The following is a 144,179-nucleotide window of genomic DNA, read 5'->3' as shown; positions in this document are numbered from 1 at the left end:
CACCTTCTTGGTATGGAACACATCTCTCAATGCAGTCTAAGGACACATTAACTTTTTTTGGCCGCTATATCATACTTACTATATTTGTTCCTCCCCATAGTTGGTACTCCATTTCCTTCCTCCACTCTCTTTGACAGGCCATGCCCCATGCCTGTATGTACATATATATATATATATATATATATATATATATATATATGTGTGTGTGTGTGTATGTATATATGTATATATGTGTGTGTATATGTATATATGTATATGTATGTATCTATCCACACATACATATATGTACACACACACACATACATATACACATATATATTTCCCTTTGATCACTGCCTCTTGGAATCCTTAGCTTCTTTCAAGACCCAGCTCAGGAGTTACCTCCTCATATTGAGGTCATGTTAAGCTTATAGTCCATTAAAACCCCACAATTTTATCAAGTAAATTATTATATCTCTATACATCCACATCTTCCTTTAATATTTAATTTTTGAAGTTGAATTTTGGATCTCAAGTGTAAGACTACATTTATCTCTATGAAAAATATTGGCCCAATATCCTTAGCCTGCTAAAGTCTATTGGACATTGACCATGCCATTTGTAATGTCTTCTAGGAATGTAAGAGCCACAGAATTTGAGAAAGGGAGCCTGACCCCACTCTTTACAGTAAAGGCTATCCAAGGCATGAGCTACATGTAGATCCAAAGCCTGGGACCCTTTTAGAAGCAAAGTGTGGGTACATTACTCTTTATGGGACCAGTGTAAGTTCTGTCTGGTTATATAAATTTCTATTATCAGTACTATTTTTTTTCAGGCACTCCTGTTTGTTACCCAAGAATCATCTTTTCTCTCTTTCTCTATATTCAGTCAGTTGTCAAATCTTATTGATTTAGTCTACTAAATATCCTTCACATTCCTGTCTCCTTTATATCTCCTCTACCCTCATTACCTCATGCCTGTTTAACTGACCAGGGGGCACTGCTGCCCAGTTATCTAAATGTTCCTTTCAGGATGAGGACCCAGACACTGGCTGTCCCTAGTGTTTATCTGCTGTGCCCAACACTAGAGGCTATTTGAGAGAACCACCAAACTCTCTATGATCCTCAGAAAGTGAGTAAGCCTTTTTTTCTTGGCTCTGCTCCATGTATAGTAATGTTATTCTGTGGCTCAGTCTGACACTCAATGAATCAACAATAACAATAACTAGCATTTATATAGTGTTTTAAAGTTTTCAAAGTGCTTCAGGATGAAGGGAAGGACATGAGCATTTATATTGTACCTACTACGTGCCCGGCCCGGGTTAAGCACTTTGCATGTGTCATCTCATTTGATCCTCACAACAACTCTGCAAAGTGGATGTTGTTATTATTCCCATTTTACAGTTGAAGAAACTGAGGCAAAGAGAGGTTAAGTGACTTGCCCAGAGTTACATGGCTAGTAAGTGCCTGAGGCCAAGTTTGAATTCAAATCTTCTTGACTCCAAACCCGTCATTCTATCCACTGTGCCACTTATTTAATTTTTACAAGTAAGTATTATTCCTATTTTGCAGGTGTGGGAACTGAGACAGACAGAGTTTAAGTGACCTGCCCAAGGTTACATAGCAAATAAGTGACTGAGGAAGAATTTGAACTTGGATCAATCTGACTTCAAATCTAGCCCTCTATGCAATGTACCACCTAGATACCAACAAGGGTTTAGGTGGTGCAGTGGATAGAGTGCCCCACCTGGAGTCAGAGAGACTTGAATTAAAATCTGGTCTTAGACTTACTAGCTGTGTGACCCTGGGTAACTCACTTGACTGTTGCCTCAGTTTCTTCATCTGTAAAATGAACTGGAGAAGGAAATGGCAAGCCACTTCAGTATGTTTTTAAAAAAACCAAACAAACAAGAAACAAAACCCAAATGAGGAGGCAGTGTGAACACCTACAAGTATATGCAGAATGTATACAAAGTAAATACAAGTTAGTTTTGAGGAGGGAATGTGCTAGCTTCTGGAGTGGTGAGTACGGAACTAGGAAAGGCTTCATGCAAAAGACAATACTTGAATTAAGTTTTTAAGAAAGCCAGGGGTCCTAAGGGGTAGAGGTGAGGAGGAATCCATTTTAGAACACCATTTAGGTGCATTGGGTAAATGTGGATTTATTTGATTAGTTTTTTGGCTCAACCTCCACCCAGATACCCCTTAGGAAAATTCTTCTTCCTTCTCTTCATTGTGTTGCATTTCAATTGAGTCCAATCATTTGGTTATGGTCTAATGGAGTTGACCACACATGCATGGTTTGAGTACATGGCTTGCTTGATATATTATCACAGAAGTAAAATTAATAGAATAAAATCTATTAAAACACTTGCTTTGAAGGATGCATACCCATGGCTTCTCCTAGCCTCAGGCCACCTTTAACCAATCTATTGTTGTTATTCATCATTTGGTAGTGTCCAAATCTTTGTGATCCCATGGACCATGCTGTCCATGAGGTTTTCATGGCAATGATACTGTAGTGGTTTGCCATTTCCTTCTGCAGTGGGCAAATAGAAGTTAAATGACTTACCTAAGGTCACATAACTAGCAAGTGTCCGTGGCTGGATTTAAACTTAGGTCTTCTTGACTCTAGGCCCAACACTCTATCCACTGAGCCATCTAACTGCTTAATCTATGTTTTCAGTTTTCAGTTGTGTCCAACTCTTCATGACCCTATTTGGGATTTTCTTGGCAAAGATACTGGAATGTTTTCCATTTCCTTCTCCAGCTCATTTACAGATGAGGAAACTGAGACACATAGAGTTAGGTGACTTGCTCAGGGTCATATAGCTAAGTGTCTAAGGCCACATTTGAAGTCAAGAAGGTGAGTCCTTCTGACTCCAGGCTAGGGACTCTATCCACTGCACCACCTAGCTGCCTCTAACCAATCTATAAGCACTCTCTAAAACTAGGACCTTCTGGTCATATATTCAGATTCACCTGTTCCTATTGGGATATACAAGTGACCTCCATCTAATTCTCTATTCATCACCACCTAAAGGGTTAAGGTCTAGTTAATGAGAGTCGGGACCCAGGGCAAAAATTCCTTCTCTACACTGACCAGGCTTCTAATGTCTCCTGCCTCACTGTTTGCTTCATGAGCCTGCTTCTGACTAGAGGTGCATCCCTACTTTTATCACATTCTTAACATGCAAAAGGAATACCAGAAGCAGGTGCTCTTCATGCTGATGTTAACTTGTATTCTCTTAGCTTTTTTCTTCTCTCAAAGTTTGTGCACTCTACACACTTTATGTCATTTCTGTTTCAGTCTTTCTGTGACTTTTTTCACATCAGCTGAGAGTGGAACATAGAAATGAGGCCTATTATACCTGCAGTATTGCAATAGTCTCCTAACAAGTCTTCCTGCTTCCAGTCTCTCTCCTCCTTCCAATACATCTTATATACAGCTGCCATATTAATTTTTCTAATGCACACTTCTAATCATGGAAGCATAGATTTATTGCTAGAACCTACCTTAGAGGTCATCTAGTCCAACATTTCATTTTACAAGTGAGTAAACTGAGGCCAGGAGAGAGGTTAATTGATTGACTTGCCCATGGATGCACAGATTGTAACTGGTAGAGTTGACATTCTAATCCAGGTGCCCTGAATCTTCACTTCGTTATGGCTACTACTCATTCATACCATTCCCTTCCTAAAAAACACAAAAAACAAACAAAACAAAAACAAAAAACAAAAAACAACAACAAAAACCCCAAACAACTTTCAGTGACCTTTTTGCCTACCAAATAAAGTCCAAACTTCTCAGTCTGGCATTAAGACCTCCACAATTTGGCTGCCAATTAACTTTGCAGACCTACCTCCTACTGATTTACCTACTTCTGTTACTCGCGTCTGAATCTCCTAACATCATTGATTCTGAACTCTCACCAAATGTGTTTATCTTTAATAGTAAGACAGAAGACGCAATTAGCTAAAAGCAGAGGTATTTAGTGAAATGGCACAGGAAAAAAAAACACCATAGTAAAAAAAATAATAAAACATTTTTCCTTTAAATCTGGGCTGCACTATCTCACAGATACACATAAGGATATCAGAAGAGGGAGGATACACATAGGAAACGTGGAAAAGCATAAATGTATTTCTGCATGTGTGGAAGTCTGCATGAGTGTAGGGTGGGAGTGGGGAGTTCTATTGCTCTTTCACCCTCCCCAACCCCTAGATGTTGGTTTATAGCTTTAGCATATGGCAGCGAGATAATATGCATGTTTAGGTGAACCTGAGTCCCTAAATGCGTGCTTCTGCTTTTATGTTTCTTCCCTGAATACCAACAACTAGGAATTTTGACAGTGGACTTATGGTGGCTACTTCATGAGCTCAAGATTTGCTAGGTCTCTGAGTTGGTGCAGGCTACCCAGTTGGAGGTGATTCTTGCAACTATAGCACTTCTCAAAGGAGATGATAATCTTTGGCAGGATCATCCCAAACCCAGAAGGATGAATATATCATATTTGACTAGTCAGTAGATGCAGACTTGTGAATTGCTTGGACTCTACTTAGCATTCCCACAAAATGTTCTTACCTCTTTGGGAGATTATAATGATAATGACTTAAAAAATGTTTTATGTGCTTACTAATCTATGCTTATCAGTCTTTTGGGTTTTAAGCATTTCTTTTATAATGGAGAAATAAATAGCTGTCCTATATCTGATACCTATTTTGTACCTTGCATACCCTACCTAGAAGGGAGGGAGATCCTAGCCATTAGTGATACTTCAGCTTTGTTTAAGAGATTTTCCCTGGAGTTCTACTTTTGGGTTAGACCACAAGGCAAAGAGGGCAGGAGAAGCCTGAATATCCTCTGTAGGATTAGACTTCTTTGGTGTGATTTTAGCTGTGCTTCATCACAAAGCCAGAGCCTCTTTTGTGAAGGGTTCCCTGGTCTACAAGTCACATTGTATAATTGCTGGAGTAGCTTTTTACTCAATAATTATGAGACAGCTCTGGACTCTGTGGCTTCCCAGTTGTTCAAATTGTAAATCTCTCCTTTTTACTCATGAAAATGACTGGGTGGAGAAAAGGTACCAAGGCAAGCAAAGCCCAGGGGGCAAGTTTGTTCTCAATTCTTCTAGTCTAAATAATGTACATGTCTGGTCCTTTTAAATGCTGGTGTGACCAAAGACTGGGTCTTGGGTTCTGCATCACATTTGTATTTCCTCTGTCCTAGATCTGCTCATCGTGTATAGAAGGTGCTTTTATAAATATTTGTTGAGTAAAGGTCATTGTGAGACCATAATTCTTTCAGTAAGTGATCCACAGGGAGTCATTTCTCAGTGCCCAGCCACAGTTATCAACCATATCCAGGCTACTCTGGAAACTTTGGAATTCAAATTTTCTGAGTATCTAGAAGAGCCATGCAAGTTTCCTGGGGCCATTCATGCACTGGAATCCCAGAGGAAAGAGAGATTTACAAAGATCATAGAAAGCTGCAGGGAGAAATAATGTAGAACCATAGAAGGCAAGGAAATAGAGCTAGAGCTATGGGGGGGGATCAAAGAGGGAAATGCTGTAAAAGGTTGTGGGGTAGGGGACAAGCAAGCCAATCAATTCCATCTGAGCCAGCGGTCATAAGCTATTTATCATGGCAGCTAGCTGGAGTAGTGGATAGAGTACTAAACCTGAAGTCAGGAAGACCTGAGTTCAATTTGGGTCTCAGCCACTTACTAGTTGTGTGACCTTGGGCAAATCACTTGACATTTCTCTAAGATTTCCTCATAGGTAGATAAAAATATAGCGCCTTCCTTCTATTATTATTGCGAGGATAAAATGAGATAACATTTGTAAAGCATTTTGCAAATTTTGTTGTTCAGTTGTGTCTGACTCTTCCTAACCTTAGCTTATTCATTTATTTATTTATTTATTTATTTTGGCAAAGATACTGCAGCAGTTTGCCATTTCCTTCTCCAGTTCATTTTATAGATGAGGAAATGGAGGCAAACAGGGGTCAGTAACTTGCCCAGGGTCACACAACTATTAAGTGTCTAAGGCTGGATTTGAATTCAGGAAGATGAGTCTTCCTGACTCCAGGCCTATTACTCTATAGCTGTCCAAATGCACTATAGCAAAAGCACTATTTAGTGTTAGCTATGATTATTATTATTTATAAACTCAAATTCTAAAAAAGCTCTATACCTAGTCTGCTTCAGTGAACTCTCTGCCTCATGATATTGGACAGTATATAATAGAATTCATACTTTAGTCACTTCCTTATGTTTTTCCCATTTAGGTATGGCCTCATTTGCAATGTGTATCTAGGACTAGGCCTCCATAATGCCTGGCACAGGGCTATGCATAGTTGGTTTTCTCCATAGATGTCTGTTGACAAGATAAACCTCATGAGATGGAACCATCTGCTTTTAGGATATCTCCAAACTGAAAGGGAACCATCTTATTCTAGGACTGAATCCCCAGGCTCTGTCTGACCCAGACGTCAGCTGAATTTCCTAGATTTCCCCTACCATGTCAACATTCCCATCTGGTGTTGGGAATTGCTCTGCCCAGTGGCTCAGCATCTGCTGGATGGCCTTTCTTAGTGGTGTGTTGTCCCCTGTGGGTAATACGATTATTGTTTCATCACCACTTCTAACAGGGGGCTGTTTCTATATAGATTTTAAAGGAAAAAAAAGGCAAACAACTATCATTTAAGCTTGATTTATCACAGAGCAGCATGGATATAGCACTGCTTGAGATAGATTTAAACTCATCTCCATATAGAAACATACATTGTTAGAAGGGTGTGTTGACTCTCACATCAGTAAGACACTTAGCAAGTCTGAGGGGCCCCTTCTCCTAATTGGCTAGGAAAATTTTATGCTTTAATTGACCAAGAAATTGCGTCATTGGCATAAGCCCTTGTCTTCTAGACTAATTAAGTCTTGGGGCCGATTTCCCTGCCTTCTAGTGATAAACTAGCCCAGTCTACATGGCCAGGACTGTAGTGAATATTGCTCATTCCACATTAACTAATATTTTCTTTATAACTCCCTAGTGTACTTCTTACATAATATTGGGTGCTATAGTTAGTAATCTTTTTTAGTGTTTCTTTTTGTTTGTTTATTTGGCTACATGATTTCATCATTGTGGGGAATTGCTGGGGTGGAAATTTTCTCTGAAAATGCAGAATAGTAGCTCTTCTCTTATTTATATTTTTTGAAAATTGACTAGGGCACTAAGAATTTAAGTGATATGCTCAGTTAGTATGTGTCAGAGGCCCGACTTGAACCCATGTCTCTATGACTCTAAGATTTTCACACAGCTAATATTTAAAATAAATTTTTCTTGAATGAATTAATGAACTAACCAAATTTTTGAGCAAATTGAATCTCAGAGAAAAACCACTCATTTTCACCATTCAAGGCCTTTTATAATGTCTTGTTTCTTAGAATTCTCATTAGGATGTACTGGTAGCAATGAGCCATCTGGGGCTTTCTCCTAGAAATTTCAGTGCTGGAGTGGACTTCTCTAACTGGGATCACGTGGTATTGAATTGTAAATTAGTTACAGATTTCCAAGGCCCCAGCCCAACAGCTGGAAAGCCTGTTTTTCAGAGGATTGTGGATGTATAATCACGTGATCGTTACCTATCCTGATGTGTATTATACTTGTCATCAATAACCTGTCAGGTTTCATTTCTGGATCCACAGTCTTAGATAGGTCTCTGCACACTGATAAATAAGCAATTCCACACAGGTTTTGAGGCCTAGGGAGTTTGTGCAAACTCCTTGGCATACCAACAGGCAATTTTTAGATGGCTGTCAATACTTATTTTATTACATCACATTGCTGATAGTTATTTCTCTATATTATCCTATCCTTTCCCCTGCTCATTAATTGGTGATGGAGAAGTCCCTAATCACAGTTATCAATTTATTTAGCCCAGCTGCTGACATGACCCTATTTAACCTTCACTCACCTAAGTGATAGTTTTTTATCCCACCCTCAGAAGCACTGATGCATGGAACTTTAATCATGGATATGCATTTCTTTTCCCTACTCATGACTCATACCCATTTCATTCACATGTCACCAAACAATATTTATTTCATGGTCACAAAAATATAAATGCATAAAAATATAACCAGATTTCCACTTTCTTTTTCTTGTTCTGAAGGTGCTCAGTAGCTCCCCTGCTACACCATGCAAACCCTGAGACTTCATCCAAGTCCAGGAGTGTTGAGGACTTGATATTTAAATCTTGGAGGGGTGATGAAACAAAGGTGGGGATGGTGGTTGTGGAGGAGGGCTAGGAATTTCTAAGGTGCCAAATGTGATGATGGTATGAAGGGAAAGGAACAGTACTATGCTTATAGAAGATAGCAGTGGGATATGGACCTTTTGTCTAAGGGAGATGATGATGATGGTCATTCAATTGATCAATCAGTGCTGCTGAGCACAAAGACAAAAATGAAACAGTTACTGCCTTCAGGGAGCTTACAGTCTGTAGAAGGAGCCACATGCAATTATAAGTATCAAGGAATCAATCATAATCGTTAATTAAGCACTTACTATGTGCCAGGCACTTCAGCAGGCACTGGAGTTACAAAGATGAAAAACAACATAGTTTCCGATCTCGAAAAGCTTATGCTAGCTCTTAGGAGAGTGTAGTACAATGGTAAAACCACTGGCTCTGGAGACAGAGGACATAGCTTTAAATCCCATCTCTGACATGACCTATGTGACCTTGGGTAAGTCAATTAAAACTCTCCAGGAAATTAAAATTAAATGAAAACTACCTCCATTTCCTCATCTGTAAAAACAGAGAGGTTGGACTAAATGTACTTTGAATATATCATTCTATACATATACATTCATGTATATGTACACATACACATATATGTATATGTATATGTATGCATATATGTGTAAAATGTATATTTGTGGGAAAAAAACTCTCTTTACCAATACAGGTAAAGACCTTAGAGAGTTTCCCAGAGCACTGAGAGGTCATGACTTGTTGGGTCATACAATTAATATTTTTCAGAGGCAAGACTAGGTATAGAGCTTTTTTAGAATTTGAGTTTATAAATAATAAGTGGCTGAGACCCAATTTGAACTCAGGTCTTCCTGACTTCAGGTTTAGTATTCTATCCACTACTGCAGCTAGCTGCCATGATAAATAGCTTCCTGGTTTCAAGGCCAGCTTTCTAGCCACTATCCCATACTGCTCCCATGATCCTTTTGTTTGTATTTGTACATGTATATGCACATACATATATAAATACAGCACACATTATACACACATTTCCACAAACATGCATGTACGCACACATACTTATATGCACATGCATTCATAATATAATACAATGCGTATATTATATTTAAACATATATATATATACATATATATATACACATACCCACAAACATATAGAGACCACTCAGTATACATCTATGCATAAGCATATATATACATATATACCCACAGATGTGACCACACATATATGTATATACTCTATATACTCACACATACACGTACACTTATAAAAGAATCATGGGAGTTAACACGGTGTAATGCAGAGAGAGTGGCTTTGAAGCTAGAAATGCTTAGGCTCAAACTTTACCTCTGAAACATACTAATTATGTGACTTTGGACAAGTCACAGCCTCTCAGTGCTCTGGGAAACTCTCTAAGCTCATAATTTGAAGAGAAAGTGGCCGCTGTTGCTCACTAGGAAATTCCTTGTACCAGAGAAATCTCAAGTCCGGTTCCTATCCTTCTATAGAGAATAAATACAAGATAGTTTAGGGAGCAGTTAAACGGAATCGGCAAGGTTTCAGGCAGAAGACAGAGGTTGAGCTATTTATTTCTTAAAATAAGTGGAGGATTCTATGAGATGGAGGTGAGGAGAGATAGCATTCTGGGCATAGGGGACAGCCAGTGCAAAAATTATCATGATAGATAGCATGGCATAGCAGATAGAAAGCTGGCCTCTAAGTCAGAAAGTTGTTGTTCAGTTGTTTTCAATCTTCTCTGACACTTTGTGACCCTATTTGGGGTTTTCTTGGCAAAGACACCAAAATGATTTGCCTTCTCTAGCCCATTTTACAGATGAAGAAACTGAGGCAAAAAGGGTTAAGTGACTTTTCTGGGTCACACAGACAGTAAGTGTCTGAGGCCAGGTTTGAACTCAGGAAGATGAATCTTCATGACTTCAGGCCCAGCACTCTGTCCACTGTGTTGCCTAGTTGCTCTCACCCCCTAGCTATCCACTTGATTCTTACAAGAACCCTATGATATAGTTGCTATTATTTTCCCTATTTTAAAGAAGTGGAAACTGAGACAGACAGTGGTTGTGACTTGCTTGGGGGTCACACAGCTAGTATGTGTTTCAAATAGGATTTGAACTCAGGTCTTTCTGAGTTCAAGTCTAGTGCTTTAGTCCTAACTACTTCTTAATAGCTGACATTTATATAGCACTTTAAATTTATCTCCACTGGGTTCCACAACAATCCAGGTAATAAGGTACCTGTTTTACATCACAAAGGTAGCAAGTATTTTGTTTATTTAAAGGTCTAGGGGCAGCATCTGAACTTTGTGCCTCTCTTATGCAGAATACTTCTACCAAAGGGCAAAAGATGTTGATCAGATTTAATCCTATCTCTTTAAAACAGCTTTATAACATTTTTTTTTTCAATTGGAGTAATGAAAACTAAACAAAACTCTCTGTGTATGTGAGACTAAGGAAACCTTATTCACTTTTTTAAAAAAAAATTTAAGTCAGGGACAATGGGGAACTCTTAAAATTGGAACTTTTGGAAACATCAGACAGTCTCCCTTATTTGGTTAACCCCTGGATAGCTTTGATTGAGAGTCTATCATAGAGTCCCCAGTAAATTTTAGTCAAATAAAATTGATGACACTGATGATCACACGCTTACATGAAAGCTCTAGCTGGGAAAACAAAGGAACAAAAAGGCATATGTTTAAAAACGCCATCACAAAACCATCCAACAGGAGTTTTTGTATTTTTATAAAAACCCTGATAGGCCAGTGAAGAATTAGTTGCCAATCATTAGCAAGGGGTCTTTGACAATGAACCCATTCTCAATTGCAGGTCTCAAAGTTTCTGCTTTAATGGGGGAAATGAGTGAACACAGGGAACTGATTATCTGAGTCATGAAAGATGGCTGGCTCTAGCTTCTTTTGAAAATGGGAAGGAGTATTAAATTGCTTATTTTTTGTTTTTAGGAAGGGAAGTAGATTAGAAATGGGGGTAAAAAATGAACACAGTTATAATAAAGGCAGCAACTCGATTTATAGTGGAAGTTAGCTTGAAATGTTGACTGGGGATGCAAGTAGGGCCAGCGTATTTTCTGTTTTTATATACTCACGGGACCCCCCAATGTTGATTTCTTTCATGCCATTACATATCTTCTGCATCCAAATAACTCCCTTTGGAGTTCCTGAAAGACCTGTGGAACTATACCATAAGTCATGTATGTTTTCCTAAATAAACCCTGCTGAATGGATAGCTTAGCTTTATAATATGAAAAGCCCTGGAAATGAATGCGTGATCTCCAAGGTCCCTTCCAACTCTAAATCATATGGTCCTGTGAATTGCAATTGTAAATATTGTTTGGGTATGATCAAAACTCTTGTAAAAATAACCATTCATTTTAGATAATTATGGCTTTAAAATGACATAATTACATGTTTTCCCCAAGGGTCACTTTGCCTTCATATGATGGATTTAATTGATCTAACAATTCTGCTGGAGAAGGATACATGGCAGAATTAAGAACTGTAGCTTTAGACATTCAAACCAGTGATATGCAGAGGTTATGGAGATAACCCAGTCATTTATAGTCATATTTTTGTGGTTAAAGGAATTCAAAAGAGAAGAAAAGTGTTGAGTTTCTCAGTGCTGGGGTTTATTGAATATGTTCTTTCACTTCTAGATTAACAGAAATCCAGTGTTTCTGAAGGGACTGGGGAAGAAATAGGAGTGGGGACTGGTTAGAAAGTGGATACAATAGTAAAATTTGTGGGCTGAAGAAAATAATGGCCTATTTAAAAAATGAATTAGAAGGCTACATTTTTTCCCTATTTTTTCTCTACTGACTTGAAAAATGCTTTAGTTGGCCATCCACTATGTTGTTCCTTGTTAATTTAGGCAACAGTATGTTGTTTCTCCTTTGTTCTCAGAGAGGATCAATGACTTCAGGAGGGTGATGTCTTGACTTGCAAGTGAATTGGATTTAAGTGAGGCAGAGCTGTGCAAAGTCGCCAGCTTCACTTTCTCCTCCAGTATCATCAGAGTCCAGTGGCAAGACATAGGTCAAGACAACTGGTGATGGCCCTGGATGCAGTGAGAGACCGTGGCCTTTTTAAGCTAAGGTCTTTCCTAGGTCTCAGTTTGTCTGAAGCAACACCCATTCAGTAATTAAAGGCTAGGTAAGAATTGAGGCAAAAGATGGCCTACTTTGCCTTCATAAAAGAATCAATCTGGGAACCTTTAGATTAGGGTTCCTGAGAAAAACCTTGATGAACCATGACAGAAGGATTAGGGGACCCTTATAACAGCTACAACTAGGAATTTTTGTACCTTGGACAAGTACCACAAATGGGATCGGGGTAAGATGCACAAGCATGCCCAAAGACCATGAAGCAGTTGTGCAAGGTTACTTTGCTAGGAAAGCAGAGCAGGATGGAAGAGCAGTTTACCCCAGCCTGCACACAACAGCCTCCACTTAGAACTGATTTTTCTTGCCTAACAAGTTGCTAAGTTTTGTTATTTCTATACTGTCAGACAATTGACAATACTGGCAGTGTCTTGGGGCAGAACTGTTTGGTGAATAGACATTGAAAGTAGAAAAGCTTTAGCAGAATATAAGGGAGACTTTTTTTTTTTTAATAAATCGGGCTGAACAAGACATGAGACTAAAGGAGAGTAGGACAGAGAGCTGGCCTTAAATCTAGGAGGGGTGGTTTCAAGCCCTGCCTCATACATATGCTATAACCTTGGGCAAATTCCTTAACTTCTCAGTGTACTAGACAACTCCCCATGACTCTAAGTTGCTGAGAAGATGCCAAGTTACTTTGGTAGAGAGTGGCTTCACTGAGATTTCTCTGCATCAATTAAATCACAGTCCAGTCTGGTTCATTGAGCTGTCTAAAAATGAAATAGGTTTCTTTGAAAAGTAGCAATCTGCTTGATCTTCCATCGAGAGTGTTATGGAAGGTATTCTTGAATTGAGAGAAATGCCAACGAAAAGACTTCTAAGTATCTTTTCTACTATACAATTCTACTATCTTAAGCCATAGATTCAAAGATATGAGTAACAAACATTTGTTCATCACCTACTATGTGCAATGCATGAATACAGTGATAACAATGAAATGGTCCCTGCCCTCAAGGAGTTTACATTTTACTAGGAAGGGAGTATGTTGGCCAGCTTCTGTAGTGTTGAGAGAGACTATAGTTAAATTTTCAGTGTGAATATTTATGCCTTGGAAATTAAAAAGCACTACAAATAAGGGCTTGATTTATTGTTGATTATCCAGACTTGAGAAAGTGATAGATGAAATGTTAATAATGCAGATTAAACTTAAACATGTGACTGTGCATACATTTTTCTCCCAGAGAGCTAGTTAAATATTTATCAGCACACCACGAACTAGGAGGGAAAAAATTTGCACACAGAAAAGTAAATACAAATAAAATGGAGGAAGGAAGTGCAGAGTGCATTCAGGTGGCACAGTGGCTAGAGTGCTAGGATTCAAGAACACTCATCTTCCTGAATTCAAATTTGGCCTTCTATACTTACTACTGTGTGACCCTGATCAAGTCATTTAACCCTGTTTGCCTCAGGTTCCTCATCTGTAAAATGAGCTGGAAAAGAAATGGGCAAATGACTCCAGTATCTTGGCCAAGAAGACCCCAAATGGGGTCACGAAGAGATAGACATGTCTGAAAAAATGGCTGAACAGCAACAACAAACAGCAAATGGAGGAAGGAGAGAAAAGTGCTTGAAACTGAAAGAGATCAGGTTTCTGCAGAGGTGGCACCTGACCTGAGCCTTGAATGCAGTGAGAATAAAGAGATGAGGAAGGAGTCCATTCCAGGCAAAAGAACAATTTGTGTAAATGCAAGGTAGGAGATTGGATAACAACTAGTGGTCCAGTTTGACTGGAATGTAGCGTTCTTGAAGGAAAATAGGAACACGAAATGTCTGGAAAGGTAGGTTGGAGCTGGATTTTAGAAGGCTTCAAATGGCAGTTTGAGGCATGTAAAAATTTGCATTTTATTTTGGAAACAATATAGAGAGCCTTTGAACATTTTTGAGCAGAGGATTAAGTGCTGATGAGATCATTGGAAATCTTTTCTGCTGTGAGCAATAAACATACAGTCCCCACATGAGCCTCACATGAACACAGGAAAATGAGCTGGCCCATGGATATACAGCTCAAACAGGATGTTTGCCCATAAAACCATAGAGGGTACTTTCCCCAAATGGCGCCTGTGCATAGACAACCCTTACTCACCTTTTAGTGACCCTAGTATTGAGATCAGGTTTGGGTGTGGAAGAATTCACTTAGACCTTCTCTGTAGCCAGTGGTGATGAGTTCAGGATGGACCCCAATAATGTTGGGATGCTACCTGAAATGATCAGGAATAGACATGTGGGTCCTAGTTTTTTGAAAGAACTCCCTCAGACATTCTACAAGTTAAAGAAAAGCATTTATTGGAGTGCTGCACCTAGGCAGACCTGCTCCCTGTGAGGTAGAGTCCCAGTGGGCTCTACTCCATGTGGGAGGCAGAGCATAGGTGCAGGCCCTGCTCCCCTAAGGGAGCAGAGTGGTCCCTGCTTCCCATAGGAGGCAAAAGCAGTTAGCCAGGTTAAAGGTATTGTTTAAATACAATTAAATACAATTTTATGGAATGAGGGAAGGGGACAAGAGAATGGGAGGAGCAAGCACGGCTCCAAAATGCCTGGGATATCAGGCAGTCTGGAGGTGATAAGCAGAGTAATGGGAAAGGGGAGGTGAAGAGTTGTTCTGGAATTGAGGATGCTTTGTGAAAGCACACAGATAGGTCCCCAGTGGGGGCTTCAATGTATAGTCTCCTTTGATCACTTTTCTAGCTGGTCACATCCTGCATCTTATCTCCTATTTCACATCCTGCTTGCTCTATCTGCCTCAAGCACTTTTTTCTACCTCATCACTAGGCTCATTAACATGTAATTAAGATTGTGGTCCCCTGCTCCCCTTAAAGGGAGTGTGATGGCCCTGGAAAATCACATGTGTACTGAGTCCTTTTTGTCTCTCCTTTTTTTCATCAGCCAATCCTAGGCATTCTTACTCTATAAAAGAACCACTTCTGCCCCGCTGGGCTGCTGCCTCCCTTAAGGAGAAGAGGCCACTGGATGTGTTACCCCATGTAAATGCCTTTGCTTGGTTTCGAGACCGTCTGAGTCTAAATTCTTTCAGGATGTCACTATGACACATGTCCGTTGCCTCAACAGTACCTTATTCCATTTATTCTGGCTGCATCTTTAATTCAATTCTGAAATAATTGCTGAGTACCTATCATGGGCCCACTACTCTGTTAACTGTTGTTAGGGATTAAAAAAAGATATGGAAGATATGGTCACTGACTTAAGGAATTTATACTCTCAAGTGGAGACAGGGTTGACACATAAGAAACTAGAAAATTTGATCAACTCTCAAAAAAGTGTGGCATGCCATAAACTACCTTTCTAGAGCCACAGCCTTCGTGAGGGCTATATCATTGCATATCTGCTTTATTGTAATAAGCTCCTTTGCTGGTTTTTTCTGCCTCCATCCTTCCCATTCTTAGTTTATGCTATTAAGTCAATCTTTCTCATAGTTCATTTCATTATTTTATTCTTCTGCTCAAGAATTTACAGTAGTTCTCTGCTGTTTATTGGATCATTTCTAAACTCCTAAAAACTGTATTGAAATCTTTCTACTGAGTGTCCTGTAACTACCCAATCTTATTTCTTGATAAATGTAACTTTTACACTCTTTTCATGCCAAACAGGTCCAAATTCTTACTATGCTCCATATATATCCTACATATCCTGATTGTTCCTGTCTCATGCTGTTCATCTTGCCTGAAATGTCCTCTTGTATCTTCTCTGCCAATCCATGTTCAATCCTATTTCATCCTTCTTGAGTTTCAAATTTCTCTAAGATGTCTTTCTTTCCTAACTGAAAACATTCCACACTGATTCTCTTGATTTACTTTCCCAAGCATATTATGTCATAGTAGTATGTACTATGCATAATATTGCTGAAGTGTAAGGATCACTTGCTATGTATGTAGTAAGCACAGTCTATACAATAATCACTAAATAAATATTGCATGACACTGAATGATGAGAAGGAATTGGTTTCAATATTTTATCATTTTGATGCTGGCCATGGAAAAGGAGGAAGTCTATTGATTTTATTTTCATTGTTATAAAACTAGGTTGCTTTCCAGGTCTCAGTCACAAGCTTTAGTAAATTCTGTTGCCAATCATAGGCCAAATGTTTAGCTGCTCCCTCTGTGGGCCTTGGATAGGAAAGATTCCCTACAGACTTAAAATCTTGTGCTTTACCATTTTCATAAATCCCCAGTCTTTGCATGGTATGCGACTGATTATAGATATTTCCAGTGATATATCAAAATTAAGCTGCCCCAAACCATATATTCCCCATGGGTAACTCATGAAAAGATAAAGCAAAACAGGGCTCAGAGCTGACCCTGTGAGACTACTTGTTTTTACTCCTATAGGCTAATACCAATTCACTGATATAACCACTCTCCAGATACAACTCAATTGTGCAAATAGCCTAATAGTTGTGTGGTCTCAGTGAGACTATCCTCTCTGACTTTATTGATGAGTATAATCCTTCATAGCTATAAGTTACTGGACAGCCAGTTAATCTTTAAAGATATAGTTTCTTTGATTGCATGGTATAACATTACTCTGGTAAGTACCATTTTCTAAAGGACTTCTGGAGTAATTTAAAAAGCCATAAATTGCCTTCCATTGCTAGGAAAGGACATGTGTCTATTTAAGTGTCTAAGCATCTTCAGAAGTCTATTTGTGATTGCGGCATTTTCAGACTCAATCTAGCCACATAATAAGGAAAACCCTCTCTAGGCATTTGAGTATCTTATCACTATAGTTTTGGGGCACATAGAGAAAGATAAAAGATACACTGAAGAGTGAAATGTATTTTTCCCTGAGAGGCAGAATAGGGAGTATGAGTGTTGATAGGACTAAGAAAGGAAATAATGACCAGGATTTCAGAGGTTCTTGAAGTAAGTATTGGCTGAGCACAAACTGAAAGAATTGTTATTTTTTGAGAATGCAAAAAATGAAAACATAATTGTCTACCTCAATATAAATATTGCTGTTTTGGATTTTTATCAATGTACTGTGAAGAATTGGCACCTAATACATGTTTGGTTAATTAGATTAAATTAAACAATGCAAATTATCTTGTCATGAAATTAGAGATGAAAGTGACTGGTCACATCACTGAGTTCATGTTGCAGGGGACTTGATCCAGGTTTTATACATATATATATATATATATATATATATATATATATATATATATATATATATATTATATATATATATATATATATACATACATATATATATATGTATATATATGTATGCATATATATACATATATATTTACATATATATGTGTGTTTACACATATATGCATGTTATATATTTATTCATATGTTGCTTATATGTATATTGTAATATACAAACATGTGTGTGTGTGCCAAAGCATGTCCAATAGTCTTGGAGTCAGGAAAACCTAGGATTAAAATGTGCCTCTGACATACTAGCTGCATAATCTTGGGTGAGTCATTTAACCAGTCAATGTGCCAGGTAAGTTTTGAAGACAAATTAATTTCATAGAAGTTGTTCATTTATATTGTTAGAAGGATTGTGCCTTCTTGGGATTTGCCTACGTCAGTGAATTCACAAATTCATTCCATACCAAAAACATGTGTACTTGTAGAATCCCTAACAATGAAAATCTGCAGTTTTACAGGAACATACAGGATTAGGGTTGTCTGATGGCACTGAGAGATGAAATGTCTTGCCCCATAGTCATGGAGATAATATGTGCCAGATGTAGGAAGTGAAACCAGGTCTTTTTAACTTCAAGACTGACTCTCTATCAATTAATACCATCCTGTCATTTATATACACACATGTATGCATACACACATACATACAAACATGGTACTTGAAGTTACAAAATTCTAAGAAGCAAAATTATCTGCATATATACCTACATATATATTCAGATAATTGTGTGTGTATATATCTATATATCATAAGAGGGTTCACAGAAAGGAAATACCAAACTCTATGAAATGAATCATTGAAGTCATAGTTGAATTTGCTCTGGAATACCTGGATAAGACACTAAGACACAACTTCTATATACTTCAGGCTATTCCTTGGGACTTATAATATGACTTTGGGTGGATCATATAACCTCTTTTTGCCTCAATTTCCAGATCTCTAAAATGATTGTTGGAATAAACTTCTTCTAAAGTCACTTCTAGCTACACACATACACTGACACACACACAGACACACACACACAGACACACACACCACAAGGAATATAAAGGATTGTAGCATATCTCAGAGTCAGGAAAATGTATTCAGATTCAGCCTCTGTCACTTAATAGTTGTGTGATACTGGTGAATTATGCCCTTTCCTTGCAATGATTTGAATTTTTTTGGTGAGATTTGAAAAGTGGGAACTTTTAGGTTCTCTTACCCATATCAGCTGCTATATTTGGTAGCAAAGGCCTATCTAAATGAGGGATGATGTTGAATAAACAGCCTGCGCTAGGGAGGAGAAAAGAACTCCTCTGCTCCCTTCCCCCCAAATTATTAATGAATATTCTGTTCCTGAGGCCTCAGAAGGGCTGGAGATAGGAGGGGGTGCTATAGTCCTCTAAGTTTACATCCAGAGTGGGGTGGTGGGGTGGTAGCTGTAAAGATGACTTTTGAGTTTTCCTTTTCTGTAGAGGAAATATCCTGTCTCTAGTGGATACTCCCTTACTTTTGGGGAGATTCCAGAGTGGTTTTTGGTAGGGAAGTAAAGTGTTAATTTTTACTTCCACTTCCAGATGTACTTTGGGATTTTTGAGCATTAAAATTGGTTGAGAGACATGAGAAGTACTTGATTTTTGTCTTCTCTAACTCTCTGTCTCTTTACTTGAGGTCTGCTAAAAGGGGCAAGTGAAAGATTATCCATGAAGTTATACATGGAGAGACATTCTGAGTTGGTTTTAAGGGTAAGAACAAAAGAGACAGCGGAGAAGCAATTACAACTACATAAATATATTAAATAATAGTGAATTCATGTAAGTGTGAGTTTTCCCATTGAGTTCTGTCTCTAAATTGCTTGGTCATTGCCAAGGCGAAGGCTTGGGTTTTTCTCTTGAGTCATGATCAAATATCCTATGATAGAAGAGTTTATAGCTTTTTTCCTATATATGAATGCTAAGTCAGGTTCTATGAGGGAGTCACCAACAAACTTTCAATATACGAAAGTCCTGATATAGGGGTGGGGTAGGGCAGAGAAGTTGTCTCTTATAAATATAGCTACTCATTAATATATTCTCTAGCAAGAAATATCAGTTCCCCAGAAAAAGCATGACACATGTAATTATAAAATTCAAAGAAAATATATGTTTACATAATATATACTTTCATATGAAAATTCATAGAAAAGAAAAAACCCCTAGAAATTATAAAATAAATCAATGTAGCTATAGTTTAGTCAACTCTACAATAGTTATTATGCAAGTTATTTAACCTTAATATTTTCTGGGCCTTACTATCTATGTGGCCTTGGGCAGGTCACTCATAACCTGTCTGTGCCTCAGTTTCCACATTTTTAAAATGAAAAGTTTACAGTAGATTTCCTCTAAGGTCACTTTCAATTCTAAATCTATGCCCTTATCATACTTGGACTTATTTATTAAGTCATACCATTGATGACATGAATTGATAGAGGAAGTTATCACGCTGGGAATACCCTGACACTGATAAAATCACAGATTAGTTCTTGAATACATACATACAAGTACAATACACATATACAAAAATATCCGTATTTATATATGAGTGCAGATTGTATATGTATATGTGTGTCTACCTTCCCAAGGGCAATTCAAACCACTCTTGTTCCTGTTTAATTCTGGCCACACCTAATATCCATTTGTGAGATACCCAACTGCACATATGTGTGCGTGTGTGTGTGTGTGTATGTACCTTTACATACACAAACATATATATATATAAACTTATAGACAAGCTCTATGGAGTACTCATCTAGTTTCATATAGTGGATAGTGGTCTGGACAATAGATATCCTTTATCCCTTTATTTTTTCAAGTGTGGATAGTTGGTTAGGCAAAACTCCTTTATCCTGGAAGCTCTACAGTGTTCCAGGGCTTGGTGCAACCAACATGTCATCCATAAAAGAGAACATCTGGAAGACCTTACCATCCATAGAGAATTCCTCTTCTACTTGGATTCTGAGCTGAAACTTTTCCAGGACAGTGGTAAATTCCTTTGGCAAGCATATGTCTGTCTCCCTGGTTTATGCTTTGCCTGATATTAATGATCATGAACTTCACCCTGAAAGAAAACCCCACCTTCTTTTAATACCAGTATTCTCCTTGTTCCAAGGCTGTGAGTTTACGGAAAATTACAATATCAAAAAATTCAAAGTTTATTACTATGTACAATGCATGTAATAGAGATGCCTTGTGAATGTGAACAGGTCACAACGTATTACAAACCAGGAATCATAAAGGAGAATTGTAGTGAAGAGTATCCTCAAAGGAATATACAAGCAAAAAAAAAGTAAGCTATTCTTGTAATGATGTGAGGGACAGAGAATTAGTGAATAGCCCATGTGCTCCATGGCAGTCATCTTTAACCTCAAGAACTTACTGAGATGAACTTATGGGAGGACATGGACAAAAGTCACATAGGATAAGCCAGCATGGGTGGGTTGAAATCCACATAGCTTAAAGGGATATACACACCAGGAAGATTATAGATCTATTTGAATATTTGAATGTTGACAAACACTAAGAATAACTCATTTTCATATGATGCTTTAGGGTTTGCTAAGTCTTTTGTATATATTATTCTATTAATACTCATAATCTCCATTTTATAGAGCAGAAAATGGAGGTTCAAGAGGTCAAGTGACTTGCCCAAGGCCACAAAGAGGTAGTGGCAAAGCTGGGATTCAAGGCCAGATCTTTCAAGCCAAATTCAATTCTCATTCTCCTATATCTGCTTGTATATTTATATACTTGTAAAAATCACATGCAAATACATATGTATATATAATGTTATAGCTGCATATAAAATATTTTTTGTCCTATTGTATAGACTGTCAGGGGAAAATGTACTATTATTCTATATGAAATTTAAAGATTTTGTTGTTAAATCATTTCAATCATGTCTGACTCTGCATGACTCCATTTGGGGTTTTCTTGGCAAAGATACTGTAGTGGTCTGCTATTTTCTTCTCCAACTCATTTTTCATATAAGGAAACTGAGGCAAACAGGAGTAAGTGACTTGCCCAGGATGATACAGCTAGCAAGTGTCTGAGGCCAGATTTGAACTCAGGAAGATGAGTCTTTCTGACTCTTTCTGACTCTGAGTCTTTTCTCACTCTATTCACTGTGTCACCTAGCCTCCCCATTACTGAATAATAGATTATAAACCTATATAGTTCAGGGTCATGGGCTCACTAAACCAACCTAAATTTAACTAGATTTAAATAAGGAATGTGCCAAAGGCAGCATCAACTCGATTTTCTGATATATGGAGAGAATGGTATGTTAACATAAGTGACTTTCTTAGACATAAGGTGGGAAGATTTGATTTCCATTCATATAGGAGAGTTCTTTTTCCCTATTAGTAAGGAAAAAAAGAAGTTATCCCCAAGAAACTTAGTGTCATCCATCTTCTTATGACAGTTGGTCCATTGATAACCAATCTCTGGTTACAGATTTCCAAACAATTGTGTCTACTTCTTGGGTTCCATTATTAGGCCATTTAAGGAATGGCCTCATGTATAATCTTCCCAAAATAGTGAGAAAATTCATATATAACAAGCTTGGCATATAAAGAGATCAGAGAGGCCATGATTCTTTAACCTAAACAAATAATTTATTGGATTATGAAGAAACTAGACCCTTGAATACATTCATATCAGGAAAAGACGTTGTTGAATTACATAAGAGAAATAGAGAGCCATAAATTTCTTGTATCTCATCACTCAATAAGTTTCAAAGATTATTGAAAGCAGAGTAATGGGAGAATCTGATATTTGTCTTTGAGATTCATGAGAATCCTTTGGACAGTTCATCTAAATCACTTTGAAGCACCTAAGAGCCTGGTCTCGTAATGCAAACAGAACCATTTTTATAAATCAGACCATGTAGCCCATTCTTTAAAAGATACATGACATGACTAGAGGCCAAAGGCTCTTCCATTTCATTATCTAACAATGACAGTAACTCAATTTAAGTGTATGATAACCCAAACCAGCCGTCCATAGCAGCAAAAATTTTATAGTAACCTTAGCTGGAATGCTGACATGCATTTCCCAAGAAGCCATTGCATGGATTCAGTTTGCCAAACAATTGACCTTAATTTTTAATGTTGTTAAGCAGTAGGGGGCAGATGGGCATATTAGCATAGCTTGACTTCTTATAAATAGTATTTAATACACCACACTCAGTTCGAGTTAGACTAAATGTCTTATGTGAAACAGTTGCTGAATTTGGGGAATAAGATAACACTTTTTTTTTTCCTTCTTGAAAGGCAAGACACGGTGTTTGCATTCCCGTGATGGGAGTTAATAGGGTTTGTATATCAATGAAGTATGAAGGCAAAACCTTGAACATGTTTCCTTTGGGAATGGTATGGTTTTCTTGACATAAATTCAAACTACAATAAGGAGAAACCTATAAAGAGAAAATTTCTCCATTACACATAGAAGCATGGGCTTCATTAACTTCATTTAGTATGTTACCTCAGTATCATGGGTCTCCATTTATTCTCTGAATATGCAGCCTCAAAAGCTCTCATTATTAGTAGATGAGGAGGATGAACAACTGGATCACAGACCTTGCTCTCTCCTTTATTGTTGAAATATTGCGTTGGCTAGCGTAGAAAGATCAGAAGGTTTGGTTTCCTTCTCTCTAGCAAAATAGTTTCCATCACATTTATATACCATAACTTGTTTATCTGTTGTCCAATTTCTGGGTGCCTGCTAAGATTCCCATTCTTTGCCCTCCCTCCATAGCAGTTATAAATATTTTTGTACATCTTTAGAGTTTGCTTAAGACTAAACCATTCTTTAATCTCCTTTTCCTCTAATTATCCTTTCCCTCCTATTTCCCTGTAGAATGAAATACATTTCTATGCCCAACTCTCTCTCTATATGTAGGTATTCTTTTTTCTTTTGACCAGTTTAGATAAGTGAGGTTCAAGTGTCTTGTTTGTGTAGATGTCTACTTGTGCTCCTTTATTGCATAAGGTTATTTTCATAATGTTTTTTCTTTCCCCTCCCCCCCACCAGTGTATTCTACTTCATCTCTTTTTCCATTCTTTTCTTAGTATTATTACATCATAACAGAACCACTCCTAGGCCTTGTCTAATTGGACCCTTTATGAACTCTCATGATGATGGGGTTCAGAGATGATTGTTGTATTATTTCCCCATATTTGAATGTAAGCAGGTTAGAGTTGTTTCGTCCTTTATCATTGTTCATTCATGTTTACCTCTTTATCTTTCTCTTCATTCTTGCGTTTGAACTTCAAAGTTTCTTCACAGCTCTGGCCTTTTAATCAGGATTGCTTGGAAGTACATTATTTAATTTCAGGTCCATTTTTCTTCTCTGTAGCATTATACTCAATTTTCTCTATTCTTGGCAGAAGCTCATATCCTTTGCCTTCTGGAATATCACATTGAAAGTTCTCCACTCCTTTACAGTTGTGGTTGCTATATAACATGTGTGATCCTGACTATGGCTCCTTGATACTTGAATTCTTTGCTTCTGGTTGCTTTCAGTACTTATCTTGGACCTAGGAGCTCTGGATTTTGGCTCTCCTTTTCTAGAGCTTTTCATTTTGGGATTTCTTTCAGGAGCGACCAGTGAATTCTTTCTATTTTCTCTTTGTTTTCTAGTTCTAAGAAATCTGGACAATTTTCTTTTAAGATTTCTTGAAATAATATCTAGGCTCATTTTTTTTTTTGGTTGTGGCATTCAGAAAGTCCAATTATTCTTAATTTTTTTTTTCTCCTTGATCTATTTTCCGGGTCAGCTGTTTTTGCTGTGAGATATCTCACATCTTCCTCAATATTTTGCCAGCCTTTTGACTTTGCTTTAGTATTTCTTGTTACCTCATGAAGTCATGGACTTCTATTTTGTTCATTCTAATTTTCAGAGGGGGCAGCTAAGTGGTACCATGGATAATTAGTTAAAATCTGACTTCAGACTCTAATTAGCTGTATGACCCTGGGAAAGTCACTTAATCCTGTTTGCCTCAGTTCCTCATCTATAAAATAAGCTAGAGAAGGAAGTGGCAAACCACTACAGTATCTCTGCCAAAAAAACCCTAAAAGGGTTTTCATGTAAGACAAGAGTCTGACATGACTGAAATGACTGAACAGCAACATTTTCAGAGAATTTGATACTTAGATAAGGTTTTGCACCTCTTGTGCCAAGCTTTTAATTCCCTTTCCAATTCTTTCTTCCATATCATTTCTTTTCCAATTTTTTCCTTGTGTATTTTCATTCATTTATTATTTTTTTTAAACTCTTGCTTCATTTCTTCTAAGAATTCTAGTTTAGTTTATACCCACGGCATATTTTTCTTCCTTATTGTTGCTTTGGAGTCATTCTCTTCTTCTGCATGTGCTTTAAGTGTCCTTGCCACCATAACAGCATGTTATCATGGGAATTCTTTTTTGGTTTGCCCCTTATTCTATCCTACTTCTTGACTTTGAACTTGATGTTAGGGCTGGGCTCTGGAAAGAAGGTCTCAGCCAGTCCTATGTCTGATTTCTTGGGGGTGTTGAGTGTTGTGTTATTCCTGGATCTCACAGACAGGCTGAGTACCTGCAGATTTTCAGTGCTCCCCAAGAGGTCTGGTCCATGGCAAAGTCTGAATGCTGTGTTCCCTCTCCTCGCTCTGCCTCTCCCCCCAGGTAGGTCTGAACTCTGCAAATTTTTTATTTGGTTTTGGGTCTGTGCAAAAATAGACTGCTGCTAGACTCCATCCCTATAAGCCTACTGGAAAGCTCTTTTGGTTCAAAAATGGTGGAATTGTAGGCTACCTTTTGGTTTGAGATTCCTGCTTTGGTTTTTCCTCTGCAAACTGGGCTGGAAGCTGGATGTGAGGACCCTGTTCTGAGCTTGGGGTCTGAGCCATACTGCTTCTGCTTGCCTCTGAACTTCTTCCTTTCTAAATACACTACCCAGAACTCTACAATGAGCAAGTCTACTTCTCACCCTCTCTCAGAGCTGGACAGCAGGAGAAAAAAATTGCCAGCTCGCACCAGTCCTGTTGCAGTGACCCAGTATGGACCTGGGGGTGCCGTAGGACATGGTCCTGGGACCTCTTCTTGCTCAAGTGCACAGCCTATTCCTGGTCACTGGCATTGCATGCTCCTGTCCCAACTTGCTCCTCAGTATCTGAAAACCTTGATGTTTATCACCTTATGCCCACCTGACAAATGATTGACTGTGACTTCTTATGGATTTCTCCCTCAGAATTTTGTCTGCTGCATTTTCTAGTTCCTTCAGGAGGAGTTAGTGGATAGGAGCTCATTGTACTGCTTTCCATAACCCCATCATTTTGATTCTTCCTCCTACATTCTGTAAATCTTAAAGTACTCTATCAATGCATGCTGTTATTATTATTATAATCATGATGATGATGATTAGAGTCAAAATGATCAATTGGGGGGTCTGGAATAAGCAGTGGGGGTGTTTGTGTGTGAGGTTTCTATGCTGCTAAAGGAAGCAGCTAGGTGGCGCGGATAGAGCCCTGGGCTTAGAGTCAAGAAAATTCATCTTCCTGAATTCAAATCTGGCCTCAGGCACTTACTAGCTGTGTGGTCCTGGGTAAATCACCTAGCCCTGTTTGATTCAGTTTCCTCATCAGTAAAATGAGCTGGAGAAGGAAATGGCAAACCACTTTGGTATCCTTGCCAAGAAAACCTCAAATGGGGTCACAAAGAATCCCGCGTGACCGAAGTGACTGAATAACAACAACAAAAAGAAGGAATAAGCATGTCCCAAGAGGAGGGTATATCTGGATAGGGGAGGAAAAAATTTCAGAAGGAGGTCACTGCTAGTCAGGTAGGTAGGGGTAGAAGTGTGTTCTGGGAAAGTTCTCCCTGCATTCCTTTAATTTTCCACTTTAGGGCAAAACCCTGATGTCACCTCCCTGATTAAAACTTTCATTATTATTGTCAAATTATTTTGTTGCTCCTTGTTACTTTCTTGCCCTTAACAATAGCCTGATATCCAGCCTCATCTGCAAATTCTTTCTCATTAAGCCTTATCATATCAATATGTATAACTAGTTTGGCCAATTTGATTGAATTAATAATGAATCTATCTATGCCGGAGAATATAGCTTGCCTAAATGGAAACCAGGTACAAATATTGCTTTTCTTCCTGTCAACCACAGACATGACCATGTATATGCTTCACAACCTAATCATATCAAATAGATCTTGCAATCAAGCAGCTATCTATTCATTTTTAACTTAACTCTATGAATCAACTCCATTGACAAATATTTATTGACCCTGTAACACATGCTCAGAGGCAGAGGAGGATGCAAAGGAAGTATGAAACTTTTTTTTTTTGTGAGGCAATTGGGGTTAAGTGACTTGCCCAGGGTCACACAGCTAGTAAGTGTTATGTGTCTGAGGACAGATTTGAACTCAGGTCCTCCTGCCTCCAGGGCCGGTGCTCTATCCATTGTGCCACCAGTATGAAACTTTCACTCAAGAAACTTACACTTTACTTGTAGCAATAATAATAATCCTCACTGAAGATAGCAAGTAAGAACTTGACTTCTGATCCTAATCATTGAACCTCTTTGTGCCTCACCTTCCTCATCTATAAAATGGAGGAATTGGACCAGATGACCTCTGGGGTTTCTTCCAGTTCTAGCTCTATGTTCCTGTGTTCCTATAAAAATGTTAGCTCTTATTACTATCCTATGGTCCTGAAACAGTACTATATCTAATCGTGTGCTAAGTATTGTGACTATATTTGCAATGAGAATTAAGAGAAGGGAAGATATACGAGTTTGGAATAGGCACAGAAGACTTGATGAAAGAGATAGGACTGACCACATTTACTATGTAGTTTATTTGTTTGAGTATTCATCAAGGACCATTCCTGATTATTTTCTATACTCTCCTTAGCATAATACCAGACCTATAGAGAATACAGACTGTTCCAAAAGTTTTAATAGCTTAAATTGACTCTAAGACTTCTAGGATATTCTATAAGGCAAACAAGAGGTATATGACATCATGGTGTAATAATAACAACAACAATAGCAGTTACTGTGTGGCTGGCAATGTACTAATTACTTTATAATTGTTATTATTTTTTTTTGGCTAGGTAGGCAATGGGGTTAAGTGACTTGCCCAGGGTCACACGGCTAGTAAGTGTTATGTGTCTGAGGCCAGATTTGAACTCAGGTCTCCTGAATCCAGGGCCAATGCTCTATCCACTGTGCCACCTAGCTGCTATAATTACTTTTATTCAATCGTCACAATAACCTTGGGAGGTAGGTGTCATTATTATTCTTGTTTACTGATGGGGAAACTGAGGCAAAGAGAAGTTAAGTGACTTGCCCAGATTCACACAGCTAGTAAGTAACTGAGGCTGTATTTGAACTAAGGTCTTCCTGATTGCAAACAGTACTCTATTCACTATGCCACCTAGCTGCTCCTATAATAGAAATAATACTGGTTCTGGAGTTGAGATCTAGAGTTGTCTCAATTCTGCCACTTATTAGTTATGCAGCCTTGGGTAAGGCACTTAAGCTCTATCAGCCTCAGTTTCCTCAAATGTAAAATGGGGATAATAATACTTCTGCTTATCTCTCAGTTATTACATCAATCCAATGAGCCAAAGTATGCAAAAATATTTTGTAGACAATAAAATACTATGCAAATGCAAGCTCGCATTTGATAGTTTTGACCTATAGGAATCAGGGTGAGTAAAGGTGTGGACTTTGGTCCTCTTCTTTTAAGAGCACGAGTTGGAAGTCTATTGCATCAAGCTCTCAGAGATGAAGATATATGTATATGTATATGTATGTGTATCTGCACACAAAAATATATACACATATACATATATACATATGTATGTGCATATACACACATATGTATATATATTTCTAGTTTATAGTTTCTTTTATTTATTTGCCCTGCTATAACAATGGACACTAAAAGTCTGGATTAAGTCTGGATTCTCTTTTCCTTTCAACTCCCATTCTTTCCTTGGTTAAAAACACCTGGAAACAAAGTCAAAGGTCTTTTCAGCTTTATTTTCCTGACTCCAACTTTCTACTGGTCCTGAACTGTTAACTACCATGCTGAGACAGTATGAAATAAAACAGCCTCACTATGAAAAACTTTGAGAGATTCAACACCTCTTTATTTTCCTCTCTGTAGTGATCATTGTGGCCTACAATGATTTTTGAGGTTACAGGATAGGGAAAAAAAAGTTCCATTAAAGTCAACCTTATTGATCTTCTTGCAGGAGGGCTGATCACTGTGGACATGAGTTGCAGATACAGACTTGCCTTTTACCAGCCAATGGGAGAGCTAGGGCATGGAGTGGGGAAAAAAGGACTTATGATAAATCCATACATCAGGGACATTAGAAATTCAAACTTCGTGAAAATATAGATTCTTTCAAAGCTCTCACATTGTGATTACTCATTGAATACCTTCATTGAATGTCAGCAACTTTAATGGCTAACTCCTTTTCATGACAAACTGTCCTGGGTACTTGCTCCTTTGCATGTGACATTCACTCTCTGACCTCCCTGACTTTTGTACAGGTAGTCCCGGGGATTTGGAACTCCCTTTCTTCTAGCCTCTGTTTTTCAGAATCCTTATTTTCCTTCAGAGCACAGGTCAGGTGACCTTCCTCCAAGAGGCCTTTCCTGTTCTCCCTTGTTGTTAATTCTCTTTTTCTCTTGAAGTTACTTTGTATTTACTTTTACATTTTGTATAGGGATTCCTCCAGTAGAATGTAAACTCCTTGAGGGCAAGGGCTATTTAATTTTGTCTTGATATGCCCATAGCCTTATTTTTTACTCGGGGGGGCGGGGAATGGACCCAAGATTTTATGGAGTAGAGAACTTCTGGTGAGGAAACTCCCTTTACCAGTGTAGATAACCTTAAAGGGTTGTCTTATGGCACTAAGACGTTTAGTGACTTAGCCAGGGTCACACAGACAATATATATTAGAAGGAAGATTCTAACTCAGTCTTCCTTGACTTGTTTGCTCTCTATCCACCACACCAGAGATGTCAAAAACGGCCCATATTGCTCCCTAGTGCCTAACTTGATTAGAATGTAATTGAGAATTATTTAACAAAATAAATATAATACATCAAAACATAGATAATGTGTGATTTTCTAATTCAATATATGGCCTTCAAGGATCCTTATGTATGTTTTAGTGACCCTGTTCCTATTTGAATTTGACACTACTGCACTAAGCCATATTGCTTTGTTGTGTTTTTCCACAATCTCTTTCATACAGTAGATAGTTGATAAATGTTTTTTGAATTAAATTAGAAAGAAATAAAAAGAATGGAAAATTAATTATAGATTATGCTGCTTGCCTAGTAAGGTCATGGTTAGCAGGGGCCTTGGTATTTAGGGAGTTCGCTGAGATTGCTTTGCTTTATCATAACCATGGCCTTGGTGGGCCTGGTGCTTGAAGAACTTTGATTAGTTTTCTACTTTAAAAAACACATATTCCTTTTTTCTCTTCAAACTCCAGATTTGTTTTAGGTTGCTTCAATTTTTGAATCATCAACTTTTTTGGGAAAAATAAAAGAACAGGATGATGTAAATTTGTAGTATTTCTAACAGTAAGGCTTTGAGAAAATTAAATGATCACATAATGATGATTAAACACCAGGTCTGCCTCCAATAAAGAAATGAGGTATGGCCTAATTACTATAGTTTGCAGTAAAAATCTATTCATTTATCATTTCGCTGAACATTACGATCAAGTTTTACAAAAAGAACATTTTTCAATCTATAATTTCTGTCCCTCATAAACCAAGGTTTCTGTTCAGCAGACATGAAAGATTTCACTGATATTAACAGGGGTGATCCCTTTGGCTTCCACAACATATCACCTGGGGAGTCTAATACTGATTTATATGCCCTAAGCCTCCGGAGCAATTGACCTGAAGATCTAAGCCAAAGCATTTATCAGTCATTTTCCCATTGTATCCCTCATCTGGGATGAATCTTCTTTCATGTATAAATAGACTTTCCTATTGGCTGGGACACTAGTGAGAGCAGCCAGTCTGAACCAGGAATATTTGGATAGCCAATCGAGGTGGGATTTTCTGAATCAAATTGGAAATGAAATAGGTCTATCTGAAGAAGGAGAATGTGCTTTGAAGGCACAGGTGGAAGTAGGGCATCTATTTTGTTCAGTCGCTGCCTGCCACTGTAGGATTATTCTCAATTCTGTGTCCTCAAGGGCCTTAGCTAGTCTAGTTTGAAATGATTCAGTGATGTTCCCTTTTGTCCCTCCTGACAGGCTAGTAACCAGCCTAATAAATCCTGACAACAAGAAAAAGTTTCCCAATACAGTGAACTGCCAGTTATCGTAGGACTAATTATAAATTGTGGCTTATCCAGACTCTTTTCTTCTATTTCTTCCTCTTGCTGAGTGAATTTGGCTCATTTCACACCATGAATTTCACCATTACCCAAAGTGTTCCATTTACCCCAAAACTCTAACATTCCTCTACGTGGCCTAACCTATAATTTTGTCTCCTTACACTTCACCTCCTGGGAACCTTATGTCAATCTCTAGTCACTCCACTCCACTGTCTCGGACCACTGCCTCTGCTCTGTTCACAGAATCACAGAATTTGAGAGTTAGAAGGGATCTCAGCCACCATCTAGTCTAACCATATAGGAAGGAATTGCTGATATAGTATAACTTACAAAAGTTAGTTCACCCTCTGCCTAAAACCTCCCAAGGTTGGGAAACCCATAGTATTTTGAATGCAGTCATTCTATGTTTGGCTAGCTCTAATTATTAGGAAGATTTTCTTGACATTGAGCCTAAATTTACCTACTCTGCAACTTCTCCCTCCGCTCCCCACCCACCATTGCTCTGGATGATCTTAGGCGAGAAGCAGAACAAGTTTTATCTCTGATGCACATTCAAATACTTGAACATATTCTCCCCTGTCTCCCCCACCCCAGTTTTCTTTTCTCCCAGTTAAACATGTCTACTTCCTTCAAATGATTCTCATATATCATGAACTTAAGAATCTTTAGCATCTTAGTCTTTCTCTAGCTTATCAATATGGTGCTTAAACTGCAGTGCGTAGAAATGAATTTGATACTTCCTTTCCCAATATTGATACTATAGTTAATAATAATAGATGACATTTAATAGCACTTTGAGGTTTGCTAAAAATCTTTATAAAAATATATATTATTTCATTTTATCCTCACAACAACCCTGTAAGTTAGGTCTCCTCCTCCTCCTCCTTCTTTTTCCCATTTTACAGATGAGGAAACTGAGGCACACAGAGGTTAAGTGACTTGCCTAGTGTTACAACTTACAGCTTCTTGACTCCAAGTCCATGGCACCACCTAGATGTTAATCAATTCGGCTCTACACTAACCTCTACTCTTGAATCCCTCATCCCTATGTCTTATTACTTTTTATCCCTTGCCAAATGCTGGTCTTGGATTATCTTCATCTTCCCCATTTGCCTCATCTACTCCTATTCACCCACTGCTGAACTGAGCTAAAGGCTGTCCGGATTGGCTATACCATAAATTCATGTTATCTAACTTCAGCTGGGCTCTCACTTAAGCAAAGGAACCCTTTTATTCCTCCATAATTAATTTCCTAACTCACTTCCTACAGAAGCTATTCCATACCTTTCCTCTCTGCAAGCCTCCCATACCTTCCCATTCCCTCTCTCTTTCAGCTAAAGACTTCATCTTTTCCTTTACTGAGAAAATTAATGAGCCTTTCAATATGAGCTTCCTCTTCTCCTCGTCTCTTTATTTCAGAACCCCTTGACAAAACCACTTCCACACTCACTTGCTTTCTGCCGGTGTCTGATGAGTTGGCCTTTCTCTTTGCCCAGACCAACTCCTTTACATAGACACTTGATCTCACTCCCTCCTATCTTTTCCAGCACATTGTTCCTCATTCATCCCTCCTCCCTACTCTTCAACCTTTTCCTATCTACTGGTTCCTTTCCTACTGCCTTCAAGTATGCTTAAGTCTCCCTACAGCTAAAAAAACAAAACCAAAAACACCTCACTAGACTCTACAGTCTCTTCAGGTTGACATTCTATCTGTATTCCCTTTCTCAGTCAAAATCTTAAAAAAAAACCAAAACCCAACAGGTTTACACTCAATGTCTCTCATTCCTCTCCTCTCACTCATCAGTCTTTTGTGACCTGATTTCCAGATCAACTGAAACTATTTTCTCCAAAGTTATCAATGATCTCTTAATTGCCAAATGTGGTGGTTTTCCCCCTCACTCCCTAACCTATCTCTGCTGCAGTTGAAACTGTTAGCCACCCTGTTCTCCATGAGACAATCTCCTGGTTTTTTTGGCTCATAATCCATCATCTCCCAACTATGGCTCTTCCAACTCTATACTTTCTCTCTTGGTGATTCCATCCATTCTCATGAGGTTATCATTTGCTTGCAGATGACTCACAGATTTATACATCTAACCCAAGTCATTCTGCTGAGCTTCAATCCCATATCACTAATTGTCTATTGAATATTTCAAACTGAATGTCCTGTAGACATCTCAAACTCAACATGTCTAGAATAAAACTCATTTTCTTCTCCCTCCCTCCACTTCTCCCCGACTCATCCCACTTCCAGACTTCCTATTTCTGTCGAAGGAGCCACTATTCTTCTAGTTTCCCAAGTTTATAACCTTAAGGTTATCCACATGTCCTCACTCTTCTTCACTCCACACATCTACTCAGTTGCTAAATCTTGTCATTTCTATCTCCTTTTCTCTCCACTCAAAAAAGCTACCACCTTAACTCAAGCTCCCATTGCACCACAACCATATTATTACAACAGCCTCTCAATTGGTCTCACTGACTCATGTCTCTTCCCACTCCATTCCATCCTACACTCTATTGTCAAAGTAATTCTCCTTTAAACCATGTAATTCTCCTACTCAACCAACTTCAAGGTTTTCCATGGCTTCCTGTTTAGCTTTTAATGTCCTTACACAACCTGGCCCTAATTTACTTTTCTAGACTCATTTGATATTACTCCCTCTAACGTATTCTGTGATCCAGCTAAGCTGGCCTTCTCTCTGTTCCTTATACAGGACATTCTATCTCTTGTCTCTGTGCCCTGGCAGTAGCCATTCAGTGTCATTCTTTGAATATATGTCCCCTTTGTCTAACATAGCTCCCAGCACACACTGGGTGCTTAATAAATGCTGGTAGAGTAATTGATTCATTTTATTACACCTCTCTAAAACAATGTGAGAAGGGTAGGCAAGGTTACAAAATTTAAATCACTTCTACTTTAAGAAATTGTTGTGATATTTTCCTATTGGCTTTTGCTACAATCCCTAAAATGTATTTGGGTTAAGAAATTGTCTCTAAAAGGCTCCTATTAAATAACTCTCTCTCTCTCTCTCTCTCTCTCTCTCTCTCTCTCTCTCTCTCTCTCTCTCTCTCTCTCTCTCTGTGATAGATGGGGGGGAGGAAGGGGACCTGTCTTTAGAGGACTATGAGGTCAGGGTTAGACCAAGAGGGAAATACTATATTAACCCATGAAGACCCAATCAGCTTATCAAATTGCTTTTAACTTAGAAGAGATTATAGTTCTGACCAATGCAGGAGTAAGGTTTGATAGTAGGAAAAGGGCTAAGGCTAAGGATAAGTATGGTGCATGAGTCCATATCTAAGGAAGCCAGGGGTGGATAAAGTTGTTTAAGGGGGGGAGAGGGACAACTCAGCAGAATGAGCTCGAGGGAAAGAGTAAACTTGGGAGAACAATGAACAACTAAAGTCAACAAACACTTAACAAAGTGTCTTCTATGTGCAGGCGCTGTTGTAGGGATACAGAGATGAAAAAAGGTACAGTCCTTGACCTCAAGGAGTATACCAACTCCAGTGCCTCCCCGTTTGTTGCCTCTAGGAATAAATAGAAACTCTCTCTTTGGCATTTAAAGCTCTTCAGAACCTGACTACTTCCTATTCTGCCAATTCTCTTTCATGTCTTTGCTTTCCATGAACTGGGCTATTGCTATTGTTCCTCACTCATAACACATCCATCTCTTCTCTCCAGGACTTTATATAGTCTCTCGCCATGTATGCAATACATTCTAGACTTACCTCTTAGAATCCATGACTTCCTTCACAATTGAGTTTAAATTTCACCTTCTGAAAGAGGCCTTGTCTAGATTTTCCAGCTGTAGTGCCCTTCCCCCTGCAAAAACTACTTTATATTCTTTTTGTAAATACTCAGTATATATTTGTCTTCACCCTGTGTTCTTCTGAAGCCAATCTTTGAGGCTTAAAGACACTTACCCCTTTTATTATTTTTTTTCTACTTAACTCATGTGACCTAGCCTGAAGGGCAGAGCATTTCTGTGGCCCCTAGATAATATTACCCAGCATAAAACCAGAATAACAAACCCATAAACAATTCATCAATCAAGCATTTACTAATTATCTCACATATATGCTAAGTACTGTGAGAAGCCTATGCTGTCAGGGAGTTTACATTTTACATAAAAACACTGGTGAGTGAGTGAGAAGAAAACATGTCTTAATCATGAGTGATGCTTATTTTAAAGTGCCTGTAATTTGTAGTCAACTAAAACTGAATGGAAAATGAAAAATGACTGAACAACAACAAAACAACAAAAATAATTTATAATTGGAGAAACAAAAGTATACTTGTATAATAATAACTGACATTGACATAGGACTCGTTTGCCTATAAAGAGCTTAACATAGATAGTCTTATTTGAGCCAATCAATAACCTTGTGAGTTAGGTGGAATGGGTATTATTACCTCTGAGTACTGGCATATTGCAAGGAGACAGCCTCACTCTGAGATAACAGTAATTCTCTCCATCTTTGCTACATTTGAAGGCTGGTTAAAAACCTTAAGAGTTTAGGGCTGGTTCATTCTAAATATTCTAATTATTTTTTTAAAAAAACCATGTTTTTTCAAATTACATCTAAAAACAATTTTTAACATTAGTTTTTTTTTTTTAAATAAGACCCTAATTTCCTAACTGTGGCAAAGCCAATGGGAAGACATGTTTATATGTGGGAAACTGAACCTGGAAAGGCAAAATGATTTGACCATGGTTAAAGCCAGTAAGTGTCTGAAGTGGGCTTTAAATCTAGGTCTTCTAATGCTTACCATATGGTAAGCACTTAGTAAATGCTTGTGAATGAATTCCATGTCTACTGTTCCATACACCATAAGATACTGCTTCTCCTATCAGCGGATACTATGACACTTCAGTCTCCAAGTTCCAAAGATCAGAATGCCCCTTACTCCTGCCCCCATCCCCAATCCAGCATAGGTTTTTAAAGATTCTTTGGATATTTTGTGTGTGGAATTGAGTGCACAGTTGGGCACAACATTCCACAAGCCTGATTTCCTTTCTAATTGCACAAGTGGCTGCAGTAATTCCAGAATACAGCTGGGTACTTCTTTTCCTCTGAAGTTCCATGATGCACTTCACATGGGGCCTAAATGAGCCTTTTCAATGTTGAGTCAGGTGATTGTGTTTTGTAGGGTTTTTACAATGGACAGGCTCTCAAATGTAGCAAAACTGGGGAGAGCTGCTGTAATCTTGGGGTGAAGCTGTCTCCTTGCAATCTGCCAATATTCAGTTTGCTTCTGAGGTAATGCTGAGTTATAATCTATAAGGAAGAATGCAGCAATAAGTAGAGAGAAAGAACACCCAAGGTGATCATTTGGAAGTAATTTCCAGGTCACAGTAAAAGAACATGTGATTTGTTTTATATTGTTCCAAACACCATATCAAAAAGGGGCTCAGGCTCTCTAGGAATTCACTACATGGGACATTTGTTTAAAAAAAAGACAATTTGATAAAATCTGGAAATGGCATTAGATTTCCTTCCTCTCTTTACTTTATACATGTTTTGGAGTATAATGAAGGAGACTTTCCAGTCAATAATTTTATTTCATCAAATGCCATAATTTTCAGTTTCTGCAGATGATTTGCTGATCCAATATAGTGTATATTTTAGAGACTAAAGTATGCACTTATATACTTTATTATATTCATTCTATTATAAACTCTGAAAACATTAGCCTTTAAGACTGGTTAGCTAGAAAATTCTCTTAGCTCCTTGTGGGCTGCAGAATTATCGAAACTAGAAATGGAAAAGACCTCGTGGTTCTTTCTGTACTGGCTAGCGCTACATTTTCTTCTGTAACACAACTTTGATTGCATTTACTCATTCAATAAGGAAAAAGTGTTGCTAGCATTTATAAGATTTACAAAGTTTTTTTGTTTCATTGTTGTTGTTCAGTCATTTTATCATGTCCCAATCCTTCATGACCCCATGGACCATAGCATGCCAGGCCCTTCTATCCTCCACTGTCTCTCAAAGTCTGTCCAGGTACTTGTTCATTGTTTCCATGATAATATCTATTCATGTTGTCCTCTGCCATTCCCTTTTCCTTTTGCCTTCAATCTTTCCCAACATCAGGGTCTTTTCTAATGAGTTTTTGTCTTCTTGTTAAGGGTACAAATACTATCTTATTTGATTTTTACAACAACCCTGGCAGATAGGTGCTATTATTGTCTTCCTTTCACCAATGATGAGGCAAATAGAAGTTATGTGACTTCTTCAGAATCACACAGGCCCACCACCTGTACTTGGTTCTAAGAAGCACAGAGATAAGAATAGACACTAGGTCTTGTCTAACCTTTCATCACACAAAACACCTAACATGATGCAATCAAATAAATATTTGAAGAACGAAATGAGGTTAAATCAGAACCCCTTAATTCTGAAATGGCTTCTGTGTCAGAATCGTTGAGTTGGAAAGGACTCCGAAGTCCAACTTGTCCAACCAGTATTTGAACAAGAAACCTTTCTACTGGATATCTCCCACAGTTATTCTTGAAGACTTCTAGTAAGATAAAACTCACTAATCTCATTCTACTTTTGGGGAGCTCTCATTGTTAAGAAGTTGTTCCTTAAGTCAAACTTAAGGATGTGTCTGCAACCTCCACATATGGGGGTATCCCAAAAGTCTTAGTATAGTGTTGAGCTATTAAAATTTTAAACTGCCTTGAGAGATTTGGAATACTCTGCATGCATTATTATTAATTTTACTCTCTGGGGCTGTGCATAACAGCATAATCCCTTTTCCACATGATAGTTCTTTAAACTCTTGAAGACAACTTCCATATCCTCAGTATCCTCATATTTTCTCCAGCCTAAATATCCCATTTCTTTCAATTGATCCACCATGGATCCAAAAGGGAGGCTGGTGCTGGGGCCTTTTGGACAAGAAACTCATTTGGCCTTCATGGTTAATATTGTGTTGTAGGTATTGAATGTTGGCAGTTTTGTGCAGAGAGTTAATTTAGTCTTGGCAAAAGAGGGCTACAGATCAAAACTGCCAGAGAACCACTAATGCTCTTACTAGTCCAAGCACTTTTTCATTTGACCTGCAGAAAGTCCATCCATTAAGCAATAAATATGTGAAATGGTAGCTGGATGGCTCAGTGGATAGTGCACTGAGTCTGGAATCAGGAAGTCTTGAGTTCAAGTCTGCCTCAGACATTTACTAGTTGTGTGACCCTGGGCAAGTCACTTGACTGTGTTTGCTTCAATTTCCTCATCTGTAAAATGAGCTGGAGAAGGAAATGGCAAACCACTTTGGTATCTTTGCCAAGAAAACCCAAAATTGGGTCACAAAGAGTCAGACATGACTGAACAACAATGATGTGAGATGAAGGGTTAGGCAAAATTAAGATTAGATTGCAAAGATCACAAAGTCACCAATCAGTGAGTGACATATGCTGAACAGGATCAAAGGGAAGGGTTTACTCAGTTTAGTGGCTTTAGGCACTATGTTTCATTTTGTAATCTCCTAGCTGACTGAATAACCTTTTTGAGCTTCCAGGCCTCCCTATTCAGCTTGATAAATCACACCTGTTATTCCAGGTGGCAGCAGACTGGCTTGTTCTGCAATAACTGACATCATATATTCATTGCACACCTATAGGCTATGTCTCCACAGCTGAAATGTAGCAGCAGGGCATATGTAGGATTTTCACTAGAGGCAAACCCTTTATTCTGCTTGTCTTCACCTTCTATGGTAGACTTAATGCCATCCAGAAGGAAAACCCAGAATGTTTTCTTGTGAAGGTCTATTTTTTCTATAAAGAAAAATGTTCTAATCTGAATAGATCAACTCTAAACCATTTTCTCAATTTTTGGGTGTGTATATGTATGAATGGCTCAAGATAATGTATCAGAATTTTCAAAGTAGTTAATATTAACAACTTGTAATACTCCAAATGAGGGCATGTAGGTGGCACGGTGGATAGAGTGCTGAGCCTGAAGTCAGGAAGACTAATTTTTCTGAGATAAAATCCAGTCTCAGACACTTACTAGTAGTCTTAGATCACTTACTGTGAACCTGGGCAACTCACTTAACACTGTCTCAGTTTCTCTGTCCATAAAATGAACTGGACAAGAAAATGGCAAACCACTCCAGTATCTTTGCCAAGGAATCCCCAAATGGAGTCATGAAGAGTTGGACATGACTGAGGAACAATACTTCAGATTAGAGTCAAACTCATGCTTTTTTTTTTCTGATGATTCACAAGTCAGGTTTATAAATATCTGCTCATCCAAGGTTCTACACCTAGGGTTTAATTTATGGAACCTGCCAGCAAGCCTCAGCGGCCAAGTTTCGATTTATAAATCACTCTTTTAAAATGGCAGCTGTAGACAAACCATTTTCTTGTTTCTTAAGTCAGGAAGCTAATTTCCATATCCTTAAATGGGCTTACAAATCCTAAAATAGTTTTATAAGCCCTAAGAACAGATTAACAAATCATGCCAATAAATCCCATATAAAAAGATTTGATTTACACATCTAGATTTTTGCACCTGGGTTTCCAGGAAGTGATTTATAAATCGGGGCTTTGGAGCACAATTGCTGGAGTGAGCACCAACAGTTAGCTCTCCATGAAGATCTTCTCTTCACATCTTTAACTCTCTGTGGTGATTTACAAGGCAAGGCCAAGCTTGCTGTGGCTGATTTGCTCCTTTGGCTCTGATTTACTTATTATGACCCTCATAAAGAGCTATATATGCCATAGTTGGAATAGGACAGCAGCCCGTCAGACCTAAGATAGCAAAACATTCACCTTTTTCAAAGCAAAAAAAGAGTATCTGGACAGCGAGCACTCAGAGTGCTACAGGAGTCAAAATATGAGTGAAGTATGGGAAGTATTCACTATCTTCCTATTCAGCATCCAACCTTAAATCAGGTAGGATCTCAGATAGCCTTAATTAACTTCTTTGTAAAACATAGCTTCTCTGGGTGGGATATAAGTGTGGAAGTATGCTTCTTCTCCTTACTGCTTACTTTAAGATGTCTGATCAAGAATGAAAGGGAAAAAAGGAACTATTAGTATATTAGTTACATTATTTCTATTTAATGATAATAACAGCTAGAAGTTATAAGGGGCAGCTAGGTGGCACAGTGGATAGAGTTCTAGATCTAGAGTCAGAAAGACTCATTTTCCTTAGTTCATATCTGGCCTCAGACATTTACAAACTGTGTGACCCTGGGCAAGTCACTCAACCCTGTTTGACTCAGTTTCTGTATATGTAAAATGAGCTGGAGGAAGAAATGGCAAACCACTCCTGTTATCTCTGCCAAGAAAACCCCAAATGGGGTCACAAAGAGTCAGACACGACTGAAAACAACTGAACATATATATGTATATGTATGTAGACATACATACATGCATATATACATATCACTTTAAAGTTTGCCAAGCTTTGCATACATAGTAAGAGTTTACATAGGATCTCACTTGATCCTCACAACAACTCTGTAAGTTACATGCTATTATTATCCGCATTTTCCCCTTCCAAGGATTTTAGCTGTTTTACGTAGTGATATTGTTTGTAATCTTCTACCCCTCCTCTTTAATGTCTTTTAATTCTTCTTCAAGGCCAAACCAGTATTATCCTTGGTTTCCATGTTTCTTCCTTTGAGAAGGAAAATACATGTTTGCTATCTAAGATCTTTAGGTATTATAGCAACTGATTTACAATAGCTAAACTTCTCTGAGAAATTATGCTAATAAGCATCAATGTCATTAACTTTTATCCACTTCTGTTGTCAATAATTAGTTAAAATAGGTTGGGTTTGAGCTTGGGTAACTGCATGGAATGTCTTCTCATCTTTTTCCTTTTTTAAAAAAAATCTTTTTTCACTTCTATATGAAACTTTTCCTGATCCCCCTGGCTGCTAGTGCTCTCCTTGGCCAAAATTAACTTTGTATTTATTTTAAAATATATTTTGTATATACTTCTTAATGTGTGTGCTGCCTCCCTTGATAGATCATAAGATTCTTGAGGGTAGGAATTATTTCATTTTTGTTTTTCTGTCCTTAGTGTCTGATGCAGTGATCAATATATAGTAGGTCCTTAAATGGTTGTTGATTGATTACTAATTGATTCTTCTGATTGATTTTTTGGGCTAGTAACAGAATTTAACTGTGTTTATGATCAGTCTTGATCTATAAGTTATAGGTTGGAGTAGTTGGGAGAGAGATGAAAGGATCATATATTTAGAGATAAAAGGAATTGTAGAGATAACATAATCTATCCCCATAAGTTTATAAATAAAGAACCTGAGACCCTGAGAGGGTAAGTGAACTTCTTAGATCACACAGGCAGTTAAGTACCAGAGCTGGGATTTTGAAACACTTATGAAGGCTTCTTAATAGCAGTAACTAGGAACAATTTTATCTTTGTATTTCTACTACCTGTGTCCCGTGCATAGAAAGTACTTAATAAATGTCTGTTGAATTGAAATAGAATGAATAAGGAATGTCTAAAGACTTTTTGAAAAAAAATTCAGGTGACACAATATACTGTGCTCAGCCCTAGAGAGGCCATGTTTCTTCATCCAATGCTAACATTACCACTGAGAAGTGACTGGATTGGATATGAGATTTATAAGAGGAAATCAACCAAAGCTTTCCCTTAATAGAATAACAGATTTTAATGTAGCCCTTTAAAGTTTCCAAATGTCATCTAATTTGGGCCTCAAAACAGTCCTGTAAAATAATTTTACAGGTAAAATTTCCCTTATTTTATGGGAGATGGGGGGGGCGGAATAAACATTTATTAAACACCAACTGTGTGCCCAGCACTGGGCTAAGCACTTTACAAATATCACATTTGATTCTCACAACAACCTTGTGAGGTAGGAGCTACTATTTCCCCATTTCCATAATTGAAGAAACTGAGGCAGAGAGTGGTTACATGACTTACCCAGGGTCACACAGCTAGAAAATAGCTGAGGCTGGATTTGGATGCAGGTCTTCCTGATTTCAGGCTCAATTCTCTATCTGCTGTTCCATTAGTTAGCTGCCTCAGGGAACTGAAATTCAGAAAGGTTGAGTGATATGGTCATACAACTAATGGGTACTGTTCTAAATTCCTTATATTTAAACTCACTTTCATTCTATCCTATTAATTAAACAAAATATTTTTAAGTGTCTATGTTGTGTAAGGTACTGTAGTAAGTGCTAGAGTTAAAAAGACAAAAATGAACATTACCTTTCCTCAATGAGTTTACACGTTATTGGGAGTGGGACATTGTATAACACATACACTGATAAATATAATGCAAAGTAATTTTTGGGAAAAGACAGCACATTAGCGACTGGGATAATTAGGAAAGGCTTAATAGATGAGATGAGATAGACCTCAGTCAGTCAATAAGCATTTATTAAGCACCAACTATTTTCTAGGCACAGTGCTAAGCACTGTGCATACAAAGAAAGGTGAAAGGCAGTCCCTGCCTTCGAGGAGCTTACAATCTAATGGAGGAGACAACTATGTACAAATAAGTTATATATATATAGTATAAATAGGAAATAATCAATAGCAGGAAGGCACTAGAATTAAGAGGAATCAGGAAAGGCTCCCTGTAGAAGGTAAAATTTTAATTAATATTTAAAGGAAGTCAGAGATGCCAGGAGGAAGAGATGAGATAGGAGAGTATTCTAGACATGGGGGACAGTTAGGAAAAAGTGCCCAGAGCTGAGAGATAGAGTGTCTTGTTCAAAGAACAGTAAAGAGGCCAGTGTTTGTGGATTGAAGAGTAAGGTATAAGAAAACTGGAAAGGTAGAAAGGGATTAGATTTTGAAGGACATTGAATACCAAACAAGATTTTGTATTTGATTCTGGAGGAGATAGAAAGCCATTGTCAAGTTTATTGAGTTCATTTAGTAATAGAATGATATGATTGGACCTGAACTTTAGGAAAATAATTTTGGTGATTGAATGGTGAATTTACTGGAGCAGAAAGAGAGCTGTGGTAGGCAGACCAACCAGCAGGCTACTGCAATAGTCTGAGAATGAGGAGGTGAGGTGGCATTGTTAGAGGAGAGAAGGGGGCATACATGAGAGATGCTGCAAAGATACAATCACCAGTCCTAGGCAAGAGATTGGCTGTGGGAGGGGGCAGTGAGTGATAGTAAGGAATTGAGGCTGTCATTTAGTCTGCAAGCCTGGGGGATTGTACCCTTGACAGTATTAGGGAGGTTAGGAAGGGGGAAGAGTTTGGGAAACTATAATGAGTTCAATTTTGAACATATTGAGTTTCAGATGTCTACTGGACACCCAATTTGAGATGTCTAGATTGAAACTCAGCAGAGAGATTAAACCTGAGCTGAACCATACAAGAAGGTGAAAATTATGAAAGGTGGTACCTTCTAGATATGGAGGACATCTAGCTTGTGTAAGTGTACAGTGCTAGGGGATGAGTTCAGGGCATATTCCAATATGAGGGGTTCATATTTTATCTTAGAAGAAATAAGAAATGCCACCTAGTTGCCTAAGTGATGATAGATCTTAGTGGAATAGAATGATCTCAAGAAGAAAGAAACCTCTAAAGGAGAAGATAACCTGTCAGAGACTTCCATCTCTCTTCCTCCTTTAGTTTTTAGTTTATTTCAACCCTGCCTATAGACACAGCGTGTCAGTTGTTAGAAAGCTGCCCTGTAAGACCTGTGTTCATGTCTGGACTCTGGCTATGTAACTCTGGGAAAGTCACTCAACCTCTCTGTGCTCTAGGAGACTTTTTAAGATGACAAATAGTAGAAAAGGTACCAACTCAACATTAGTAGAAGGAATTTCCACACTTGATTGTTGTCTATAATGGTGCAGTACCTAATCCTATTTAATTCCCAAAAGACACCCATGGGATGGGAGTCTCTTAAGGAACAGAGGCATGGCTGGCTCGCTGGTCAGGGAAGGGCCAAATAACACCATCAACATTGCTAGAAAGTGAGACAACTCCAAATTCTCTGTTCTCTGCTTACTTCTGACATAGTGCACTTTCTTATTTGAAGCTGTTGGCGTATGAGAGGCATCTCTACATAATTGATGACTTTCTGGAAATGTGCAGAGCTCACTTTTGCCAAGAACAGGAGACTCATTTGGGGAGATGGTCAGATTAGGAATTCAGTTTCAGTTCCAAATGCCTTTCAACCTGCAACCTTCTGTCATCTTGGAAAAAGGGAGTCCAGTCCTAGTCAGCACTTGGAGAGAAAATTACCTTGTGGAGAATTTTTTAAAATAGCACTTAAAGCACCAAATGTCACTCATTCTTGTGAAATAAAAAGATAGTTTTAGGGATTGTTGTCACTACCATTAGCCATGAGCTGTATACAGCTTTGCTAGATGATAAATAATTTTCCAGACAATGCACAAGGACCAAGGTTCCTGGACCAAGATTATTGCTTTACATCTTTGTTTTCCTTGTCAAATTTATCTCTCAATAGCCATGAAGCTCTGCAGACTTCTACAGCTAAAAGTTGAAGTGCTATTTATAGCTAATGTCTTGAAAAAGTCACAGAAGTATTAGGTGATATCTCCTTCCTTCATGCAGATATGCCTGGCACAGAACTCTGTGGTCAACCTGAACTCTTGCTTTTTTAATTCTAGATCTTCAAGGCATATTGGATCTACTCTGCCAAGAGCCTGCCTTTTTGTTTGTTTGTGTGTTTTGTTTTTGTTTTTGCTCTGGCACAGCTGTGATTTTGAATCCTGACCTTCAATGTTTATACCCAGTTAATTCCCAAATTATAAATTTAAAGCCCAATCAGACAATCCAAATATAATTTGCCCAGATCTCAGGGCACTATCTTGTTAAAAAATAGAGAAATGAACAGATTATAGTTTGTCTGTTGATTAGAATGTGAGCTCCTTGAGGACAGAAAACATGTTTTTGCTTTTCTTTGTATCTCTAGGAGTGCCTGGCACATAATGGGTGTTCAATAAATACTTCTTGACTGGTTAGCCTATTTTCACAAGTTACTGTAACAGATGGTTATCATTTTGGGCCAGTTCTGATGATGATGATTTTTAAAAAAGAGCAAAGCCCAGGATCATAACAAACATCAAGGAAAAATGCAATGAAATACTTTTAATTACACTTACTTTGAAATCATATGTTTTTATGAACATAATCTTCTGCCTTCACAGGCACTGTGGTGAGGGGTCCTCTAGATTTAATTGTATGTTCATCTTTCAGTCTGTTAGTGTCTCTCAATTTAGTAAAAGCAAGCACTAGTGGGAAGATGTGCATAAAGAAAAATTTCACTGCTAATCTCTCCCCTGCTAAGGTTTCCATTATGTCTGTAGCATATTGTATACTATTAGGATTACCTGATTTGTTTGTTCAGACTGGAGCGCTCCTACTTGGCATGCTGCTGTGTTTGGTAAATGGCTTCTGACAACAAACAAAGATTTAAATAATTATTTTGTAATCATCAGACTCCAACAAATCACATCCTAGTGCTGTAAGCCCAGGTACCAACTGGTTGAATCATCTTTGAACAAAGCACCCAGTTCATTCTGATAATCTTATCCTTTTGAAAATTGAGAATCGGCTTGAGGCTCTTTTTAGGATCTGTTTAGAGCAGCGCCAGACTGAATGTTCATGCCAGAGGTTTCTGGGCAAATGTATTTCAAAGCAATCATCAAGCCTTTATTGAATACCTACTAATATGCTAGGTGCTGAGTGTCCTGGTCCACATGGCAGGGCCTGAGGGTGGTTCTTGGGGAGAACTAGTAGGGAAGAGAAGTCAGTAATCTCTGGAATTATGATTTCATTCAAGGAGTTTCCTGTTGCCCAAAATGAAAGGGATCCTTGCCAGATAAGAAACCAAGCAAAAGGGCAATAGCAGACAAGCTGTCTATATACAAATCAGAATATCCTCAAATAGAATCAGAACTTTAGATTTGGAAGAGACCTCTGAGACCATTGAATGCAAGCTATACCTGAACAAGCATTCCTATGCCATACCCACAAAGTGGCAAACATTTGCTTGAAGACCTTCAGTGAGTGTTAGTAAGGAATGTTAGAAATGTTAGTAAGTTTCTCTTGTCATCAAATGTATAATAGGCTAGAGACAGCTGAACTGCTTTGGTGATTCAGGTCCAAGACTGAAACAAGATAAGGCCCTTGAGCAGTTAAGTAAAGGAGGTTTAGTTAGTCATAGCAGGAGAAGGACTCAAATTGGGGGAAGGATATTAATTGAGAAAACAACTGATTCCATTGAACACAGTTTTCCTATGGTGCTTTTGATCATGCTACTGGTCTGCAGGTCTAAAGTCTGAGGGCAAAGTTTCAGCCCTTTGCTTCCAGGCTGTTTTTATACTCAGGTGACCAGGAAACTACATTAATGACCTGAGTCACTTAAATCTTGAAGAAAATGTCAAAACTTTTTAAGTAAAATTAGCCTAACCTGACTATGATAGAACTAGGGACGTTACTCTTGCCACAAAGCCCAAATTTATAGTTGTTGTTCAGTCATTTTCTCTTTCGTCCAACTCTTCACGATCCCATTTGTGATTTTCTTGGCAAAGATACTAGAATGGTTTGCCATTTCTTCTTCAGCTCATTTTACAGATAAGGAAACTGAGACAAACAGAGTTAAATGATTTGCCCAGGATCACACAGAAGACTCATCTTCCTAACTTCAGACTTGGCATGCTATCGACTGGGCTACCTACCTGCCTAAATTGACTCCACATCGAATATCTACTCATCGATCCAATTCTTCTTTTTGTCTATTTCTATCCTTGTGGCATGCTATTCATGTTCTTTTGTTGACCCTCATTAATATTTTATACTTTTGGAGTTCTGTGATTCCTTTTCACTAAGCCTCCAGGTATGATCAGAAAACTTATCAGAAGGCTATTCCACTTCTCTATTCTGATTCATGGAATACACTAGAAGCAGAGGGTCGTGATAATTTCTGCTATCATTGGATAAGACCAAAATTCACTGATAGTAAAGCACATCACTGTGCTAGTTAAAAATGGACTTTCTGTTCTTCTCCCTCAACTAACATTCCCCATGAGGGCACAGCTGAACATCTGGGTGATTTCTTAACGAGAAAACATTTTTTTTTAAGAAACACATTTCATGACATTAATGAAAATGCACATTTTAGAATTAATAAATCAGTTAATAATTGCCTACTATACTCCAGGCAGGTACTGGGAGTACACAGAGAAAAATGAAATATTCCTTGCATTCAGGGAACTTACATTTGGGGGGGAGGGAGAGGGTGTAACATATACATAAATATGTATGCATAGAATTTATTAAAATTAAATATGAGGTAGATTTTTTTTCTTGAAGTGGAAGAGTATTAGTTATTGAAAGGGAGGCATCATCAAAGGCTTTATGTACAGGGTGATGCTTGAGTTGAACTTTGAAGGAAACAAAGGATTTTAGGAAGTAGAAGTAAGGAGAGAATTCAGAGGTGGGAGATGGGAAATGAAGCATTGTGAGTGAGGTAGAGCAACAAGACAAGTCAATCTGGACTACATAGTTCAGGAAAGGGAATAATGTATAATAAAACTGGAAAGAAAGGGTGAAGAGAGGCTGTGTTTCAAAAATAATCACTTATATTTGATCCTAGAGGAATAGGGCAGTTAAGTGGTACAGTGGCTAGAGCACCAGTCCTGGGGTTAGACAGACTTGAGTTCAAATCTGGCCACAGACACTTACTAGCTGTGTGACCCTGGACAAGTCACTTAATCCTATTTGCCTCAGTTTCTCATCTGTAAAATGAGCTGCAGAAGGAGATGGCAAACCACTCCACTGTCTTTGCCAAGAAACCTCAAATGGGGTCATGAAGAGTCAGACATGACTGAACAAGGCACTAGGGAGGGATTGATATTTATTGATTAGGGAAGAGAATGATTAGACATAATAATTAGGAAAATCACTTTGGCATCAGTATGGAGAATGGTTAGGAGAGGGAAATATTTGAGGCAGGAGACCAATTAGGAGGCCACTGCCATAGTCCAGGAAAAATGTAATGAATGTCTAAACTAGGGTGGTGTCCGTGAATAGAGTGAAAGGGATGGAGGGGGGTATGTTGTGGAGGTAGAAGCAGCAAGGTTAAAGCTAAAGAGCAAAATAGGACAATTTTTTCTCCTTCAGTGTTACTGGCATTTTGTGTCAGAATAAAAAGTAGGGAGAGCTTTTCTTCTACAGTTTCTGAAGGGTTGTTAACTGTTGAAAGTTTTCATATTTCTGCTGCCTGGGTGGTAGATAGGAAGTCTTTGGTGCCATGACCATTACATTCCATGAAGAATGAAAAAAAAAACCCAGTAGACTTTCCAGATGATTGAATTCTCATGAGTGAATTAGAAGGGCAATTTGATCACTTGGAAAGTGCTTCTCTTTCAATAAATGTAAAATACGGATTCTTGCTGAGACTTCCAAGCAGTTCCATCTAAATTATGTGCTAAAGTAGAAAAACAGATGCTGACTGTGATTAAAACCAATTACAAGGCTCACAGTACAATAGGGTGTTTTACTTACACTCATCTCTGGGCTAGCTAAAATGCCATCCATTTTGCCTCTATCATAACTCTAGGGTAAGCAACAAAGAGTTTTAGGCAGCTGTTCTGGCTGGAGCCTGACAGCAATATACAGATGTGCATAGAACTGCTGCAGCAGGTATCTGAACATCTGACATAAGGCTGGCTGGGGGAAAGAAGTCTTGATTCTGCATATAAAGCAATTTATCTAGTTGTTGTCCTAATATGTCAGCACTTATGTCAAAACTGAACATTTACTCAAGACTGGTGTCTATTATGTTTTTGTCTTTCTGATCATCTTGTTGTTCTCATGAACATCTCACAATTATAATAATTCACATGTATACAACACTTTATCATTTATAGCACACTTTTGTTTTTCTTTATAATCTAGCAAAACAAATTCCTATATTAGCCTTGTCAAAAATGTAAAATTTTTGCATTTTATCACCTGTCTTGAAGAAAATGGTTGTTTCTATGCCATTGTAGTAATCATTACATTGACCATAATTTTAAAGCTGTTCTTCATATTATTCTTATTATATAAATTTCTCCCTTATTTCTACTTATTTTACTCTGCATCAGTTCATAGAAGTCTTCTTGATTTCCTCTAAAAGCTATCCATTTGCTTTTTCTTATGGCACAATGATATTCTGTTACATGTGTATGCCATAATTGGTTTGGCCATTCCTCTATAAGTGGATGCTTCCTTAATTTGCCTTTTTGACTACTATGAGAGAGCTATTATAAATATTTTTGTATGGGTCCTTTTCCTGTTTCTTTGTTCTCTTTAGGATATAGACCTTTAGAGTATTGCTGGGTCAAATGGCATGAATAGCTTAATGACTCTAAATTAATTGATTTTTCTACTGGACCATGACCTATTAATAATCAGAGTTGAGCACTATTTTTAAAGAAACCATTGGACCTTCTGGTTAGAAGCATTGATCTGCTCTTGTGAGTTCAGGAATGAGAGATTTGCAGCTAGAGCAAATACACTTACATATCATAATTTCAACTCAGTGTTTAAATGAAACAAAGCTTTCATGTTTAAATCATGTCTTACATTTATGATATTTACTTTAATTGCCTTTTCTCATTTTTAGAAATTGCAAAGTCAAGAATTTAATTCAATGAATATAAAGCATCTATTGTGTGTCAGACACCATGCCAGGACCTGGATGCAAAAAAGATGAAAGCAAAAGTCCCCATCATCAAGGAGCTTACATTTCACTGGTTTTTTAATGTCACATATGCTAGAATCCTTTTAAAATCTAGAAGCAAAGATTCTAGTGTCTTACCTTCTTTGTCCTTTCCTTTCACTGTCTTATGTAAAAGAGGCCAATATGGAATCCTCAGAATGACAACTTAATTTAAATTTGTTCCTTACAATTTATTTCCAGTTAGACATATCATCCAAAAGTGAGTATATGTTGTTTTGGGATGTGGTTGGTTCCCACTCATTTGGGAGCTTCAAGTGAAGTGGATAATGACTTACCCAGGCTATAATTAGGGGGATTCTTTTTAGGCATGAGTAGGCATAGATGGGCACTTAGGTTCTTTCCAAGCCCCAAATGATGATTCTTTCTAAGTGAGGCATCGAGTCTTCTAGGATCAGGTGTTTTTGGAAAGCCACCTATATAAGTCAGAATCACATGATTTGGGATTTGGAAGGCACCTCAGAGTTCAGCTAGTTCAACCTATATAAGAATATACTATATTCTTATAGTATATTACTATAAGAATAACAACTATAACATACCCAACAAGTAGTTGTCAAGTCTCTGCTTAGAGTATTCTAAGGAGGGGAAAGCCACTAAGCCTCAAGATGGCCCATTCCACTTTGGGCCAGCTCTAATTGTTGGGATATTTTCCTTGACATCAAGCCTAAATTTGCCTCTTTGAAAATTCTACCCATTGCTCCTGGCTTTCTCCTTTGGGACTAAATAGAACAAGTCTAATTTCCTTTCTACTTGACAGTCCTTTAAATACTTGATGAAAACTATCATGTCTCATTTGCAAACATACTAGAAATTAGATCCAGAAACTTTGGAGGAATCCTGAGTAAGGATTCTTTCTGGCAAAAAGGAAGTGTTTAAGGGTAGGGAGCTATTCAATTAGCATATCTTAAGTACTTACTGTGTTTAAGGCATTGCTTTTGAGATTCCAAGACAAAAATAAAGCGAGAACTTGGAAAGACTTTAGCTTAAAAAGGCCAAGGTCTCCCACTGCATCCTGGGACATCTCCAGTTGTCCTGATCTATACCTGGCCTCTGGACCAAGATGGTTCTACAGGAGAAAGTGAGGCTGGTGATTTTGCACAGCTCTCCCTCACTTAAATCCAATTTAATAGTAAGTCATGGTATCATCTTCCTGATGTCATGGTCCTCTTTGAAAATGAAGGGCAAACCACATAACCAAGACAAAAACAATAGAGGCCATACTGTCATGGAGATTACATTCTCTTGTGTAGAGAGAAGAGTTACTCTGATCTAGTTCTTTGGTCAACTTTGATTCTTCTTCCCCAGTTAAAATGGATAGAAAGGAGTGTTTCTATGACATTCCAAATAATTACAAAATGCATAAAATATCTGGGAATCAATCTATGAAAGCACACAAAAATACTTTTATGGATTCAATTACAAAGTGCTCTTTAAAGAAATAAAGAACAATTTAAATAGCTAGAGGAATATTCAGTATTCATGGTCAGGCAGTGCCAATAGAAATGACAATACTGCCAAATTTAGTTTATATTAATAATTAAATTATCAAAAGGATGCTTTATAAAACTTGATAAAACAATAACAAAATCCATTTGAAAAAATAAAAGATCTAGAATACCAAGAGGAATAATGAAAAAAGTGGAAATGAAGGGGGAATAGTATTCTCAGGTGTTAAACTATATTATAAAGAAATAGTTATCAAAACCATTTAATTCTGGTTAAAAAAGAGATATGTATCAATAGAACATACTAGACAAAGGAGAATCAGAAATAATGGAACTCAATAACCCAGTGTTCGATAAACTAAAAATCATGAATTAGTTAGGAAACAGCACCATAGTTGACAAAAAATACTGAGCAAACTGTAATACAGTCTGGCAAGAAATTAGGCTTACACCAACAACTTATACCATATTCCCAACACATTCCAAATGGATATATGATAAATATACACAATACATCTAAAGGGATATGCACATTAAAACAACCCTGAGGTTTTACATCACACCATGCAAATTGGCAAAGATGACAAAAGATAGGAATAGTTAATGTTGGAGGGGATGTGGGAAGATAGATACACTATAGTGTATGTTGTTAGTGGAGCTGTGAATCAGTAAATCATTTTATAAAACAATTTGGCATTATTCAAATAAAATTACTAAAATGTCCATGCCTTTTGGCTCAGAAATTTTATTATTAGGCATATACTCCAAGTAGATGTTGATAAAGAAGAAAGTTCCAATATACACCAAAAATTTTATAGCAGTAATTTTTTTTTGTGATGACGAAGATTGGAAATATAATGGACGTTTATAGATTCCCCAATAGATTAGAGAATGCCAACACAATAGTGGTGCGTGATTGTAGTGGAATATTATTATGCTGTAAGAAATGACAAATGCGAGGAGCAGAGAGATGCATGGAAATATCTATGTGAACTGGTGCAGAGTCACTAATCAGAGTTAAAAAAACACCAATATGTACAAATACTACAATAATGTAAACAGAACAACCACACTAAAAATAAAAAGCGTATGTTGAAAATTATATAGAAGTATGGCTCAAAAGACGAGGTGTGAGAAGACACTCCCATCCTACCCCTTAGCAGAGGTGGAAGGACCATAAGAATTGTATATTTTATAAATTTTCAGGCTTTTTGATATATTAATAATTTATGCTGATTTTTTTCTCCCTTTTCTTTTTTGTCTTTAAAAATACCATTTATTAGGTGGGATGGTTCTCTGGGAAGGGAAGTGGGATGAAAACTGGGGAAAATTATATAAAAAAGCAAAAGGCATCAGTTTTTTAAAAAAGCTATTAAAAAAGAAAACTGTATTTTTGACACCTATTTCTTCACTCATTTTTTCTATCGGTCTTTTCCTCTTTCCTGTCTACCCTAAAACTCAAGGCACTAGATATTGAACATGGATTACTATTCCAGGTCCTTTCATGTCTATATTAAGCTTTATAAATTGTAAGTTACTATATTATAGTTTAGCATAATACAAAATTGTACATTTGTATGACATGCAAGCAATATAATGTACATCACAAAAAGACTTCTCTCCTTACATGGTTTTAATAATCTCCATCATTACACAAAGGCACTATGGTATAGAGAATAGAGTCTAGACTTGGAGTGAGAAAACCTGTTTTCAAGTACTGATTTAGACTCTCATTACCTGTGAGGCCTTGATTTCTCACTGAGGACAGTGGAGGGCCTAAAGTTATGAAGCCCTAACACCTTTATTAGCTATACAAAATTATATAAGTCACAACATCACTGAGCCTTCAGTTTCCTCATCTGCAAAATGGGGACAATCATAGGACTGATAGCATAGCATTATTGTCAGGATCAAATAAGATAATGTGTAAAAGCACTTTGCAAAACTTAAAGCTCTATCTAAATCCTAGCTATCATATTATTTGCTTAGCCGAGCCTCCCTTTTTTCATCTGCAAAATGAGAATGATAATATTTGCAGTACCTACTTTAAAGAGTTATTGCAAATCTACATAAAGTAGTTTGGGAAAGTGAACTATCATTAACTATTAGACAGGAAGCTCTATGAAGAGAAGGTTGATGTGTTAACTAACCTTTTTGCTTCCTCACACAGTTTTTTTTTTTAGATATATAGGAGGTACTTCATAATTTTTTTTTTTTAAATTGAATTGGGGCAGCTAGATGGCATAGTGGATAGAGAACTGGCCCTGGAGTCAAGAGGACCTGAGTTCAAATATGAACTCAGACACTGGGCAAGTCACTTAACCCCAATTGCCTCACCAAAAAAAAAAAAATTTAAAAAATTGAATTGTTAAATTACATTTCATGGATAACCAATACCTATAGGGTATTATGTGCAACAAATAACAAAACCAATTATAATAATACATACCAAAAATTTATATAGCATTTTAATGTTTTCAAAGTGCTTTATATATTACCTCATTTAATTGGACACAGGATAGCCTTTGAAAAGTTTACATTCTAATGATACATTTAGGAGACTTTAATGCATCTTATTTCATAAATGTGGTGATAAAATATTCAACCCATAGTGATACACAACTTACAGATACATTGGTTACTTAAGGTCCTCTGGAAAACATTGACCCGGAGTACAGGCTTCCTGAATCCTGGTCCTGTCTGTTGCTGAACTCTTGTTGCCCAGCCTTCTTCTCCTATTGAATTCTCTTTCCCTCGCACTTTTGTACTTTGGATTTAATTGGGAAATTGAATTCTATCCAATTAAGTTAAATTCAGCATACTTTATTCATTCATTCATTGATTCACTTACCAATTGGACTCAAGAGGAGTATTTTTTTTAGAATTTCTAAAATGTTTAAAAATATTCATTATTGAAATATTGCTTTGCCATGATTCACATGCCACTTCACATATGTATGCTTATCTTCTTCTAGTAGATTATAAGTTCCTTAAGAGTACAGATCACACATTTAATTTAATTTAATTTAATTTAAATTTTCTTTGTTGGCCTAACGGTACTTGGTGTTTGCATATAGGAGATAATCAGTAAAAGTTTGTTTTGGGTATAAGTGCCACTCTAAAAGCCCTTCTTGGGGGTGGGTAGGAGAAAGAAAGAAGATGGCTCTTTACATGGTAATCTGACAAAAACAAATAAACAAACAAAACACCCCAAAAGAATCCCCAAGAGGTCCTTTTGTTCTGAGGCCTAGAATTTATAATTCTGTTGCTGCTATTGTTGCATTTCTAAAGTTCACCCAAGTGTGGGACTCAGTGGACTCAGAGCATAAAACAGGCCCCTTCTTGTAAAATGCAGAGGTTCCAAGGGCTGGATACTGACTCAAAACATTACAAATCTTATAAGAAAAACATTCCTTTGAGAATTCTCATAAGCATTCCAAAGGCTTATGAGATAAGCACCTCAACTTTGAGAAGATGTGCATCAGCTTAAGTATTTCCTGTTTGGCATTCACCCACTTCTATTAAACATGCTTCTTCATTCCAGTATTTGGGACAGCTCACCTGGAAAGAATGGTGCTCCATTTATACTGACTTCCTCTATAATTAGGCATGGGCAAACATTCTCAATTAAAAACAAAGGAGCTCTTCAGAGTATTTTTGGATGATTCAAAGTATTTTGGACAAGGTTCTTCCTATGTGATCCAAAGTTTTCTTCAAAAGCTCCCTAATTGCCATTGCTTCATTTCATGTTATTAAGCAGATTCTGGGAGTTTTTAATTATCTTTTTTTTCCTCGACTCCTTTTCATCATTATCTTTAAAATGGGCTGTGCATCTGAGGAATAAGTTTGAGAGTGACTCTGACCCTTCAAACCATCACAACAAAATAATGGAATATAGTTGTCACATTCTTGGCTGTGAAATCCTTGGTGAATCTCCACTCTGACTGAGGGAATTGGGGAAATTTGTTGAAAGCAGGTGGCAGAGAATACAGAAGAAAAGAATGGAATTATTAGAGATTGGGAATTGTAGGGTTCTTATTTGGGAGTCAGCCATCCATCAACTTGTAATTATGGACAGGGATTAATAATAATCAGATTGAAAGAGTAGAAAGAATTAAGAGGTTAAAAATACCCAAAGTAAACCAAAACCTAGCAAACAAACAAACAAACAAAAAAAGCCAAAAATCTTGGCAGGTCAGGGTAAGGCTAATAACCTTTTAATGAGTCTTATTATTTTACCCTTTTGTGACTTATCTAATATGAAAGGGCTTACGATAGCCCATATCAAGCTATTTTATTGATGGATTTTGGTTTGGGTCTTCCTTCCACCAAGGTGGCACATGCAGGTACCCTAATGCCTTTGGCATTCTTGCTCCTTTTCCTGGCAACTACATTTATTGCATCCAAATGAGTAGACTATGTGGATCCACAGGAAACTTATTTCAGGTTTGTGTTAGTGTAAATGATGTTCCTTCTTACTGTGAACCAGTGAAGATAAAAATACTATTCCACTACCATCTGTTAAATATATTCTATACATACAGGGAATGTATTAGAACAGTGCTACGGATATTGAATTTATCTTCATGAGATAGGGGTGGCCTCATCATTCTCAAGTGTCATAGCAAAGCAAAGATTCAAGTGAATAATGAAGCCACCCTTATAGAGTACAGATGAATTCAATTTCCTCTCTATTGTAATGTCATATTTGATTCTCTTACTTCTTATTTTTATTTTTAAAGGTTGCCGACTGCTTCTAGCCCCTTCCCCTGTCACCACTAATGTGATGGATTTCTCAGTATTATCCAGTTTTGGGCCTATTTGCTTCATTGGGCATAGTGAAAAAGGCGAATGCTTAAATGGAGTACACAGATTGAAAATATTTTCATTCCATAAACGTCAGGAACCTAAATGATGGTATTGAAAGGCATATAGGCAAATTTTACCCTTGGAGAAATTATTTATGTTTTTTTTTTTGTCCATGTCTGTGTCTCTAGATCCTCTAAGATGTTCCTATTGTATAGCTGATTCTTTAATGAGAGATGGGTCACAAAAAGCCTGGATTTCAACCCAATTAGAGTAGGGGGGATGAGTCTCCTGTCTTCACTGGCTGCCTCCTCAGAGGAACAAGACAACATTTTCACATCATATTTACCTAATAGATGAGACTCAGTCTATTAGATGAGATATAAAATAAATTAAATTCCATGGCAGGTGAACACCCTGAGGGCTCTGCGGTTTGTAACACTATATTAATATTCTCCAAGACCACTGCCTGAGCTTAGCGGAGTTAACTTCAAAATTAGTTTTATAGGACACCTGCAGACTTTTCTCTTTTGCTCTTGTAATCAAAGTCACCATCCTAGGTAATTTGGCAAATAATTGCTTCAGAATATTTCAGGTGTAGGGACACAAATCTGATTCTCTTTCCACGAGGGTGGGTACTAGGAATAAGAAGCAGGGAGCCTCTAGCCCTGCAATTTCAGTTTCTGGTAAGCCCCACTCCTTTCCTTTTTAAAATATTAAATGCATCCCAAGAAAGATGTACCAGAATCTATGTCCAAATTATAGGGGGAAGAGGATCTGATTTCAGGGGTCTACATTGAACATATTTAGGATTAAAAGTGCTTAATGAGTTCTAAGATTTTGGCATATAGCCACACATATATGTATATACATATATACATGCATGTATATGTATATGTATACATGTATGTACATACACATTACATTTTATCTATCTATCTATCTAACTATATATATGTAGTGAACCTAAGCTGAATTTTTTTTTCTCCTTTAGTTTTGTTGTGCTCTTCCAAACAGATGAATCTTAGCTCCAACTGAGAAAATAGGGAGCTTATAGTGGGAGTGCCTCATAGTTGTGGCTTTGGACAGTGGAGACTTCATTATTAGGCTCTGCGGTGCAAAGCTTACAGCTTCTATAGCAAAGGGAATTCATGATACTCACAACAACAGGGTGGTTGAAGGAGAAAAAAAACCACAATTACATTTTGGTGTGTTAATAGGCTTTTATATATAGATGTTTTGGAGGGCCAGAGTTTGGAACGCTGGTAATTTCCAAAAGACTGTAAGGACTCTTTGTGATTATGCAATCTTTTCCCATCTTCAAGGCACTTGTCAGGTGCCACCTCCTCCATAAAGCCTTCTGTGGTTTCCGACTTGTTGCCCTGACCCATCTACACCCCTAGATAGAAGTGATGTCTTCCTCAATTAATCTCCTGGGACACTCTATAGAGAGGCTTTTTTCACTTTTCCTTTGCTCTTAAGAATATCCTAAAATGCAATATATTCTCTATTGATAGGGAAGATAGGTGATTGCTTACCAATGCTGAACTGCTCCCAGTATTCCCATTTGCAAATGACATTGTTGACATTGCAAATGTTGTTTGCAATTAACATTAGTGATTACTGTCTGGTCTTAAAACAAGGCCTCTTCAATGAGATTTATGCTGATTCAAAGGATATTTGTATGGCTATTCAGACTGGAAAAGCAAAGAGGATGAAAAACATGTATCATTGAGATTATAGCATGCAGTTGGCCAGATAATCCAATAAGTTAGTCTACTGGTACCTATATCATGAACAGGTGCTAAACATAAATGATGAACTCAACTTGAAATTGAGTAGAAGGAGATAAAATTGCATCTCATTTGGAAATTATGTAGTTCTTTGCAATTATTACAACTTGCTTGCTTCCATAAAACAAATCAATAGCACCTTTTAAATACCCAAAATTTGATATTATATGGATACAAATCATGAAATCATTTCAAAAGAATCAAAATTACCAGAGATCCAAAGGAAGCATGGTGGTTTTAAATATGCTTCAGTATATTACCAATGAATGTGTTGTAGTGGACTGAACACTGAGTTTGGAGAACAAAGGTCTGGATTTGAATTCTGGTCCTGCTATTTGTTCCTTGTTAACTTTGAGAAGATCACTTCCTCTTTTTGGATTTCAATTTAGTCATCTGTAAAATGAAAGGGATAGATAAATTGGTCTTCCAATTTTTTTTCTTCTACTACTTTCCCAGCCCAGTCCCTTTCTACTCTAGGCCTTGGTTTCCTCATCTGTAAAATGAAATGGTTGGAATAGATGAACTTTAAAGTTCATTGAACTAGAAATCTGTGGTCAACTGTCATCCCTCATTCTTGCTACATGGCTGCCAACTTCTTTTCTCCATCATATTAGTTATTGATCATTATTTTTATATCTGCTTTAAATCCTAGAATCCTATACCTTGCATGCTAGAAGTGATGTAAAAATGGTAATCATGAACAAGAATGAGGGGAAGAGGTTGGCAGCCATATAGGAAAAATTGGGGATGACAGATCATACATTTTGATCTTGGAGAGATTGCAGAGGTCATCCAGTCCACCTCCTCTTGCCCTCATTTTACAGGGGAAGAAATTAAGGACTGGAGTAGAAAAGTGATCTGTGCCAAAGGGCTTAATGGCAGCAGAGCTGGAGTTTGAATCTCAGTTTCTAAACTCCCAACTTGGTGTTTTCACTATACCAGGGGTGGGGAAGCTGTGACCTTGAGGCAACATATGGCCTTCTAGGTCCTCGGGTGTGGCCTTTTGACTGAGTCCAAGATTTACAGAAAAAATCCTTTTATTAAGGGGATTTGTTCTGTGAAGTTTGGATTCAAAGGACTGCACTTGAGGACTTAGAGGGCTACATGTGGCCTCAAGGCCACAAGTTCCTCACTTCTACACTATACCATACTACCTCCCTTTAGCCCAAGAGCTATACTTATAAAACCTATTAAAACAATTAGCTTTACTTAATGTGACAGATTGCCCATGGAACATTTCTGCAAAGATGTGGACAAGAATCATACAAAATGAGAAGACATGTTCAGGTTGTGATGTGTACCAGTAGGAGTTCCCATACTGAGATCATGTATTCTGCTGGTGATCATAAAGCGTTATAGTTATCCATGTAAATGTCTCACTCAGATTGTAAATTATTTTAGGGTGGGTCTTTCACCTTTTGGTCCCCAGTTTTTAGCCCAAGGCCTTGCATTTTTTTTTAATGGAGTAGGAAGAAGGATCTTGGCCTGGGGTTTCATCAGTGAGAAGAATTCCTATTATGGAACTGATGAGGTCTAGAGTGAGGGGTGCTGGGACCCTGAGATCATGATACGCGAGTCCTACTCAAAAGAATTCCACCCGTGCCTTCTTTCAGCAAAAGGCAAGGTTTATTAAAGATCTGCCATATTAGCCATATTACTTTTGAGGAATCTAGGAGCCTGCAAGTATTGGCTAGATTCTAAGCTTCTGAGCAGTGGCTAGATTTTAGGAATCTGAACATCTTAATGGAGACAAGATGGACCTTATATACAGAAAGACTGTGGGAGGGATCTAGGAGTGGCCAAATAGTTTGCAGTGACTGGAGAAGGGGTCTAAGGAAGATTTGAATGGGAGTGGCCAGTAAACTGAGGTGAACAGGACTCCTGGGACCTAGACAATGGAGCTTAGCTAGGATTAAGTGTGGGAAATGGCCAGGGGACATAGGGAGGTAAGACAATGGAGGGGAGATTGGGTGTAGATATGATGAAAGGCCAGTTGATGGGATTATAGCCTCAGTTAAAGGCAGAAATTTGGCCACATGGGAAAGTCCAGGGTTTTTCCTTTCTGGGGCCCAGATCCCAACCCCATCACCTCCACACCTCCTCCCCCCATCAATGCAGATTAGTTATTCATCTGAAACCTCATAGAATGTGTTAAAAGCAGGTCTTCCTAATTCCATTGCCAGCTCTCTATCCACTAGGCTTGCCTTCTTTCTGTCTGGTATCTAGAAGGTACTTTTTTTTTTTAAAGTTGAATTGTATTCAGTCCTATAATCAAGGTCACAACCTCTGGAGGATCGGCCATTTCAAGGCTGAAATCTTGCTGCAGAATCTTTTGTTTTTCTCTCATTGCCAAGTACAGGGCTGAGTACATGGTAGGTGTTCAACAGATGAATTAAGTCAAGCTGATTTGCTAGCAGTGGTGATAGATTCCTGCTAATCCACCCACATTCTCGTTTTTTTCCTTGAATGGAAGTAAAGCAAATAGCCATATCTTATTCCCACCTCACTTTCCCGTAGGACAATAGAATTCAAGGACTGAGGAGGACCTCCTACTCCAACCCCCTCATTTTTACAGATGAGGGAACCAAGTTCTAAAAAATAAAATAACTTGGCCTAGGTCCCATAACAACCAGATAACTTAGTGACCTGTAGAATGTGTTACAGTTAAGCAATAGTAACAGCGGAGAAGTGTTAGAGAGAAAGGAGAAGGAGGAAGAAGGATGAAGAGAAAGAAAAAGTGTGGACAGAAGAGGAGGAGGAGATGTCTTAATCTCTAAAATGAGGGTAATAACACTTGCATTGCCAACCTTACAATCTTGTTATGAGGAATCATCTTTGTAAAATGTAAAAACAACACAAAACAAAACAAAACAAAACAGCAACCTCAAAACAAAACCCTGTAAAAATAAGAAAAGAAGGAAGAGGAACAGAAGAGTTCTTAGAGATCTGGTTCTTAGCTTTGTAAACAAAACAAAGCAAAACAAAACTGTAAAAACTGTGCTTTTATTAGTACAACTCAGGGTGATCAGGCTCTTAAAAAATTGATTCATACTAACCAGACTCATAAAACAATGAGTCATAAACCAAAATGTCAATTCACTAATTTAAAATGGGCAGCCATCTCCACCCTCCAATTACTTCTACAGTTTCTTTAGCTGAAGAGGTCCTGACATCCTTGTCCTCAATATTTCTTATGGTGATAACCATTCACTTCTTACTTTGCCCATCCCAAGTCAGAACCTTGCCCTTACCATGCTTAATGAATACTTTTTCATTCATTTATTTTTTATTTGTTGGATGATTGATAGGATAATAATGACTATTGACATTTTATAGTGTTTCATACTTTACAAAGTGTATTAAATGAAAAGATCTCATTTGATCTCCACAATAACACAATAATTTTCGCCTCCTTTTTTTTTCTTTTTTGGTGAGACAATTGGCGTTAAGTGACTTGCCTAGGGTCACACAGCTAGTAAGAGTCAAGAGTCTGAGGCTGGATTTGAACTCAGGTCCTCCTGACTCCAAGGCCAGAGCTATCCACTATGCACCTAGCTGCACCATTCCCACCTCCTTTTGATGAAGAAATTAGGACAGGAGAATTAAATCAATGTTCACAACCCATATACTTGGTAAATAGCAAATGCAACACTTGAATACAAATCTCTTTGCTCTAAATCCAGCAGAGGGGCAGATCATATGCTAGATTTAATGCTGGTAGGGATGTAGGGGCTGTTATTCTTATTTAACAGATGAAGAAACTTTGTTCCAAGAAGATTTAGTGTCTTCTCTGAGATTACACTGGTGGTCAGAAGAGGGATTCAAATCAAAATTTTTCTTTATATCATGCTGCCTTCTCCATAAAGGAAAGTAAGTTACAGACCAAGATCTTGTTTGATGAGTATAAAGTTAGAGTAAAAGTTGCAGAGGCCTTTCCCAAAAATATCATCTGTGTTTTTCCACTTTGGCAATATTATTGTGTTAATAGCTATCTTATGTTATTTGGATAAGACCTCTCCTGGTCCTGGGCAGTCATGGAGATGACACACTGATAAAAATTTTTTGGTTGCCTTATCTAGACTTCATGCAGACTAGCATGGACCTAAGGTTGTAACAAACTAGATTACAGTTTATCTTAAATTTTGCATATTTTAGCTTTCTTTATGATAATCAGGGACTACCTGAGTTCAGTCATGAAGCTTGAGAAGAACCATGGGCTTACTTTTAATGCTTTTATGAACTCAGAATGAGAGACTTCTACAGGTAGTTTATTCTTATTTGAAATGGATTAAGAATCAGCATAGAACTTCATTTTGCCTTTAGTAATCAAAGAAAAACTTTTTAATTTTGTCCACAATTTCATAAATGTACCTCCATAAATGAACCAGTTTGCTGGTTCCCTATGCATTGGTTCCAGTTGTCAAAACCTTTCTGCCATAGGACAGTAAGCAATTTTTTTTTAAATCAACAGCTCTTCATGGAGTTTCAGGTTGTAAGGAGTTTAGTATCAAGAGGTTTAGGGATTAGGGAGATGGAGCTAAGAAATGTCTGCCAAAACAGCAGACAGGCAAGGTAGTCAGTCAAGGCAAGAGTTGTTTAAGTTCCCCTCTTTTTTCCTCCTCTCCCTCCACCCACACTCCTTTTCCCTTTGTACCATAAAGGACATTCCCAAATAGGATTTTTGCAACAGGACAACAATATGAGTTTTAATTGAAAGGAGACCCAATCCCAAAGGAGACCCATCTTCACAACAATGCTAGAGATAAGGTCAGAGTGTTTTTTTGCCTCCATAATTGAGTCATAATTCTGGAAAAATGATAAAATTTTCTTTAATCCCTCTTTTGAGAAATAAAGTATTTTGTACATACTAGAATGAAGTTTTGAGTCATTTCTATAATTTAGAGGTCATAAATATATTAGCAATAGGCAAATATCAGATATTTTCTTTGTCTGTAAAGATGAATTCTTTAGCAGTGGTTAGACAGGAAATTTGCATCTCTTAGTTAAGCTTTGGAACTTGCATCCCTATTGTATTATCTATGCCAGGGCTGCACTGTATTCCCTTCACTCTCCACCCAGCTCTTTAGGCTTATGAAGGGTGAATAATTTACACTATCCAAGGTGCTGATTGAATCCTCCCAGGTTTGGGGAATATGGAGTGGGAGTTGTAGCCAAGAAAATCCTTTGCAAGTATGGATCAGAGCTGTAATATGAACAAGCCAAGTTCAAGAACTTGGCAAGGTGGTTTTTGTTTTGTTTTGTTTTGTTTTCAGCAATGCTGAAAGGTAAGAGGTGAAAGCCATGTTCAAGTGGAAGCTGGGTCAAAACCAGGAATTGCACACCGTTGTAGAGGGGGTCAGTGAAAGGTGAGATCTGGGTTTTAGGCTGTAATAATTAAGTACCAGGCTAGTAAAAGAGGTGCCAAGTTCTATATGGAATTATCTCAGTTTGTTGCATATGGAATGTGGACAAGTCCATGTTCTTATTCCCCCTCCCCCATGAAATCATCTCTTCCCCTCCAATTACTTCTGAAATTTCTTTAGCTGGAGAGGTGCTGCCACCCCTTTCCCCATTGTTCTTTATGGTAACAATCAGACAGTGCCTACTTTGCCTATTTCTAGTTCTATTTTTGCTTTTTTAACAGGTTTACACATGATTTTTCTACTTTTTTTAAATCACGTATTAAGAACAATAAGAAGCTATCTCAGTAAGGAAAGAAGCTTATGTGAGGATGATATGAACTTTTTCTTGATATAGCTATAGGATGAATGAAATCTTATGGGAAAATTTTAATCTGAGAGGAAGAGGAGTTTTGAGGAGAATACTGGGGAAAGAAAGGAAGAAAAGATCAACTGTCTGTTAGCACAAGTTAGTGGTAGGCATTACTTCAACCTGTGTCTCACTGGTGATTTCTTCTTTATCCTAGTTCTAAAAGTTAATTTCAGTAAGTATACTCAGTAGGTGTCATCTAAAAACAAAACCAACACCCCCCACCCCGGAAAAAAAAAGCCTCTGGAAGGTGTATTTTGTACTTTCCATCTTACAAAATCTCCATCTCTCTCCAGTGGACATTTGCACATTTATTTCATATTTCAATGTTATACCCCATTTTTCTGTTTCAAAAGAGACCCAGAAAACACTATGTAGATATCCACTTGGAGTGGAAACAAGAGAGAAAGGAACTTAGGGGTAGATGTTGTAGTACATTGATAAACCAGAATAATCTCATAAGTATGTTAATGAAACAAATGATAACTTCTGGGTCAAATTCCTACTCTAATTGGATTATTATCACTGTTTCAAACACTGATGAGTCTATGAGGAGGTAATAGCTTCAAACTGGTTCATATGCAAATTTCTAGTTGTTTAGGGAAATTTAAAATGTTCTCCAGTAATTGGCCTCTTCTGTACAGTAGCCTCAGGTATAGCTTTTAAGGTCAAGCTGCTACTCTTATACCTAACAGTGATGGAATTTTAAAGGGAGTCACCTAAGTCTTCTTTAAGTAGATAATAAGTACAATTACAATTGACTCTGAAGAAATACTATCAACATGCCTGGCTATTTTGCTGTGTTCACTTTGGGCTTTTGTGTTAAAATGAATTTGAAAACAATAGTGAAAAAAGGAAAACTAAGAAAGAGCTGAAAGATATATAGCTTAATGCATTAGACAGCACAATCAGGATGCTAAATAACTTTAAAAATGAGCTAATTCTAGTATGATGAAATCTAATAGAGATAAATGTAAAATCCTTTACTTGGGTTAAAAAAATAAATTTCTCCAGTATGAGAAGCATGAACTCCAAGATTTTTTATCAAAATGCCTTGCACATTTTTGTAGACTGGAAACTCAATATGAATCAAAAGTATGACATGACAGGAAAAAAAATTAATGGGATCTTAGACTAAATTGATAGGGAGAGTGTTTAGAAAAAGAGGCAATAGTTCTGCTCTGCTGTGCTCTGTGCATTCTGGACAGATCTCATGTGAAGTACTGCAATCAGTTCTGGGCATAGCATTTTAGACTGACTTTGACAAGTAGGAATATTTACAGAGGAGAGAGACCAAGGTGGTGAATGATTTGAAATTATGCTCTAGGAGACTTGACTGAAAGAATTGGAGATGTGTAGCTGGGAGAAGAGAAGACTTACAGGAGAAGTATGTATGTGTATGTGGGTGGGTGAAGGAGAGCATGATCAGTGCCTCAAGTATTTGAAAAATTCCTCAGGGGAAGAATAATTAGATTTTTTTTTTTACTTTGGCCCCAGAGAACAGGACCAGGAATAATGTGTAGAAGCAGAAGAAATGTAGATTTGTAGAAAATGTAGAAAAGAAATGTAGAAATGTAGGAAAAACTCCTTAGTAATTAGAGCTGTTCCAAAGTGGAACAGAATGCCACAGGGAATGTTTCTTTCCTCTCCCTTAATTGGTCATGGCATCTAATAGTGATGTGACCAAAGGGAGAAATCTCACCCAGTTTAAAAGTTCATAAGTTTGAGAGAGTTTGAGGCATAACTGAGAGAAATATTCAAGGGAAGGCTGGATGACTATTAGTTAGCCTCTATAAGTTCTTTCAATTCAAACATTCTATGATTCTAGGTGAAGAGGTTTCAGAAGTTTTTAAATCTAGAGAGAATCTTGGATTAAAAAACACCCAAAAAAGCTCAAGAGAAGGAGTAAAATCATATTTGGTGATTAAATCCAACATGGATTGTTGGAGATGTGATATGTAACACATCCTCTCACACTTCTTTTGGCATTAAACATTAATGTGCAGGAAACACAAATTCCGGAAAGGTCCTACCTTATTCCTTAGATAATATATTGACACAAGAGTAAGTGATTTAAAGGAATACAATCAAAACCAAAGGGAAGAGCTAGATAAGGAACAGGGTAAAACAACAAAAAGCCAAAATATTAAATGTCAGACTTCAGGATTTTCTCCTTTAAAAAGAGGAGATTGTTGGGGCAACTAGGTGGTGCAGTGGATAGAGCACTGGCCCTGAAGTCAGGAGTACCCGAGTTCAAATCCCGCCTCAGACCAAACATTTGACACGTAGTAGCTGTGTGACCCTGGGCAAGTCACTTAACTCCAATAGCCTAAAAAAAAAAAAAGAGGAGATTGTTAAGGATTCTCATGCTGCAGAGTGAAAAAAGACTACACAGAAAAAAAATAACCTTCAAAAATACTACATTGTATAGTCTGCTGAATGAAAGGCAAAACCAATGGGGTTTCTATGGATTCTCTCCTCCCTGGCTCTGTCTTTAGTACTAGACCCTGCCTGGTTTATTTACTTATTTACACTCTCTGAAGTTGTCACAGGTTCTCATTATTTCCTTATCATGTTTGACCTCAAGTTCAATATAAGACAACACTGGGTCATAAATGCCAAAAAAAGAGCTAATATAACCTGAGGCTGGTGGCAGCTAGGTGGTGCAGTGGATAGCATGCCTGGCCTGGAATCAGGAAGACCTGAGTTCAAATATAGCCTCAGACACTAGCTGTGTGAACCTGGGTAAGTAGCTTAACCCTGTCTGCCTCAGTTTCCTCATCTGTAAAATAAGCTGGAGAAGGAAATGGCAAGCCACTTTGTCAAGAAAACCCCAAATGGGGTCATGAAGAGTCAGAAACAGCTGAAATGACTAAACAACCACAAATCTCAGGCTACAGCATAGTAGTATAAAGTCCAGATCAAGAAATAGCTATTGCCAGGCAATGTCTGCTCTAGGTGCCCTGTTTTACAAGGAATTTTCTTGACTTGGCTCATGTTCGTTAAAGAAACATGAAAATGTTAAAAAAGGCTAGCTGTATCATATAAATGTAGCAGTGTTTTTTTTTGGGGGGGGAGGGTGAGGATACTCTCCCCTAACCTAGAACTTGCAGGTTTCCTTTTTCTCTCTCTCTTTCTCTCACTTTGGGAACTCTCATGGAGGAATTTCCTCTACCAGTGCAGATTGTACACTTTGTCTGCAACTTGTGGTCTTGAGAGCTGCCCTGGGAAACTGAAAATTTTCCCAAAGTCCCATAGTCAGCACATGGCAAAGGCAAGACTTGAAGTCAAATCTTAGGCTACCTCCCACTCTACCTTGCTGTGCTGCCTCTGAAAGTGGCCTTTAAGTATTCAAAAGGTAATCATGTAGAAAATTGATTATATATTCTATGTTACTTGCTCTATGCTTTTAGTGTAGCTTTTTTTACCTTTAGTGTAGCCTCTTCCTTGAGGGTGAAAACCAGTAGCTACTGTCCCTGGAGCCCATGCACATTGCATAACCCTGTCCAACACTCATTGTCAGACTACAGTATTTTCCCCCTTCAAAGATTATGCTCCAGTTGACTCCCCCTCCCCTGTAAGTTCTTGTCTATAAGATTCCTCTAAGATCTCAGCTCATTTACAGAGCAGAGATGATTATTAGGTTGAGAGATTAATAAGTGGGCAAGCTCATGGTACCAATTCTGTGCACTCTCTCAGGGCACTCAGTTGATTCTTTTTCCTCTCTTTATCCTCAGGGGAATTTTTTATTTTAAATTTTTTACGATCCTGCCACTATACTTTTAGAATAGGAAAAAGTACTTTACACACACAGTACCATCAGGAAGAGGAAGGTCCCTTTCCCTCTGTCCCCCTCCCCCCATACCATCTGTCAGGAATAAAGAGAATTTCTACAATGAACAGGAGGTTGCTCTGGATGACCTCTTAGACCCCTCCCAACACAACCAACACAAATTCTATGCTTCTCAGCCTTTCCAATTTGCCCACAATCATCTTGATCTCTCTTTTGGGCTCTATTTCTCTTTCTTTTCCCTAATCTTTTTTTTCTTTTCAGGATATAGGGGTTCACTATGTAGTTTCAAAGCATCATTTCTGCAAATAATTCTTGTCAGGCAGATCCACAGTGGGGATTCAGGTAGCTGTTCGATTTCTATAGTCAGACTCAGAGGAGGGCAGCAATTATCAGAAAATGTCATCATTGACTAGCTAGCTCTGACCAAATCTTTCTCTGCCTCACTTAGGTCTCCTAGAAAAATTGTTTGATGCCTAGCCACTTTACCGGTCAGACAAATAACAGAATCATAAAAGTGTAGGATTAGGTAGAAAAAAGAATACTAGAGAAGTTAGAAGTATTGGACTAGAAATTTTAAAGCCTTGAAAGTGACTTTGGGATCTCTGTTGTAGCAGGAGGAGCCCATGGAAAGAATACTTCTTAAGTTAGAACCAACTTGGGACTGAATATTTCTTCTAACACTTAACTAGCTTTGTGACCTTGAACAGGTCACTAGATCATAGTAATAGAGATTCAGAGTTGGAAGGAGCCTATAAATTGTTGCTTCCACTTTTTTTTCCTCCTGTTCATGGAACAGCTTCTTGCAATTTGGTTTCCTCTCACCACTCAGGAGAAATTCCTCCCTCCAGTATTATCAGTAATATCAGTTTCTAAATGTAGTGACCTGTTCTTCACTTGCTGCGATCTCTCTAAAGCACTTAGTGTTAACCACCTCTCCTAGATATTCTCTCCTCCATGGGCTCTGATCATATTGTTTTCTCCTGGTCATTGTCTTCCTTTGTTGAAACATTATCCTTCCCCTTAACTATGGCTGTCCTTAAGACTGTTCCGGCACCCTTTCTTGGTGATTTCGTTAACTTTGATTATTGTCTTAGTACTGATGACTCCCATATCTTGCTCAGTTCTCTCTCCTGAGTTGCCTTGTATTGCCCATCTCCTACTACTTATTGCACATCTCCAACAGGATGTCTTATAGGCATCTCAAACCTGTCATGCCTAAAATAGAATTCATTGCCTTTCTGCCTAAACAAACTCCTCCAACTATTCTTTTTCTGTTGAGGGACCCATCATTCTTCCTGTCATCCATGTTTGTGGGTGAAAGGCATTCACATTTTACTTCTTTCTCCCCTATCCTCCCATTTCAATATCTTTCTGGATCTTGTTCATTCTATTTATCACCTTATCTTTATTAACATAGCCACCACTCTAGTTTAGGGTTTGATCACTTCATGCCTAGCTTCTTTCTTTCTTTTGTCTTTTTTTAAATGAGAGCCATAAGCTTTAATAACAATTATTTGTTATTTGCCCAAGCACTATGCTAATCACTGGGATGCAAATACAAGCTAAAATAAAGATAGTCCATTCCCCAAAGAGCTTACATTCTAATGGAGGAAAAGAACACACACAAAAGGAAGCTGGAAAGGGGATTGGGTAGAAGGAGGGAGGAACGAAGAGAGTAGAGGGTGGGGAGTGGCAACGCAGACACTTTCTTCTCCTAGGGGGTATGGCATCTCTGTCCTTTATGCTTAGCTTATTTCAATAACTTTCTAATTAGACTCCTGACTCTCGGATTCTCATCTCCATTCTCCACACAGCTGCTAAAATCAAAATCAAAATCAGAATCACAGTATCTGATAGTGTCATATCCCTGCTTAAACACCTTCACTGGTTCCCTATTGCCTCTAAGAAGAACTGCAAACTCCTCAGCTCAGCATTGAAAGCTCTTTATGGTATAGCTCTATTCTAAATTTCCCAAGGGCTTTTATTTTCCTTCATATTCAGGCAAAGTGGCCTACTTGGGACTACACAGTTAAAGTTTAGAGGTCATTAGTCTGATTCCCACACCCTGAGTTTAACAGACAATTGAGGCTTACCCAAAATTACACAGGTAATAGGAAGTGGTGTAGGTGAGTAGGCGCTTCTGGAAGAAGGTGTTTTATCTCCAGTCTCATGCTTTTGCATTAGCTTCCACTCTTTTTGCCTCCTATTTTTAAAATCTCTGGCTTCCTTAAACCTTTGCTCATGAATTGTCTTCTATGGCAAGACTTTTCTGATCCCCTGTGGCCTCTAATAATCATGTATATACTTATCTGTTTACATGCCTTGTCCTTCTTGAAGAACATGAGTTCCTTGAAGGCAGGGACTTTTTCATATCATCTTTGAATTCTCGAAGCTTAGCACAGTGACAAGCACATGACAGATGTTCAATAGATGTTCACTGGATTCAGTTGAAGGAGAGGTCATCTCGTCAAACCCCATCACATTACAGATTAGGACACTGAAGCAGAGAGGTTGTAACTTGCTGAGGACACACAATCAGTGTCAGAGTGAAGATTTGAACCCAGACCCCCTGACTCTAAACTCAGCACTTTTCCCACTGCATCATGCTATGTTGCCCATTCTGACCCTGTTTTCTCATCTATAAAATGGAGAATAGTAATAAATATAAGACTTAGCTCATAAGGTTGTTATAACAATCACATGAGAAAGTATATGTAAAGTCTTTTGAAAATCTAATAGCACTACATAAATATATCATCATGATGCTCATTATTAATAGTATTTGTTTCAAAATTTTCTGAAAAGAATGAAACACTTCAACTTTGGGGAGGGGGGCAGAGGTCTTTTTAATTTATAAGAGCACTTTAGTGAATTCCTGTTAGAATGAAAGATACTTAGACAAACAATGAACCAAATCATAGGAATTTGGTCATTTGAGACTGCAGGAACAGATCTCCTATGGTTATATTCAATTCATGCTTTTTGATGGAATGAGAGCGCTTCATAATCCAAATACTCCCTAATTAGCAGACCACACACTACATACAAAATCAGGAATAGATCCAGGAAAAGCTATCTGGTTGGGGAGCAAAATAAGGGATACTTTTTAATATTACTTAAAACAATTCATATTGTTAATGTCAGAAAACTCCACTTGCCATGACATTTAGTGTTTACTTTTACAGGGTATATAATTACCAACCTTGACCAGAGGCAAGTTAAGGCAACAAGCATTTATTAATTGCTTACTATGTACCTAGCACTACACTAAGAAATACAAATACAAACAGAAATTATATTCTAATGGGAGAGGACAACATGTAATAGGGAGCTTAAAAAGGGAGAATAAGAGGGGAGAAGGGAGAGTGTATCCCAGTGGGGACAGTTAAAAATTCCTTGTGTTAGCTTCTGCTATGTGCTTTGTGTAAATGATCAGAAGAAAGCTTATTTTTACATAGCATATTATGACTACAGAATATTTTTAAAAATATCATTCTATTTGAGCCTCACAATACTTTTTGAGATGTGTAGTACAAGGTATTATTATCCCCATCTTTCAGATGAAGAAACTGAGGTTCACGGTCAGTAAACCAGGTGCCAGGACTCAGATATAGATAAGTCTTTTGATTCCAAGGTCAGTGCTCTCTACACAGCTTTGCTTCACAATGAAGTTGGCAGACCAAAGAAATGAAAACTTTGAATCCATTTTGATAAGAACTCATCGGAAGCATTAAAGACTCATATCTTCACCTTCACTCTTAACTATCTTAGCACACAGTTTCATTTTAATTATTTTTTTACTTTTAATATACTTTCTTGAATACTCTGAGGAGGAAAAGGCAATAGAAGGTCAAATTTTACAGTATGGTTAAAAAGTTTTGCCTCCAGTGCTCATATTCTTTTTTGACATTTTAATAAATCAACCAATCTAGAAGTATTTGATGGGCATTTGTGATGCATTTTGCTCAGTACTGAGAGCTCACATTAGAGAGTCTCAACTATGAAGTTATTTGGCAGTGAGGTAGAAGGGATGGCATGTGTTCCTTACTTGGAATATACCTGGGCAAGAGAAAAAGGAACTTGTCTTTTCCCTCTGTGTTAAGGACTACATTTTCTCTGAATTCTTAAATACTTGAACAAATAGTAAACATGCTAGCAAAAGTAATTATTCTCATTTTTCTGAAGCTCATTCTCATTTATTTCTCCTTCTGAAGAAAATGGGATGTAAAAGCAGAATAAAAGAGACTATTTAGGCAACTAGGTGATATAATGCATAGAATATTGAATCAGGAAGATCTGAATTCAAATCCAGCCTCAGACCCTTAATTAGCTGTGTGACCCTTTTCAAGTCACTTAATCTCTATCTGCCTCAGTTTCCTCATCTGTAAATTGGGGATAATAATAACACCTATCTCTTAAGATTATTGTGAGGATAAACAAGATAATATTCGTGAAATGCTTCACAAACCTTAAAGCACTATATAAATACTAAAGTTTATTATCATTATATTATTGAACTAATTAGGTTATTTTCAAGATTTAATCACCTAGACTAAGTCTGACATGAATAACAAGAGAGTGATGCTTATCCTTCTTCTGCTGGCTTGAAAGCCTTGACTAGATTTTGACTTGATTTTGTTTGCCTCTTATTAAACTGAATTTTTAAAATACCTACTTTGGGGAATATCTCCAAAGTCATCACAATTTATTATGGCATAGCAACCCGTAGTCACTTTTGGCATCCAACAAAATTCTATCCTAAAAAAAATTAGAAATATATCTTTATCTCCTCAATAGCTCATTTCTTGGTTTTAGGAGTATGATGAAGGAACACAGCCATTAAGCAGGTATTCACAGATCTAAAAGCAATAATATTATCACCAGTTTTTAGATAGCTTCTTTCATCTGGTGATCTCAAAATGTATTACATTTCCAGCCTCATCTGTCTGTGCAGTGCCCTGGTGAATAAGTTGAGAAAATATTGTTATTGCTTTAAAAAAACAAACAAACAAACAAACAACCAACAACAACAACAACAAAAACACATAGGAGATGGTGAGGCAGACAGGTTCAAAGTGATTTCTTCAAGGTGGCCCAGAAATTCAGGGAGAGACCTAGAAAAGAGGCCAGTGCTCAAGATCTTGGTGGCTGTTCTAGTGTACACATCATACTCTCTCCCCTGAACCTGAATGAAATACTGCAAGACACAGACATGATATACAGCAGCAAAACACAGTTATGTCAACACTTTTTCATGAAGAATAACTGGAAAATATTTAGTCATAAAATCAATACCAAAGGGAGAGAAAATCGGGAAAAATGGACAAGGGAGAGGAAAAGAGCCATTATAACAAATGCATAGAATTATTTTTCCTACATGCTAGTGAGTGAGTGAGCAAAGGTAAACAATGGCTATTTGAGTGCATGCATGTCTTCAAGCAGGTTTGGGTCAACTTACTTCAATAAAGGGAAGAGAGAAATAGATTTCTAGGGCATAAAATAAAATTTTTAAAGAGTTTATTTGAGCATTTTTCATCTTGTGTTTTGATGTGAAATTCCTATACATCTTCGTGCTATTGCAGCTTGTAGGTTTGTATGGAGCCCCAGTACACTTCAGTAAACTATAAAAATGTGTTTTCTCACTTTTCTGCGTGAGTGATTACAATATTGCTCTCTGGGGACCAATTTCTCTAATGTCAAGATCTAATTCAATTTTGTGCTCACTCAGTCCAGAAGAGAGGCCACTAAACATGTTGCCACAGACAGACAGTCTGTTTGGTGGATTGAGAGATGTAGACATCTATTCCAATGGGGAGTGGAAATTGCAAATAAAGAACCCTGGATTTTCATATTGGTTGAGAATCTCTCTGCATTTGTTCCCTGCCTCTAATGCTACTATTCAGGGTTTGCCTACATTTTTATCTGATTTAAAAATAATGGCATTTTTTGTTTAGCTGCCCACATGCATTCTACTTTCAAAACTGCTTGTTTTGAGGTCTTTTTGAGGTCTATGACTCTTGGGTAGGACTGAGTTAACTGTGTTAGAATTGTGAAATTTTTCAGCTGTAATGGTCAGTTATTAGATAACTGATTGGATCAACTTTGTTGTTATCAAATAATTTAGTATTTGCTTTGTATGGGTTTTGTATTTGCTTATCTGTGCTCCCCCCAACCTCCATAGAATGTAAACTTCTTGAAATCAAGAATTGTTTCCATTTTTTGTATCCCTAGAACACAGTGGAGTATTTTGCATATAGCAAGTGATTGACAAATGCTTACTGGATTGAATTAAAATTGGGCATTAATCAAAGAAATTATTAGAGTTCAGAGTTGGAAGGAACCTCTAGTCCAACTCATGCTTAATCAAGAATTCTAACATCAAGTCACTGCTTGAAGAACTTCAGTGGTGGAAAACTCACTATCTATCAAGATGATTTATTCCACATTTGGACAACTTTAATCATTATTATTAAGCTTTTCCTTGTATTGAACCTAAATCTGATGTTTTATGTTTTCCATTTGTTGCTCCTTGCCCTGTTCTCTGGGGCCAAGAAGAAAAAAATATATAAATATCTCTTAAAATACTTGAAAACAACAATCATTTTCTCTCTAAGTCTTCTCTGGGATAAATGTCCCCAGTTTCTTCACTTATGAAATGTTATGGAAAACCCCACTATCTGGATCACTCTCCTCTGGACACTCTCCAGCTTATCAAGGCCCTTCCTAAAATATGGTAGCCAGATGGAAAGATAGAAAGACTGCTTCAGATGTGGTTTGACTAGAGTGTCATATAGTGAGATTTTCATCTTTTTATTCTTGGGCATTATGCCTCTTAATTCAGAATATGACTATGTTAGTGTTTTTGGCTGCCATATTAACACACATTGAGATTTCAGACCACTAAAACTCACAGATATTTTTCAGAAGAAAAGCTTTCTAGTCAAGCTTTCCCTGTCTTGTACTTGATTTTTGGAACCTAATTGTAGGACTTTACTTTTATTTCCATTACATTTCAGCTAGTTAGATTTGTTTTAATGATAGTATAGTTTGTTGAAATAATTTTCAATGTCATCCAACATGTTGGCTATCTTTCTCATCTTTTTATAATCTTCAGATTGGATTAGTACATCATTTATGCCTCAGTCAAAGTCACTAATAAGGTTAATCGTCATAAAAGTATGCAGAGATCTCTGCCTTACCTTGCTGGAGACTTCTTGCCAATGTGACAATGGATTATTCTATGTGTTTGGATATTTAACGATGTCCATTATATGGCCCAGAGGTAGCTAGATGGCTTAGTGGATAGAGAGGTGGGTCTGGAGTCCGGAAGACTCGAGTTCAAATCCAGCCTCAGACACTAGCTGTGTGACCCATGGCAAGTCACTAACCCTCTGTTTGCCTTAATCCACTAGAGAAGGAAATGCCAAATCACTCCAGTATCTTTGCCAAGAAAACCGCATGCTATGGTCCATGGGATAATGAGGAATTGGAAATGATTGATCACCTGAAAACAATAACAAATTATGTGGCCCATTTGTCTTCATCATGTCCACAAAATAGTGTGGGAAACTTGGGCCAATATTTTGATAACATCAAAAAAATAAACCAAGTACAAATCATTCCCCTGATCTACTAGTCTAGTAATACTGTGAAAGGGGGAAATAATATTAGTCTAACATGACCTATTCTTCATAAAGGCATTCTGTCTTTTGTGATCACTGTTTCCCTTTCTTAATGTTCACTAACTATCCCCTTAATAACATATTCCAGACTTTTCCCATGAATTAAAGGTAAACTCAATAGTCCATAGTTTGTAGACTCTATCGTTCCTCCCCTCCCTTTTTTTGAAAACTGAGGCACTTACCCTTTTTCTAATCCTCTAGCCCCTTCTCACTTTTTCTTGGCCTTTAATAATCACTGAAAGCATGTCAGTGATCACATTCACCGCCTCATGCAGAGGAGAAAGAAAAGAAGGGCCACTGAATACTTGCAGCTAAGAAATAGGTAAAAAGAGAAAGCTTTTCCTGGCAAGGAGGAATTAGATGCCCCAAAGACAGAGCAGCTGTATATCTTCTAAGGAATGATGACATGTATCTATAGGTTCTTTCGGATAAAGGATCATCCAGAAAGGGTCAGAGCAAGATGAGATGAGTAGTGGTAGTTTGTAACTACCTACAGAAAATAACGAGACAACTATTTTTTTGAATCTGGCAACAATAATAAAGAAGTTTGGTGTTTTCTCAGGTAATGTATCTAAGATATTACCCAAAGACAGAGCAGCTGTATGTCTTCTAAGGAATGATGACATGTATCCGTAGGTGCTTTCAGATAAAAGATCATCCTGAAAAGGTCAGAGCAAGATGAGATGAGTAGTGGTAGCTCCCGAGACTTTTCAGGCTACCCAATTTAGATACTTCATATAAGCAGAATTGATACTACCAGGATGAACCTAGAAAACATGGTTAAAGATTCTAAAGTTTTGGGTAAGAAGATTTTGGGGCATACATTGTATTTTCATTACTGCTGCCCATCAAAGGGTAAAACCTCAGAAAAGAAAGGTAAATATGAGCAGTACACAGATGATTCTACCAGTAGAATGGGTTTTTCTAGAACATGGCATAAAATATAGGAATAATAGATGCTTGACTGGGAGTGGGGTGTGGGGATGTACCTAACAAGGTTATATTTGGCTGGAGTAATGCAACTCTAATCAAAAGGGCTTTAAGTTAAAAGAGAAGGGGGAGGGGAAATCATCTAAATAATACTGAACTTGATATCAAAGAAAATAGATACAATTTAAGAACAACAATAGAAATACTCAAAAGTTTAAAGAATATAAAAACCTAGAAATAAGCCAGTAGCGACGTCCAGTATATAAACACATATACATGTACACACATATGATGTATATGCACACACATATATATTCACAGATGCACAGGATATCTATATCTATATCTATCTGTCTCTCTCTATATATATGCATATATATACACACACATATATATGTAACAAACAAGATATATGAGAAATTCTAATGCATAATGTACAAGAAATCCTAATGTAAAAGAGAAAATTTTATTTCACTATCACTATGACTTGAACAAATAAGGCTGATGATTGGGATATGATTCTGGAGTGGAATACCTTATTCAAAAGAAACAGGATAGGTGAGAATTGAAGAAGCAGAGTAGTGTTGCTTATTAAGAAGCCATACCCATGTGGGGAAATCTAGGAACTATAAGAGATAGTACAGTGGAGATCCTCTAAATGAAGATTATTGGAAGCATGAATAGAAACAATATTTTAATTAGAATGTGCTATAGATGGAAAGAGGAAATGGATGAGGAGTTTGGAAAGCAGATTATAAACCGGTTTAAAAAAAGTTGTATAGATGAAGAACTTCAATTATCCAGATATCTATTATAGTTTTCTTTCTGCCTAAATTAGCATAGGTAATGTATTAATCATAATTTCTTTCTTCACCAAGGGGAAATAAAATGCAGGTTCCTATTCTAACTAATAAAGAAAAATTAGTTTCCAGGTTAAGAATGATGGGAACCTTAGTGGGAACTGGACATTTAGTCTTAGAATTTGTGATAGATGAAAGGAAAGCCAGGCATAGTCTGACTTTATATTTTGGAAGAGCAGATTTCAAATGGTTCCAATGAAGGATAGGATCCTACAGCCTAGAATTCTGTAGGGGGAAGTCAGTTCATGAGGGATGAAAAGCTCTCAAGAGTAAAATTCTGAAGAGACCAAGAAAAAAGTCAATTTGGTGAATATTACTACTTCTGCCAACTATTCCATCATGTCAGATATCAAGTGGAGTGGGCCTTAGTCCCAGTTGGTGATGGTGTTTAGGGCTCTAAGTACTAGCAGATCCATAATTCCTGACCTTTCTTTTTTAACCAATCATGCCAGGGCTCTGACAGGTGTGTTGGAGTGCTGAATGAGCCTCTTCTTTTGATAATTTTCCAAAACTCCTGCAGATGCAGTGCCCTTGGCTGTATGTCAATGAGTAGATGTGGCTGGCTGGAACTGGATTAATTGCACAATTGTAAGGCCTGTGTGAGTGCAGTTTCTCTGCTTTGACTATACAAAAAACATCTTAATAATCCTAGAACGAGGGAGGCAGTGCTGGCTCTGACTCTGGCCAGATGTAAACACATCTGTTCCCAACAGTGCTTCTGGTAGTAATGGACTTCAAAAATGACCTTCTTCAAGATCTGTACAATGGATGGATTATGCTGTGCCAGACAACTGATCCCCAGCACAACAGGGAAGAGGAGGGTATAAGTTATGTTCAAGCTAAGTACTACCCAATGTTTCTCCACTTAAGAGATACAAGCATTTGCTTAACTGAATCACCACGCAAAGAAGGTGCCTATTGATTGCTTTAGATACCAGGAAAAGCAGCATAGGTTTCTCAGGGGTATTTGTTACCTTTCAGTGACAACTACAAGGACAGGTTTTCTTTGATATCTCTAGTAACTACTGTTTCTTTACTCTCCCATTCCGATAATTAAAATGGAGTTGAGAGTATAGTTACATGCTCTCTGGGATAACAGTGTGATTTTTTCATAAAGCTTGGCAAGTCACTAAAAGTATTTGTGTGAGGTACTGTGCTAAGTACTGGGCATACAAAAAAAGGCAAAAAAAAAAATGGACTCTGCTACTTCACCAAACAGTTCACATTCAAGTGTGTATGTGTGAGGGTAGAACAACATGGAAGCAAATAGGTATATACGTGATATACAGAATGTAAATGGGGGATAATTTCAGAGGGAAGGCACAAACAGTGGGGGAGAGTAGGAAAGGCCCTTTGCAGGATGTAGTAATTCAAACAAGTCTTGAAGGAAGCTAGAGAAGCTAGTAGATAGAAATAAGGATGAAGAGCCTTCTAGACACAGGGAACAGACATAGAAATATGGACATAGGAGAGATCCAAACCATTTGGCTCTCTCAAGAGTTTGTCCCAGAGCCACCCAGCCTTGAGTTGCCTAGCCAAGATCAGATAAACCCAGGTTAAGCTACATGGCCTAGATCTGTCACCTGGTTCAAAGCTGGCTAGCTCAGAGCCTTTTGTTCTGTCTTGCAACCTCTTGATACAGAACTGACCAGTACTCAACAACTTGATTCTGTGCCACCCAACCTAGATCAGGGCCACCAGGGCTAGAAATGTCCAACTCCTCAAATCATTCTAGTTCTACCTAGCTCTGAGTGGAGTGATCATTCTACAGTCAGGGTATCTTTAGACAAAACACCAAAATGGTCACCATATATGAGTTCAGTCTGGCCCTTGAGGGACCTGATGACAATTACATGGATTTATAGTGGACTGTAGTGTCATGGTTACATAACTTCCTTGCAGGACTGTTCATGACCACAGGTATAGAATCAGGAAATGCTTGGTGGGGAGTCATCCCAAGTTAAGAGTGTGAAACTAGCAGCAGGGCAAGGAAGCAAGATATTTGATTACAGAAAACAGTATACAGTTAAACTGGTCAATCACATCATCAAAAGTGTGAAGGTAGGAAACTGAGTCCAAAACAGATGCAATGAATGGAGAAAGCAGAAGTATGGAGGAGCTTGAGGTCATGGTAAAAGATAAAGAATAAATTTAGGAGCAGTGTGAGAAAAAAGGAGAGATGGAAGTATAGTACATTATATAAAAATATTTGAATATTCTGCTCAAAATATGGGTGTATATATGCATATACACACACGTGTGTGCACACACATATGTGAGGGAAACTATATATATGTGTGCATCTATATTTATAGATATACACACACAAACACACACATATATATTACTAACAATATAGTAAAAGTACATGCAACATTCAGCACATGTAGCACCCACCTCTCTACTTTTGAAATTGTTTTTTAATGAACAGAAACCTATTTTCTCTTGTATCCCTCTATTGAGAAAAAGAGAATCTATTTATCTAAAACTAAATACATATGAAAATGTTTATATAAATACATTTGAGAATATATAACTGTATATAGAATACATAGAATATGTTATATATTTACATTAACATATACATGTAAATATATTTATAAAACTAAATGCCAATTATGTTATTTTAAGGTTTGTAAATTTCTTTATGTATTATTTAATGTGTTTCCAACAACAACACTGTGAGAAAAATACCGTTATTCTCATTTTGACAAAAAGGAAACTGAGGCTGAAAAAAGTTAGGTGACTTGTCATAATCACAAAACTACTGAGCAGGGATTCACACCTAGGTACCTCTTAACAACAAGGTTGGCTCCCATTCCACTACGTCTTATTCCTGCTTTAGATTATGCTTCTTTATCCATATACAGATATCAGTAATGCAGCAAATGAGGCATCCAGGTGGCACAGTGGGCCACCTGGGCAAGTTGTACTGTTTGTCTCAGTTTCCTCAATTATAAAATGGAAATAACAGTAGCAACCTACTTTGCCAGGTTATTGTCAGGATAAAATGAGATAATGTTTGTAAAGTGCTTATGATAGTGCCTGGCATAGAGCAGGCACTATATAAATGCTTATTCCCTTCCCGACACCTCTTTATGCCTCTGTTAATTTTATGGATAGAGAAATCAAGACCCAGTAAAGCAAATTGTTCAAGCTAATGTCTAGTCTCATTGGTTAAGTGGAAGAACCAAAATGTCTTCCCTTCCAGTCAAGTGCTCTGTACTCTCTCTCTCTCTTCTCTCTCTCTCTCTCTCTCTCTCTCTCTCTCTCTCTCTCTCTCAGCTATTAAGAATGTCTTGCTGCTCAAAAATTACAAAATTGAAACAGTGAATCACACTCAAACTAATCCATAGAAAGAAACCTAAATGAATTTATTCCTTGACAGTTTGGCATCTCCTTAGGGTGGTGAAGCCACAGGGAGAAGCAAAGAGGTAACCAGACTTCTAAACTGTGTTTTGGTTTTTGTTATTGGCATCTGAGGCTATTGCTGAACCCCTCAGTAGGCAGTCAGGTTGAATGCTGTTTGAAGTAGGGCCTGGTTCCCAATCAAGCCATTTTGCAGTCAGTGACTGAAAAACCATTCTTGAACTCTTCCTTAAAGGACAGCCTGGCTGCCTGCTTCCCTTTTGTCTCATTTTCCTCGGCCCCACTTCTTATCTGTGGCAGCCACTTCACCTCCAACTTGCAGTTTCTAAAGAGCCTTGGTCGGTACAATGCCTAGGTTCACAAAGAGACTGGAATGTCTCAGACTCAGGGGGGATGAATCGGTTGTGCACTTGCCTTGACAGAAGCAGATATAGCCACAGAGCTTTACGATATATCAATGGGAGATTTCTTTAAAGTCTACTTTTTTTTTTTTACTGCTTTTCAAATAGCTCAGGGAATAGGAAAATAGTATGAAAATCATCCTTGAATTCTATCTTGAGCTAAGGAAAATGCTTGTGTCTAGGTTGGACCAGACCTGAAACACTGGAGAAAGAGGTAAGTGAGGAGCAACAGTTCATTCTGAGTAAGATTCACTTTTACTAGCTTAGGGCAGAACCTTGCTATTTGTCCCATATGCCATGTTGTATTTCATAATGTACTGAGTGCCCCCGAAACAATGAAGTTTTGGCTGGAAAATTTGGGTTCTATATTCTTTAGTTAAGAGAAGGATAAACTTCTATATAACATGGCTTGGGGGATAGTGAACTAGCCTAGGAATTAAAAAAAATCAGGGCTCAAGTCTTGCCTCTGATGTTTACTGGTGGCATGGCTATGAGCAAATCACTTAATTTCTCAGGGATCCAAGTAATCCTCAAAGATATAAGTTGCATGGCAGGTGCTAACCTACATTAATAGAGGGAGTTTCCCAGTTGGGAGTTCTCTATACCATTGTAATCACAGGTCCTTTGCTAAAAACGAACAAAAACCCAATCTCTCATTTTTTTCCTATTCAATTCCCTTATAAAGCTCCTCATTTTGCCGATGGTATTGTTACATATCACAGGTAGTTTTTTTTTTTTAAATGGAGTATGGCACAGTGTTTCTCCCTCACTATGAAAGGAAAGCTCACAACATGGGATCTCCATCATGTACTGCTAAGCCAGAGCACTGAATGTGCAACTTGAAAACCTTTGAGTCCCAATTCTACTACTTACTATTTTGGCCCGTGTGACCTTGAGCAAATGAATTTTACCTGTTTGAGCCTCAATTTCCTCTTCTTTAAAATGAAGAAGTTGGACCAGCTGATCTCTAAGGTTACTTCTAGCCTCAAAGTTTAATTTATCATAGATTATAGGATTATAGATAGAGGGATATGTAGTCCAATCCTAAGGAAATCTAGTCCAATCTCTCTTCTTAGTTTAAATGACAGTTACAATGGGAGTATTCAGCATTAGTGTCAATAAAGGAGTTTATTACTAAATTTTCATTTAGAAAATGACTTTACCTTTTTCTTTGAGTGCTAATATAACTCAACAAGCATTTATTATTATGATAATGAGTGATATTTTAATAGTGCTTTAAAATTTGCCAGGTACTTTGTGGGCATTAATTTATTTCATACTTTCAACAGCTCAACTTTCAACAGTTGCAGGTATTATAATCCCTATTTTACAAATAAGGCTCAGGTTCAGAGAGGCTAAGTCATTGATCACACATCTAGTAAGGAAAACTTTGAATCTAGGTCTTTCTGACTCTAAATCCAGCATTCTACTCCTTTTATTATACATTATCTCTCATTAAGCATTTACTCTGTTACAGGTAGTATGCTAAATAGTAGAAATACAAAGATAAAATGTGGGGGGTAAAAAGACTCTTCCCTCAGGTAGGTGGTGGTGGCAGAAATAGTCAATTTTATGTTAAAATTACTATTATTATTATTTTTTTTTGGCAGTTGGGGTTAAGTGACTTGCCCAGGGTCACATAGCTAGTAAGTGTCAAGTGTTTGGTCTGAGACTAGATTTTGAACTCAGGTCCTCCTGACTTCAGGGCCAATGCTCTATCCACTGTGCCACTTAGCTACCCCTATGTTAATATTATTAAGTGTTAAAAGTGTCTCCATCCTGGTATGTTTCTGAAGTTTGTATGTAGTAGGAAATCTGATGTTAAGTGATCCTGCTTGTTTAGAATCAAGTTTACCAATGAATATAATCTGCAGGAACCTTTGGTCCGAGTCTGTCTCCAAAATTACTGTTCCATGAAAAAGCCCTACAAAGAGAAGGGTGGCTAACTTCCTCATTATAAATATGACATATTAAAATAATGTATTTCCCAAACCCCTGCTAGGCTTCCTGCTAGGGCATGCTTCTAATTTATAGGACTCAAAATAGACCAGGGAAAAAAAAACTGATGAATTGAACAATGAATTCCTCTCCTGATTGAAAAAACCTGCTTCCCAGGGTTATTGCCATTTTCAGGCATGGGAGGTCATATAAAAGCAGAATTTTGGCCTTTTGAATGATGTTCGATACAATTTCATGGCCCGTTTAAAATCCTGCAACACAATATTCTGCTTTACCCCCCAAATTGACTTTAAGTTTATATTAGCTGATCGCCGGCTCTCCCTTCCTCTTTGATTTGCTTTTATTGCACCGTTTCTCTAAGCCTTAAGGATGTGGGATTATATTAAGTTGTACAAGTAACCAGGTTTAAACACCAATAAACATGGGCTGGCTCATTATAGGAAAGGAAGGAAATGGCAACTGCATGTTGTTAAGCAGTACTTTATATATCTTGTTATTTTTTTTTTAAGTTGCTATTTTCTAAGATGTTTTCTTATGGCACATTAGATGCTTGTCTTTGTGTTGAAGGCATCGGCCTTTGATTCCCATGAAATATTTCAAGACCATAGAATTAGTTTTCATTCAAACACAGAGAACGAAGGAGTGTGTCCGCATAAGGTTATTACAGAGGGCAAGAGGAAAAGCATTAGTACTAAAATCATAGCTGTTGTGACTTTCCTATATCAGAAGCAGCTTTCAGCACCAAGGGAAAAAAGCAAAGTAGAAGGAAAGCTCTGTTAGAAAATAGGCAATTATATTTGGTGAACATTTTCTCAATGACAGGAAAACTCCAAATACATGAAAAAGAGTCTCCATGACCTTTTTCTCAACGAGGTGAATTTATGTTTGAACCTGGAAATAGAAGGCCTGCCAAGAAAGAACATGTGAATTTAACATAGTTTTTTGGTATTAGAGGAAAGGATAATATCAGTGATAGAGGCTGCATGGGACATAGAAAGGTCATGGGAATAAGAATAGGAGATTGGGTTCCCTTCCTTGCTTGTCCACCTTAAATGTTCAAGATCTGAGTCAAGTCATTTAACTAATCTGTATCTCTGTTTATTCCCTTGAAAAGTGGGTATGATATTCTGTTATCTCACAGGAATGTTAAGTGAAAAGAGATTTTATATTAGCATAGACTGAAGGGTTCTTGATCTTTTTGTGTCATGGACCCCTTTGGCAGTCTGGTGAAGACTGTTAACTCTTTCCCCACATAATGTTTTTAAATGCATGAAATAAAACATATATGATTACAAAGGAAACCAATTATATTGAAATATAGTTGTGAAAATATCTTCTAAAAACCAAGTTCATGGACCCAGGTTAAGAATCCCTGGTATAGAGTATGAATTATTGTTCACTTTGAAGGACAGTGGTGAGAGTTAATTTTATATCTTCATCCCCTTCATTTTGGATTCAGAATTATTATTATTATTTATATAAATAAAATGAGCCAAAAATAAAGTAGTCATAATAAGCAATTCTGAGAAAGGGAGACAAGCACCACAAAATGTGACCAGGTCAAGAAACTGAGGTGGAGGAGAGAAGTTGGATCTTAGAATGCAAGATTTCATGGAGAGAGTTATCCTAGGATAGGGATATCAGCCCCTATGGGTAGAGGACTTTGTTGGGGGGGGGCTGCCTCATAGTGAGGACAGTAGGTGCTCACCTGGGGTGGATCCATGAGATTATCTGTTTTGTCCTTTTGATCTCATCTATACTTTGATTTTAGATTCTTCTCTGATTGTGAAAGATACTACTCTACTCTCTGCTAATGATTTTATATATTTAGATTATCAATTTAGAATTTATTGTTGTATATGGTATGAGATACTGATCTAACCTCTTTTTTTCTGCCAGACTTTTTTGAAATAAAGTGTTCATTTCCTACTTGTTTGTATTCTTGTATTTATTGCACAAAAGACTTGCTATGACAATTTTCATCTGTCTTATTTTTCACTGATCAACTCTTCTATGTTTTATGCAGTAACAGTTTTGACAATCACTATTTTGATAAATATAATTTGAGATCTGATATTACTAAGTGTCTCTTAATATCATATAAATTTAGTTATTTCAATTTGTTTTTGATAATTATCGGATTCATTTAAGGTTCTGGTTTTATTGGCATATAATTTGGCTATTTAGTTTATAATTTTTAGTTGCACTTCATTCATTGTGAATATTCCTCCTCTACTTTTTGATCTTAGTAGTTTGCATTTCCTCTCTCTTTCTCTTTAAAAAATTGAAAGATTAATTAGTTTATTGATTTTTATAGGTCTTAAAAATAAACTTAGTTCCTTGTTTTTTTGTCAGCTCAGTAGTTTTTTTTTTCAAAAAGAATTTTTTTTTTTGGCTAGGCAATAGGGTTAAGTGACTTGCCCAGGGTCACACAGCTAGTAAGTGTTATGTGTCTGAGGCCAGATTTGAACTCAGGTCCTCTTGACTCCAGAGCAGGTACTCTATCCACTGCACCGTCTAGCTGGCCCACAGCTTAGAAATTTTTTAAAAATGTTGATAGCGACATTGTGCTTTTAATCTATAGTGTCTTTCAGTATAACACAGTTTTTCTGTTTGACTCTCTTAACTAAAATGAATCTCTGATCTCATTAATGTGGATTTTTCCTCCAGTGAGGCTGATTGAACTCCTCCATGGCACTTTATTTTGCGCGATTCTTGTTTATGTTATCTAATAAGTTCACCAAAAGAAGTCCACCTGATGCACAGCACCTGGGCTGTGTACTCACTCTTTAATCCTTATCCTCTCTCTTGAAAATCTCCTCAGCTGCCTTTAATTCATGAATAGGTCTATGATCTCATCAATGTGCATCCTCCCTCCAAAAATGTAGATGGTAATACATTATTACTTGACTATTTTACATAATTATTATCCATATCTTCTAATAAATCTGACACAAGAGTCCATCTAATGCATAGGATCTTTTTCTCTGGTTCTCTAATTGAGGTAGTGAGGTAGCAGAGTAGATAAAGCACTGGGCTTGGAGTCAGGAACACTTGAGTTCAAATCTAGCCTCAAATACTTTCTTTGCTGTGTGACACTGGGCAGAAGTTTATTTTAACTTCTGTCTGCTTCAGTTTTTGCTTCAGTTTCCTTAACTGTAAAATGGTTAATAATTACAGCGTCTAAATATTTGTAAAATTCTTAGCTCCGTGCTTTCTACCTGTTGTTCAGTTGTATCTGACTCTTTGTAACCCCATTTGGAGTTTTCTTGGCAAAGATGCTGGAGGGGTTTGCCATTTCCTTCTCCAGCTCTTTTTACAGATGAGTAAATTGAGACAAACAGGGTCAAGTGACTTGTCAGTCACACAGCTAGTAAATATCTGAGGTCAGATTTGAACTTAGGAAGAAGAGTCTTTCTGACTAAAGATCTGGTACTCTATCCACTGTACCACCTACCTGCCCAAGCCTACTACATAGTAGGTTCTACATAAATGTGTTATTCTTTTCCCTTAATTCCCTTCTCTTTTCTTTGTTTTGATAGCAGTGGAATACATGGCCTATTCATATGTTAACTCCCCATCTCATAATGTAGAGAACCCATCTTTTTTTCTATGTGTGTATTTCCCTCCTGACATCCTTTGTTCCACTTCTATTTCAAAATTACATCTGTAATTTGCTGCTGCCTGCTCACAAAGCCCATGTACCTCTCCATTTCCCTTTGTGTGATCCCCAATTTAAATTTGTTGACAGTGGTAATATTCTACAACTGTCAGCCATAATATCACTTGAATAATTAGTGGCATAAAGATAAGTTGTTGTTTTAGGGAGGAGCTTTGAGTCATGAAAATAATTTTTAAATTTCCTAGAGGCAATATATATGCCAATCCAGCATGTGCTTCTCCTCTTTTTGCATGCTGGGCCCAGCTTTGTCCATCTTCTCTGTCAATTCAAGATATATGTGCTGTTGGACAAGCTCTGTTGTATGTCTGATATAAACTTTATCGAACAGAATAGTGTAGTTTAGACAATGTATATTTTTTCATCCACTTGATTTTTTCTGTGTGGATAGTTAGGTCTAACTCTTTTGGGTAATGATGCATCTTATTCAGGGGGTTTTACAATATTCTTACTCTTGGTACAAATCAGCCCAAGATCATCAACAAATGGGAGCCTCAGGATAATTAAGTGGGAGCCTTCAAGTCTCTAGTTTATAAGAAATCTTCAGTTTGGACTCTGTTCTAGATATTGTCCATTTCAATGGCAAATGTCTTTGATATATAAATGTCTCTCTGTTTAATGCCTCCTTCACTTGGTATAAATAATGAGAGGGTAAATAAAATTATCTCTGATCTTGCATCTTAAAAGGATTTCTGTGTAATTTTAACATATGTATGGAAGACACTTTGTTGAAGGAAAACCTTAGAGGTAGTGTTGTGCTCTATTGAACTAAATGATATTTTTGGTTATTCACAAATTATAAACAGCAGGATTTATAATATATTATACCTTTTAGTCAATTGTATGACTATAGATGTACGATATACAGATATATGATGTATAGATGTAATGATGTACAATATTATTTGGGAAAGGTTGCTTATTCACATCTCATCCACCATTAAGAATGACCTTGATGAGTATATAAATTATTACCTTATTTATCTCATAGGGATCAAAAAGTAAGTAGATGGGTCAGTTTTATCATTAGCACACATGGGTTTAATCATCATTTCTACATATATATGACTCACAGCTATGTAGATTTTTCTAATCTCTAGCTGAACTCTAGACTTGATCACTACTTAACTTTCTGCTGGATACCTCTGTCTACATCAGCTCAAATTCAACATTATAAACAGAATTTATTATCTCTTTCACTCATTTTACTTTTAAATGCACTCCTCCTCCAAACTTTAGTGTTTTCACTGAGGGCACCACTATGCTTACACTCACACAGTTTTTCAACCTTGAAGTTAACCTGTTTCAGGCACTTACCAGCTGTATGACCTGGACAAGTCATTTAACACCCCCTAGACTCAGTTTTCTCATCAATGAAATGGTGATAACAATAGCACCCACCTCCCAGAATTAATTTCAGAATAAAATGAGATATCTTTTATTTATTTATCTATTTGTCCATTTATTTTAAGGCAGTTGGGGTTAAGTGACTTGCCCAGGGTCACACAGCTAGTAAGTGTCAAGTGTTTGGTTTGACGCCAGATTTGAACGCAGGTACTCCTGACTTCAGGGCCGGTATTCTATCCGCTGCGCCACCTAGCTGCCCCTAAAATGAGATATCTTATGTAAACTGCTTTGCAACCCTTAAAACAGTATGTAAATTCTATCATTGCTATTAACATGATTATGCCATAAAGTATTATTATACTAAATATACTATATAGAGACTCACCTCTTTCTCACAATTCACGTGCAATAATTTCCCAATTTTTGTTTTTCTATATCATACCTCTTACACTGTTCCCCGTCTATCCACTTAGATTACCCTAGTTCTTGCCTAGCCTATTGATATAAATACCTAAGTGATCTCCTTCTTTCCAGGCTCTCTCTTTTCTAGCCTATCTCCCATTTTGCTGCTGAATAAATATTCCTAACATGGAGGGTGACCACATCCTTTCTAGTACGCATTTGGCTAATAGGAGACTGAGGTTCCTTCCAATATCAAATTCTATGATTCAGTGACATATTTCTGTCTTACTCAAAATTTTTTCAACGGTCCCTTCTGCCTCTAGGATAACATGCAAAATTCTCAATTTGTCATTTAAAGCCCTCCATGATGTGGCTTCCCCTTGCTTTCTAAACAATTCATACCACTTTCCTTAAAGTAATCTCTGTTGCAGCCAAATAGAATTACTAGCTATTGCCCAAACTCTGCCTTTCATCTTCCGTATCCATGAGAGTCAGTCGGTTAACCAGCATTTACTGAGTGCCTACTGTGTGCCAGGTATTGTGCCAAGGGCTGAGGATACAGAGAAAGGCAAAAAACTCAAATAGCCCCTGCCCTTAGGGAGCTCATAGTCTAATAAGGGAGATAGCATGCAACAAGACACATACAGGATTAGTACAGAGTAGTCACAGAAGGAAAGCACTAAGATTAAGGAGGACTGGCAAAAGCTTTTTGTGGAAGGTAGGACTTTAGTTTAGACTTGAAAGTAGATAGAAAAGCTAGGAGGTAGAGAAATGAGGGGGGAGATTGGTCTAGGAATAGAGGACAGCCAATGCAAATGCTAAGAGTTGGGAGAATGGATGTCCTGTGAGAGGAGCAGAAGGGAGACCAAAGTTACTGGATCTCAGAGTAGGTGGAAGGGAGTGATGTGTAAGAAAACTAGAAAGGTGGTAGGGGTGGGAGGAGGGTATGAAATGCTTTGAACAACAGAGGATTTTATATTTTGTCTTGGAAGTAATAGGGAGCCACTGGAGATCATTGAATACAGGCAGCTAGATGGCACAGGGAATAGAATGCAGGGCCCAGAGTCAGGAAGACCTGAGTTAAAATCTGGCCTCAGACATGTTCTAGCTGTGGTGACTTAAGTCACTTAACTTTTGTTTGCCTCAGTTTCCTCATCTGCAAAATAGGAATAATAATGGCACGTACCTCAGAGAAGATAATAATTACAAAATGCCAGCACGGGTGTCTGGCACATAGTAAGCACTATATGAATGTTAGCTGTTATTGAAGGGATAATATTATCACATGTGTCATTGTATAGACAGTGTCCCAGGTCTAAAATGCTCACATTCCTCATCCTCATCCCTCTCAAGACTCAACTTAAGTATTACTTCCTTCTTCTTGTTGTTGTTCAGTTGTTTCAGTCACATTCGACTCTCTGTGACCCCTTTTGGGATTTTCTTGGCAAAGATGCTGGAGTGGTTTGCCATTTCCTTCTCCGGCTCATTTTACTGATGAGGAAACTGAGTCAAACAAGGTTAAGTGATTTACCCAGCATCACATGGCTAGTAAGTGTCGGAGGCTAGATTTGGACTTAGGAAGATGAGTCTTTTTGATTCCAGGCCTGACACTCTATCTGCTGCATCCCCTAGCTGCCTAGGCCACTTCTTACTTGATGTCTTTCTTGATCTTTCTATTTGTTATTGTTTTCACTCTCTTTAAGTTATTTTTATTTGCTTAGTTTATGTGTTTTTTAAATTTAATATAACATAAGCAACCTGAAGACAGGGACTATTTCAGTGTGGTCTTTGTATCTCCAGTGCCTAGCATGGTGCCTTCCATAGAGAAGACTCAATTAATATCTGTTGAAGTGAATTAACTTGAAGCCCAAAATCTCAGACGGACTAATTGTAAAACAATTTGGTTTAAACAAGTAATAAGTCTTCTTGGCCATCAAAATCAGAAGCTTCAGTTAGACATGGGAGTTTAAAAAAATTATATTTTATTTCCTATGGGATAATCAATACCCCTAGAATCCAAATATGTTTTGTCTACCTCTTGTGCTAGAAGGGAACAGAAACCCAATAATGCTGTGCTTCTTAAGTAGGAGGACAAATGATTTCTCTTATGTCTCCCCTGTGGCACTTGGAGCAAAAACACAAAGTAATTACGGGGCACATTGATTTAGAGGTTACAAACGCTGAACCATTTTTAAAAATTGGGAGTGAAGAGGCAGCAGGGCACAGGGGATAGAAAATCAGTCTCTGATTAAAGGAGAAAAGTTCAATTCTTGCCTCAGATACACATACTGTCTATGTGACTCTGGGCAAGTCATTTGATTTCTAATGATCTGGGAAAAACTTTAAGACTGAAAATTGCGGAACAGTTCCTGATTTCCATTAATAAAGGAAGTTTTTTTTTTTAAAGGGAGCTTCCTATAGTGATGAAATCACAGGCATGAACAACGTATTTTTACATATATACACATATATGTAATACAAAATTCACTGTAAGAAGTATGACTGTGTCGTTATACATATACATATACATATATACATTCTTCTGTACATATGTACACATATCTATCTGTCCGTCCATTTGTCTATATATCTCCATGACCATCAAAGCTGAAGAAGCATGACTATCATTTTCTTTAGAAAGATGATTAAGAGCAGGCTATAAAACAGAAGCATGAAGTGGAAGAAAAAGCCCTGGAGAAAATTAAAGTTTTAATCCTGGGTCTGCTCTTTATCAGCCATGTGATCTCAGGAAAATCATTGAATCTCTTTGAGTCTCATTATGTCATATGAAAGAGAAAAGTGAAAATACCCATCCAATCTACCTTGCAAAAGTGTTGTTAGGATCAAATGAAATACTTTATGTAAATTACTATGTAACCTCTGTCCCAGAAAAATGCAAAAGATAATTAAATATGGAAATAGTCGATGTTTGAGAGGCTTCTAAATTCTATGATGTTTTGGGGTATTATTGTGAATTGGTCCAAATATTCTGCAAAATATTTCAGAATTATGCTAAAAAAAGTGACTAAAATATCTTTACCCTTTTACTCAGGAATATGTTAGGCATATATGTCAGGAACCTCAAAGGTTAAAGGAAAGGTTTCTTATACACCAAATATTTATAGCAGCACTTTTTGGAGTAGTGAAGAATTGTAAACAAATTAGATGCTCATTGACTGGATATTAGCTAAACAAGTTGTGGTACATTAATGTAATGGGACATTATTATACTCTAAGAAATGATAAACATAAGGAACACTAAGGAGCACTGGAATACTTACATGAAGTCATATAAAGTGAAGTAAGCAGAACCAGGAAAACAATATATACAATGACTACAGTAATGTAAATGAAAAAAGTAACAACAAACAATTAAAACTGAATACCATGAAATTATAAAGACTAAATCTGGCCCTGAAGAAGAAATATTCTCGAGATTATATTTCTTCCTACTTCTTTGTATAGGGGGAAATCTGGGTCAGAACACTATAAAGAGCATTAAAGCTTAAAACTGCACCAAGACTTATGTGACACCATGTATATCTATGTATATCTCTATATCTATAGAAATAGCTATAGATTTCTCTCTATGCACATACACAGAGTGTGCTTGTTTGATAAGTTGGTTAGGTTTCCAAAAAATTTTTTTCCTCTCTTTTTTATTCTTTGTTAAAACAGATGGCTCCCTGGGATAAGGACGTACTGGAAAATGTAGATGATGTAAAAAATAGATATATCAATAAAAAAGAAAAATAAAGCATTTTGTAGGCTATAAAACTTATTGTGTATTACAGTATTACAATTACAGGTATTATGAGTATCTCCCTGTAAAGTAATCCTTCATTCCCTGCAATGCCATCCCCTAAGCAGAGCCATAATTCCATTGAAAAATCATAGCTACTTGAGAAGCTATCATTTATCCCTGGATTTTGCTCCTGTTATCTGGTAATATATGTTAGGGCAGTCCAGAGGGGAGAAAAACATGTATGAGGCATTCAATATGAAGAATAAAATGGAATATTTACTTCTTAGTTACATGGAGTAAGAAGATATGTGTGTGAAACCTCTAACTGATCCAAGTAATATATGGAAGACCAGCAACTGGAAGAAAAACAATCTGGGGCTGTCTCATGTGTTCTATAGTCTTTCTAAATGCCAGTCTTCCTCTATCTCACTTTCCTTTGGGGAGGTACTTCCTGCCCAATTTGTTTTACAATTGATTTGGGAAGATAAAAGTTTGCTGATTCTTGGCAAACATTCCTAATGCTGAGGGAAGATCCCACATTGGCAAAAACCAAGTCTCTTCTTGAATATGCTGTCTGGAGTGACTAGATTGAAAATTTGTCCAAATTCCAGCCAGTAGCAGACTCCTAAAATTAACTGCTTTTTTCCCCCTCAGCATCTTTGAACTCTGCTGTGTTTGGGCTAGGGAGCCCAGATGCAAGCATATAATTTTCCTCCTTTTTATTGGATCAACTTAAAGAATTGTCTTATAGATTTCCAACAAAGCTTTCCCACTTAGTCTTTCCAACAAATTGCCGCTCCACAGCAAGCCCTTTTTCAACCATATTTGTGTGAGTTTCACATAATCTTGGATAGGAATAGAAAGGCTACATATAAAAATCTAGCTCAACAATAGCATCCAAATGTATATATACCACTGTGCTTCATGTCCCATTATAAACTATTGTTACTTTACTACTACATATTAAGGAGCTTGTTATTGTCCAGATATTAAAATTGTACCATTGGCACTGGGGAACAGGGATAATACATATGTTGTAGGTTTTCATGTTGCAATTGTATCAGATGTCCTTCTCTCATCTCTGTTCCAGAATGTTCAGCCTCCCTTATACTGACCCACTGGAAATTTAGGTGCCAGTTTATGGCCACTTATGACTAATCTTCCAAGTCTCCTGATTGGCTTCTAAGCCAGAAGAGCTGATGATACTAGGTGCCACAAATGGTAGAAGAAGAGGTAGATTCCAGCTGGTGGATCCTCTGATCTCAGGAAGGAGTGGAATAGCAGCAGGGACTGCTGCTCATGAAGAGTGGAGACTCAATTAATAGAGCTTGTAACAAAGCACCTGGCTATCTTTGCCTCTTTTGTTATCAACTTTGTAAACATCAAAAGGTCTGGAGAACTTGCAATGTTGGCATCTTCCTCCAGGAATATCATAGCAGGGGCTTACAAAAGAGGAAATGGACACCAAAAGACACCAAAAATCAACATTTGATGTGTGATCATATGATATCTAGAACAAAGGTGTCATGTGAAATGGTTAATTTCATTCCTTATCAAGGAAGTGAAAGAAATTGACTTTCTATTACTATGTATGAAGGTATATGCTTTAACTCCCATTACAGTAGATTCCCTTAACTGAATTCTTATTCTAATTTCTCATCAGTGGAGAAAGTGATTTGGGTTCTTATGTCAATAGAGTGCAAGCTCTGGCAGGTCCCACCACTCCATACTCCCACTTTTTTTTTAGTCTGGACTTGTGATTTCATCTGTAGGGAATTTCTGGTGTGGAAACACCCTCCACTACTTCCTGTTGTGGAAACTGCTAATGCAGATTGGCAACCTGTCTGAATGAATATGCTTAGAGCATTATGCAGGGCCCTGAGAGATGGGATGACTTGATAATGACCACACAGTCAATATATGTCAGGGGAAATATCTTTTGTTTTCTTCTTACAAAGTTTTTTCTCAATACGTGTATACAAAAATTCATTTACATTCATTTAAAAAAATTTTGAGTTCCAAAATCTCTCCCTACCTTCCTCTTTCCCCCATCCTTTGAGAAGGCAAGCAATTTGATATACATGTGCAGTTATGCAAAACATTTCCATATTAGTCATGTTGCAAAATAATATGCATACTAAAAAAATCAAGAATAATAAAGTTAAAAATGCTTCAGTCTGCTCTCAGACTCCATCAGTTCTTTATCTGGAGGTAGGTGGCATTTTTTTTTTCATAAGTCCTTCAGAATTATCTTGGATCATTGTATTGCTAAGAATAGCTAAGTCATTTAGTTAATCATTGTACAACATTGCCGTTACAGTGTACAATATTTTCCTGATTCTGCTCATTTCACTTTGCATCAGTCCATGTAAGTCATTCCAGATTTTTCTGAAAGCATCCTGTTTGTCATTTCTTATAGCACAATAGTATTCCATCACAATTGTCTTGTTCTGCCATTCTCCAAGTGATGGGCATCCCCTCCACTTCCAATTCTTTGCTACCACAAAAAAGAGCTGCTATAAATATTTTTTTTTGTAAAAATAGGTTCTTTTCCTTCTTTTTTGACCTCTTTGGAATACAAACCTAGTAGTGGTATTGCTGGGTCAAAGGATATACACAGTTTTGCAGCCCTTTGGGTATACTTTCAAATCACTTTACAGAATGGATGACTCAGTATACAATTTCACTAACAATGTGTTAATATCTCAATTTTCTTATATCTCCTCCAACATTTGTCATTTTCCTTTTGTGTCATATCAGCAAATCTGATAGGTACCTCAGAGTTTCTTTAATTTGCATTTCTCTAATCAATAATGATTTAGAGCATATTTTCATAACTACAGATAGCTTTGATTTCTTCTGAAAACTTTCTGTTCACATTCTTTGACCATCAGAAGACTTACTTTAACTCAGGCCTTTCTGAATTAATTTTTTACCTCCATCTTGACTGAAAGTGCTCTTCTCTATCCTTGATTTATGACCCAGATATGGGTATAGGCAATGGAGTTGTCAGCTTCTGTTCCTGAATCCAGTGCTATCATAATGATCTGTTGGCATCTCTTTCTAATCAGTTTCTGTGTCCCCTTACCATCTATGACTTGAGGACTATTGCTGCTTCTGTCACCACCACCCAGTTTTACCACTGGTGTTTCATCCATGTGGGCCCTCAGCCAACCTCCATTCCTGTATCACAGATTTCTTTTTCAAACTTCTAAAGTTGTCTTGGGCTAGAAAAATGTCTCACTCTGACTTTTTATTGGCTGTGCCACTCCAGAAGTCTATTTGATGTGTTGTTTTAAAGTTGTTTGAAGGGGAATGTTGAGAGAGCCCAGCTGAGTGCTTCTCTACTTTACCATCTTGGCTTCTTGGAAAGATGACATTTGTAACTCATGAAACCTTTGTCAGTATTAGGGTAGTTGGAGGGAAAAAACTATCTATCTATCTATCTATCTATCTATCTATCTATCTATCTATCTATCTATCTATCGAGGGCACAGGGTGAGTTGAAGATGTAGGGGTGATATCTGGAGAATAAAATTAAGGGGTAAGAGAGGGTTATACTGGGAGAAGGAGAAAGGGAGAGATAGAATGGAGTAAATTGCCTCACATAAAACAGATGAGAAAAGGCTTTTACAGTGGAGGGGAAATGGGGGAAGGTGAAAAGGAATAAGTGAATCTTATTCTCATAGGATTTGACTTAAGGAGGAAATACCATACACACTCAATTGGGTATGGAAATCTATCCTACCTTACAGAAGAATAGGGGGGAAGGGGATAAAAGAGTAGAGGAATGATAGAGGAGAGGACAGATTGGGGGAGGGGGTAATCAGAAGCAAACACTTCTAAGGAGGGACAGGGTCAAAAGAGAGAATAGAAAAAATGGAGAACAGGATAGGATGAAGGGAAATATAGTTAGTTTTTCACAACATAACTAGTATGGAAGTGTTTTGCAAAACTACACATGTATAACCTGTATCTCAATGAGGGTGGGTGGGGAGGGAGGAAGGGAGAAAATTTGGTATCCAAAGTTTTAACAACGAATGTTAAAAAAAATAGTTTTCACATGCAACTGGGAAATAAGATATACAGGCAGTGGGGTATAGAAATCTATACTGTCCTACAAGAAAATAGAAAGGGAAAGATATAAGAGAAGGGGTGGAGTGATAGAAAGGAAGGCAGATTAGAGGAAGGGGTATTCAAAATGCACACTGTCATGGGGTAGAGGGAGGGGTAAGATGGGGAGAAAATTTGGAACTAAAAATCTTGGGGAAGTGAATGCTAAAAACTAAAAATAAATAAATTAATTAAAAAACAAACAAAAAAAGAATATCCTATTACATTCATATATCAAAAAATGTTTATCCATTCCCTAATCAATGGGCATGCCTTTTGTTTCCAGTTCTTTGCCATGAAAAAAAGATTGCCATTATGAGTGTTTTTGTATATTTTGAAACTTTCTGTGTTTGATCTTCTTATCATATATTTCTAATGGAGATATTTCTCAGTCAAGCGGTATAAACACTTAGTGATTTTTCAAAAGTGTAATTCCTAATTGCTTTCCAGAAATAATTTGATTAATTCACAGTACCACCAACAATTCATTGCCATACCTCTCTTTTATTAGTCCCTTGAACACTGACTTATTCCATTTTTGATTATCTTTGTCCATTTTCTGGGAGGTAAAAATCAATTCTTTAAAAAACATTTCAACTCTTAATAATGATATCAATACCAACAATTTCAGGGGTCCTCTCTTAGCCTTCTTGACCTCTCTGCCATGTTTGGCACTGCTGACCATTTCCTTATTCTGGCTATTTTCTTGTACCTGTGTTCTTGTGACACTGCTCTATAGTGGTTCTTTCCCCATCTGTCAGACCAATTCTTTTTAGACTCTTTCATTGGGTCATCATCCATGTCTTATCCTCTATATGTGGGTGTACCCAAGAGCTCTGTTCTGGGACTTCTTTTTTCTTTCTACATTTTTTCTCAGTGTTCTCATCAGCTCTCATGGGTTCTACTTTCACCTCCATGCAGATGAATCCCAGATGAATCTTGGAGTTCATCCCATATATTCAACTAATTGATGGAAGTCTCCACTTAGACATCTCATAAACAGTTGAAACACATATATTCAAAATGTAAGTTGTGATCTTTCTCTCTAAACCAATGGTTCTCAACATGAGGTCTGTGAACTTTTAAAAAAATATTTTCACTATTTTGACATAATTAGCTTCCTTTTCAATCCTGTATATTTTATTTTATATATTTTAAAATATTATTCTCAGAATGGGTTTGGAGTTCTTCACCAGCCTGCCACAGGGGTTCATAATATAAAAAAGGTTATGAACTCTTGCTCTAAACCCACTGTTCCTCCAAACTCCTCTATTTCTGATAAGGGCACCAACTTCCAGTAACTCAAGTTCCATGCTTAGAAATCATTCTTGATTCATAACTTTCATTCACCCCAAATCTCTAATCAGATGCAAAGTCTCCACAAAATCTCCACGTTACCTTCTCTCCACTTACATCACAACCCCCTTAATTCAGCCCCTCATCACCTGTCACCTGAGTTAATGCAATAATCTCTTAATTATCTAGCCTCATATCCTCCTAATCCATTTCCACATAGCTAAGAAATTGATATCCCATTGGAGTGGTTTGCCATTTCCTTCACCAGCTCATTTTAAAAATGAGGAACTGAGACAAAGACAATTAAGTGACTTGCCCAAGGTCACACAGCAAGTAAGTGTCTAAGGTCAGATTTGAACTTGGAAAGATGTGTCTCCCTGACTTCAGGTCCAACACTCTATCCACTTTGCCACCTAGCTGCCCAGCAACAGCAACAATAACACCCTGCACATAGTGGAAAAACTGATATCCCTAAAACATAGGTTTAAGCAAGGTCACTCCCTTGCTTAGAAGATTCAGCAGTTTCCTGTTTCTTCTAGAATAAATACAAATTCTGCTGCTTGGTATTTAAAGCCCTTCACAATCTAGCTTCAACCTATTTTTCCGGGCTGTTTACATATCACTCCATTCTCTCCATCACATATTTTATTTTCCAATTATACTGATATACTTGCTGTTCTCTCTAAACAGTATTCTATCTCCCCACATCTTTGCACAGATCATCCCCCATACCTGGAATGCCTTTTCTCCTCATGTTGGTCTCTGGGAACACCTACTTCCCTTTAAGGCTCAACTCAAGCTCTAGCTTCTTTTAAAAAAAATTAAAAGGCAGGATTTCTAGGAGCCAAAATAGCAGAGTGAGCAGTGAATCACAAAAACTTTTCTATATTCACCTCCAAACAATCATAACATAGTGCGCTGAAACAAATTCTGAAAGAGAGCCAGCAAGAAGATGGGGTGAAACAATCTTTTAGCCCAAGGAATTTAGAAGATTGCCAAGAAAGGTGTGTCTCACTTTGGCAAAAGGGGAATGCACTCCAGTACAGGAAGCATCCCGTTAAGTTAGCAGCAAGCCCCATCAACAAACCAGCAGAAGATCCTGAGCCCCAGTGTGGTGGAGCATGCAAATTCCAACACCAGGATCCTTCATGTGCTTCAGCATAGCCCAGGGCAAATAGGCAACCTCCAAACACATTCATGTGTTTCATTGTAGCTCCTGCAAAATACAAAAAACAACCCACTAACCTCAGCACACACCATCACTAGGACCCTGGCTCAGTACCAAGTAAGCTACCAGACCACTACAGCATCCAGCAGTGCTAGCCACTCCCCACTCCAACCCCTTAGCACAGCACCAGGCACAAGGGTCCCCTGTGGGCTTCAGGGAAACATCAGTGAAACATCAGGTAAACAGCCAAGGCCTGTAGCTCTTGCCATAAGAAGCCTGAGAGAGTGTCCCTTCCACTTCAAGTTCAGAGCTCAAATTCAAAAGAAAGGATAAAGTCCAAAAGAGATGAGCAAAAGGCGACAAAAACAAAAAGAATCTGACAGTAGAAAGTTATTATGGTGACAGGAAAGATGAAGACACAAACTCAGAAGGGGATGACAATGGCAAAATGCCTATGGGCAAACCCCCCCCTCCACACGCACAAAAAAGGGAAGTGGCCTTAAGCTCAGAAAGAACTCATGGAAGATCTCAAAAAGGAGCTTAAACATAATATAACAAAAGAAGAAGAAAAACTGGAAAAATAAATGAGAGTGATGGAAGAGAATTATAAAAAAAGAGTCAACAGCTAGGAAAAGGAAAACAACTGCTTAAACAAGTAGAATTGGCCAAATGGAAAAGGAAGTGCAAAAGCTAACTGAGGAAAAGAAATCCTTAAAAGTTAGAATTGGGTAAGTGGAAGCTAATGACTTTATGAGACATCAAGAATCAATCAAACAAATTCAAAAGAATGAAAAAAAATAGAAGAAAATGGAAAATATTTCATTGGAAAAACAACTGACCTGGAAAATAGATCCAGGAGAGATAATATCAGAATCATCAGACTATCTGAAAACCATAACCAAAAGGAGGACCTGAACAGCATCTTCCAAGAAATTATCAAGGAAAATTGCCCTGATGTTCTAGAATCAGAGGGCAAAATAGGCATTGAAAGAATTCACTAATCACCTCAGGAAAGAGATTTCAAAATAAAAACTCCAAGGCACATTATAGTCAAATTTCAGAACTGTCAGGTCAAGGAAACAGTACCACAAGTGGACAAAAAGAAACAATTCAAATCCTGGGGAATCATAATCAGGATTACACAGGACTTAGTTGCTACAACAAAGGACTGAAGGTCAGGAAGGCAAAGGAGCTAGGAATACAACCTAGAATCACTTACCTGGCAAAATTAGGCATAATACTTCATGGGAAACAATGGTCATTCAATGAAGTAGGATGATTTCAAACTTTCTTAAGGACAAGACCAGAATTGAACACAAAATTTGATCTCCAGTATCAAGGCACAAGAGAAGCCTAAAAAGGTAAAAAGGAAAAAAAATAATAAGGGATTCAATGGAGCTGAACTGTTTACTTTCTTACATAGGAAGATGGTATTTGTATTTCTTTAAAATTGTACCACTAATAGTACAGCTAGAAGCAACATGCACAGACAGAGGGTACATGTGTAAGGTGAATTGGAGAGAATGGCATAAAAAATAACTAAGGGATGAAAAAGTGGAGTGGACAAAGTTTTTTTTATTTATTATTTCAAGTAGTTAGTTACTTGATTCTTCTCTAAGTATATCATCATATCATCTGCAAAGAGTGATAGCTTTGTTTCTTCTTTGCCTATTCTAATACCTTAAATTTCTTTTTCTTCTCTTATTGCTAATGCTAACATTTCCAGTATCATGTTGAACGACAGTGGTAATAATGGACATCCTTGTTTCACCCTGATCTTATTGGAAATGCTTCTAGCTTATCCCCATTACATATGATGCTTGCTGAAAGTTTTAGGTAGATGCTACTAATTATTTTAAGGAAGACTCCATTTATTCCTATGCTCTCTAATGTTTTTAATAGGAATGGGTGTGTATTTTATCAAAAGCTTTTTCTGCATCTATTGAAATGATCATGTGGTTTCTGTTGATTTTGTTGTTGATATGATCAATTATGCTGACAATTTTCCTAATATTGAACCAGTCCTGTATTCCTCATATAAATCCTACCTGGTCATAGTGTATTATTCTTGTGATAAGTTGCTGTAATCTATTTGCTAATATTTTATTTAAATTTTTTGCATTTATATTCATTAGAGAAATTGGTCTATAATTTTCTTTCTCTGTTTTGACTCTTTCCGGTTTAGGTATCAGCACCATATTTATATCATTAAAAAGAATTTAGAAGACTCCTTTTTCACCTATTTCCCCAAATAGCCAATATATAATATTGGAATTAATTGTTCTTTAAATGTTTGATAGAATTCACTTGTAAATCCATCTGGCCCTGGAAATTTTTTCCTAGAGAGTTCATCAATGGCGTTTTCAATTTCTTTTTCTGAAATGAGGTTATTTAAATATTTTACTTCCTCTTCTGTTAATCTGGGCAATTTATATTTTTATAAATATTCATCCATTTCACTAAGATTGTCAAATTTATTGGTATGCAGTTGGGCAAAATAGTTCCTAATTATAATTTTAATTTCCTCTTCATTGGTGATGGATTCACCCTTTTCATTTTTGATATTGGTAATTTGGTTTTCTTCTTCCTTTTTTCAAATTAAATTAACCAAAGATTTATCCATTTTATTGATTTTTTCATAAAACTAGCTCTTAGTTTTATTTATTGGCTCAAAAGTTTTCTTAATTTCAAGTTTATTAATCTCTCCTTTGGTTTTCAGTATTTCTAATTTGGTATTTCATTGAGGGTTTTTAATTTGTTCCTTTTCTAGTTTTTTAGTTGCATGCCCAATTCATTGATCTCCTCTTTATCTATTTTATTGATGTAAGCATTTAGAGATATAAAACTTCCCCTAAGAACTGCTTTTGCAGCATCCCATAAGTTTTGGTATGTTGTCTCATTATTGTCATTCTCTTGAATGCAGTTATTGATTGTTTCTATGATTTGTTGTTTGAACCCTTCATTCTTTAGGATTTAGATTATTTAGTTTCCAATTATTTTTTAGTCTATCTTTCCATGACCCTTTATTACATATAATTTTTATTGCATCATGATCTGAAAAGGATGCATTTAATATTCCTGCCTTTCTGCATTGGATTGTAAGGTTTTTAATGCCCTAGTGCATGGTCAATTTTTGTGTATGTGCCATGTACCTCTGAGAAAAATTTTATTCCTTTCTATCCCCATTCAATTTTCTCCACAGGTCTACCATATCTAACTTTTCTAAAATTCTATTCACCTCCTTAACTTCTTTCTTGTTTATTTTGTGGTTAGATTTATCTAGCTCAGAGGTGGGGAGGTTGAGGTCCTCCACTAGTATAGTTTTACTGTTTATTTCTTCCTGTAACTCCCTGAACTTTTCCTCTAAGAATCTGGATGCTATAACACTTGGTGCATGTGTTTAGTATGCACTGTTCATTGTCTATGTTGCCTTTCAGCAGGATGTAGTTTCTTTCCTTATCTCTTTTGATAAGATCTATTTTTGCTTTTGCTTTGTCTGAGATAAGGATTGCTATCCCTGCTTTTTTCACTACAGCTGAAGCACGATATAGACTACTCCAGCCTTTTACCTTTACCCTGTGTGTGTCCCTCTGTTTCAAATGTATTTCCTATAAAAACAACATATTGTAGCATTATGGTTTTTTAAGCCATTATGCTTTCCACTTCTGTTTTATGGGAGAGTTCATCCTATTCACATTCACAGTCATGATTACTATCTGCATCTTTCTCTCCATTTTATTTTCCCCCTGTTTATGCTTTTCTTTCTCCTTTCTCCCTTTCCCTCCTCACTAGTGTTTTGCTTTTGATCACTGCCTCTCTTAGTCCCCACTCCCTCAGTCCAGCCTCTCTTGTATTAGGCCTCTCCCTTTTCTTCCCCTTTACCCTTACTGCTTCTTCCCTCCCTTCTATCCCCCTTCCCTTTTCTTTCCCCTTTTCCCTCCTATTGCCTATAGGGCAAATTAGATTTTTATACCTAACTGATTATGTTATTCCCTCCTTGAGCCAAATCTGATGAGAGTAAGGTTCAAACAATGCTCATCTCCCTCCCTTCTTTCCCTATATATGTATAAAATAGGTTTTAGTGCCTTTTCCTGTAATGTAATTTACCCTTGTCTACATCCTCCTTTCCTTTTCTTCCAATAAAATCCCTTAGTTAGATCAGATTAATCCACTTACTTAGATCCATTTAACCCACTTAATTAGATTTTTTTTATCATTACATCAAAGCCAACTTGTACCCACTGCCTCTTTAAAATGGTGTAGTAACAATACAGTTCTCAGGAGTTATAAGTGTCATCTTCCCTTGTAGGGATGTAAACAGTTTTCCCTTATTAATAGCATGTTTTTTTTTCTGTCCTGTATACCTTTTTATGTCTCTCTTGAGTCTTGTATTAGAAGGTTAAATTTTCTGTTGAGCTCTGGTCTTTTTATCAGGAAGGTTTGGAAGTCCCTTATTTCATTGAATATCCATCTCATTTTCGCTAGGTAGTTGATCCTCGGTTGTATTCCAAGCTCCTTTGCCTTACATAATATCATATTCCATGCCCTAAGATCTTTTAATGTAGAAGCTTCAAGGTCCTGCATAATCCTGACTGTGGTTCCATGATATTTAAATTGTTTCTTTCTGGCTGCTTGCAGTATTTTCTCTTTGACCTGGAAATTTTGGAATTTGGCTACTATATTCCTTGGCATTTTCAATTTAGGATTTCTTTCAGGAGGTGATTGGTGGATTCTTTCTATGGCTATTTTACCCTCTGGTTCTAGGACACAGGGCAGTTTTCCTTGATGATTTTCTGAAAGATGCTGTACAGACTTTTTTTTTTATCGTGATTTTTAGGTAGACCAACTATTTTTAAATGATCTCTCCTGGATCTGTTTTCCAGGTCAGTTGTTTTACCAATGAGGTATTTTACATTTTCATCTATTTTTTTTCATTCTTTTGTTTCTGTTTGACTGATTCTCACTCTCTCATAGAGTCATTAGCTTCCACTTGCCCAATTCTAATTTTTAACAAATTGTTTTCTTCTATTATATTTTGTGTCTACTTTTCCATTTGTCCCATTTTATTTTTTAAAGAGGTCTTCTCCTTAGTGAGTTTTTGTGTCTCCTGTTCCTTTGGCTAATTCTGGTTTTTAAGGAGTTGTTTTCTTCAGTATACTTTTTTTTCCCCCAGTTGGCCAATTGTATTTTTTAGGGACTTGTTTTCTTCAGTATACTTTTTTTCCCCATTTGGCCAACTGTATTTTTTAAGGACTTGTTTTCTACAGGTAATTTTTGTCCTTCCTTTTCCAAGCTATTGACTCTCTTTTGCATACCTCTCATTTTTTTCCCCCAATTTTTCTTCTACCTCTCTTATTTGACTTTTAAAATCCTTCTTGAGCTCTTCTAAGGAGGCTTTTTGTGCTTCAGACCAGTTCATATTCCCTTTTGAGGTTTCAGATGTGGGTTTGTTGACAATGTTGTCCTCTTTAGAATTTCTGCCTTGATCTTAACTGCCCCCTAATAAGAATCTATGGTACATTTTTTTTTTTTGCTCATGGTGTTTGCTTATTTCCTGGCCTTTAAAAAAACTGAACTCTCCTGCTGGGGGCACTGATCCAAGCTCCTTGTTCTGGGAGCCCGGGGCCTGGTCACTGGCTTTGTGTTCTGGGGCTTCAGATGCTGGCAGTTGGAGGCTGTAGGTTCTAACAGGTTACCTGGTATTGGGCTGGTATCTACAACATTGGAGCTTTATGGGTAGGGTTGGGTAGTCTGGGCCCTGGAGGTTGCCTGTTCACCCTGGCCTTTTGCTTTCTTTGGCTCCTTGCAGATGGATGTTTCACTGCTGTAGTATGTTTCTCTGCCTGGGGCTTTCCCTCTTGGAATTGTGCTTCCCAGAGTTTTGCTGAGGCATTGGGAAAATTGGCTGCTGGGGAATGGCATGGCACATGGTGCTTTTCTGAGCCAGTTTCCACTGGTTCCCCCTGTACTGAGGCACTTGGGGGTCCTGATGTGGGTGTTTGCCTGCTCTACCACCTGGGGTTTAGGATCTCCCCTGGTATGCTGACGTGCGGCTTCCACTAGCTTGCTGGGACATCTCCTCTTCTGTACTGCTTTTCCTCCCCCAGGGCAAGAGGGGTCTTTCCTGTCAATCCTTTAAGTTTCTTGGGCTGCTGCACCCCATCTTTTTGCTGTTTGGCTGGTCCAGGGTTTTTCATGGGGTGATATTTTCTTAGCTTTCAAAGGTTAATAAGGGAAGATGAGCGTGACTTACTTCTTAGTCTGCCATCTTGTCTCCCGGAAATGGGACTCTTTATTTTTAAATATGTACTTATTAGTTTATGTTATTCCCCCCTCACCTCTGCCACTTGAATGCATCTAATAAATGTATGTTGAATTAAATTGTAGACTATGTTAGTGCCCTTCCACCCCATACTAACCCAGTGGTACCAAGGTGAAAAGGCTTTGAGCACATGGAACCCCGTGATGATCTTTTTCTCTATGTCCTGCAACCCAACCTAACTAAATTTAAAGAAGATTATTACCATGTTAGCTTCAGGGTAATTAATTTTTTAATGTTAGTAAATCTTAAGGGCCCTTTACTAAGTCATAGAAAGGTTGCGATCTGTGTTGGTGTAGAGAAAATTCTCACTAGTAAAATAGTATATCTTCAAGTATAACAGACTACATGGGGCAGTGAGGCATTTAATATTGAAGTTTTACTATGTTAGTATTTTTTCCCCGAGTCGGTCAACTAGCATTTATTAAATACCTATTATGTGTCAGGCAATGTGCTAAATGTTGAGAAATGTCAGCAAAGAAAGGCAACCCTCCCCACTGCCAAAAAACGAAATAACACAACCCAAACAGTTCCTCTTCTTAGAGAGTTCACAGTCTAGTGGTGGATACAACATGCAAACAACTATGTACAAACAAAATATATACCAGATAAATCGTGGATAATCAACAGACTAAAGGTATTAGCATTAAAAAGATTTGGGAAATGCTTCATGCAGAAGGTAGGATTTTAGCTGATCCTTGAAGGAGGCCAGAGAGTCCAGGATAGAAAGATAAAGGAGAGAATTTCAGGCAAAGGGGACAACCAGTGTATATGCTTATGCAGGAGATAGAGTGTTTCGTTTAAGGAACAGCAAGGAGGCCAGTGTCATTGCTTCACAGAATAGATTCTGGGGAGGAAAATATAAGAAGACTGTGAAGGTAGGATGGGGTCAAATTATAAAGGGATTTAAAAGCCAAAAAGAGAATTTTGTATTTCATCTTAAAGGCAATAAGGAACCACTTGAGTTGATTAACTGTGTGTGTGCATGAAATGGTCAGATCTGTGCTCTAGGAAGATCAATTTTACTTCTAAGTGGAGGATAGATCGGAGTGGGGAGAAATTTAAGGCAGAAAGACCAATTACAGGCTACTGAGTATAAGTATGGAGTGATGAGGGTCTGCACCAGGGTGGTAGTGGTAGTATCTGAAGAGAGAAGTAAGTTTATGGGAAAGATATTACAAAGATAGAAATGACAAGTAGAAATAATGTGGTGAGAGTGAGAAGTCCAAGAAAACACCTGGATGACTGGTAGGATCATGATGCCTTTAAGAGTAATAGGAAAATTAGGAAAAGGGGAGGGTTTAAGCATTCTAGCTAGTTTTCTCATCAATATTGAATCAGAATTATGGATTTCTATGAGCCAGATCCTTTTATTTACAACTCTATGAGAGAACATGTGGAATTATTAATCTGGGCCAGGAAGAGCCAAGTTTGCATGTATCTGTCAGGAGAGAGCTGTAAAAAAGCCATGGCTTTGAAGAAGGACGCAACTTTAAAAAAAAGTTATTTGGCTATTTGACATAATTTTGTACTCTTCAGATTATCCTTAAACTGGAACAGTCTCTGACAGAAGGAGATAGAAGAAAATTTTTATTAACAAAGAGAGCATCTCTCCATGGCAATCATAAGTGAAGGAGTTGAAAGCCATGTACGAATTCAACTAAAGCTGCATGAGGAAAACTCAAATTTGGAAACATTAAAGATTTCTCCTTCCTCAGATTTATTTTTATTCTAGTTGGCCTAAGGATCTTTTCTACTGTGGGATTCAGTGCCAGTAAGACTGCCCTGATGTTCCTAGTAAGGTATTTCTAAAGACCTCCAATATGGACCTTCAGAATCCCTTGGCTTGACTATTTAATTACCTCCCATTGGAGAGCTATGGGACCTTCTACAGTTGCCCTGTGATGTTTCCAAGCCTTCCCAGAAGCAGTGCTATAAATCTTCCTCAAGCTGAAACCTTGTATATATCCTTCAGCCAGAGTAATTAGGAGAAAATAAGATTTATATTGTTGCTTCAGTTGGAATGGAATCTAGGGAAATGTGTGCTAGGACATAGAAATCCATCTGTCGCGGTGGCTGCTTCAGGATTCTAGTGTGAGTGGATAGGCTTACTTACTTACCTTCTCTGGGCCTCAGCTTCCTAATCTGTAAAATGAGGGGACTGAACTAGATGACCTTTCTGGGCTTGGCCCACTGTGATGTTCTATGAAGCTCAAGAGGCCTCCTATTGCTTCTGGGATAAAATATTGACTCCTCTGCTTGGCATTTAAAACTCTTCACAGTCTGGCCCCCTATATGTATCCAACCTATGAGAAGGAGAAAAAGAAATAAAATAATTTTGAGGTAAAATTCTCTTATAGTAGGGGTTCTCAACTGGGGGTCCATGAAATTATTTTAAAAATATTTTGATAACTGTTTCAATGTAATTGACTTCCTTTATAATTCTAATTTTATTTTGTGCATTTAAAAACATTTTTCTGAGAAGGGATATATAGGCTTCACCAGATTGTCAGAGGGGTCCATGACATACAAAAAATGTTAAAAACCCCTGCCCTATAGGAACATGGGAGTAATAAAGCCAAAGTGACAGCTCTCTTTCAATTGTGTCCTTGAAATTTACAAAGAAACAATTATTTTATATAATTATAGATATCATCCTTTACCTGATTAACTGACTTATACAAAAACATGGTACTGATCACTAGGAGGATTAGCCAGGAGAGACTGGATATTTCCATATAATCCCATCCCTGCTACTAGAAACATAATTCAGAGTATTTTCTACTGACATTCCAATAATGTTCTTTTTCTAAGTTACTCCTTTATGTGTCCCTTTTCTGCCAAGTCATTCACAAGTAAGACCGATGAGCTCTCAATCAATCTGCTCTGTCTTAAATAGTACAGATGGTGTATAATCTGTTCTCTCTTAAGTACTGCAGGTGACATGGTGTAGGGAGTAGATTTGGAGCCCGAGGACTAGATTAAAAGTCTGACTCTTCTGCATGCTACTTGTAGGATAAAGTCCATTCACCTCTGTTTCCTCAACTGTAAAACTAGGTTTGGACTAGTGTTGTGGACTGTGGCAATTCTGTTAACCCCCCCATCCCCTTTTTTTCATCAGCTGCCAGTTTGTAGTAAAACTTGTTTGTCTTACATGTCTTTTGTCAGGGAAATTTCATTTCTTTAGGAATTAGTGAAGGTCCTTCCTCATGAGGAAACTTTCCAGAGTTCTCTTAGTTTTGATTTACAGAATCTCAGTTGTACAGAATGTCAGAGGCAGTCTATCCCTATAACTAGACAAGAGTCTGTCTGTATAATAAAAAAAGGAAAATAAAAGATCGCTTTTATTTCATATCTGAGGATAGTTATCTGACTCTTGTCTGAAGGTCTCCAGTGAGGTGGCCCATACTACTTTAGAGGTTTTTTTCTTACATCGAGTGAAAATTTTCCTCTTTGCGACTTCCACCCATGGCTCCTACTTCTGGCCCCTAGTGCCAAGTAGTAGGGCCATTTTCTAAGTGATAGCTCTTTAAAATACTAGAAGACAGCCATAAACATCCCTCCTCCATCCCCTAAGGCTTTTCTTTTCTAGGCTAAATTGCCTTAGCTCCTTCAGACAATCCTCACACAGCATGATCTTGGGACATTTCACATGGAATCATTTTCTGTAGCTTATTCAATCTTCTGCTCAAGAGAATAAAATTCCTCAGCATTGAAGAAGGGTGAGTCATAAGGGGTCATATTCTGATAGTCATTTTCACTTCACCTGAACCCAACACACTCTGAAGGGTTACAAAGTGACTCTTTTGGGGGGTTGCTATCCTGGAAAATCTACCATATCTGAGGATGATGTTGAGCCTAAATTATCGTTAATGTGTTTGCCTTTGTGAGGCAACATGGTGTAAGGGATACAGAGTCGACTTCAGAGTCAAGAAGACCTGGGTTCAAATTCCACCTTTAACACATACAGGGGGAATAACCCAAAGCAAGTTATTTAATCTCTCTGTGGCTCAGGAAGCTAGGCGATGTCATGGATAGACAGCTAGGTCTAAGGTTAGGAAGACCTGAGTTCAAATAAAAACTCAGATATTTACTAACTGGGTAACCCAGGACAAGTCATTTAACCTCTGTGTGCTTTAGTTTCCTCAATTATAAAATAGGTGCTCTGCCACCTTCCTTTTTAGGGCTGTTGTGAGAATCAAATGAAATAATATTTGTAAAATGCCCAGCACATAGTAGGTGCTTAAAAATGCTTTCTAAAACTATAAATTGTACAGCAGGTCCTGATCTGCATGGGTGGAGGAAGTCCTCCATTGGGAATACCCTATACCAATAAAATTATATGTTCAATATAAATCAGCCCAATATTTTATTAACAATGTAAGGTCTGTGTCTTTTCTTTCTTGAATACTCTCAAGAAGGTCTATGGGCTAACATGACTAAGGGCCCTTCCCTCTCTCAATCCTATATTCGTATATGTTGACCCAAATGAAAAAGCAGAAGTGTGAGGGGAATAGAGCTTCGTGGGGAAGAAGTCTGTAGCCGTGAGGACAGGCTGGAAAGGCTAATACCAGAAAGTTCATATTTTTTCCTTAAAAGAAAAAATTATTTTGTAGTCTTCTGTCATATTTAGATACAAGAAACATGTGTCATCTGCTACATGAATAGACCATAGATTCCAGCTAAAGACATGGAAACATGCTTGCATATGTTTGGAGAAGAAAAGTTTCTTTAAACAATGGCCAGTCATCCTGTATATTTTTGTAATCTGCTGTGGAATGTGTTTTTCATATTTTTCATGGATATACAAATTTGCCTTCAAGAATGAATGCCCCCAGCTCCCTCTACCCCCACTTTCCCTCCATGTGTTCAGATGCTCACTTGATAGTAGAGAAGTAGCCTTCGGGCCATCCATTAAATCTTTTTTTCTAGTGACGTTTGGAAACTGGTTTATTCGATGTAGTTAATGTCAGAGTCTCTCAAAGTGTAATCTTTAAATTTAAAATATTCATGAATGAATTTTGTGGAGAAAACTAAGCTTCTTGATGGTTTTTATATTCTAGGAGACACTGCATCCCAAGCTTCAGAAAGAGGAAGCCATCTTGAATACTCATGTTAAAAAAAAAATGACTTGGAGACAGCATGAATATCACTGCTAATAAGCTTTCTAGTTGGACCATAATTCATACCTCAAACATCCTTCCCTTCAAAGTAAAACCTCAGATCTCTTTCTTTCAGATTTCCTTTATTTTCTAGTGGAGCTATCAGTCTTCACAGCCCCTGAGAAGTGAGATCTAACAAATATTGTCCTCCCGGCTACCTCAGTACTTGGATTTCCTTAGCTTTCCTGGCTTACTGAACCCTGAAACCCTTCTTCCTTAAATCTAATGGCAACATTATGGAGTGGCAGGATAGCTTTGCTACATCATTTAACTTTACTAGGTAATTCAAAATAGAAGTTAGAGAAAGCAAATCTTTTCTGGTAAAGGTTATAAAATTAATCAGTCAACAAGTATTTATTAAATACTTTGTTTACAGATAAGGGAGCTGAAAATTTGCAAGATTTTGACCTCCACAAGGTCATATGATGGATGTCAATAAACAAAAGCAAAAAGTGAAGCAAGAAAATTTTTCTGTTTTGCTTCCTTTCCTTAATAGAAAAGGCCTCTACTTTATATGTCTTTGTGTCCCATCTTTTTTCACACTATAAACTTATTATGGGCTGCCATGGTGTCTCTAATGTGGAATGGAAAGCATTCAATTTCTGTGGGAATAGAATGTTGTTTCACATGGGTCAGGATATTACATTTGATTCCTGTCCTGATGGATTCACAGTTCAAGTGATAGGAGACAGGTGGCCCCTAGGCTTTGTAAATGAATCAGATACAGATAGCACCAGAGAGTTGGAAGGGATCTTAGCTATCACAGAATCCAAATCCTAATTTTACAGATCCTGAAAATGAGGCCAGGAGAAGTGATGTCATTTCCATGAGATGGCACAGCTAGTTAGGAGAAGAAAACAGATTTGAACTGAGTCCTCCCAATTCCCAGTTCCTATCTCTTCCCATTACCCATTTTGCTTTTGCATCATAGGTTGTAAGGGTTGGAAGGGGCCTTAGAGGTCATTCAGTTCAATCAGGAGTATGCTTAGAATTAGGAGAGTTGGCAATGTAAAAAGTAATTTAATGGTACAGAAATAAAACTAGCATACTATTATGTCACTGGACACATCCTCTAGTTCAGCACACAAATACACAGATGGATGAAATGAGATTGAGAAAATTTTTGCCAAAGGATTTATATGGTAATTTCCTATGCTAGTATATCTTCCCCTGGCTAAAACTCAATCCAGAGACTTTAGAACATACAGGGCAAGTAGTTCTGTGCTTAGTTAATGAAAGTTCTTTGTTGTGCATTGTATGTTTTACACAAAAACAGAGATCAATGGGGAAAAATTAGTAAAAGTGCCACATTTTCAGTAATAGCTACAATTACAGACAAAGAAGTAAAGTCATCAGAGAGGTATGACTTTCAGCTGTTGGCAGCTTAAGGTGGCCTCTTAATGCTATAATTTAGAGTTGATGTTTCTACGTTTTCTATGTAATGGAAGCTGAATGTGATTATTTCCTGGGGAGGAAAATGTATTCATATTGCACATATGGGATTGAAAAGATTTATAAATGTATGTCTGTATTTGGGCTAGCAGATTATGTAAAAGAAGATCCACCAATATACTGCTCAGGATTGATATGAAGATCAAATGAGATATTTGTAAAGCACTTAGCAGACTGCTTGACACATACTAGGTGCTATATAAAATACTTATTTCCTCCTTTCCTTATTATATTTTGTAATGTAATCACTAATGATTAGATTTTCACCAACCCCCCTCTCACAACCCATGCTAGAGATGCTGTTATCATTTCCCTTCTAAGCTTACTGACAAAGAGGCATTGTTATTTGCTTACAAGGTGACATGATAGAACTCCTGCTGAAGACTGGTAGTGTCTGGAGTATGAATGAGTGAGAGAATTTCTGTTCACAGAGCTGAGGCTATGTTCATATACTGAGTGCCTTCATATTTGACTCCTCCTTCTTCCTTTATTTCTATTTATTGTCAATTTACAAATCTGAAAGCACTTGATCATCATGACAGCACTGGGAGGTAGGTATTATTATAATCTTTATTTTATAGCTGAAGAACTGAGTCAAATAGAGTGACTTGCCCAATGTCACACAGCAATTGAATGTTTGAAGATGGATTAGAATTTCCTGATTTTAAATCCAGTACTACATCCATTGTGCCATCTAGCTGCCTCCAGTGCCTGGCACATAGCAAGCACTTAATAAATATTAATTGACTGACTGCCTATAAATACTTATCATTTTTAAAGAGCTTTAGTTTTTAGTAATCCTTTATGATAGGAACTATTGTTATAATAATTCATTTCAAAATTGTTTTGAGCTGTATGAGTTTGCCAAAGCAAATTCGCCTTGCAGAGGTTGTGTTTAATTACACAGTTGTTTTTAATAGTATTGTTTGTGGGCCACTAGTTGATAGTTTATTAATAACACAGTAATCAGAGAGTTTAGCTGTATGTATAAATTACGACAATAGCTTCTACTCATGTTCACAAAAAGACTATGCACCTAATAGCAAAACCATAGGAGAACGGGATATCTGTAATATTACTTAAGAGATATTACCAGATTTTGTTTTTCTTTTAATACATGCTATTAATACCTTTTGATTTTTTATCATAATCAATTCTAGATATATGGCTCACCAATGCATCAATTGAGCCTCTCATTACAAAGAAAAGGTTGTCAAACCAATTGATAATATATTCAACATTTCACATGTATAGTTTCTAACCTTTCTTTAAAAAGACTGAGATGCTTTCCCAACTCTTCTCCAGGGCCAGTCTTGGTGATAAAAATTACACAGTGTTAGGTAGTGTTTTAGTGTTATTTTTATTCACATTACTGTATTCATTGTGCATTCCATCTTCCTGATTCTATTAACTTCATTCTGCATCAGTTCATAAATTTCCCCACATTTCCTTCAATTCCTAAATGAATTATATTCATCATATCTGACATTATTCTAAAATTTCTTCATCCATTCTGTTGTCAATAAATACCTATCTGCTTCCAAAACTTTGCTACCAGAAAGACTGCTACTATGATTATTTTGATGTATATGGACCCTTTCTTTCTGTCTTTGACCTGCCTAGGTTGTTGTCCTGGTAGTGGGATATGAATAAAGGTGTGTGAAAAGAAAATTTAGTGAGCAAAATCAATGCCACTAAGATAAGAAGGGAAACAGTTGAGGAAAAATAACTTTTAATCAAAAATCTCTTTTTAATCAAAAAAGGTTATAACATCTAAATTATAGAGTGAATTGTACAAATATATAATATATATGTTTATATTTATATATTCAAGCCATTCTTTAATAGAGACATTGTCAAAGGATATGAACTCTTTTTGGGGGGAGGCAGCTAGGTGGCACAGTGCATAGAGCACTAGGCTTAAAGTCAGGAAGACTCATTTTTGTGACTTCAAACCTGACTTCAGACACTTAATATCCTTGTGATCCTGAGAAAATCATTTAACCCTATTTGCTTCAATTTCCTCATTTGTAAAATGAACTGGAGAAGGAAGTGGCAAAACACTCTGGTATCTTTGCCAAGAAAACCCCAAATGGAGTCACTAAGAGTCAGACATGACTGAACAACAACAATCAAAACTTTTCAAGAGATAAATTTTACTCTATCAACAACCGTGTGAAAGATAATTAGTCACTAATGATACGAGAAATTCAGATGAAAAGAATCCTGAAGATTTACTTCACTCTTAGCAAATTGGCAAAGGTGACAAAGGCTGAAACTAACTAATAATGGCAAAACTGGGAGAAGACAGCTATATTTATATACTGTTGATGATGCTGTGAATAGGTCCAGTCATTCTGGAAAGCAATGTAGAATTATGGGATAAAAGTCACCAAATTTATATTGATGGAAACCCAGCCTATAGATCAAACAAGTTAAAGAGCTCATCTAACTCTCATATACAGATGAACATATGGTGGTTCAGCAAGTATTCTATTGTGTATTATTCTTTAGCTGTTGTGAAAGGACAGATGTTGGTAACATGAACATAATTCAGCGATGGTTTCAGTTCTAGGAAATCCTATTAAAGCCATTCATTATTCAGATTCCACACTATCTAGAAACATGAAATGTAAGAATGTCTTGGTTAAGTATTAGAAAGGAAGGTTTCCTTTCTGCCTTTGTTCATTTACTCAGCATGGAAGGACCTAGTAATGCTGTTTAATATTGAGAGAAAAAGGTAGGTAGGGAAGCCATTTTACTAGCAGTCATTATTGTCCTTAGAGAGTGAACAGATTTGGAGTGGGTGTCTGGATGTGATGAGATGAAGACTGTGGAATATTGGAAATTCAGAGTGTTCTATATTGATAGGTCCAAAGTTGAAAGGGTCATTCATAGATATTAGGTTTCTCCACAGAGTCTACATGGCTCCCCATTTTCTCTATTATATCAGCAAGAAAACCAGTTAGTACCAAAAGTAAGTTCTTATCTTTCCATTTGAAAATTGTATCTTAATACCTGAAAATAGAACTTTATAACAGAAGTGATTAAAAAAACCCAATCAATGACACAGATAATAGATACCAACGTGCCTTGAAAAATCAAGGCATGCTTTACAGATGTTAACTATTATTATCATCCTTAGAATTGGAAACTGGCTCCTCTGCAAGTGATTCTTTATATCTTAACCCATTATTTATTGCTCTGACTCTCTAACCTTCTTGAATAAGGTAGCCATATATCAAAAGGTCACTTAGTCATAGAATCACATGGGAAAAACTTTTTTTCTCTTGTGGAAGAATGAGGAGGAAATTTTCCTAAAGTTCTTCTCAACCCTCATATTTCCAAATGTAGGAGCATAGTAAAGGAAAATAAAGTTGGGAGTGGGTACAGAGAGTATAGGGATAGAAGTAAGATAAGGTCACTTTAAATAATTGAGTACCTTTTAAAAATGAAATATGGGAAAACATTCTCAAATTGTGCAATACAGTGCTTCTCACCAAATGCCAGTGTGGCTCAGACCTAGAAGGGGCTCTAAGATTTCAAGTCTACTTGTCAGATCACCTCTTCCATCTGGCAGGGAATCTTTCTGTTACGTTGCCAGTAGTTGGTTCCTAGAGTTTGGGAGGGGAGGTGGAGGATGGTTAATGAGGTCTGAGGTCTCATTTTAAGTTTTTTAAAATACTTTTCTTTCCACGAAGATTAAAGTCCAGAATGTCTAGGTAAGTTTCGCTGAAGTATATACTACTTCGCTGATTGAAGCTTAAGAAAGACCAGGGAAATATGGGTGGAAACACTAATTCTGTGTCTGATTTAACTGAGGGTAGCCCAAATGATACCTGCTGAGATGTTTCTTGGGCAGGTACCAATTTGTTTCAGGCATTTAGAAAGCTTATTTCTTCAGGTGGGCTTGTCCATTCTCTCCTCAGTGCACATGCCTACTTCCCATTAGCACTAATGGGAACTGTGTGCTCAGTGAATCATGAGAACAGAGACCATGACTGCAAAAGAAACAAAACTATAAAAAGACAGGAGTTGTTGAAAGGAGGCAGAGGTGGGGAGGGAGCCAGAGGATCACTCTGCAGCAGCAGGCATCCAAACCCTTGCCAGAAAGAATGCTTTTCTTGAAATGCCTTTTCAGTCTTTAAAACCTATACAGGGAGTGTTGTCAGGATTGCAGAGGGCCATGTGTGGCATGAGTGGGTTTGACCCTGGATCAAGGAGAAGACAGGGCCAGGGAAAGCTGTGGCTAGGGTTGTGAACAAACTGAGGAAATGGTTTGTAGCTAGGGGTTGTCTAGTTGGTGGACATCAAGACAGCAGTTAGTCAAAGACAGTCATCACATGCACAGAGAGTTTGCTGGAGTTCAAAGTGGGGAAGAAAAACAAAGCCAGACAAGCAATCAGGATCACAGACAAAATACATTAGAGACAGGAGGTCCTTGGAACTGAGGCCAAGCCAATCTCCTATTGAGAACCTTATATCCTCTCTCCTATAGTCAGAACCAATGAATAGCTCTCTGGGGGGATGGCGAATATAGGACATACAATTGCTATAGTGCCGTCTCTAGCTTAGGTTCCAAACTGGTTTGGTGAAGTGCTATACTTTTTTAAAGGATTATGAATTGCAAGAATGAAGAAAATGTAGCAACCATAAACAAGGTACTTAATGATTTATTTCTTAGTACACATGATTCATTTTCCCTTTCTCCACCTAGTTTCTATTCCCTAAGACCTGAGCTTCATTTCAGCCGACTGGGTATACCTTTTTCCCAAGAAAACTCTCTCTCTCTCTCTCTCTCTCTCTCTCTCTCTCTCTCTCTCTCTCTCTCTCTGTGTCTGTCTGTCTGTCTGTCTGTCTCTCTCTCTCTCTCTCTCTCACACACACACACACACACACACGCACACACACACACACACACACACGTACCACATTCCTCAGGGCCATGGTTTGAAATGTTAAACCTAAAAAAAGTTCTTAGTAACCTAGGCACCACTATAAAGTTATCCTCTTTAAGGCTTAAACTCAGACATTCAAATTATGAGATTGACATAAAAAGAAATTTAGTTGGTCATGTGTTAACATTGGTTTAGCCATCTATAATGGGTACCTTTACTTAGTAAATTTAGCTTTATAAGTTAGACCCTTCATGTTCTGGATGGTTTCCCCCTTCACATTTAGGCAATTTTCCTATAATTTTGGTACATTTCAATATTTTGCTAGTAAGTGCTATAATTTATGCAGTTTCATGGCCCAAGCTAGAAGACACATGAGTTACCTCTGATCAAGGCCAGAAATATCAATTTTTAGGCCTTTAGATATGTGTATATGTATGTATGTATGTATGGTATAGATAGGTATTCAGTGTGTTTAATTTTTATTTCATTAAACCATTTTAATATATATTATGTAGCTAATCTTATAGATGAATTATCATACAAAGTAATATGCATAAAACATAGAGTATCACATTATTTCTACATGACATCCAGTGGCTCCCCATTGTACAAAGTTTATAATCCTTAGTGTAGCATTCAAGGTCCAGTATGTATATTTTGGCCTCAAACTATCTTTCCACTGTCATTTGCCACAATTTATTTTAATGAACCCTATACTTCAAACTATAGTATTTACCATTATCCAAACCTACTCTGCACTTTCTTATCACTGTTCTTTGTTCATACTGTTATACTATTTCTATTGCCTAGAATGCTTTCCACCCTTATTTCCACTTGTTCATATGCTACCTTCTTCCCCCTCTCCCTGCCAGTACTTAGCCCACAGCAATTTCTTTTTTTTCTTTTATTAATTTATTTTGATTTATCAACAATCACTTCCATATGCTTTTGAGTTTAAAATTTTTCTCCCCCTTCCTCCCCATCTCCCTCCCCAAGATAGTCCACAATCTCATATAGGCTATACATTTACATTCCTATTAAACATGTTTTCACATTAGTGGAGTTGTAAGTAAAAAATTAAAACCAATGGGAGGAACCATCAGAAAGAGGAAACAAAACTCAACAGAAGAGAAAAATTAAAAAAGATAGCAATTCAACTTTCACAGTTATGATTACTATTTATATCTTTTTCTCCCTCCTTTTTTTCCCCATTTATGCTTTTCTTTCTCCTCTCTCCCTTCCTCCCCTCACCAGTACTTTGCTTTTGACCACCTCCTCCTTCAGTCTCTCCTCCCTTCTATCATCCCCCTCCCCTTTCTTCCCTACCTTCCATCCCTCCTCCCTTTTCTTTCCCCTTTTCCCTCCTACTGCCCATAGGGCAAGTTAGATTTCTATACCTAACTGATTATGTTATTCCTTTCTTGAGCCAAATCTGATGAGAGCAAGGTTCAAACAATGCTCAACCCCCTCCCTTCTTTCACTCTGATATAATAGGATTTTCTGTCTTTTCCTGTAATGTAATTTACCCTTGTCTGCCTCCTCCTTTCTCAGTACGTTTTCTAAGATCAGACTAATCCACTTACTTGGATCCATTTAACCCACTTGATTAGACTTTTTTTTTATCATTACATCAAAGTCAACTGATATCCACCCCCTTTATGTATACTCCTTTAACATGGTGTAATAACAATACAGTTCTCAAGAGTTGCAAGTGTCATCTTCCCTTGTAGGGATGTAAACAGTCCACCCTTATTAACAACATTTTGTATCTTTCTGTCCCATTTACCTTTTTATGTCTTTCTTGAATCTTGTACTTGAAGATCAAATTTTTTGTTGAGCTCTGGTCTTTTTATCAGGAAGGTTTGGAAGTTCCCTATTCCATTGGATATCCATCTCCTCCCTTGAAAAATCATGCTCATTTTTGCAGGGTAGTTTATCCTTGGCTGCAATCCAAGCTCTTTTGCCTTATAGAATATCATGTTCCATGCCCTGCAGTCTTTTAATGTAGAAGCTGCAAGGTCCTATGTAATCCTGACTGTGGTTCCATGATATTTAAATCGTTTCTTTCTGGCTGCTTGTAGCACCTTCTCTTTCACCTGGTAATTTTGGAATTTTGATATTATATTCCTTGGTGTTGTCAATTTGGGATGTCTTTCAGGTGATGGGTGGTGTATTCTTTCTATGGTTATTTTACCTTCTAGTTCTAGGACTTCTGGGCAGTTTTCCTTTATGATTTCCTGAAGGATACTGTCTAGGCTCTTTTTTTCACCGTGATTTTCAGGTAGTCCAATGATTTTTAAATTGTCTCTCCTGGATTGATTTTCCAGGTTGATTGTTTTACTGAGGAGGTATTTATGTTTTCATCCATTTTTTCATTTTTTTGTTTCTGTTTGACTGATTCTTGTTCTCTCATAGAGTCATTAGTTTCCATTTGTCTAATTCTAGTTTTTAACAGATTGTTTTCTTCAGTTAGTTTTTGTACTTCCTTCTTCAATTGGCCAATTGTATTTTTAAGGGATTTGTTTTCTTCAGTGTACTTTTTTTCCGGTTTGCCAATTGTGTTTTTTAGGGACTTGTTTTCTTCAGTGTAATTTTTTTCCAATTGGCCAATTGTATTGTTTAAAGATTCTTCTACCTCTCTCATTAGACTTTTAAAATCCTCTTGAGCTCTTCTAAGAAGGCTTTTTGGGCTTCAGACCAGTTCCCTATTCCTTTTTTATGTTACAGATATGGGTTTGTTGACAATGTTGTCCTCTTCAGAATTTCTGTCTTGATCTCCACTCTTCTTATAATATGAATCTATGCTATGTTTCTTTTTACTCATGGTTTCTTTATTCCCTGGCCTTTAAAGAGATTGAGCTGTCCTGCTGGGGAACAGAGGTCACTGACCCAAGCTTCTTGTGTTGGGAGCCTAGGTCTTGGTCACTGGCTTTGTGTGCTGGGGCTTCTTATGTTGGCAATTGGAGGCTGTAGGGTTTTGGCAGCTTACCTCATATTGGGCTGGAATCAGCAAGGCTGGAACTTTCAGGCAACTCTAGGTTGCCTGCTTTTGCTTTCCTTTAGCTTTCTTCAACTCCTTTTAGATGGGTGTTGTAGGGTGTTTATCTGCCTGGGGCCCCTTGCAGTGCTGCCTCCCTCGTTTCTGCTAATGCACTGGGAGATACCTTTGTGGTAGAGTGCTGATGCACCTGGTGGTTTTCTGAGCTGGTTTCCACTGGTTTTCCCTCCCTCACTGAGGCCCTTGGAGGTCCAGACATTGGTATTTGCCTGCTCTACCACCTGGGCTTCAGGATCTCCTCCTTGTTGACAGTTGGAGACTGTAGGGTTCTGACAGCTTACCTGGTGTTGGGTTGGAATCAGCAAGGCTGGGACTTTAGGAAGACTCTAGGTTGCTTTCTTCAGCTCCTTTCAGATGAACACTTCAGGGTGCTTATCTGCCTGGGGTCCTTTGTAGTGCTGCTTCCCTTATTTTTGCTGAGGCACTGGAAGACTTGTTTGCTGGGCTGCTGCACTGCTGTTCCCCATCTTTCTTCTAGTTCAGCCCTTCCAGGTTTTTTTTTTTTTCCTAGGGTGATGTTTTCTGGGTTTTCAGAGGTTGATAGGGGAGGGTGAGAGCAACTTCCTTTTTACTCCGCCATCTTGGCTTTTACTCTCCCATCTTAGAAGCAGAACTGATTTATTACTTTTCTTAATGGCTTCAGAGAGCAAGGAGCCATTTTATCCTCATGTCCACTTTTGGGACATTGAACTGACATTCCTTTTCTTTCTTCTAGCTTACCAAAACCACTTAAAAAAACATTTTTGGTTAGTCATGGGAAGGAAGAAAAAAGAGAAATTATATCTGTCCTATTTGCTTTGTAATATAAAATATAGGGTATGGTAGAACCAATATCTTCCAGGATTTCTCCTTCCCCACCCCTCCATGGGTTAGAAAAATCCAGGACTTGACTGGTGAGAGAGTGGAACAAAGCTTAGGCTGTGCTTCCTTTGATATAGGTTTCTGGAGGCTTCTGACTATGCTAACATGGCTTCCTGGGTCACTGTGGGATTGGGACTGCTATTGGTGGATGGCTGAAGATTCACTGTACTCTGTCCTGTTTGCTAAGTGTACTTCCGTATGAAAATGAGGGGGCATGTCTATAAAATTCAAGGACCACTATAGCCTTATTTTTGCTATGTTAAGATTCAGTAAACCTCCTTTTGTGAACTGCTCAGTGACCTACAAGTACCTTAGTTTGTCCCAACGTCCAACCTGAACTAAGTAAGGTGTTGGCATCAGGCTTGTTCCTGAAAGTCAACAGCAATTTAAAAAAGATATTTTATGATATTTCTATCATTCAGATTGTGTACATGCTGTCTCCCCTGTATTGCAAACTCATTGATGAGACCATATTTGATTCATCTTTGTGCTCTCTTCACTTAACTCCATGAATTTAGTAGATGTTCAAAACATGTTTATTGACTTGAAATCAACTAAAATAAACATCTCTGTATGATTTGATCTTTCTCATTCATTCTTAAACAATTTTGATATCTTTTGTTTTTGTATCACTTCATTTCCAAATATGCCCTTTCCCTTCCTCTATACAGCACCAAATATTAAAAAAGAAAGAGAAAAAAAAAGTAGCTCAGTAAAACCAACTAACCTACCAACTGAAGATGATAGTACAGGCAATATGCTATACTTGTAGTCCCTCACATCTATAAAAAAAGAAAGGGAGTTATATTTCTCAACTCTTCTCCAAAACCAAAGTTGGTCTTCATAATCATATGGTGTTCATTTTCCTTTTCTATTCTTTTTGTTTACTGGTGTTATAGCCATTGTATGTATCCTTTTTTGGTTGTATCTATTTTATTTTATAGGAGCTTATATGTATTCCCATGCTTTTCTGAAAACTTCATATTTATAATTTCTTTTTCTTACTGTTCAGTCATTTTAGTTGTGACTGATCCCTCATAACCCATTTGGAGTTTTGTTGACAAAGATACTGGAGTTGTTTGCCATTTACTTCTCTAGTAGATTCAGTGGATCCATTTTGTCAAGCAAGCAGAGGTTAAGTGCCTTGCCCACGGTCACACAGCTAGGAAATGTATTAGGCTGGATATGAACTCAGGTCTTCCTGACTCCAGGAACAGTGCTCTATCCATTGAGCCACTGGCTGCCTGATAATCTTGCATGGTACATTAATATTTAATTACATTCATGAACTAGAATTTGTTTACTCATTGTTCAGTTGATGGGTACCTACTTTGTTTCCACTTATTTTCTAGGCAAAAATGTTTTGTCATGAATATTCTGATAAATATGGACCTTTTTATTTGTATTTGACATCTTTGGGGTATATATCTAGTAATGAGCTCCCTGGGTAAAATGGTACGGGCATTTTAGTCCCTCCAAATTTCTTTCTAGAAAGGTTAGTTGTTGTTCTTGTCATTGTTCAGTCATGTCCAACTCTTTGTGAACCCATTGACAATAGCATGCCAGGCCCTTCTGTCCTCCACTATCCCTCAAAGTCTGTCCAACTTCATGTTCATTGTTTCCATGATACTATCTATCTATTTCATTCTCCACCATCCCCTTTTTCTTTCATCTTCAGTCTTTCCCAACATCAGGGTCTTTTCCAATGAGCACTATCTTCTCATTATGTGGTCAAAGTATTTGAGCTTCAACTTTAGTACTTAACCTTCCAGTGAATAGTCTGAATTAATTTAAGTATTGACTGATTTGATCTCCTTGCTCTCCAAGGGACTTTCAAAAGTCTTCTCCATTACCACAATTGAAAAGTGTTGATTCTGTGGTGTTTAGGTTTCCTTATAGTGTAACTCTCACAGCCATATGTTACTACTAAAAAAATCATAGCTTTGATTATACAGACCTTTGTTGGCAAGGTGATGTCTCTGCTTTTTAGTATACTGTCCAGATTTGCCATAGCTTTCTTTCCAAAGAGTGTCTTTTAATTTCATGGTTGTAGTCACTGTCTGCAGGGATCTGTGAGCCCAAGGACATAAAATCTAACACTGCTTCCATTTCTTCTCCCTCTATTTGCTAGAAAATTATGGATCTTAGGTATTTTTGCCAAGTTGCCAAGATCTTAGGTTTTTTTGTTTGATGTCAAACTGCAAGTCAGCTTTTCCACTCTCCTCTTTCACCCTTATCAGAAAGGTTAGACCAATTCACAATATCACCAGTGGTGCATTAGGATGCCTTTCTTCCCATAGAGCTATCAATATTGACTATTTTCATCTTCTGTCATTTTTGCTAATTTTATGAGAGTAAGGTTCCATCTCAAAGTTGTTTTGAATTACATTTCCCTTATTATTAGTCATTTAGAGCAGTTTTTGATATGGTTGTTAATTACTTGCTGCTCTTCTTTTGAGAACTGTCTGTTTATATCCTTTGGGAATGACTCTTCGTCTCAGTAATTGAGATTCCTTCTATGTCTTGGGTGTCAATCTCTTATAATGAATATTTGATTCAAAACTTCTCTCTCCCCATGCAATGAACAGCTTTCTTTCTCATCCTAGAGGAAGATACTTTGCCCAGGAAAAAGCTTTTTAATTTTTTGTGATTGAAATTATATTTTTAATATTCTATTATTGCCACTGACCCTTGTTTGGTTACAAACTCTCCCTATAGCCATAGCTGAGAAAGTTACATGATCTTGTTCTCTTTTATTTTTCATGGTACATGATTTACTATTTGAGTTGCATATCTATTTTAAAGTATTGTGGCATATGGTGTAAGATATGGGTCCAAGCCTAATTCCGGCCGGATTGTTTTCCAGGTGTCTCATTCATTCTTCACTATTGCTAGTCAAAGCTTAATATAACTGTAAGTCTTGGATCAGAATGCTCTTTTTAAATTCATTCTGAATCTTGAATCTTCACTTCACACCTGGCTGCATTCCTTTTGGAATTCTTTGACTCTTCCACTATGTACCTGGGAACCTCATAATTAGGAAACCTCTTCATCCCACATGAGCCAATCAACCTTGGTATCCGTATCTCATCAGTATACTCTGCTCCTTCTATTTGGAGGGCAGAACCATGAACTCCAAAACTTCCATTTAAAGAAGGGTCCCAGGACTGTGCCCAGGACTGCCATCATTTTTTTTTCCTACCCAGCTAGAGACATTTTGTATTTCTATAACTTCTCTACTATGCCCCAATCTCTTAATATCTTTCCTTCCCCCTTCCCCTCTTTTCAGCTTTCTTTTGTGCATTTCTTCCACTATTAGATTATAAGCTCCTTGAAGGCAAGGACTGTCTTTCTTTTTTTGTATTTATATCCCCAGTTTTTAGCACAGTGCCTAGCATATTGTAGGTGGTTAAAAATGTTTATTGATTGACTTAATAATAATAGTAATGATGGTAATAATAATAGTAATGATAGTAATAAAATGATAATAATAATAGTAATAATATTTAACATTTATATAGTGCTAGGCACTATGGTAAGTGCTTTATAGTTATTATCCCATTTGATCTCCACCACAATCTTGGGATACAGGTGTTATTATTATCCCATTTTACAGATGACATAGATAGTAGTTAAGTGACCTGCTCAGAGTCACACAGCTAGTAAATATCTGAGGCTGGATTTGAGCTTAGGCTTTTCTGACTCCATACCCATTGCTTTATTTACTGCCACCTAGCTACTTCAAACCCTTTCCTTCTCCATGGAACCAGTGCTTTAGACCAACTTTGTGTCTACAGTATTTCCTGATGGATTCTATTCCCTTTTCTGAGGCTGATAGGGTTACTTACATGTGTAATTTTTGCCTTTAATTAGAGGTATAATAATTTGCCTTTCTAGAACTTGTGATCATAGAATCATAAATTTAGAACTACAAGGGACCTTAAAGGCCAGTAAGCTCAAACCCCTTATTTTACAGATAAGACTGAGGCACAGAGAAGTTAATGGATGACAGATTTTCCTTATTCCAAATCTGATACCCTGTTATTTCTTCTTATTCCCTTCCATTTTCTTTTTTACATGTAGTGGGAAAAATAAACAGAAGGCGTATAGGATTTATAAAAACTTCTTTCACAATTATTTTTACCACCAATCATAATGAGATAATTTCCACTTTACCTTTTCTAGAAGAATGAGGCAACAATATTCTATTCCTATTATCCTCTTTAGCTAGACTTGATGACTTCCTTAAAGTCCGTTGAATTACTTGAATACAGAAATTGTATCACCCAGAAACTATTTTCTAAAAAGGTCTGTAGGTTTTCCCTTTGGACAGTTTAGCCTAATTGCAATGTGGATTTTGAAGATTTCAGAGTTTCATTGCACTTTAAAAAAATATCTCTCATAAACTATCTCAGATTAAGCAGTTAAATTTTTAGTCCTTTCCTCCCCCACCCCCTGCTCCCAGAAGCTTCTTATTGGAGAATGTTAAGTCATCAGAGATAAAACTAATAGGGGGTAACTGGGGTTTTACCCTAAGACAACTAGGGCCTCATCCCAGGGCAATAAAATTTCAAAGCCACCAGCAGCACTTACTCTTTCAGCGGGAATAAACAATTGATAGCAAACAGCTTGATAATTGAATTAAGGTAGGAAAAATATTTAATATTTTCTCCAGGAGACTGTATCCAGGTGAACTCCTTCCTGGTATACATTTGCTTTTTCCCCTTTCTAGACAGAGGCCTTGTTGCATTCTGAATTCTCCCCCTCAATGGAACCTAGTGTTCTGAGACCCAGGGTCTGGCCCTCACATCTACTCTGCATCACCTTCACTGACTGAACCTTGCTCAACCATTCTTATGACAACTTTTGGGCTGTTTGTCCAGGTTACATTTTATAGTGCTTACCAGAGGAACCAGAATTGTTAGGCAGTGCTCATGAAGTCCTAATTCATACAAAATAATGTGTCAAGACATTTTGTATTATTCTTCCTCAACTTCAATCCCATGAGGTCCTATGAATATACTTACAGGAAACCATTTCTGTGGGAACACGGTTGCTATTCTTGCTTGCTAGGCACTCCTTGACTTAGCATATGAAATGGTTTACCTTTCACCCCAATTAATGTCATTATAATGAGCACCCATGGAAGTTATAATGTTTTGCCACTTATCATGGAGTGTTGCTGGAACCATATCTTAAATCCAAGACACAGATCATTGGCAATGCTGACATGATAACAGTCGCCTTGCTTCGGTTTGAACTGTATGGGAGTTTGGAATAAACAGGTCAATTTAATTTTCAGCACTATCAGTCTGGGTTTTTGAAGACAGAAAAATAGGAAGATTTTAAATTTCTGTAGGTCTCTGAATCGGGATCCACTGTATGTGGATTTTTAAATTGCTTTGCACAACAAAATTGAAATAACTTAGAACATTAACAGCGCTGTTCAGGAGACACTTATAGAAGGATTCTCCACTGGTTTTTAGAATGTTCACTGTGATGACCCATACTCTTTCCCAGCAGTGGCTTTATTTGACTAAATATTTTAGGATGTAGAGTCAATTGAAAAGTTGAAGAAGGGTGGGTGGTTGGTTTGTGGCTCTTGTATAATATTTAGTTTTTGGGTGCAGATCTCTGATTTCATCAATGTGGGGAATTTCCTGGTGCAGATTGGCAATTCATCTGAAATTTGTAGTATGAGAGACTTCTGAGAGCTTAAGGATCGTGCTCATGGATGCACAGTTTATATCATGGGATACATACTAAACAATGCTATTTTCATGTATTTCACTCCTTGTTGGACTGATTTCTTGAGGCAACTAGACATTTGGAGAAAGCAAGAAACATCAAAAATCCAACCCATCTGTTCAAAATTGTGGCCATCATACTTTCTACTAATTGCAATTTTTTGGGTCAATATAATTTATTTCAGACAATTTTCTAGAGATCAATAATTATGGTCCTTTATGACTAATACTAGAAAACGGGCTCATGTTGGGTCTCTGCCTTTGGGAGGGATGGGAGAAAATAAAGGACTACTAGAGATTAAAGTGTGGTTAATGAGTGAGAGGATGTCAGTAAGCCCTGGAGAAATATTTTAATCACAGTGTCCCATTCCAGGCATTGAAGGAGCAATAGTAATGTGGTCCAAAATTTCAAAACCAGAAATTCCTAAGGTAGTTGATTCATGGTGCTAAGGAGAAAAACATGGTTGAAGTGTGAGGTGATAGGTCCGAAGGCAAGGTCAAAGGAATGGCTACAGAGAACTGTTAGGAGGACAATTAAATAAATAAAGCTAAATTCTTCATAATATACATATGGTGAGTCAGTCTTAGATAATTTAATTTGCACCAGCTTCCCTCACTCCCTGCTCCAGAAGACTTAAAAAGTTCCCATGATAATGCTTTCCTATGTCAGAACAATCAGGAACTGAAGCCAGATTTTTATTTTTTTTACTTCCATTCCAGACCATACTATTTTCCGAAAACAACAAGAAACTTTGCGTCTGGGATAAAATGTCCTCTTAACTCTTCTCACCTTTGGTAGGAAAAATTCAATTTCACTGAAAGCTATGTCACTGCTTTTCACTTCCTGAGACTTTAATCTCTATATCATGGTAGAAATAGAGCTGAAGATCAAAGATATAATACAAATTACTGGGTCACATTGTTGAACCCTAGTTATGGGATCATCAGAGACAGTCACAAAACAGGAGGTCACCAAGTAGCAGATAGAAAGCTGTGTGAGTGTCAAGAGAAACAGAAGAAAATGCTGGGGAAATTATCTGAATGCTGAATCAGATGCTGTTATTGGGTTCTGCCACCAAGCACAGCATATTAGCTGCCAAAAAAAAAATCGATTTTTCTTGATAGTATCTCTATGTCCTCTACTTCCTTCCTGAAATTTCAGTGTTGACCAAAGTTACTTTGGGCAGTGTGTTTTGTGGCACATTATGTTTTTGTTGCATTTAAGCTTCTTTGGACATTACAAAACAACAGAAGTATGATGTTGAGGCCAAATTTCAGGATAGGTACTCCATTTTTTCTCTTTGTCCCTTGTAATTTCAATCAGGTAAGGTTTTTTTTTGTTGTTCTTTTGTTTTTTGTTCTTGTTTTTTCTTGTTCAAAACAAGGTGGTAGAATTTCAGTTTACTTTGAAAAGACTTTTGTTTCTTTCAGTATTATGTTTTAGTTCTGTTTTATTGAATTTTACTCAACAAAATTTATCAAATACTTAACATATGACCAGCACCATGCTAGGTATTGTGTGAGAAATGAAAAAAAAGTGTGTGTGTGTGTGTGTGTGTGTGTGTGTGTGTGTGTGTGTGTGTGAATATGTATTAAGTACCTACTCCTGTAAGGCACTGTGCTAAGTACTGAGCAGGTAAAGAGGCAAAAGACAGTCTTGACCTCAAGGAGCTCATAATCTAATGGGGAAGACAGGAAACAAATAAGAAATAATGAACAGTGTGTGTGTGTGTGTGTATGTGTGTTTGTAGGCATTTATTATGTGTTTGTTGAATTAAGTTGAACCCTGAAATCTAGCTTCCCAGGACCTTACAGACTCCTTAATAGGCTTATTACAAGTGGTTAACCACATTTTTCTCTCTTTGTATAGTATAGTCTTAGTAATATATTCCTTAGAGTTAACACTATAGTTTGCTAACTTATATTTACTTTAACCATGCTCAGTGGCTATATCTGATGTTTTTAGGATAATAGCATTTATATATTTAGGCAATCAATGTTGAAATCAGTTGCTTGGCTAATAATGTGAATGTTTAGTTAAAGTTTAGATAATTTTTTTTTTGGTATGGTTCTTAGTAGACCATTTTAGTTAATGCCAGGATTTATATCTAATGATGACAATAGCTCATAATTCATCAAGCATTCATTAAGCACCTACAGTGTGCCAGACATTGTGCCAGCACTGTATGTGTTCATTTATAGTGAATATTTCAGTATGAATGATTGTATATGTTCAAAGATTTTTCTGTAGCAGAGTGCTATCTACTCATATTATACATCATTGTTATTGCCATAATCACTGGTATTCTTTCTGAAATCCTTTCTTCTGACCTTCTTAATTCTCTGCAACAGTGATAATCATCCTACAACTCTTAAGCCCATCAGTGACTCTTATACACAAGCCCTGCATATATCTCTTCTAGATCCCTGATTTCTATTAGTCCATTTGACCCTTCAGGTCAGGTGGTTCTTTTGGTAATTGAAAATGTGATTCCAGAGTTGTATAACTGAGCATCACTGTCTGAGAATCATAGATGAAGCATTCATAACCCTTGCTCAGATTAAAAGGAGAGGGATATTCTTAAATGTTGCAGATTCGAGATCATATCATCAATCTTAGTCTAGATTGCTGAGTCTGAAAGAAAATTCTGTCCTTCAAAAACCAAGGCTGCTCAGAAACTCTTCTTGGCTTGCTTACTAGCTTACTTTAAAAAAAAAGTTAATTTTCTTTTCTATTGTGAATTTAACGGTAATCAACAAGCACAAACTTTCAATACACAAAAAAGAACAAGAGGCTTGTATAAGAAGCTCTGGTGTTGCAGTTTGTTTTAAAGTCCATCTACTCTGTTATCTATCATCTATCTCTAATCTCTCACCTATCTGTTAACTATCTACTATCAGATATCATATCTATCTGTTATCTATCTATACTTTAGCAAGAGAGTAACAAAATTGCTTTATTTTTATGTGTCCACTTCTGTGCCTTTAAATGTTTTTCCTTGAATTAAAAAATTTTCCTGATGCTCCCTTTTATGCATGTTTCTCACAATTCACTAACTTACTTTTTATCTGGGATGTTAAAATTCTTAGGTAAAAGGGACATTCTGGTATATAATTCTTTGGTCTATGTTAGTTTTGTGATAGGCATCATTGGAAACACAAGGCTCTGAATCACTTGTAGAGAATACACACACACACACACACACACACGCACACACACACATGTTAGTATCTGTGTCTTTGTTGGAATAAGGTAGACAAAAACAATGTAGACATGCCATAATATATAGTATTTCCAGAAAGTAAATAAGTAAGCAAATATGGCATCTGGGCTGGCTAAATTCTCTGAATCCCTATTGCTTCTGGGTATGTAGATAATTTGATAGTCAAACAGCATAGCTCTTTGCTGTTGTATACAGAAAAAAAAAAGAATTCAAGCTTAGGGGAGGAAATGATCTTATTGTTACAAGTATGAATCACGAAGCTCCCTGAATGTTCAGTCACCTCACACAAGATTTCCTGCTCCAACTCCCCCAGCCCAAAATCTGTGTCTCAAGCAATCATTTGATCATAGAAGTACTAAAACATACATTTGAAAGCAGTATATGAATTTCAAAATATTCTATTTCACCATTATTATTGTTAGTATTGCTATCCCTATGCCTTGTATAGCTCTGTAAAATATATAGATTTTAAAGATTGTAGAGTATACAAAGCAGCTGAACTCTAACCTTAATAATTGGTATGACCAATATTGTTCCTGAAAAACAGTTGATGAAATGCACCTATTCCTTGAAGGATAGAGGTGGGGGACTATAGATAATGAACATTACTTGTGTTTTAGACATGGTTGCTGCTGTCAGTTAGTTTTACTTAATTGCTTTTCTTTGTTATAAGGAAGGTTTCAATGGAGAGGGTATATTGGAAAAATGGCTTTGGTGTATAAAAAACAGACATCAATAAGACTTAAAAGAAAATATAGGAATACAATAGGCCTTCAAAACTGTCTAATCCACAACTATCATTCTGTTTTATCATTTTATTTTTCAATGATCAAACATTTTTCTTTTTCCTACTTCCCATTACCCATTAAAAAATAGAGAAAGAAGGGAGGGAGGGAGAAAAGAAGGAAGGAAAAAAAGAAGGAAAAATGGAGCAAGGGAGAAAGGGAGAGAGGAAGGGAGAAAGGAAATAAGAATCCTTGCATTCCATAAACATAGTCTAGGAAAACATTTGCATATTAGCCACATCCAAAAATAGATTTCTTATTCTTCATATCAATCAATCATCTCTCTGTCATGAAGTGTGTGTATGTGTTTTTTAAATCAATCTTTGAAATTGTTATTGACCATTTTTTTTGTTCAGAATTCTTAGGCTTTTAGAATTGCCTTTTTTTTTTAAAAAACAATATTGGTGTTATGGTAGCAATTGTTCTAGTTCTGCTCATTGAATTATGTGTCAGTCCATACAAAATCTATGTCTCTTTGAAAATTTTTTCTTCATTCTTTTTTAAAAAATTAATTAATTTATTTTTAGTTTTCAACATTCACTTCCACAGGATTTTGAGTTTCAAATTTTCTCCCCATCTTGTCCCTCCCCCCACCCCAAGATGGCATGCATTCTGAATACCCCTTCTTCTAATTGGCCCTCCCTTCTATCTCTCCCCACCCATTCTCTTATCGCCTTCCCGTTCAGTTTTCCTGGAGGGCAAGATAGATTTCCATACCCCATTTCCTGTATATCTTATTTCCCAGTTGCATATGAAAACAATTTTTTTGAACTTTTGTTTTTGAAACTTTGGGTTCCAAACTTTCTCCCTCCCTCCCTCCCCACCCACCCTTATTGAGAAGGCAAGCAACTTGATACAGGTTATACATGTGTAGTCATGTAAAACTCTTCCATAGTAGTCATGTTGTGAAAAACTAACTATATTTCCCTTAATCCTATCCAGCCCCCCAGTTATTCTATTCTCTTTTTTGACCCTATCCCTCCTCAGAAGTGTTTGCTTCTGATTACCCCCCCTCCCCTAATCTGCTCTCCCTTCTATTATCCTCCTGCTTTCTTGTCCCCTTCCCCCCCCCATTTTCCTGTAGGATAAGATAGATTTCCATACCCAGTTGAGTGTGTATGTTATTCTCTCCTTAAGCCAAATATGATGAGAATAAGATTCATTTATTCCCTCTCACCTCCCCCCATTTCCCCTCTGTTGTAAAAGCCTTTTCTTGTCTGTTTTATGTGAGATAATTTACCCCATTTTACCTCTCCCTTTCTCCATCTCCCAGTATAATGCTCTCTCACCCTTAATTTTATTTTCCAGATATCACCCCTTCATCTTCAACTCACCCTGTGCACTCTATCTATCTATTTATCTATCTATATATACATACATATATTTTTTTTCCCTCCCACTACCCTAATACTGACAAAGGGCTCATGAGTTACAAATATCATCTTTCCATGCAGAATGTAAACAGTTCAACCTTAATAAGTCTCTTATGATTTCTCTTTCCTGTTTACCTCTTCATGTTTCACTTGAGTCTTGTATCTGAAAGTCAAATTTTCTATTCAGCTTTGGTCTTTTCATCAAGAATGCTTGAAAGTCCTCTATTTCACTGAATGTCCATTTTCCCCCCCTGAAGGATTATGCTCAGTTTTGCTGGGTAGGTGATTCTTGGTTGTAATTCTATTTCCTTTGCCCTCTGGAACATTCTATTTCAAGCCCTCTGGTCCCTTAATGTAGAAGCTGCTAAATCTTGTGTTATCCTGATTGTGTTTCCACAATACTTGAATTGTTTCTTTCTGACTGCTTGCAATATTTTCTCCTTCAGCTGGGAACTCTAGAATTTGGCTACAATATTCCTAAGAGTTTTCCTTTGGGGATCCCTTTCAGGAGGTGATCAGTGGATCCTTTCGATTTCTATTTTGCCCTCTGGTTTTAAAATATCAGGGCAGTTTTCCTTGATCATTTCTTTTTTTTTTTTTTGGCTAGGCAATGGGGTTAAGTGACTTGCCCAGGGTCACACAGCTAGTAAGTGTCAAGTGTCTGAGTCTGGATTTGAACTCAGGTCCTCCTGACTCCAGGTCTGGTGCTGTATCCACTGCACCACCTAGCTGCCCCCCTCCTTGATCATTTCTTGAAAGATGATGTCTAGGCTCTTTTTTTGATCATGGCTTTCAGATAGTCCAGTATTTTTAAATTATCTCTCCTGGATCTGTTTTCCAGGTCAGTTGTTTTTCCTATGAGATATTTCATATTGTTTTCTACTTTTTCATTCTTTTGAATTTGTTTTACAGTGTCTCGATTTCTCATAAAGTCGTTAGCTTCCAATTGCTCCATTCTAATTTATAAGGAAGCATTTTCTTCAGTAAGCTTTTGGACTTCCTTTTCCATTTGACCAATTTTTCTTTTTAAGGCATTCTTCTCCTCATTGGCTTTTTGGACCTCTTTTGCCATTTGGGTTAGGCTATTTTTTAAGGTGTGATTTTCTTCATTATTTTTTGGGAACTCCTTTAGCAAGCTGTTGACTTGTTTTTCATGATTTTTCTTGTATCACTCTCATTTCTCTTCCCAGTTTTTCCTCTACTTCTCTTACTTGCTTCAAAACCCTTTTTGAGCTCTTCCATGGCCTGAGACCAATTCATATTTTTCTTGGAGGCTTTGAATGTAGGAACTTTGATTTTGTTGTCTTCTTCTGGTTGTATGTTTTGATCTTTGTCACCAAAGTAAGATTCTATGATATGACTTTTTTTGTGCTTCTTGCTCACGATGCCGGCCAATTACTTGAGTTATAAACTCTTTGTTAAGGTAGGGGTCTGCTTCCCGTGTACTGTCCCAAGCTTCAGGGGTTTTGTGCAGCTGTTTTCAGAGACACTTCTAGGAACCTGTAAATTTTCAGTTCTTCCAAGGTGCTATGATCAAGGGCAAGATGTTTACTTCTTTCCTGGCCTATGCTGTGCTCTATGAGTGACCACAAGCACTCTTTTCTGTCTTGCAACTGTGAGGTGGATTTCATCTTCACTGCCACTACAAGCTCTACCATGCCAATGCTCCTTCTTGCCCCTGGACCACCACCCAGAACTGTGACCCAGATCCAAGCACAGGCAAAGCAAGAGAATCCTGCACTAGCAAAGAGATCCATGCAATCCCCCTCTGATCAGCCACTCGATTCCCTCTAAGTCTGTGGGCCGGGAGCTCTGGAAGCAGCTGCTTCTCTTTCACTGAGGACACAGACCTTTCCTATTGATCTTTTAAGTTGTCTTTGGCGTTTGTGGGTTGAGAAGTCAGGAAACTGCCACAGCTGCCCATGATTCAGTCCACTGAGGCCTGCTCCAGTTTTGCTGAGGCCTGTTTTGCCTTCATGCCCATGCCAAATTGTGTTCCTCTCCCCGCCTGGTACAATATACCTTTCCAATCAACCATCCAGGTTGTCTTGGGCTGGAAATTTGTTTTACTCTGTCTTTTTTGTGGGTTCTGCTGCTTTAGAATTTTTTTGAGTCATTTTTTACAGGTGTTTGGAGGAGTTTGGGGGAGAGCTCAAGCAAGTCACTGCTTTTACTCTGCCATCTTGGCTCTGCCCCCTCTTTTTCTTCATTCTTAAAGCACAATAATATTCCATTACGTTCGTATACCACAATTTGTTCAGTCATTTCACAATTGATGGGCACCTCTTAGTTTCCAGTTTTTGCTACCACAGGAAGAGCTGCTATAAATATTTTTGTACATGTGGAATATTTTCCTCTTTCTTTGCCCTCTTTGGGATATAAGCCTAGAAGTTGCATAGCTGGGTTAAAGGGCATGTACTGTTTATACATAATTCTAAATTGCTTTCCAAATTTTTTGGCAAAATTAAAAACTTCACTAACAATGCATAAATGTGACTTTCCCCAAAATGATTCCAACATTTGTCATTTTTTTGGTCAGCTTTGCCAATCTGTTAGATGTGAAGTAGAACCTCAGAATTGCTTTAATTTGCACTTCATTAATAACTGGTGATTTGGAAGATTTTTTTTTCATATGGCTATAGGTAGCCTGGTTTGTACCCTTGAGAACTGCCTGTTCTTTAGACCATTTATCAATCAGAGATTGTTTCTTATTTTTTATAAATTTTCATTGTCATATATTTTGGAAATGAGACCATTATCAGAGAAAATTGCTTGTCTTTCCATTTAAGTATTTGTTTTGTAATCTTAGCTCTATTACATTTGTACAACAATATTTTAATTTTATGTATCCAAAATTATTTATTTTATCATCTGTGATTCTTTCCATTTCTTCCTTGGTTGTGAACTTTTCCCCTAGCCATAGATCTGAAAGGTAATTTCTTCCTTGTTTCTCTAATTTGTTTACAACGTGATCTGTTATATCTAAGTAACATATCACTTTGAAGCTTATCTTAGTATATGGTGTGAGGGGTTGGTATAAATCTAATTTCTGCCATTTTCCTGTTCAGTTATTCCAGCAGTTTTAAAAAAATTAAATCATGAGTCTTTATGGTAATAAACATGGTCTTTTGGTTTATTGAAAACTAAGCTAATGGATTCATTTGTTTCATCTTGTTCATTTAATTTATTCTACTAAGTAATTGATCTCTCTATTTTTAGTCAATATCAAATTGCATTGACCCAAATTTTCCAGATGAAGAAAGTGAAACACAAAAGTTTCAAGTCACTTATGTTTTACTCAAAATTACACCCATAATAAAGAAAATAAGGATGCTCAGGAAAAAGGATCCTGGGTTGGCATGGTAAAATGAACACATGCTTTAGAGACAACAGATCTGCTTTTAGTCCTGGCTCCTCTAGGAACTATCTATATGACTAGGAGTCAACCACTAATTTTTTTGGGACCTCAGTTTCCATCTTTGTAAAATGATGGCTTAGATTAGATGTTCTCTATATTCTTCTCCAGTGCTATCATTATAAACCTACAATCCTTGTGCAATAGTTTCATCATTTTTTCATCTAAGAAGCTCTTTCCAATTTTGAGTAAAATTTTCTTTAAGTTGTTACTTAGAACAGAAATGGAGCCCTGCCTGCCAGTAACCTCCTCATCACAATTTTATGGAGAAAAAAAGACCCCTGAAATGACTATAGAGTCATTTCTGTTCTTGCCTAAAGGAATCCAGCTCCTTTAACCTTTCCCCACAATGCTAGTACTCTTTCCCCTCTAATCATTTATGTGGCTCTTCTCTAATTTCTCCTGATTTTGTCAAATGTTAACAGGTCTATGAATTCTGGGAAATAACCATTTAGCCATCCTGATTCGGAAATTTTCAGCAAAGTTAGATTGATTAAAAACCTTTTTGCAACATTACTCCCCCCCCCCATTTCCTATCACTCAGACATCCTTTTTGAAAACTCGTTTTTGTCCTATGCCAGTCCTTTTTCAATCTATGTCAGTAAGAGTAGCCACAACAATGCAAATTACAATTTTGGGGGGGCATTCAGGAAAACTTAAGATGCTTATCACATTGATTAAACAACACTCAATTTCTTTTAAAGGCTTGGTTAAATATAACACCAAAAACAAACTATGAAAGCAAGACAAACTGTCTGCAATAAGTACAAGAGGAGGTAGGAGCTGTTTTAATAGCAGCTACATGGATTTTGTAAGCTTGAGGGAGATAAAGAACACTCTATTGATCAAATATATGCTTGGTCAATTATTGTTATATTTTCAGAGTTAAGATATGGTCATATTACATGCCAAGCCTGATTATGAGGTTTCTTTGGCCTGTGGCCAGGCACAGGTACAGCCAAGAGAGTAAGAAAGATCTCAAAAGGTATTGTCAAGGTTGTGGCTGCCATTGACTTCATGACCTCTTAGAACTCTTAGACCCTTCAAGCATCAGCCTGAGTGCCACCTTCTAAATCAGAATGTTCTAGATCCTCCCAGTTTTTAGGCGGTCTCCCAATATTACTTTGTATTTAGTTTGTAAACATTTTCTATTTATTCAATTACATACACAGTGTTTTCTCCCAGGAGCAGGAACTGCTTTTGTTTTTGTCTTTGTGTCTCTAGGACTTAGCTGCTCAGTGCCTTACGTGTAATATTCACTTTAAAGAAGAAGTGCTTGTTGAATGGTTGCATGACTGACCATCAACCTTCAGGGTTCCTTTTGCCTAAGGTTGGACAAGCTCCTCCTATGGCCTGGAATGTATAATTTCCTAAAAGAAGCACTCGCAAATATAAACATGTAGAGAAAGCTATACTAATCACAGCCAAATTATTCTGCTAACAAGAGGTCTCACCTGGATTTCCCTTTGTTCTTCTTTCAGAGATAATCAGTTCTACCACAGCAGCATAATGGGCCACTCTGTTAAACAACAGCTAGGAAGACCTACTTCTTATAGATTCTAATATTGGCTATGGGCAGGCCCAGTATGGATCAAAGGCAATGTCCTCATCAGACCATTGCAGCAGTTGAGGCTTTTACAACTTTCACTCCTTGTTCCTCTCCTTCTTTTCTGGCCAAGATTTCTTGGAGTCTTTTGTTAGATCTTCATTCACCTCCTACTTCTAATCATCAGTGTCTCCTAAGTGTCTCATCCTGTTTCCTCTCGTTTTTTCTATGCCTTCATTCTTGGGGATCTTTTTAGCTCATAGGTTCAGGGATCATTCCTCAACTACTTCTAGTCCTAATATCTCTCCTGAACCCCAATCCTGAATCTGCAATAATGCATTGAACATCTCTACCTGGATATCCCCATTATAAACTTCACATGTCCCAGACAGCTCATTGTCTTCTCTAAACTTGCTCCTCCTCCAAACTCCAGTTTTTTTGTTGAAGGTACCATCAGTTTTCTAGTCACCCACATTTGGAACCTTAGAGTCATTTTTTTTTTTTGGCTAGGCAGTGGGGTTAAGTGACTTGCCCAGGTTCACACAGCTAGTAAGTGTTATGTGTCTGAGGCTGGATTTGAACTCAGGTCCTCCTGAATCCAGGGCAGGTGCTCTATCCACTGGGCCACCTAGCTGCCCCTCCTTAGAGTCATTTTAAGTTCTTCCATTTCCCTCACCTCTCATAGTCAATCAGTTGCCAAGGCTTGTGGATTCTATCTCCACAACACTTTTTGCATGTGTTCCCTTACCTCTAATAACAACCATTCTGGAGTAAGACTTTATCAAGCCTCACTTAGGATATAATGATAGTCTCCTAGTTGATCTCCACCTTTCTAGTCTCTTCCTTTTAAATCAATCCTTCACCTGGCTAGCAAATGGATATTACTAAATCAAAACTCTGACCATGACATTACCATGCTTAAAGATCTCCAGTGATTCCTTATTATTCCCTAGTCTCTTTAAGAATAAAATGCAAACTCCTTATCTTGGCATCTAAATTCCTTTGTAATTTGATGCCAGTCTATTTTTTCCAGACTTATTTTGTAATTTGGAACCAAATGTCACATGTGGCTCAGGACCCATTAGAGCAGAGATTCTTAACCCAGGGTCCATGAATTTGTTTTTAAAATTTTATCATTGTGTTTCTATATAATTGATTTCCTTTGTAGTCCTATGCATTTTATTTTATACCTTTCATAAAAACTGTTCTCAAAGGGAGAATATAGGCTTTATCAGACTGCCAAAGGGGTCTGGGACACAAAAAGGTTAAAAACTCTTGTCTTAGAACCAAAGAGAGGTAAAGACATTAGATGTGCCTGTTGTTCATTGCTGTCTCCCCCACTCCCAATCTATGGTTTGAGAGGGAAAAGCAGAAAAGAGAAAGAGAAGTTGCATGACCGTTGTATAGGAAGAAATATGGAAATTTAATTGAATGATTCAGAATCTGAAGAGTTTACTAAGTTTGTTTACCCTGCTCAGAGAGTCAAATTGAACTATTTTGCTTCAACCTCTATTTGCTGTAATTTGATTAGGTACCACAACATCCAGCCAAATGAACATCTGGCTGAGTTTGGTCTGTCTTGCCCAGAGATAGACAACCTAATGATCTTTGCTATTTTCTGGCTTAAAGGATACTGTTAGTCCACTCAATAATATAACACTTTTCTAATACCCTTTTAAGGGTGATTTTTAAGTTGAACGAGCTTGTAAATACTAAATTGGTCCAAATATTGTAAAGATGATCAACCATGAAAGTCTTAGTTACTCTGATCAAGATAATGACCCAAGGCAATTCCAAAGGACCCATGATTAAAAATGCTATCCAATTCCAGAGAGAGAACTTATGAGTGCAGATAGAAGCATATTTTAAGAAAAACACTGTATTGGTTCAAAAAGAGAAGAGAGACACGTTTGTTCTTCTGGAGAGTGCTGAGAATCATTAGACATCAGTTAGCATAGAAGTGGTTTTGTGTGGTGCATTTGTTCCTGAATGGACCAATGACATAAAAGCTTATAATCTAAAGTTGTGATCTATCCTGAGCAGATAAGTTTTTTCCTCCCTCACATGCTTGCCCCTCCCAGGTTTTTATAACGAGGTATCTACTCTCCCTCGGAAATACTGGGATCATTGGTAGGAAAGTGTCATCCAAGTTTATGTGTGAATTGGGGTTTATACTTCCTTCTTTCTTTACATACACACATATGTATTGCTACATGTGATGCTATAAGTATTTTTTTGCCTTATGACTATGTAAATGGTTATGTTTAACATCTAAAAGTGTAATAATTGTGAGTGGCTAATTTGTGCAAATGGAAAAGTATTAGTAGGGACTCAAGAGCTAAAGTGGCAAATAGAAGAATGCATTCCCCTTTGAGAGAGTTACCCCTAGGATCCATAGATAATTTGAATATAATTGTGTAGTGATGGTCTTTCTCTAGGAATGTAGACCTGCCAATATGAGGCCCAGCTGGAATGAGCAAGCCAGCCCAGAAACTGAGTAGGTGTCCACATCCTGATGTGAAAAGTGTTAGGTATTACAGTGTGAATAGCCACCCCTCACACACAGCCATTACAATAAGATCATAGATTTAGTGTTGGAAAGGGACCTTAGAGGTTAACTAACTTACCCAAGGTCATACAGGTGGTAAACATCAGAGCTGGGATTTAAACTTAAGTTCTCTGACTGTAGATTGAAGCTTCTTTCTATCACTTTCTACTTAAAGCTTGATGGTTCATCTGAAGAGTTATCAGAATGGTTTAGGCACATTCCTATCTAGCGATCAGTGTTACTTCCAACAAAGTTCATATCCTGTAATCTGACAAAATTGACTTGGAGACTTATCAAATTCATCAGGGGCTCCCCTGGTCTGTCCCCATAACACACGCTATTGTATAGTTCTTTCAGTTATATCTAACTCTTTGCGACCTCGTTTGGGATTTTCTTGGCAAAGATACTGCAGTGGTTTGCCATTTCCTTTTCCAGCTGATTTTACAGATGAGGAACTGAGGCAAACAGGGTTAAGTGACTTGCCCAGGGTCACACAGCTAGTAAATGTCTGAGGCAGGTTTTGAACTCAGGTCTTCCTGACTCCAGGCCCAGTACTCTATCTATTATGCCACCTAGCTGCCACATACATTATTACTCTCCCTCAAATACTCTATTATAGCCAAACTAGGCTATTTGTTATTCCTTGAATTTGACTTTCTATCTCTTTCTTCCTTGCCTTTATAGACTGCCCTTATGCTTGGAACTCATCCTCTTCTGATCTTTGTCTCTTAGAATACTTAGGTTTCTTCAAAGACCCCCTTGGTCATTTCTGCTCTTTTCTGACTGAAATTACATTGCATTTACTTATCTGAGTATCCCTTGGATCCTTTGAACATTCTGTAATATCCTTGAGGAAAGGTATTGTTTTATTTTTGTCTTGGTCTAGCACCTAGAACAGTGCCTCGAACACTTTTATTTATATATTTTTTCCCTTTTGCATTTTTTTCATCCATTTATCTTTCTTCCATCCTTCTTTCCTTTCTTTGTAATTTTCTTTTCTTTCATTCCTAATTTCTTTCTTTCCTTCTTCTGTATGTTTTATTGGTACTGAGAACTCCTGGTGAGGAAAGGCCCTCCACCAAGGCAGATCAGTATATGTTCTGCAACTTAGAGTCTTAGAGTATTGCCTGAGGGCATTGAGAGGCTGAATGAATTGCCTAGAGTCATTGTCCAGTTAGTGTCAGAAGTGAGACATGGACCCAGGTATTATTGAATCTGATGGCAGATCTCTGTGCAGTACTCCATGCTGATTTTCATTAACCCTAAACTCTGTGCTTTACACATAATAGGTGCTTAATAAGTATTTGATAAGCTTAATTGAATCAACTCACACCTCTGTTTTCCTGATAGTGGTAAAAGTGACACAATCACACTCCTTTTTACACTTGTTAGCAGATTCTATAAGATAAAAGGAGTTTTTAAAAATTGCTAACATTACTACTCGGAGACAAATTCAAATAATCTTACTTTGTATCATCAATACCATAAATATTTGAGTCAGATTGGCTGATAATATCATCCATAATCCTTAACCCTGCCTTCTGCTTGCTCCCATGTTTCCACTCCTAGGACACACCTGTGCTCTGTCAAACCCAGTCCCCCTCATCAAGCCTCAGGCTACTCAAAGGCTGCCACAGTCAGATCTCCTTCACCTTTTCGTCTCCCACTTGGGTTTATTTCAATGAGCCCAATGTGAAGCGGGTGATGTCCCAACTACAAGTGGGGTCTTTAGGATTTTGATCACCCACATCTCAACTCTCCAGGTGCTAAAGCCACATGTGGTCACCCTCTCTGCTGAAGACTGCATAACCATCAAATATTTCATTACCAGTGGCTCCTTGACCAAGAATACTGATTTTTGCAACTGCTAACCCAAGAAGCTATATCCTTGGGTATGGTGGACATAGCAGTGGCTGCCAAATCCAATTTGGAAAAGGCCCACTCAGATATATTAGAGAATCAGAGGAGGAGCCCAGGTTGAGGTCCAGATCTAAGGGAAAGCCAGTGGAGCCATCACAAAATCTCTTCCATAATGAAATAGAGAGCTGAACCTTTGGAGTGGTGCCCAAGTTAATGCTGATCAGTCCTCTCTGTGGAGTCACCTTGAGCCTATTGTCCCCAAATATATCCAAGGAAAAGGTTATTACCTGACTCAAGATCTCTGTTCCTCCTTCCGTCTAGCCCCCCCCGAGATTAAAAAACCACAAAGATCCTATAAAAATAATGTTATCTGTAAGCCATGGGTCAGAGGAACATCTTTTTTATCCTTCTGGAGATGGAACAGAATTACAGTGCTACAGCTTTATCATTAAAATTAGACTTTAGGGTTGCTACACATTAGCTTCATTCAGCCTAGCACAGCATAGTGCCTTCCACGCACATAATGGCTTTTACTAATTGCTGTTGAATTCAACTCACTTGAGAGGCAGCAGGTTGTAAGAGAAGGAGCCCTGAATTTCAAGTCAGGAGATAGGGGCCTGAATACTGGCTCTGGTATTTATTATCTTTGTGACCTTGGTAAAGGTACCAAATATCTCTAGGTCTCAGTTTCCTCATATGTAGATTGAAAGGATGGACTGGATGATCTCTAAATTCCTTCCTAGCCCTAAATCCTTTGGGTCAAATTATTTTGAACTACTGAAGTTAAAGCACTGATGTGAGGGAATTGTCTGAAAAAAATATACCAATGTCCTCAGTAAACAGGGCAGTCTATTTCATAACTCTGTCTAGTTTCCTAATGTTGTTTGGCTACTGTGCATTAAGTTCTTGTTGATGTGGGATTAGCCTGTGAAGGAAATAGAATCACATGTTGAGTCGATGGAGTCAAAACACAGGCGATAATCATTTTACCTTGTTCCAAATCATAGTCATTGTTACTTAGCAGCAGCCCAAAACATACTGGACACACTTGGGACCTGACTGTGAATGACCCTTGCATGCAGTGGTATTTTAGAGTTCTGTGGGAAATGGGGATACTTAGTGGATAAAGCATGGGGACTAAAGCTAAGCCAATCCTTGGATTTACAGAGAATATTGTGCAACATTCAGCATGGCTCACTTTCTTAGAGGCCAGTCTCATCAGTATTAATGTCTTCCATGCTACACACAGCTTTGGCTAAGGGATGCACTAGACTGAAAGCCATCTTGGACCAGACTCCTTACACAATAGCTCGTTCACAGTAATAAGAAGAATATCATGCAATGAGTCTTGGAAGCCCTAAGTTAAAAATAATTTATCCAGAATCACACTGACATCATTTGTTTGAAGTGAGGCTTGAACCCAGGTTTTCTTGACTCCTGGGCTAGCTCCCTCTCCACTACCACAGGGCTTCTTTTATGAATCACCAAAGCTTTTGTTTCTCCTTTGTTAATGATAATACTACTGGGATAAAAATGCTTCATCTTTCCGATTTGGCTATATAAATTATTTCACATTTTGTTAGGGCCATTTAAAATGGACAGGGTTCTCAGTAGTTGTGGATTTATTTTATTTTATTCATTGAGAAACAATGTATTAAGGAATCATTTTTAAGCATCTGAGGTTGTAATTGTCTTGTAATATACGTATACCACACAAGGTGGCAGAATAAGCATAAGACTCTTTTCCAAATGACGCACAGTAATGCAACATCAGCCTCTCGACTGGGAAATTTCTGGCTGCTCTAAGATTTTGGGGCTGCTGTTGCTGCTCTGTGTGTGTTGTGCTGGTGTCTAAGGGGTAATGGGAGGTGAGGAGGCATGCACAAGATTATGCATGCCTAGGTTTGTGTGTGTGTATGTGTGTGTACACATGTTTGCATTGAAACATATGTTTGCATTGAAAGGATGGCGAGTTGGGGGCAGTTTAATACCTTTTCATCCTCTAAGATCTCAAATTTCTAGAGAACACTTCGGAAAATGGTCAGAATTTGAGTGTGGCTTGGACCTGTCTGTGCTGGCCTAGTTTTGTGTCTGCCTACATCCTTTCTTTTATTGAAAATGTAAGCTTCTTATCCCTCAGCAGAGTAATTCAACCCAAGGACAGCTAAAACGTGCAGTTTTGAGACAGCTTTAAAAACACCCGATGTCAAATGTGAACTTTTTGCCTTGCCATCTAGGGTTTAGGCCTCCAGTTAAATATTTATTAAATATCTGTCAAACTTATTTTTACTCTATAAAGAGAATTAAATGTCTTTGAATCTATTCTTAGATGTAACTTGATGGTTAACACTTAATTGTAACCACTATTAATTTAATTTTTTAAATGCAGTTGTCCTTAGAACTGAATTATTAAATATTCCATGAGTCCAGAGGTTTCTGAATGAGGGTGTGAGCAGTGGGGCTCCAATGAGCTGCTCCATTACTCTCTAGAAAGATCACAAACTCTTTTGTACTTTTCACTTATTTGGAAGACAATAAGAGATCCTTCCCCAGGGTCATGGGGGAATGGGTAGTCTCTGGAAAATAATAAAAATTACTGACATTTATGTTGTCCTTTAAGGTTAGCAAAATGCTTTACACTCATTTGACTCTCACAAGTGCTCTAAGGGTTAAGTACTATAGATATTATAGATATGATAGTTGAGGCTCAGAGGATTAAATGACTTACCTATGTTCACATTAATTAAATGACTTAGTGTTTGAATACAATTCTTCTTGATTCCAGCCCTAGCATTCTTATCATTTGTGCCATAATAGAACAGTCTCTGTGGTCTTTTCCATAAACTTCCAAATTCTTATTCTGTCCCTAAAAACTCACTTTTCAGGTACATAAAAACTTTAAAAGGTTAGTCAATAGTCCATGAACAATTATTAAGAATCTACCTTGGTGCCAGGCATTGTGCAAAGCTCTGGGGACTGTAAATAAGAAAAAGAAAGTCCCTGCCCTCAAGGAGCTTATAATCTAATGGGGGAAGCCATAAAAGCAGATTAAAGTAGATTAAATAGGCTAAATCCACTTTATCTGGTTCTGAGTTTGGACTGTACAATCTTATATGTCTACAGTAGTTGGCAAACTCTATCAAGTAGACTTAGCAAATGATCATACTAGACCACCAGGTATGATTTCCATGGACAGATAGACACTATTAACTACTTCCCACCCCTTACAGTACACATATTCAACTTTCCTCACAAGGCAACTGTGGAAAGGCTGATTTTTTTTTTTGATATGATCTTTCAGTTTGACTAATGACCATTTCTACATTTACATATGGCAAATGAACTTGACTAGAGACAGATACTTGAATCATCATGAATATCTTCAAGGTGAATGGTGACTGTTGAATTTGGGTTGAATGCAGAGGCATAAATGTATAGCTAGCAGAGACCTCAGACACCATCTGGTGTAATTACCTCATTTGTTGTATGAGGAAACTGAGGTCCATAAAGGTTAAGTCATTTCTCAGAGTCACACATGTAAGTCTTAGAGGTGGGATTTGAAACTATATCTGCTGACTCCAAAGCCAGTGCTCAGGAAGCTTCTACACTAGGAGATGTATAAAATTATAGGTCAG

This window comes from Phascolarctos cinereus, unplaced genomic scaffold, assembly GCF_003287225.1.
Source record: "Phascolarctos cinereus isolate Bilbo 61053 unplaced genomic scaffold, phaCin_HiC Scaffold_5;HRSCAF=322, whole genome shotgun sequence".
NCBI lineage: Eukaryota > Metazoa > Chordata > Mammalia > Diprotodontia > Phascolarctidae > Phascolarctos > Phascolarctos cinereus.
This window is presented reverse-complemented; position numbering follows the sequence as displayed.